Source organism: Colias croceus, chromosome 21 (genome assembly GCF_905220415.1).
Source record: "Colias croceus chromosome 21, ilColCroc2.1".
In the NCBI taxonomy this organism is placed as follows: Eukaryota; Metazoa; Arthropoda; class Insecta; order Lepidoptera; family Pieridae; genus Colias; species Colias croceus.
Window position 1 is genome coordinate 1,562,432 of NC_059557.1, and position 144,179 is coordinate 1,706,610.

A 144,179-nucleotide genomic window follows, 5' to 3' on the forward strand; every position below is an offset into this window, starting at 1 on the left:
CGAGTCGGACTTGCGACATGGGTTCAGTACACATAAGCTAAAGGGCAGGCATCCTGACGATACGCATCAACAATTGTATGGTTATGACACTAATGCGCATGACAATACGCGTGCGTATGGTCGGTCTAGCTATGAACGGTTTTATGAATTTCCATACATATGACAAGCGCGACTGACGTACGCACTGATGGTCGGTTAAGCTCTGCAACCAGCCTTAATAAAAATCGGTCAAGTGCGAGTCGGACTTGCGACATGGGTTCAGTACACATACGCTAAAGGGCAGGCGTAATAGAAAAATTAGTCACCCCTCCACAGTCAGTTACTGAAACTCGATATTTTATTATTTGTTTTCATAGCGGTAACAGAAATACATCCTCTCTGAAAATCTGAAGACAGAAGATGGATGGATGACATACAGACAGCGAATAATATACTCAATAATAATATATACATATAAAATTATAAAATAATAATAGGTTCCGTTTTTACGGAACCCTAAATATCATAATTATAGAAGCTACCCACCCTCCGCTTCAATTTGCGACAAAATTGCTTAAAACAAACCAGTTTCAAATACCTTCAAGTAAGTACAGCAAGGTCCAGGTGATTATATAAAATACAAGCGGTCCACCCCGGCTTCGCCTGTGGTACATATTTCGCAATAAAAGGTAGCCTATATTCTTTCTCAGGGTCTAAAGACTGTCTGTGCCAAATTTCATCAAAATCGGTCCAGTAGTTTATGCGTGAAAACCACACATGAATAATTACAAACCTTTCCTCTTTATATAAATCCCACGGGAACTGGAACTATGCGGGTTTTTCTTTGACTGCGCGGGCGAAGCCGCGGGTGGAAACCTGGTATTTATATAAAGTTAAGTATGGAGCAGTTACGAACATTCAACAATGTACCACAAAACTCTACATACCCTTTCAAATACAGCGAAAATAATATCTAATAATATGGTAATAATCCCGTGCTATTTACACCATCAGACACAAAAAAGACTGTTAAAATAAGGAGCAAAAGGATGATTATCGAACAAAATGCGGTTTGCAAGCATTTACATAAAATTTCTCGGCACTTCTCGATCAAGAAACATCTTGGAGCATATTAAAAGACGATCTTGTACAAAGATAAAGTAACTTTGAACTTATTCTTTGATAATTCTGAATCGCCGTTTGATTTTAACTTTTAATATGAAGTTAAATGCCTTTGAAGCTTGCGTAATACACCCGTAAAAGTATTTTATATTACTGTAAAGTTTATATTGTTCTTACTGTATATACAGGGTGTCCCACTGTTGGTATACTAAGCTCAAAGGAGGTTATACTTTTGTATACGCTGAGTACGTAAATAATTCTTATAAAATTCCAGACGCATTTTTTTTTTCAAATAGATGAATTCTTAAAATTCTATGTGTACAGTGTACACCCATAACAAGCAACCTGCCCAACTTTGCCACCCGCACGTGAGCTATCGTTTAAGGTTATGTGTTCATAGACAAAATGCTCACATTAGAGAAGCGGTATAATTATGCCGGCTGCGCGAAGCAAGAGAAGAAAACATGAATTTTCAGGAAAAATTTAGCAATTAATTTTTGACGTAATTTTTTTGTTTAAGTATTTTTACGTGATCATTGTATGCAAAACTACAAGTCCCTTCACGCTTAGTATACTAATAGTGGGACATCCTGTATATATAATATTCAATTTTTTTTTACTTTCCTCCATACGTACAATATACCTATGTTGTGTTTATTCGGACCTCATCAAAATTATAGTTAAAATAGTATTACAAATATTTAAATACTTTGGCCTCTAGAAGATTAACTACTGCTAAATCTATACTAATATTATAAAGCTGAAGAGTTTGTTTGTTTGTTTGAACGCACTAATCTCGGGAACTACTGGTCCGATTTGAAAAATTCTTTCGGTTTTAGATAGCCCAATCAGGAGTGGATCCAAGGGGGTGAAACCGCGTGGAGCAGTTAGTGAGATATATACTGTAAATTTAATAATACACCAATAACAGCACACAAGAAATATTTATTTCCATTTCAAATGCAGTCTCTATTTAAATTTCATCGAGTATTTAGTGAAACACTTAATTTTTACATTTTCTGCCCCCGTACTACATCTTAAAGCAGTATTATTTCCAGTAAAAATTTATTACGGCCAGTTTACTCATGAGGTAAAGTATATACTTTCAATATCAGTTTAAAGTTTTTTGATATCTGCAATAGTTACGGAAAAATCACCTGTGCACACTTAACGATTACACCCTGTATAGCGCTATAGTAGTAGTAATACCGTATCGCGCCATCCCTATTCCACGCTGGATATAATACTGCTTTAAGATATCATGGTAACCCTGTTCTCGGTCTATCGCGTTTTCATTTCACCCGAGTTGCGAGTAAAAAGGTTTTGTATCAGAATGGCTTGTGTCGTGTTGCTACGACACTATTGTATTTTTTTTTCTCTGTTCGTACTTATCGTTTACGTATATTGTGGCGATGTGCTTTATTTTTTTCTATTCTTTGGAACATGCTAGTTTATAGTAAACATGAAAACATTGTAGTGCAGTTTTATATTTCAAATTTAAATAAGAAACTTGCAGTGTTTATATTTATTGTTATACGTTCTTCAATTTAATGAGATATATTATAAAAGCATTGAAATTCTAGTCTCATTAATAGTACTTCATTCCAAAAGGCTGTCTTGCACATATTATAATATGCTTTTATCAAAATAAAATAAGTCATAAATATAATACGTAAGCATCTTAGAAGTCCTATTTATCCATTCCAGAACTAATCAGAAATGTTTACTAATAACTTCATCGAAATTTGTAGCACAGCTACGAAAACTCGTAGCACTTGTAGCGTAGCATAACCTATTCAGTCACAGAACAAGTTAACTATTAAAGTTTATTAATTACTTTACTTTATTGCTGGCCAATTGGGAATAGTATTTTCCAATACATTATGCAAGTTTATTAAAAGAAGAAATGTAAGAGAAATAACTAAATCATAATGATAACGGTTCATATTTCGACTGACTGGTTAGTTTAGTTAGTGACCCTGCCTTCCAAGCTAGAGATCGTGGGTTCGATTCCCACCTAGGACAAATATATGTGTGATGAACATAGATGTTTGCTCTGTGTCTGCGTGTTAATTATCTTTAAAAGTATTTATTTAAAATTATATATTATGTATGTTTATCAGACATCTGGTTTCCATAATACAAGCGAAAGCGTAGTATTGGATCAGATCGTGCCGTGTGTGAAATTCGTCTTGAAATATATTACTTCAAATATTTATTTGATTTCAATGAAACAGTAATTTATTGTTCAGCCTATAATACTTAACCGATTCGAGCAACTCTTCATCAAATTAATTTTGCATCTCTCGGATACTTTCTGAATTAGGGCTGATTTTTCAACCCTTGGTTAAAACTTATTCATCGAATAACGTATTAAACTACCATTCCAAAAATGTATTCTAATTGTCCGTATTTGACAGTTTACAGGTGACATTTTAACATGTTCGTGTATATTGGACGGATAAATTTTAACCAAGGATTGAAAAATCGGCCCCTAAACTATGATATATAAAATAGGTAGATACGTTACCCGCTCTCTATTTTGGCAAGAAAAAACTCAGGTAAGTGCCCGAGTTTCACTTAGTCACGCACCATTCAGCGTCGTGGCTGGACGTTCTTTTTGTATTTTAATCGGCAGTTGTTATTACGAAGTACATGAGTGAGACATGTATTATGTCTCGTGCGTGAGAGTGAAAGAGAGAACAACTGTATTGGTGATAATGCGTTAGTAAGTAGGTATGTATTAATTACGCTGTTTTTTAGGCAATGATGTTGGCGTATGCCGCGTCTACTTGTATAATAGGTCATTGCCCTTAAACTAAATAATTACAACATAGATTAAAATTAATCAAAATTATTAGTTTATTTGACTCTCATACTGTCAAACTTTTGGTTTCAATATAAACAATATAAATTAATTTCCATTTGTAACTCACCCTTCACGTTTTACACAGTGTAATTTTAGGCATTGATTACCTATTAAATGTGATGGTGAATTTTATTAACAAAACACATAAGTGCAGATAATATAATAATCCTGTATATATAATGGTCAAAGCATGGTAGCGGGGGACTACGGGTAAAAAGTACTTTTAATTCAAGTGCCCGTAGACCCACTGTCCTACCATTCTATAGCAGTGGTTCCACGGGGAAAAATTTTTACCCGTCGACCCACCATTGGGTCACAGCAGGAAGACCACGGGTATTACGCCGATTCGATTATAATTTTAACTTTACTTATGTCATGATGAGTATTTAACGCTACTCAAGAAACACAGTAAAAACTTCACCGTCTTCATCGTCATAACGTGTTATACTATTTACGCTTAACTAACAGATTTATAAACAAAACAAATATAGAAATTCGTCGCATGATCGGATCCACTGCATGAGCCATAATAACTTATTCCAGACACGCAATACACACATTATATGATTGGTAACCCACCGTTCAGAACTTTCCAAACTGACAATCACCTAAATTTAGCACCCACCGAGGTTATTGAGTTATGGAAAAAATACTTCTGCGCCTTCGCTTTCCTTAATTCGTTTAGTTTTCATATTAACGGTACATTAGCTTGAGTTGAAAATCAGTTTTTAATCATCGTCCTATATCGGAGGTAGCGAATAAAAATGTACCTAGTTATTTTTTACTCGTTTGTGTTCCGTGAAATGTGTAAAGAAATTATTTATTGTTTAAAATAGACGCGGGTTCGAGTCCCGCCTAACAACACGCTAAACATAACTTACTCGCTAGGGTCTAGCTAACCTCTCTGTGAGGCCGTAGCCTAACCTATAGAGATGAGAAATGTGAATGCTCTATTGAGAGCGGCGCGCTATAGAAAATATTCACAACTATTATCCACCTTATGTAGCTTATTAGTCAATTTATATGTAAAATTTTGTATATTTATACCTAACTAGTGGTCCGCCCCGGCTTCGCCCGTGCTACACATATTTCTCAATAAAAGGTAAGCTATGTCCTTTCTCGGGTATCAAAATATCTCCGTACCAAATTTCATGCAAATTGGTTCAGTAGTTTAGGCCTGATTGAGTAACAGACAGACAGACAGAGTTACTTTCGCATTTATAATATTAGTATCTATGGATTATATTTTTATAAATTATGTAAGTCCAGTGTTAAATAGGCTATCTCTGATTTTACCAGCAGTCGGTAGAACTGCCAATTAATTATTAGTACAGATATAGATTACTTATTCATATCACAGAGGTTACTATGTTTAAATAAGCAATATTATTTCCAGTGTGAAAATGACAAGAGCTATCGCCATCTCTTTCCCACACTGGGAATATTACTGCTTTGAGACATCATGGTAACACCCTGGAGCTATTTGTACTATAAAAAATAAAGCAAAATTTGAATTCCCACCCGAGGCAAATATTTGTGTGATGAACATAGATGTTTGCTCTGTGTCTGGGTGTTTATTTATCTATATATAAGTATTTATTTAAAATTATATAATATGTATGTTTATCAGCCATCTGGTTTCCATAACACAAGCGAAATTTTATTAAGGGATCAGATCGTGCCGTGTGTGAAAATTGTCCCGAAATATTTATTTATTATTTATATTTAATAACTAGGATTCCTACAAAATCACTTCCCTTGTGACCCGAATAGCGAGGTTATAATAACCAATCCACGGAATGGTCACAAAAACAAAAGCTGTAGGTTCTAGTGCCATGTGAGGTCAGGTAATAATAATATTATGGAGTAATTATCGTAAGAAACGCATATTTATCAGATCAAGTCACGCGACAGAAAATAGCTCCGAAAATTATTTACTTTTAACTACCTACGTTATGGTTCCTTATTATATTTTACTAGTGACCTATATTGACATAATATTATTTTTGTTAAAATCCAATTATTATGAATGTGTGTGTGTGTGTATACGCGATCATAGCAAAACATGTGATCATAGTGATTTGGATGAAATTAGACGTCAAAATAGTTGAAAATCCGGGTCAAGCAGAGGTTAATTTTCATTTTTGCTAGTGATTCTGAATGACGAACCCACAAATGAAACGGCTAGTACCTACCTAATCTTTGTATGATATAATACTTTAAGAATTCCAACTTGACTTATTTAAAAATTCACGCCGAGGCATAAAAAACATATTCTTTTACATTATAATAATATGGAACTGATTTATAACCCTTGGAAAAAGAGCGTCGGTTAATCAAGACGTTAGAAATGAATTCAAAGATATTGGCCGTAAATTCATATCTCCAATTTAGACGCGAAAATTCCCGCCTACATTGAGTATTTACTACGAACAAACCATTCGGAAGGGTTCTTTATTTGAAAAATATAGAGTATGTATAAAATATAATATTATTATGGCCATAGAAAAAAAAACTAGGTTTTTAATTATTATCAATTAGTAAAACGAGACTATAAAATATAGTTAAGTAAGAATCAAAATTTCTTATAGGTACTAAATTTATAAGTAACTACTTTTTTTTAAATCAGACAATAGGTAATTAATAATTAATTTAGCACAGTTTAACCTATGCCGATCAAGCGGCAAATGATAAACAAAATAATCATTCATTTAAATATACAAAATACAAAAGAGAGCTATATTATACAAGAAATATAAGTCGTTTATTTCACAAATATCTTATATTTTTTTCTAACAAACTTACCTACCGCAACAGAAAGTATAAACACTGCAAAGTATCAACCACAATCCACCACACATACCATACACACTTTGTCATATATTTTTTTATACTGGCAAGTTTTTCGTAAAAATTACTACGAATTTTTGCGAGGCGTACCACCCCCGCAACGTTGGGAAACACACTGAGATTACAGTAGGTATACCTACTTAATATACAATGTAATACATTCCACAGCACTGCAGTGTGTAAATAATAGTTAGTGTAATTCATAATTAATAAAACAGCATTATTCAAAAGAGCATTATTCAGTGCAAATAAACTGATGGAACAAATGGATTCATAAATCGTAGTATATGCATGTGACTGTCCGTGTGATGATTTTTACTTACATTATTTTATTTCAATACATATATAACTTATAATATACTTATATTATATATTTTAGTAATTTAGCTACCGAAAATCGGCAATTAACCTGGCGTGGACGATTTCTAGCCAACCAGTTTCAAAATGAATTCTACTTCCTATTTCTATTTAGTTGCTGGCTCTGATACACTTTGACAGTGAACAATGTGAGCAGCAACAAATTATTAACAGTTAGGAGCTTTACTACCCAAAAACGAACCAGTTAAGAGCGTTCATGCCCAAGAATACGACGTACGAAAAAATATGACTTATTAAGTTTTCAGTAATTATATTTATACCATTGAGATAATATTAATATGGAGCAGACACCACGAACAAAATCTGTGCGCCAAGCGCGGCGGCGCGGGGCGCGCGAATGACGGCTAGACAGTCATAGATTATGCGATGTCACTGACTCACCGCTATAGAGGCGACACTTTGTTTCATTCTGTCTATTTTATTGGGTGCCACTCCTTACATGCACGTTGACTTGAAATTTTCTTTGTACTTACTTAATATTTATTTTAGGTATAAACTGACTTTACTACGCGGGGCTAACAATATCTGGCATATAATATAGGATGATGTAAATAGTGACGTCATATGGAATAATTTAATTTTTTTCGTGTTTTAGGTTCAGTCAGGGCTATGGGAAGTTTTATTCCTTACAAATTGAGCCTTTTTTAGAAAAAAAATAATTTTTCCCTTTCTTCACGGCCCAAACATGGAAACCTTGAATAGAAAAAATATTAATTACTTATCTCTGAACTAGCGGTCCGCCCCGGCTTCGCCCGTGGCACATATTTCGCAATAAAAAGTAGCCTATGTTCTTTCTCAGGGTCAAGATTGTCTGTGCCAAAGGAGAATGCCCATGAAAGTATGGACCACAGTACAGTGTTGCGTCAATGCCAGAGTGGTTTTGGAGGGTTCTTCGATATTCAAAAGATTTCTACCAATTGATTTTTTTGTGATAAAAACAGGGGTTTTCAAGATATTGAGAAAAATGTGAAATAACCTCAAAACTTAAATAACCCCGATTTATGTGTGATTTAGGTAACATTTTATCGTCCAAAGGTTATTTTTCGATTAACATATTTAATCTATGCGTAGAGCTTATGCTTTCAGACAAAGTCTATCTGTTCATCGGCTAGTGTAGGTAGGCACCAGAAATCTTCCGGGACGGATTTCAAGAAAACCTAAATATATACATAAAAAATGCCAATTGAGTTTTTATTCGGTTTACATGTTGTTGTTTGAATCATTTTTTCACTACATATTCGAAGAAAGAAACAAATAAGAAATAATTGGTTTCCTACCAAGCTATGTCATAATAATATTTTTTTTATATATACATATTTATATTATTTTACTTCACTATCTTTGTTAAAACAACCTACAGTGTATAAACAATACCATAAAGAGTGATTTTATGTTAATTGATTTTTTTTGTAATTCAATGAAAACAATAATCGATATTAATACATTTAGCTATTTACCTTAAATGTAATAAGTTACCGCTTGGTTACCGTGGTAACCGGTAATGGACACTAATTCTATAATAACGGATCTAAACAATTACATGTCTTAATAGATTTTACAAAACATTCCCTGTTCAAAATATATTTTCCGATGGTAAGAAGGCCTCTAAATTGCCGAGATTTTTTTTAATAGTATTGTTGTCTTGATGCATGAGAAAAACCAGTACCAAAAATGGGCATTTTCCTTTCATCAAAATCGGTCCAGTAGTTTATGAGCCTATTAATTACAATCAAACAAACAAACAAAGTTTTCCTCTTTATAATATTAGTGCAGATAAATAAATAATAATTCAATTATACGTTCAAGTCAGTAGCTTATACAATATCAATTAAAAACTTGATTAAAATCAATTAACAAAAAAAAAATTGGTGATTGAGTAATTGATTTTAATATTTCATGATTTCACCTTTTTTCAATTAACAACCAGTCTATGCTTTTCTAAATATGTAAAATTATTATTTTATACTATAAAAATATACGCTAGCAAATATTACTAACAACACTTATTTCATGCCCAATGTCATATCTTAAATTTTTAATCTATGACAAAATGTCGCCCGCCAAAAATTTTGCTCTAACTAAGTTTTAAAAATTATTATCTAGTTACTTACTGATGAAAAGTTATTCCTTTGCACTTTTCCGTATTCTTTGTATTATTTGTGCAATATCGTAACACACACGTAGGCATATTTGATGCGTTTCATTTTAAAACAAATAAAAAATGAGCGTGACGTTCGCGCCAATGAGCGAGCAAGCGACTGAGTGCAGTTACGCCACATGACGTATGTTGAGTGGAACATAAGTGATGTAGGCGGTATCGTCTCCATATTAATATTAACTCAATGATTTATACTTATATTGTTATTTGCCGCTTCATAATGTGTGTGTGTTAACGCTTTAGGGTTGGCACCTTTGTGACTTACGTGTTCATGTCACATTGGTAGATCACAAATATTCATTGCCCTGCACCAAATTTCCAACATATTTATGAGTAGGTACAATCAATTCAAACAAAAACACAACATGTCCCCAACTCGCGAGTTTTGCACGCGGTAGAGACTAGAGTAGGTACATATTTACAAACTACGTTTATAACAATAGATTTAGATACCCATATCACCAACACATTCATCATATTATCATACATCATACTTAGTACATTTCACAAATTATTGCCTTTGTAAACATTATAATAATATTATTATGTTTTCAATCGTAATTTCCGCTACGTATCATCCCTGCGGTAAGCGTAACCATATTACTCATGATTAGGGCATGCACCCGGGTTTGCCCGGTTTCCCGGTTTCTTGAAAACCGGGTCTGAATAATATGTAACCCGGTTCTCCCGGTTCCGACCAAAATATTAAAATATAAAGTATTATTTATATTTTGCTGCATTATTTTAACAAATTTATTCTATCTGGCAACGTCAGACTCACGTACATCGCGAATTTTCGTGCCACGCCTCAAGCGTGGCTCTGATTGATTGTCTAAACTAGATGCTATAGGTTTCCTAGTTAGTTGTATTACAAAAAAAAATTGGCTTCGAAAATGACAAAAATTAGGCTACAGAAATATTTTTATTGGATTTGTCGTGAATTTGAAAAGCTGTTGATTTTATACTGTTTCACATAATGATCCAGTCATGTTTTTGTTTTTGTTATCAAGCTGAAATTTATATCGAATACTCAAGTCTACGGTCCCTTGATGCTGAAAGTCAAACTCACAAACTAACGCATCAAAAGATACAGCCGTAAATGCTGAAAATTTTCGCAAATTTCGACATTTAGGTACATGGAACTCAAAACCTACAGGGTACTTCTCATAAACACAGAGCCTTGAAATTTGGTAAAAGTAACGTCTTATAACACAGATAAAGGAAAAATTGCTAGAAACATAAATTTTTAAGTTACAACATTATAAAAAAAAAATAGGTTTGTTCGGAGCCCTCGGAGCGCGAGTCCGACTCGCACTTGGACGGTTTTTTTCTTTACGGCGTGTTAAAGTTAAAGTGAAAGTGAAAGTCAAAATTATTTCGATTTAGGGAATAAATAGATACTTATAGATAATAAAGGGAAATTTTAAATGTAGTTTAAAATAACGAATGACAAAAGTGACGCGATTTAAAGTGCCGGGAGTTATAGTGACGCGAGTTAAAGTGACGGGAGGTAAAGTGACGTGAGTTAAAGTGACGGGAGTTAAAGTGACGCAAAAAAGTGACGCGAGTTAAAGTGGCGTGAGTTAAAGTGAAAGTTGGTCAAAATTATTTCGATTTAGGGAATAGATACTTATAGATAATAAAGGGAAACTTTAAATGTTGTTTAAAATAACGAATAACAAAAGTAACGGGAAGTAAAGTGACGGAAGTTAAAGTGACGGGAGTTAATGTGGCGGGAGGTAAAGTGACGGAAGCTAAAGTGACAGGAGGTAAAGTGACGTAAGTTAAAGTGACGGGAGGTAAAGTAACGGGAGTTAAAGTGGCGGGAGTTAAAATGACGCGTGTGAAAGTGGCGGGAGTTAAAGTGACGGGAGTTAATGTAGCAAGTGAATGGTTGGTACGCAATAAATGGACGACAATAAATCTCATTTTGCAACCTTGTCCGCAGTTCGGAACATTGTTAAAATTGCAATTAATTATTTTTATGGTCGTGAAAAATATTCCAAAAGTTCTGCAAACTTGGGGAAGTTTTCGATATTAATATTTCATATCACGTATTAAATTTGCAACCGATCTCATTTTTTGTTATTGAATATTAATGGTTTTTTTTATTAAACTGAATGAAAAAGTTCCGGATTGCAAAATGAGATTTATTGTCGTCCCAATGAACCATTTACTTGACACACGTAAAAATATGAAAGTGGTAGATTGTATTAAACCTTTCACAGTTACAATAATGTTAATCTATACGATGTCACAATGAGTCTAGTTAACAGGAGACAAGACAAAGACACAGAGCAAGTTAGTGTGAGACCACACCCCGGACACTCCATACAAAATTATAGTTTTGACAGTCACACTGTAGAGACTGCAAATGTGTGTGTAAACTCTTTATGGTTGGCACATTTGTGACTAGCGTAAAAAAAAATTCGCGTTTTTCTGATGAAATACATCCGTAAACAGCACAATATCTAACCATTTTCTACGAAAAACGATAATCACAAATCCAAAATAATAAAATTGCTTTAAGTCAATTTGATTAATGTTGTTAATCTTCGTTGCGTTTCGTCTAAAGACGTCGTTGGTATCGTCCTTGCGGGGAAATGGGTACCATAACATGTCGATCGTGCGGGGTGAGGTAAGTGTTTAATTTTGGCGGGAGGCGGAGAGTGTCCGTTCTGTAGCGTTTAGCTACTATTATGTATTCTGTGGTGAGACCACAGAACATAATATAAAGAGGTTAGAATGGCAATAATTCGCCATTCGTATAAGAACCGGTGTCGCCAAATCCGACCCACCTTTCACCTCTACTACATTTGTACTCTTATAAATATGAAGCTAGGCACATATTTGCAATTTCAAATCTAGCCAATAATAGCGCCGCGCGATCACGCGATTTAAAATGAAACGAATCATACGCATGCCCGCATACCAACGTAAATCTTTATAGCTTATGTGTGAGTTTGAATGTAAACTTAGCTAGTGCTTGACACTATCGATAAACTGTTATTGATATTAAATTATTGTTACTGAAAATCATCATCATATTACGGTTGTGTAATCAAACCAACAGCTGCCGAAATGTATGGTACTCTTAACGCCAATTTGCGTGCAGCGACATCTATCAAGCTATTTAACAATTGTACAATATGTATATACATATTATTATAGTTACACCTTTTTCCCTTACGGGGTAGGCAGAGCGTCAAAAGCCTAGAAAAGGCGACGTCTAAAAAAATAAATATTCTAAAAATAATATGAACAAAAACAAACTGCTTGTAACAAGAATATTTTGCCCCAAGCTTAACTGAAACATAATATAATTTAACAGTGTTACGACGTGTAAAATGCGTCAATGTCCTTTCAAACTATATTTCAATGCATTAAATAATACATTTATCTGGCCACAATAATATAAGGATATTGTTTTTATCTTAACCCTTAGCTGGTATCGCTAAACTTGGCCAACTTAACTGGTATCGGGGGTAAAAAAAGACCCCATGAGAAAATTAAAAAAAAAAATTGTTATAAAAACAAGTTTTTTACTTTTTTATACTCATTTATTAATTAAGTAACTCTTAAAGTAAGCATTTAACGACAATATAGTGCTCTATAAAGTATTTAACCATACTAAATTTTCAAATCAAATTACATCTTATTTTTGGTTTAATTTTAGTGATGTTCACTTTGAGATCCATAAATTCTACAAAAACTAAAAATTAACATAAAAAATATTCTATCTATAGTTTTCTTATATAGTCTAAATAATAAAAAAATAAACTTTTATCAAAAAACATAGAAAACAAAAAAAATGACAACTTATATGTACCAGTAACAAAATTCTTAGTAAAATTTCGCATATGATCGCTGTTCGCCAGAGGTATGACTAGCTGCTTCTTCTTCATCATCATCTTTTTCGCTGCTACTATCAGAACTTGAAGTTGAGGAGTCAGCTTCTAATACACTCTCTTCAGAACAAGTAGCTATCTCTGCTTCCTCAAAATCACTATTTGTTCATCATCACTTACAGAAGCAGCTGGTCTGTTGAAGGCTTCCGGTTCATTTTCTTCTTTTTCGTCATCTAATAATTCAGCTATTTTATAGTCAGTCAAAAAACTCTCCATTATGATCGTTTATAACTCAAAAAATAAAGAAAATAATTTTAGAATAAATTCAGACAAATTTACACAAATGGTATCGGGGGTGATAATTGACCCCAGCAGTGTACGTACCTCGGCCCCTTGTAACAGAAAAGTAACACTTGTATGTCGTCCGTCTTACGCCCGAGATGTTATGAGATTAGCTAGATGAACAAGAGTGTAAGTTATAACACTAAAAAGTTATGATCAAAATTTCGTTGCACTGGGGTGATTTTTGACCCCCGATACCAGCTAAGGGTTAAATCATAACTTCGAAAAAATCTATCGATATCATCTTTTACTACGCCCAGCACTAGCTAATGCCGCGATGCTACGCACTACATTACGCGTTCTAATTGACGTGTTAAAAAATGAAGAGCGAATGCAGCCCGCAATGTATATTTTTGTGTAATGAATTATTTGAAGGATATTTGGAAAGACTTATACTAAAATATCGTTGTCTTTTTTACTTTCCGCTGAAAAGAAATAAAGGTTGAATGCCTTTGAAATTCGGCCAAGTGCGTTCCGTTTCGGAACGCCACAGATAATATAATATATATAATAAAAGTGGTAATAATTTCCTCTCGCTCGGACCCTTTTAGGTTAGCTTTCATTTATAAAGAAAAATCAACCATATATTTATTAGCAAAGAGCATGGTCATAATATTTTATCAAAATTTAATTCGTACCTAGTTAGATTCGGACGGGCCTAAAAGCAATGAATAAATTATCTTGCTTCAACTACGAAATTCCAAAGAAAGTTAGACAAATCGGATTTGTTAGAGATTTAGATTTCAGCAATCGAAACCAGGTCCAAGGGTCCAATGATGAAAGTGAATAAACGATTATTTATTTCTTAATAAAAAGGTTTTTCTTAGTACCTAAAGGATCTGAAAATACAAGGAAAATACATATTATACTATTTTTGCTGTTGGCTTAGTGCCTTTTCGAAAATTTTGTTGGCAACACTGCTTGCTCTCAGCTCTGTGATTTGTGAATGTCAGTTGTCACTTGAAGAAAAAATTGCGGGATTGCCACGGGATTGCATTCCTTAATCATTGTTGCAAACGCAAGCTGCGTCACCTGCGTCCTGCGTCACTTTAACTTTTAAAGCATGGTAAATAGTCGATTATTTTATTCATTAGGTACTATAACAATATATAATTTACTAACATAATATATCAAATATCAGCAATAATGCCTCGTAAGCCTTGTTACTGGACTCGTAAATTAGAGTTGCTATTGGTTGATTTCATACGCCAGAAAGATTTCATTTGGAAGCCTATCGGTAATACAAATCACCACATTCAGCAAAAATACAAAGCTTATGCAGAATTTGCTTCGAAGTTAGGACGTGGCTTTACAGGTATGTTTTTTTATGGTTACATTGCTCCAAATGTGTATTACTGCGAATGTATTAATGCTATCTATCTAATATGTTCTAAAGCTTTAGAAGCAATTAAGATCTGAATATATTATACCGTCAGTCTATTTTTTAAAGTTTGAATAAAAACGTAAAGTTCAATAAGTTATTATTTCCGAAGTCACATAGGTACCTACTTCATAAAATATCAGGAACATACTATGAAACAAAAGTCGCTTTCTTTGTCCCTATGCATGCTTAAGATTAAGATTTTGATTTTTATGCGGATCATGCTTAAGATTTTGATACTGTTTTTTTATTGATGGAGTGATTCAAGAGGAAGGTTTTAGTATATAATCTATGAGGTTTGAGACTAAATGGGCAAAGCTGCTGGCGGAAAGTTAGTTTACTTATAAAAGATGTGAAAAGAGTTCTTGCATGTCGAAAAATAAGCCATTAAACCTGATAATGTTTGTAATATTACAATTGTACAGCTGTTTTATGTGGAATAATTGATCTTTCAAATCACTACTGTTAATTATTATTAAGTAATATTGTTTCAAAAGATAAAAATAGCTATGAGTCTAGTAACTAACTTTCACTATTGCAGTTTACTATGATAAAAAATATCATAAGTAAATTTAGAAATTAAAGACTTTAATGGATTTTTAACAGGATTTATCATTAGATTATTTTTCCAAAGTTTCAAACACTTTACAGCGAGCGTGGTCACGGGGAGACTGAGATGTTATACTCAAACACTAGAAAATACTATCATAGGTAAATTATAAATTGATAGTATAGTATTAAGTACTTTTATTTTATTCTCAGCTCGTTCAGTTCGAGACCGCTGGGTAAATATAAGAAGCACATTTAATCATAACCTGCGGAAAGTTTTAAAGTCCAAAGAGACTGCCAAGTCACCAGACGAGGTCTACACTCCTTGTTGGCCGTTGTGGAAGCCGCTGCAGTTCTTAAGAGAATCTACAAAGAGGGATGACTGCTCTTATGAGGTAAATCTTTTGCATTTCTGCTGCTTTGTCTAAAACCTCATACATAATATGCCTTCTTTTTGAATCCCTCTAACTAAAAAAAAAACTGAATTGAAATCCATTGTGTAGTTTCAAAGATCTAAGCATATGTACTTACACACCTACTTATAGACAGACATAGAAAGTGACTTTATATGCTATGAAGTATTTATTAAGTATTTATTACTTGCTAACATTGACCTATCTTCACTTTAAATGTCATGCGTGAAGTTTTATTACCCTGAAGTTATCTGAATTTTATTAATTTATAGACCAAATTTCTTAACTTTTTCTTTCATAAGATCCTTTTCCTGACTGTATCAAAAATATAAAAAAAGAAATATTGACATCGGACCAGTAGTTCACCTGTGTGATGATCAATGAAATTTGGAATTAGTTTTTATACATATATCAAGATTTATTTATTTATAATTTAATTTCATATCAGCGTTAACCAACTTCATCAAAAGAGGTTCTTAATTCAACTGTTTTTGTTTCTTACCTGCAAACAATCTACTGATTATTTTTTTATTAGAAAGCCAGTGCCCTCTGGTTGGTTCCATTTAAATTCTATCTAGTTCTGACCATTTGAAAGAAGTTAGTTTTATGTTAAAAAATAATTATTTTATATTATGTGTGACTTCAATCATAGGAATAATATAACAAAACTTTCAATCATTCAATTACATAATATGAGTAGCATCTTTATAATTACATTTAAAATAAGGCTTTATGGCATTTGCTAAAAATCAATTAATGCACACATAATATAAACATTTTCAGGAATACAATTCAACACAAGAAGATTGCAAAGAAGCAAACGTCAATTTTGAGACAGCTCTATCTGATATAAATGAAACGGATATTCTAAATATCAGACAAACGGGACAGAGGACAGATCGGCCAAGGAAAAAGAATAAATCAAAGAGGAATAAAGTTAACAAATGCAAGGAATTGCTTGATAATCTCTTAGTGTCTATGTCTCCCTTGAGTGGGGTGGAACAGTCGCAGCCCTATTGGTTTTTTGGGAAACATGTTACAGAGCGATTGAATGCCATGAGGCAACTAGACGCGAAATGCGCGGGAAGAGACATTTTAAAACTTCTTGATGGAACAAACAATGAAATGGACTACACATTAGGCAGTTGAGGTTTGGTTTCGTTTGAAAATGGAGGATAAATTTCGAAATGCCTACAGGTAAAATTTGAATTTACTTTGAAGAACTTTATAGGGCTCTAGAAATTTTGCGTTTCTCATAGAGGCAGAGAAATTACATAATATTTGAAAAGTTCTAGTTTCAAAAGAATAATTGTAATGATGCAGGATTGATGAATATTGTCATCAAAGATATTAGGAAGACCTTTGATTAAAATTATATTTGACTGAATGAATGAATGAACAACAATATTTAACACCCATTATAGTATTACATTTATGATAACCTCTTGCATATCTTCAATTAAATGGTCTTGTTCCCAATATTTTTGTTCTACATGTATCACATGATCACCCTCTTTTCGCCAATGTTCTGCAGTAATATTTTTGAAGCATTCATTTATAATTGGTAATAGTTCTTTTGCTGATATGTTCACATTCTTTGATGCTTTTCTTTTCACAAGGCTCCATATAATTTCAACTAGCTGTTGCCCGCAGCTTCGCTTGTGTGGAAAAGATAAATTTTCATGGTATAAGTTTTCATCCCCTATTTTACCCTTTTACTTCACCAATTCCTTTTAGGAACAAGTAGATGGGCTGCGGAATGTTATACTCATGCTGCATAACTGCCTTGCAGAATTCTAAAGTCAAGTTTGTGTTGCCACGCTTGTTTTTGATGTCTAATAAACGTGCCCAGAGCATTGCTGTGCTGTAATACATCAGCATGCCTTTGGTCTTTTGTTTATTAAGATTTTGGTCGTCTCCTCCGATAGCAGAGTAGACTTCCTCGACAATCTCTGGAAGTCGCGCGTAGGATGGCATAATCTCCTGATTGACGTTCAGCTCTCTGACGGCCACATCAACCCCGAAAATTGAACTATAAATGAAAATAAAGGTCCAACACTCTCTCTTATTTTTTAAAAGAGGTTGTTATAATATTGTTCGTAAAACTTAGGGACTATATTTGAGAATATCAATTGAAGAATATCTTCTTTTTTTCGGTTAGGGATTGGTAACTTTTCGTGGTATAGCTTTATACAACGAAGTTATTTTATTCCACGCTGCTTCCTTTTCTTTATTGGTTACAGATTCGGTCTGCTTGCTTTCAATTCACTCGATTCATGTAGTGATGGTAATCAGCTGAAATACTTTTAGTTTTATATGCAAGTAAACAATTTTCAACAAATCCTTCCCTGCTACCTGCACGAACTATAATATATCTTTCACCAAGAGAAATTGCTTTTGAAACTCCAGGTTCACCGGGACCCTGCCAACACTTATTAACTTCATGTGCAGTATGTATTTATGTTTCATCTATATATACAACTGGTTTTCCAGTTTCTCTCAAGCGCTTCATTGTTCGCAAATATTTAGCTCGCCAGACCACAATATCATATCTTTCAATGAGAACTTTTCGTTTTGTCTCCCATTTTTTATATTTGTAACCCAGCTCTTTTAAAATACCACTGAGACTACTGATTCCACCGCAATAGTTTATGTCTTCCTTTAACACACGATGTAGCTTGTCGGACCTGACCTGAGGAAGCTCACAGCATAAAATTCACGAATTTTGTACTTTGAACTGCAAGTAGTCCAAAATGTTATTTTTTTTTTTTTTGGGGCATTCTAACAATTTAGCTTCATTCCTGAATGCAAGCCATCCAGCAGCTGCCGCAAAATCAAAGAAGTGGAAAATCAGCCGAACAGTCCATTTTTTCTGATTCTATAAAAACTGATGACCCTATCCAACATGTCTACATCCCATCATGGTATTGTTTTGCTCTATTGCAAATGGTCTGTCAATTTAGATATGAGACATAAGTTTTCTAAATATATATTCCAAGGTACTATTGAATAATTTAGGAGATAACGGGTCGCCCAGTTTAACACCCCTTTGGATTTGAAATTTTGGACCAATTGTTTGCAATTTTATTGAAGCTGTGCTGTTGTTATACATTTTTGAGTAAATTAATATTATGTAGAACCTATATTTTGAGCTTGAAGGGCGTCGAATATTGAATTGTGTGTAATACTATCAAACGTTTTAGAGTAATCTACAAAGGCCATGTACAATGAGATGTTATTTTCTTGACATTTTTCAATAATTTGATTGATTGTATGAAAGTGATCGGTGATGGAGAGTCCTCCGCGAAATCCAGCTTGTTCGGGTGGTTGCTCGTCGTCGAGTTGCTTTGGCTTATTGGTCTATAGTTGTTGACGTCAGATTTATCTCCTTTTTTATGTATAAAAGAATAATATTTGAATGACAGAACTGTTCAGGGATATTACCGGTTTTTAAAATTGAATTAAACAAATTGCATATTATATTATGTGGTAGTAATTGGTGTTTGGCTATTTTTAACATTTCCGTACTGATCCCATCCTCTCGAGGCACTCTATTATTTTTCTTTGTCTGTAGTACTGCGTTAAGATACCAGTCTAAAACTTAAAGTAACATAAACGTAAAATAATAATCTTCCAGTTTCTGTTTTGTAAAACGACTATTAGGAATCACACTTAAAAAATTTAAATGAAAATAAAATATTCTTTGGAAAAACAAACTAAAACTTCTAAATCAGTCAACACTCTCTTATTTTTTAAAAGATGTTGTTGTAATATTGTTCGTAAAACTTAGGAACTGTATTTGAGGATATCAATTGAAGAATGTCTTCTTTCTTTCGGTTAGGGATTGGTAACTTTTCGTTGTATAGCTTTAAATAACGAAGTTATTTTATTCCACGCTGCTTCCTTTTCTTTATTGGTTACAGAATCGGTCTGCTTGTTTTCAATTACTGTGCAATGTTTTACCAACAATCTCACTTCCCTTTTTTTACAATTTGTGGATCGTTCACGTTTTACAATATTTTCCAAAATGAGACAGACACAGAATACCACACACAACAGAGATCAAAAAAAATTCGAACGGAAACAAAATATTAACACGGACACAAGTTAGGGTTTAAGGTTATGATTCCCGTTTTATTGTTACAACCGTTGTCATTACGTACGTCTCATTAGCAAAGTTAATTATGTTAGGAGCTACATTCTCTTCTTATCCCTAGACTTTTTACACGCCCAAAGAAGTTTTCGATTGGGTTCTGATTTTGAGTTCTGAAGTTGCGACATAACATCATATCAAATTCATACTTATTGTACAATATTTTCCAAATGGCTTGGAATCCCTCTATAGTTTTGATAAGATTTTTTTAGATGGTACTGTCTTTTCAAGAATTCGTACCTTATTACCAATCACCTTTCTTTCTATAAATTTTGTTTCTTTTAAAAATTTTATGGCTTGTTTCCATAATTCATGATGGGGTGAATTGTGCTTTACACCTGACCTATACACTTTTCCATTTTATATAGAGAAAGTATTACTCTTTAAAATATCAAATAATTTGTCCAATAACAATATGACGGGAATTAAGTGTGTGCACTCAAAGGAAACTTTTCCTGCATCATATAAATGTTTGGTGGCGGAAGCCATTGAATGGCTGAATAATTGTGTTGCAGTTTTAACTTTAATTTTGTTAATTTTTTGTATATTGACATGTTCTTCGGTAATCTTTGGTAGTAACCTTAATTCTCCATAGGATTTATCTGCTTCGTATACCTCCTGGAAATACCCACTTAACAATTTTTTGCTGTTTTTTCATGGAGATATTTTAAATTTTTTGAGATCAAATTATTTCTTATTCCTTTAAATAAATGAGCCGTGTCATATAACCACCATCATAATGTTTTCCAAATTTAAATAGACTATTTTTGTGTCATTTATCTGACTTTCTATTGCCCCAACATTGACCATACTCTGATCACACACTGTCGCAATTATCTTTAGACCAGTACCTGTTGCATGCTTTGTGACCTCCTCCATTTTTTTAAATCAAATCTTTTTAAACTTTGTGTAAAAAAATAAGCTACTGGTTGTTTATATTTTAATTTTATGCCTCTAACAATAAATACTAATGCATGATCAGCTATCGTTGTTGGGCCTATATTAGTAAATCCTTTAAGCTCATCAGCGGTAGCGAGATAATGAACTTGTGGTTTAATTGACATCTCGTCAAATATGAGTGTGCACAATCTGTCATCAGCACTCATATTGTTTCCTTCATTTTCTCAAAGATGAGAGTGTTTATGCCTGGCTAAATCATTTTTATTCACATTTATATTGTTGACAATTAATACCTGATCAAAGTGGCGGGGAGCCGCTGATCGGTCGTTATGTAAATCATTGGGGGAGGCCTATGTCCTGCAGTGGACGTCTTAAAAGGCTGAAACGGAACGGACAATTAATACTTCGTCTAAAAACTCGAAAACTTTTTTAATGATAGTGAGAATTATATTCTTAGAATTATACTGATATTGAATATTTTTTTTTATCAAGATTATAATAGCGTAAATCATTTTTATTCACATTTATATTTTAATGTCAAGTAACACTTCGCCTAAGAATTCCGCAGGATGCTGTATTTCCTCCATATTATAGCGGGCCCGTCCAAGATAATATAAAATGCGAGTGCGCGACTCCCGAGTGTCCTGCGGCCGTGTATGCACGAAATTTCGTCCTTGTTCCTCGCTATCGTACAAAATATACGTGTAATAATTTTTACTTCGCACATGCCTTGATTGGATTCTTCATCTTATTAACGTTCGAGTTTGCAAAAATAGCAATTTTTAATTATTGAATGGCAATATCAAATGGAAGGCCATTTCCTGCGGGCATCACACATATGATAATAAATACTCTACATAAAATACACAAAAAAACTGAGATAAGTTCCTTTTGCGTCGGGACTGGGGCTTTTTTGGGTGTTCGTTTTTGTTGAGATGTCAAAATTTGAATATAGAGACTGTACCCGACACTCATCATTCTCTTTGGAAGATAAGGTGTGTTTCTGAATGTGCTTTAGAACATCAACAAAAATGCTCGAATTTATTCATCCACTTCTCGTAGCTACACCCAAAGAACCTTCTGGAGCGCCTTCTATAAAGTGGTCCTTAAAATGTACTCGAAGTAAAATGAATAACGGTGGTATGGTGTTTCCACTGGGCGAAATAATACCACCAAATGTGGTATTAATTAGGTAATTTGACCAACTTGTTTTTGGGATTTGTCTGCTAAAATTTTCAGTGTGTTCAGCTCAGTGGTATACCAAATTCGTCGTAGTTGAAAATCCGATCGGGTTATATGTAGGGATGGTGTAAATAAAAACGCCAAATTAGCCCAATAAGTTTATTTCCCTTAGACCGGTGATAAAAATACAATTCAACAATCCTCCATTTCTTAATACCGAGACACAAAGTAATCTGTCATAGACACGTCATAGATAATCATCGATCTACAGGTAACATATTCTTAATAGGAAAACACAGACTAAAAATAAAAAACTAGTTATGAAATACATCTAAATTTATCCTATTCCCACATATATATGGGTTTAGTTAGTAAAGTTGTGCTTGCGGTATACATTCTCCAGGTTCTGGAATAAATCATTCACTGCTGTTTTATTAAACCCGAATGATCTTACAGCGCTGGTATTTTCTGGTTTACGCAAACTTAAATTCTTATGGCGTTTTCGTGCTAACCAATCTGCTCCCGCCATTTTGTTACTATCCCAATTTGCTGGAAATTTGAGTTCATTGGCCTTAGCGAATTCATATGCCAGTTTTTTTAACTTGGACACATGTTAGTCCATAGTGCATTTTGGAACACTCAAGGATGTATTTATTTAAGTGTTCCTCTTCTATTTTTGTTAAAACTTGCTGCGATGCAAAGTTAAAATCGAAAACTCGATTTTCGCTATGTAAATCTTGCGTTTTGCGTAACTTTTTGATGCAGCTTTGTAAGGTTTGTGGATTAACTCCATACTTGGCTGCTGATTTTCTTAAAGAGACTTTTTTTAGTATGACTTCATCGATAGCTTTTGAAATTACCTCTTCGTCTACCTATCCACTCCTAGCCCATGCCACTATACTCATATCCACACCTTGAAATGTTGTCACTCTTTCTTCATGTGCACCTCTTGGAGTAGATTTATTCATAAATTGTTTTTTATCAGGTAATTTTGAATTAGGTATTCTATTTTGCTGAACTGTCCCTACTGAAAGTATTCCTTGAGTTGCCAAATAGTAGACCAATGGCACAGAAGTATAAAAATTGTCAAAATAGACAATGTGACTGACTTGTCTTGGTATACCTCGAACTAAACGCAGGACAATATTGCTGGTTGAGCCCAAATCTGGTTCATTCTCAGGTTTACTGGTACGGTCCTGTCCAGCATAAACCTCAAATTTGTATGCAAATCCTGGCAAGCTGCACAAAACATACAGTTTAAACCCCCACTTATGAGGCTTGTTGGGCAAGTATTGTTTCAGAAAATGGGCAACTTTAGTTGCACACATTTGCTCGTCTATGGATAGGCGTTGTTCCATAGGTACTGATGAAAATTTTGAATTCAATTCATCAATAACAAAACGTATCTTGAATAGGCGATCATGGCCTGGATCACTAATTGCCTTGTGGTGGTCATTATTATTAAAATGCAAAATTTTTTTCAACTGTTCAAACCTGTTATTAGACATTACGTTGTTCTCGTCCCGCCAATATGTGACCTTTTTGCTCGTTACCTTTTACCGTGGTTGCCTGGTAGAGATCACTACTTAGTGCTAAGGCCGCCAAGTTAGTTGTACTCTGTTTTTAGCTGTAAGTAATTCTAAGGTTTCTGTTTGTATAACTAATAAAGCGTTAAATAAATAAATAATAAATTACTGAATGTATTGGTTCATGTCCATATCGTGGAGACCAGTATGCTCTAGTGTTGAATCAAAACCTACAGGTTGCTTCTCGTGAACTTAGAATCTTGAAATTTGGTACGAAGCAACGTCTTATAGCATAGATAAAGGAAAAATTACGAAAACCATAAATTTTTAGTTACATCACATAATATATATTTTTTTTAATTGTAAACCTTGCAGGTTTGTACGGAATCCTCGGTGCGCGAGTCCGACTCGCACTTGGCCTCTTTTTTAAATGTAGATTCATCTGGCCAGAGAATTTTTTGGGTGAATTGGGGATTTTCATTATGCCTATGTAGCATTGTTCTACAAAATTAAATCCTTTCAGGATAATCTCGAAGGAGAAGACTTTGAACTCGTTGTACGTGAAACGGAAGCATTTCGGCTCTTTGTAAAACACGATGTGCTGTGCTTTTGGGTATTCCCGTTCTTTCTTCAATTCCACGAACAGAATCACACACACAGAAATACTTGGGTCATCTGCGACCTCTTGCAACACTTCTTCCTCGTAAGGAAAGCGAGCCCGCATTTGATTCGGGAAATGGCCGCCCTCCGTGAGTGAACGGTGCACATTAACAAACACGCGGTGATCCGGATAGCGCTCTAAATTTGGATATCTTTCACGATAAAGTCTAGCGGCGGCACTTGCGTTGCATCTGCATTCCCCATAAATGAGGTGCATGTTTGCATATTCTTGTGAAGTATAGCGAGTAGGCATCGTAGATAAAAGATAATAGGATATTATGCTAATACCAAAGTCCAATTCCAAAAGAAAGAAGCCAAAGTTGCCGGTATGTAATCAACAAGTCCGATTCACAATCTGTCAAGACCGATAGGAGGGTGTGCTTTCGACTTTCCACTGATTTGCTAGAGAATGATAATAACATAAATGATAAATAGATAAATAATACAAAATAATAGATAATAATAAATAAATAAATATGAATTTAAATGATAAGATATGGTGTAGATTGGTTGATCGGTTGATTGGTGCTTTAAATACTATGCCGTTAGTAACTACTGTTCTGCCAGAAGTAGATGTTTTAAGGCTGGTTGCAGAGCTTGACCGACCGTCAGTGCGTACCGTCGGTCCTGACGATATGCATCAACAATTGTACGACTATGACACTACTGCGCATGACAATACGCGTGCGTATGGTCGGTCTAGCTATGAAAGGTTTTATGAATTTCCATACATATGACAAGCGCGACTGACGTACGCACTGACGGTCGGTCAAGCTCTGCAACCAGCCTATCTTTTGTTTAAAAGTGATTTTGGATCGAAGTTGAAGCAGAGGCGGCGGAATATTAATCCAGCATTTTGTGGCACAGTATTTAAAGCAACCACGAAAAGCCATGCTGATGCTTCGGTACTGAGAGTACATCAACATTAGATCTTAAAGGATTCGGGCTTGTTTCCTTACGCCAGACAAGCTTCTCGAATAGATGCAGGCGTTGTTTTCACAAGATCAAACAGAAAGCATGCCATGAAGAGCTTGTTTCTATTCCTCATGTTAAGCATCTTTGAAGAGTTCAGTTCAGTCCAGGAACAATACGTTACCATATTCCTTCCTGCATTCCTCATACTTCCCACCCGTACAGAGTTGCTAGCTTATAAAGAGTTCGCCTCTTTTAGGGTGAATTAAAAATCATGTTTCAAAATAATGCAATGTTTTCATGTGGACAACACTATTACGGTTATACTATTAAATAAATATTAAGATACTCTTATTTATGCGTAAAAACCGCTTTAGTAAAATAAAACATTATTTGTTTAAATACTTACCTTTAACTTACCTTTTTGTTGTACTAATTTTAATTTATAATATTGCCGTTTTGATTCTGAGGCAATCGATATATTTTTTTTGTTTTGACAAATGATGGAGTCTTATATGAAAATATTTTTCTATAACAGCCTTTATGAGATTATTTCTGTGAATAACAAGTTCCCTCAACAACTGCAAAAATTTTATTTTTTCCTACAAATCGTTTGAAAATTGAAAATCTTTAAATATTGGGCATCCGAAGTTATCCATCTTAGAAATCTTCACTCGAAATTTTTCGTACAGGTGCTTCACAAATGCAACATATTATTTCAAAAACACTTTGCGACGGAAAACAAAGACCACCTTTGTATTTTTAAACCAATAAGTTTGTGGTAATATAGAATATCGGTCGCTAACATTGATTCAATACAGAATTTACATTTTACCAATTTTGTCAAATAATGAGCTACGCAACCTGATATTGTAACCTACGATGTATTTCGATAAATCAAAAAGCTGAGGAAGTTCAGAAGATAATAATTTTGCTATGCTGCTGTCACTGTCTTCAACAGGAAGTGTTTGATCTGGGTTGAAGCTCATCATTGTCTTCGAATCTTTGCGAATATGCTGAGGAATTTACAGCTTTAGTTGATGACGAACAATTTAATATGTGTACCTATGTTCAAAATGGAGAAATAGTAATAAAACAAACAAACCATTTTATAGAATTTAACATCTGTCATATGACAAGTAATTATAGTTATTTATTTGTCAAGGAAAGCAAGTGTTATAGACTAATAGTGTTATAGATAATCAGTAACCTGTGGATGCGCCGGGCAATCATCAACCAGCAATAGAATCTTTTTCTTCTTCTTCACCAAATCACAATCCCAATCACGAAGCCATTTTTCAAAGAGTTCTGACGTCATCCAAGCTGTACGATTCTTAGCATAATCGACAGGTAATGATTTGACATCTTTGAAATATCTTGGTTTTTGTGACCTTTCAATTCTTCTTCTCTGTGCCACTTATATTCGCTGGTACCATGACAGTTATTCTATCTTTCGACAACTTACCTCCACTACAATTTTCACCTTTAAATTTTAAAGTTTTATCCGGCATTCCGGTTTCTGGTTTGTTCTGTATTCTGAGGCTTAGCTTGTGTTCTACTAGAAGCAGTAGTAGCGATGATGAATTTTTTTCTTTTTTTGAACATCTTATCTGTCCACGAAAATCAAAGAGTTTATCGAAATCGAGTCTATAAATGTATTTTTATCATTTCAAAATTATTTTCCTATAAATATGTAAATTATTTTATTTTCATGCCTTTAAGAGTTGCCAAAACTTATTGCATCATTATTGTCTGTAGACTTTAGTGGTCTATTAAACCACCAACTACAACATAAAATGGAAACTGAAACTAGAAATATATTTTTAATTAAAACAAAAATTTGTAAGTTTATTGTGAGCTTTTGTTAATCAATTGAAGTTTAAGCAGTTCCATTTATAATTTAATTTTATCACTTCTTAGCTTACTTTCTTCCAAAAGGATATCTTGCAGCTTTATGTCGTTTTCCAATTTTATGGCCTTTAAATAGGCTACCTTCGTTTTCACCTCCCCTAATTCAGTCCATGTTTTGTTTGTGATAGTGCCAGTGTAATTTCTTTTACGGTAACGCCTCCCTTCGGTTGTAGCTTGTTTATCCTACAATACAATATTGTTCATTAAAAAAATAAATACATGCATACACCTGTGGAGTGGGGTATATAAAGTCACACATCTTATCTATGCACATAATAAAAAACTAATAATTAAAGTCTGTACATTGAAGATATTAAAAAAAATCTTCATATAAAGGGATAGTCATAACGTCTGTGTCAAGGGACTTCGCAACATAGCTGGAGTGTACGTAGCCCAATATTTGTATAGTTTATATTTTTCCTAGGATGATCAACTTGAGTTTCTTCCGTTTGCAAAACTGTCATTAGCCTAAAAATTAAAATTAGAAATATTTAGGGCGATATACAGTCAGTAAATTATGTCTTAAAATTTCAAATTTAAATTTTAAATCTGAATAGGTAGTTTCATGGCTCCTAAGTAAATCTAAAAACTGCGCCAAACTCTCAGCTTTCATAATCATTAAAAAAAATAGTACTTAACGGGATACTTTTGCTTAAATTGGACTTCAAAGGCAGATAGGTAGAAAAATTTTTAAATTAGCCCTTAGGTACCGAAGTTTTTTTTGGGCATTTAATCATTCTTAGAGTTAATTAAATTGTTAACAAATCGTAAATGATTACAAAGAAGCTCAGATTTTACCATTTTGAAAGATAATTTTTTAGAAAATTTTTGGACTCGCTGTAATTGTGTGATACTTAAAAATTAAATTAAGTAACAAAAATAAAATCTTTAAACAGGGAAAGCTAAATGAAACAAAAAGTAACTATTATTCATTATATTTATTTATTATAAAAAGTTTTCGAAACGTCTCCCTTCCTGCTCAATACAAATTCTGCATCTTCTGAAAAAGTTTTCTTTTAAGTAGTAGTTTTTCGTACGTTTCTTATTTCTTTAGCGAAGACCAATTCTTTGTAATATCCCCAGACAAAGAAATCAATTCTATCTCAGGACTTCCGCTTGACACTATTTTTGGGACACTCTGTATAGCAGTGAATAGAAAATTTTATCAAGCAACCAGCAATCACCAACACCAGCATCACCAACTTTGCTCATAATTAGGTTCACAAAATTACTCACTCTGTCATGTAAAGTTAAGGTCTACCTCACACTGGTTTATATCTGTAACCATCCAGTCTGATACTTACTGTGCCCATGTGCTATTTCTTAACACGATAACCGCCAAGCAAAAAAGGACATCATTCCGTTCAGGCCATGTCGGTCAATACTGTCCGAGAACTTGACTTTCCGATCGGGCCACGTCGGTCAACGCTGACCGTGTTTTAGAAGTTTTTGAAGTGAAAACTTCTTTAGCGGCGTTGAGCACTTTTTCTGTAATGGGTATAAAATCTTTAACTCGCGTCAGGACACGTGACCTGATCGAAAAAGCGTAAGACGGATGGATATCAAACATGCTCAACGTTAATAATCAAGTTTCCACTTCTGCCCGCACTCCCGGAGTGCAACCCGTCTTTTTTTTTACGCCGCAATAGGGAAGCGCTTGGCCACGATCTCGCCTGATGGTTAGCTGAGATGTGGCCTAAGATGGAGCGCGCTTCCCTAGAATGTACCTGTTCACTCTCCTCTTGAAGACCCCCATATTGTACTCAGAAGTGTATTCAATCAACTCGTACAGGCCGTAGGACAGGGCTATCAACAATATAGTCATATGTATTGACCCGCATGATACGGAATATCATGTTGGTTTTCGGAAAATGTAAAGGACTTAGAAAAAAAACACAAAAAAGTAGCAAAATAATTTTTCCGCGAAAAATAATTATAGTTTGCTTAGCAGGCAGTGTTCTGACTTAAAACAAATATTATTATAATTTATAAAATATGTATAGTGTTTTGACATATGTTATTTTATTCTTGAGGATGAATGAAATTTAAAAATATTTTTTTATATAATTGTGACATTAAATACTTAGAATAGAGATTAATATGAAAATATTTTTTAAATACATCGACATAAAAACTTCTGTGCGTGCGATCTGCATGATTTAGTCGATATACAGGGTGTTTGGAAGGTGGGTGCAAAGCTTTAAGGGCATGATAGTACGGAGCATTTAGAACATTTTGAGCAACAGTTGTCTTAGACCTAGTTCAATTTTTTTTTTGGTGCATTTTACGTATTTTTTGCAAAATTCCGAAATCTGCCATTAAATTGCATACAACGTTCAAATTACGTTGAAATGTCTACGGTATACAATTTATTTCGCTAGTGCATTGTGTGTTCAACTATATCCAAGCATTTAATAGTACCATTTATCTCAAAAAATACATTTACCAATCGTTTAAATGTAATAAAAAAAAAATGAAAAAAAATTATCTTATTTTAAAGGCCAAATAAAAAAAAAGTTTGGAAAATCCAAAAGTGCACGCCTCATAATCTCATCCTTTACAATAAAATTGATTATTTATAAAGGTGTATATAATATAAGTATGTAGATACACTTGTTCTCATGTGCCAATGCTCTTGTACTGTCTCAAAACAGTTGGAAAAGTAAAGAAAGCGGTACCGTAATAATTGAGCTATTTTTCTTGTGGCCCCACCTAGATGTGAAACTGCGCAGGTTTAAGGGACTGACTACCAACTTATTTTTTTAAACCTTGGCTTATAGTATAAAGAATCGAGTTTATAATGGTGAATTTTGAGTACACTATAAATATAAAAAAGTCGATATTTTTTTTTGTTTATTTAATAACAATTAAACCACATCGAATCAGACCCTGAAAAATGAAAGGGTTCTATTCCTGAGCATACTCAAGCGTAAGAGAAAAAAAAAGACTCGATAAGTAAAGTATTTCGGTCGCTATCTTGTTAACAAGAAAATCCTCCGCACATACAGACACACGGACGTCCAAGACAGAACTTTTTTAAACTGTTTTTTAACTAGTTTAAATAACAAAAATGACATCAAAATATCATGAATGTTAAAAATAGTGTTTTTTCTTAATATGTGTGTGTATGTAATAATCTTACAACTGCAATGTATGATACATAAAGACATTTTAAGTTTGAAATAAACCGGCCAAGTGCGAGTCGGGCTCGCGCACAAAGGGTTCCGTAGCAGCAAATATAATAAACTTATTATGTCAATTTATACACCTGGTGAATGGAGCCTAAACTCTCCCGATATTTTGCCTTGTACTTTTATGTATGAATATTAATTTTATATATGTATTTATAAATATTCCGTGCTATAGGCGTGCCCAAATCGGCTTGTGATAACTGAATAAAGAAGTATATACACCAGCTTCACAATTAAAATTACCAAATATATTATCCAGGTGAGTTTCACCTCTAGTGGTTATACAATTTTGGAGAAGAGGTGTATATCCCGCATTCTGCATAAATTTATGTATGTAGTTTTGTTTGAGGAAATCTTCGTTAAAATCTCCAAAAATTAGTGTAGGCATAGAATGTTCATTAAATATATATTTGTTCATAAATTCTTTTAAGGTATTATTGGAGCACCTAGGTGATCTGTATATTGCAAATAATCTCTTATTATCATACTCCAATGAGACTCCTTCAATGTGTCCAGAAACACTACTTGATTGCTCTAAGTAGCTTTTAGGAGATGTAATCGGCAAATTCGGTTTAATAAATGCTAGAACCCCAAACCCAGGATTTGATGATGTTTGTTCCGGCCCATTTGTTCTAATTAATTCTATGAAACCGGGTAAAGAGAAGTTATCGTTTAAGCAACTCCAAGTTTCTGATGCAAAATAAATGTCACATGATAATATTTGTGGATCACTGGCTATGTCCGGTAAATGTTTATTTAAAGATTGTACATTATGATACACAATTTGAGAGCAGTTACGAGGTTCCCTCAAAAATCGGAAAACGGGAACTAATAGTTTCTGTCGCAATCTAGCCATTTCTTTTACTATAGAATCTTGAGAACTAGGGGGGCGTGGCGGTTTGAAAGAATCAGTTACTATAAATAAACCTTGTGCAGTAGTTGCACGAGAACACGCTACGTACATCATTGATCTTTGAATTGTAGGTTTTAAATGTATCACCACTCGCTCTAAGGTTGTACCTTGACTTTTGTGTATAGTGATGGCTTCCGCTGGCACAACAGGAAACTGACTCCTCCGAACCTGTAAATTTGATGATTTATACCGCTTTACTGTATACGTAACCGGTTCTAATGGTGTCCAGCCCTGGTCCAGTCTATTTTTATAACGGTGCAGCGAAGAGATTGCATTGCATCGTTTGTGTTGGCCAATGACATTATCATCGAAGGATAACCACATACGCAACGGCCGTCTTTCACCAGTTGCCCTGTTGATGGCAAAATCAATAGCTGATAGTTTACCAGTAGATCCGTTAGTAAGGCCATCTGCAGTATCTATATTAACAGTCAACATGTATTTAGCACCGATCTTTAAAACTAAAGTCGAAGGAAGACCGTATGTTTGCTGAGTCGTTAATTTGGAAACTGTCTCTAAAGCTTTTTGCTTCATTGTGGAATTTAATTCACCGCAAACAGTATCTATTGCTTTCGATATAGCTCCATCGGTAGTCATACTTGATAAGACTGCGTTATTGTGATTGTCTACCTCTCGATTGCTGGCATATAGATGAATGGCTCCTCGGGATTCCTCTGGCAACGTATTGTTATTAAAACAACGACTTTTAAATAGTGTTATATCTTCATCGGTCATTGTCCCACTTGCCATATTATTTAAAGCTGTAGCAAAGGCAACATCATCTCTTTGTCGCATTATTTGATGCAATTCCGTTAAGCTAAAGAGATCCCAAATTGGTGTTCCACATAATTCAGCAAGAGGATTTCGTGAGCTAGGCTGAAACACCCAATTGTCACCGACAGGTGGTAGTTGCCTGAAATCACCGACAACAATTACAGATATGCCAGCAAATAAAACAGATGAATGAAATACTTGTTGTAGTCGGCGATTGATTTGATGAAAAGTTCTTGAACCCAACATGGAAATTTCATCAATAATAATAAGGCGCATTTTTGACAATTTTGTGGCTAATGTGTTGGCGACACTGGGTGAAAGTTCCGGTAAAATACTTCCTGCTTGCGAAACTGGAAGGCCCAGGGCGCTGTGTACGGTTTGTCCGCCTATACCAAATGCGGCTTTTCCAGTAAACGCTGTGAGGAGAATTTTTAAATCATCAGGGTTCGTGCCAGGTTCCCTATTAAACTGAAGTGTCAAGGACTGGAACAAAGCTCTTATTAAGACACTTTTGCCAACTCCAGCTCCCCCACTTATAAATAAATAAATAGGAGAAGATGTCTTACGCATGTTTTCAAGGACGTGTAGTAATATGTCTCGTTGGTCAAAATTTAACTTTCTACATAAATCAAGCACATCACCTTCACAAAGTTGCGGAGGTTTAGCGATAAAAGTTAAAGGATCGCCACATATTTGTGGTCCACCATGACCGCCAGGAATAATGTCCTCAGCAACATCTCCGATTTGAGTTTCAAATTCGTAGTCTCCGAAAGGCTCTACCCCATTTACCCCTCTCTCATTAATTTCCTCATTTTCCTCATTTGAATCAGCATCTCTTATAGCTAACAATAAAGATTCGAACTGGTCTGGCCCTCCAAGCTTGTTAAACTGATCACTTTCATTTTGTATTAAATCTTTATGTTGCAAAAAAATATTTTTTAAATCTAAATCAGGATTAATTAATTCCTCTTCCTCGTTACGCCAAGGTATATAGAGCATTATTTGCTCTCGGTAAAAGTTATCTGGGTCTTCATGATAACTGTAACGGCGAAAACGGACTATTCTGGGTTTTATTTTTTGCCTTATAAATCCCAAATTGTCTTGTAGGGGAAGCCAACTGCCGTTGTTTTCGTCCATTTCTTGACTATGGTCATTGTCGTCACTAGAATCTAGATAGGTAGCACTAGCGACCGGCCGGCGTTTCGAGTAATAATAATAGGCTGCAAAATAGGCTAAACTGACATTTTCTAATGCAATTGGTCGTTTAGTATAATAATCAATGAAGCTTTTTTGAAATATATCATCCGAATTAGGATCTAAATTTTGAATTTCACGCGTACTTTTTAAAATATGTACTCTTTCCTGTGGCAGACTAGTGTTAACATATATTTCTCCTTCACTAGCTCTCGATAGTGGAAAACTTGCTAGACAGTACACGGCCTCTTGAGCAGAAATTTCACTAGCGTTCAAAAAAACATTTGAAACGCTACGCAAGGACTCCTTTATACTGCTATTGCCATTTTTAGCTTCTTCTATGGCGGAACGTAAAAGACGTGACATACCTTTGTCTGCCTTATTTATGTAATCCACAATATAAACTGCACAAGCAAATGGATCTACTATATACTGGATATCCATATTTGCTTTATGCAACTCTATGATTTTTTTAGAAAATGCATTGATATACGTGTCTTTTGGAGACCGCTTTAGAAATACTTTGGGCCTCTTTAAAGTGCTTCTTATAGCTAAAATATAATTTTCATATGTAACACCTACGAATTCCAAAAAATCTGTAAATGTTTCTATTTCAGGTGGAATATCTTGCATTTTAATTTGGATACTTCTTGCAATATCTTTGACCCTTTTATAAGAAGCATTATCCTTTGGAAGTTCGACTAGTATTTGAGTGGAATCTAAAGGGAAAAACGGTATATCAAAACGGCAAAGTTTGTCCGGCTTGGGCCTACACGTGTGCGTATGTTTATGTTTTTGAACATGAAGAATATCCTCTGTTAGTTCATTGCTATCACAAGTTAAAATGTTATCCACAAACTGGACGACTCTTTCAGCTGATTCAACATCACCGGGTACAAAAATAGGTGCCTCCTCAAGCCAAAGCATCATATGTGCATGTGGCGAGCCCCTATGCTGGAATTCAATCCTATAGTAAAAATGACTAATAACATACTTTCCAAAAGGACCGGAAGAACAAGACCACGTTTTACGAATTTCCCTTAGCTTTGTTTCAAAGTAAGAGGCACATATAAACGGGTCGGATTGAATGAGCCGCGCTTTCGTTTCGTAACTTAGATTTTCGACTTCATACAAAGAAACAGTTTCACCGTCAACAACTTCCTTTAGCATTACCAGAAGTTCTAGCCACTGTACTTCGGCAGCCGACAGCGTCAAAAAGAAAGATGGTACTCCAAACTGTCTTATCATGGCTAATACCTTCTTCTTTTCTCCCTCCCAGTGTGAAGGAGAATTTCTAATGCCACTAAGTACGCGATACCCGTCGTCGTGCTGAACTAAATTATCTATATAGTTCATATCTAGAACATTACTGGCTAAAACTGGTGTTCCTTTAACAGTTTTTTTTCGAAGACATGTTGTTTTACAATTGTCATTTGCTGTTTTTTTAGAGCAGTAAAAAGATAATCCGGTCGAACAGCTCGTCGGTCTTGTCTTGATATTTCCGATTTAATTATTTCAGAATGTCTCAAATTAATCTTAAAATCTCGTTTGACGCCGCAATGAACTTTTATAAATGCCAACTCCTCTAAATGCTCATCAAATAATAAAGAGATAGGGCGCTGTCCTTCACCGGGAGCCAGTACTATAACATCCTGATTGTTATCCAAAAGTGTTTCTGTACCTCCTGGGTTAAGTTCAACACCTTCCGTAGAATCTACAGTCTCTTCGTCGATAGCATCGGCATCGCATGTACATCTAGTTTCATTTTCAGGATCATTACCTGCCCAAGATACATTTAGTGCGACACCGTTTTCCTGAAATAACTCGCACTGTACTAAATATTGCGCGGCCCTACGCACGAATTCAGGCCGTACTTGTTCTTTGCGGCCGTGCCTATAACAAAACCTTCGTTTCAGTTCAACTGTAATTACGTTGTCGTCATTTACGGACCGAGGTAAAGCACTGACCATGTTGTTAACTAGCACTGGAACATTAACAACGTTACCTTGAAGGCCATGTTGGAATCCTAAACCCTGACCCCTGCGAACAATTTTCAAAAAGACATGGCGTGGGCTTACCAAACGCTCTTCCAGAGGAGTCAAGTCTTTTAATACTTCTGGAATACAGGGAAAAATTAAACCATTCGCCCTCGCAAGCCTAGGTATAGTACCTTTGTTAATATATCTTGCACATGTGGAACAAAATTCTCCGTAATTTTGAGTTGGATTTAAATGGAAAACATTATCCACAAATAGTTGTCCATATTTGTTTAAAGCAATATCCTTAGATATTTTTTTTATAGAATTAATGTGCCACAATCTACCGCAGCAGTGGCAAGGATGCGTGTTTCCTTCCTTAATATTTTTTAAATAATTTTGTACAGTTAAGTCCCATGAATCTTTTTGCTTCGATCGTAATTCTTGTCTAGCAGCACTGTTTCGCATCTGTTCATTTCGTCTATATTCCTCGTTTTCTCGAGTAACACGACGAGCGTGTGTGTCGCGCTCTTGCTCAGCTTCTCTAAATTCGACATCCATTCGAGCTACTCGATGCGCTTGAGTGTTACGCTGTTGCTCATCTCGTCTGTACTCGTCATCTTGACGAGCAGCTCGATGAGCTTCAGTGTCGCGCTCTTGCTCAGCTTGTCGATATCGGACATCCGTTCGAGCTACCCGATGAGCTTGAGTATTACGCTGTTGCTCATCTCGTCTGTACTCGTCATCTTGACGGGCAGCTCGATGAGCTTCAGTGTCGCGTTCTTGCTCAACTTGCCTTATTTCTAGATTTAAACGTTTGCTTCGGCGAAGAGAACTATTCACTACCTGTTCATGACACTTTTTTCGTTTGTTGGACCTAAGAACCTCTTTAGCGACTTGGTTCCTCTCTTTTTCTCTAATTGAAACATCTTTATTAGATCTGGACAGCCTCTTTCTATCTCTATTGTTTTGTTTTATACGTTCCGCGTCCATAGTAGTACAGTTATTCGCTATGCTCTGTGTTTCCTCCATAACATACTCGTAATTCTGATTAAAATTTAAGTTATCGTTCTGACTGTGGGATGTTATTGAATTTTGTGAACGGTGTTTCTGTTTCTTTTCAGTCTGTTTCTGTTTATTTGTCTCCAGTTTAAGGGCTATATTATTGAAAAGATTAGAAGGGGCACGTCCTGGTGAACGCCTGCTCGTAGCGGGAAAAGCCAAAAGCCCATCGGTTAAAAGCATTTCAAGCAAATGGGGTCTCATCATTTCTGGCACGTAATTAAATTGAGAAGGGTTCGTTTTTAAAGCTAAAGAGGTGGCAAAAGCAATGGCAAACAAACCACAATCAATAGTATTCGGTTGTCGCTGAACACTTGGAAACTGAATACATGACTCCGATAGATACGGAAACAAGGCTTTTACATATATTTTTTGCGATTTTCCTAGAACACCAACAAGACTATCGTACACACGCAGTATTCCATTAATGTAATAAATACAACTCCAGTGCCCCACTAATCCCACGTCACCGTCATAAATTACTTGAAGGTGCGTCTCATTTTTAGGTACAGGTTCAATCAGTTCAGGGTGTTGAAATAATTCTAGCTCACGCGGTCTAAATGATGTGCACCGAAGTAACTTTTCATGAAATGCGCGAACCACATCATCTTCGATATAGTTATTATAATTCAGAATGTAGGAAAACGTATTATCTAAAGTATCCATTGTTAGATGATATACAATAAGCTTTAGAAATTTTAAAAACCTGCTACGAAACACTAAAATTTGCACCAAAAACAAATGAATTTATATTATTGGGGGATTTATTAGTACGTGACCGGTTTAATAGCACCTATTAAACCAGTATACCTACTTACTTATTTTTTATAATAGGTACAATTCAATATTAATAAATGGGAACGATGAAATTCTCTTAGCGCGCACAAGTGACAACGACGTCTGCCCTCACGTGTCTGCCCGTTCGGGTCGACGCGGTTAGCTATCTTATCCCCGCCCCCGCGCGAGACCAAGCCCCGCAACTCACGCGCTGCAGCGCAGCGAGCGACCGATCTTCTTGAATCGATGTAATAATAATAATCTATAGGATTAACGCGTTTTAAAAATATTGGTTCGATGGATATGTTTAACCTATTATTACTCAACAATCACATTTGTAATATTAAACTTTATCAAATGCACAATGTATTTAAGGTACATTACTGGATAAGGATTAATGGCGTATTGCTTGAATAAGCTAATATTTCTCGTAAAAAGTACCTACATTATAAAGATTTTATATCATCGCGGATTTTTAAAGGTGTACAATACTGTAGTATATTTTTTGATCTATCTTATAAGGTTCAGCCATCGTTTTCAGTGTAAGCACAATAACTTAACCAAAATTACAGTTAAATCAACCTATCTCAAAAACTATAAGAGATACTTTGATCAAACCAAAAATCGTTGAAAGAGTTAATTAGCATGCATCACCTCTATTTTTTTTAGAATTTTATACCCCGTAGTTATAAAAATAGAGGGGGGGGGACATACTTTTTACGACTTTGAGAGCTGATATCTCAAAAACCGTTCACTTTAAGAAAAATGTTTTTTAGAAAACTTTATATCATTTTAAAAGACCTTTCCATTGATACCCCACACGGGTATGTACATCGAAAAAAAAAATTTCATCCCTCAGTTACATGTATGGGGGGCCCCACCCCCAATTCTTTTTTTTACTATTTAGTGTCATATTTTTGTAGCGGTTCATACAACACATATTCCCATCAAATTTCATCACTGTAGTACTTATAGTTTCCGAGTAAATCGGCTGTGACAGACGGACAGACGGACAGACGGACAGACGGACATGACGAAACTATAAGGGTTCCGTTTTTGCCATTTTGGCTACGGAACCCTAAAAATCAGATGTTTTGCGCGAAGTGACAGTAGTACCCACCTCAACGCTTCGCTTATGAGGCGTGCAATAAATAAAATAGCTACAGATGTTCAAACACATTTAGAAACATGCTTGGGTATTTCCCTTTCTTTTGAGATATCATTTGTGCAGATATCTTACAATTTCTTGAAGTAAGGGTGTTTTAACTAGTTAAAGGTAAATAATTCAATTTGTTGGAAAATAAAAATAAAACTCTTTTTTGTAAACAAAATTTTAATTTTCATGTTCAAAATGTCTTCCGCCGTTACGTAGGTGCATGCGCACCCGTGCTTTCTCACTTCTGTCGTTGTGATTTTTAACATCATCTCTAAATTGTCCACTTTCAAATCGGTGTTTCAAAAATGAATTATTGAAAATTGCCTGATCATGAACAGATGCTGGCCATCTTGCTACAATATCCAAGCATTTTAATTGACTGTCACAAACAACCTGAATATCAATTGAGAAGTTTGACTTTCTGTTCCTATAATTTTTAGCTGAATTACCATATGAAATGAAAAGTAGATAAAGATTACATTCTAATATTTTAATGATAACCAAGTTAACGTTTTCTTCATTGGCATGACAACATTAAAATAAAACGTACCAGGTTACCTTATTGTAACATGGGTACAATCTACAATCCCCTATTACCCTGGGGAATCTTGCGATTTCATAAAAAACCATATTGAAGTGTGCTTAAGTTGTCTTGGAACTTTATTATCACTGGGCGTAGTTGAGCAATAGCCACAGTCACACGTCACACGATACCGCTTGCTGTTGGTGGACTGACTCCACAAAAATCAGCCGCACTTCTTAAGTAGGATCCAGTAGCGAGATATGTCAATGTTAATAGTAGGCTTGTTTTTGTTGGAACTGCTTTATTTCTAAAATAAAGATTTTTATAAGTTAGGTACTACAACTTCTTCAAACAACAGGTAACATAAAATCAATGTAGCTACTTCAAATATTATAGGAGGGAGGGATTAATATGATTTGATAGGTTATCTATAGGTAAGTATAATCACTTCAATAATTAAAAAAGACGTGTGGCGCTCGGGGACTGCCGCGGTAAAGCTATTGCATGCTATGATACTCTTCGGTGTTTTGTGTGGATTTCCAGGTTGTTCGATGTAAAGCATTCCACTCTTGTACCACTGAGTCAACATCATTGCAGACGGTCTTAAAAGATTTGGCTAAATTTGTAATGTCGGGTTTCATTTGAGACGTCGCATTTTTCGGGCTCATTAGCTTGCAATTTTCTAAAGTTTTCATGTTAGTTGGTAGTCTCGTCTGTATTTGCTTGCAGATTTCCACAAGGAATTCTTTATACATCGTTGCCTCACGTCTTTCAATTCGCGATCTGTTATGCCATCTGACTTTTCATTGAATGCATACCCAAAATTCATGTACGACGAGTCCATGACGTACTTTTGAAAATCATAGTTAGACAAACTATGTTTGTCCGCTTTTTCCAGTTGAGCTGGAGGTATTAAAATTGTTAAATATGTCAGCAATAAATTATTAATTTCTTCAAGCAACTTTAAAGGGTCTGCCTCCAGTGGCTTGAAATAATTTATTACTACGTAAACGTAATAACTAGCAAAAATATTATCATAACTAAAACAACTACAAACTAGCAAAAATATTCCTCCAAAAATATGACACATTTTTATTGTTATTATCACATTTCAATTGAGATTTTGATAAATTGTTTGAAAAAATACACAAACACGCACACTGCTTGATGACGAATAACGAACAAGTGGCGAGTGGCTGAGTGACAAGCGAGTGCGTGTTTATACGTGCCGAGCGGGATAGCGAGTCGCTGCGGGGGCAGAAGAATGAAGCGAGGTGGCGGGTACTCGGCCTTTCTTCTCGACCGAGCACTCGTTAAAGTGTTTATACAAACCGAGCACTCGGCCGAGGACACTGACTCGCTACTGTACTCGTTAGCTGTAATCGACCCATTATCTCCAATTATTGTAGATACTGCTTTGTAAACCAATGCGGCATTTGGAACAAAACCACAGTTGTTACCTGCATGCACTTTAATCAGTCGAGTCCCTGTACTTAATTTCTATGAAAATGCCGTATCCTTTCTTTTTATGTCTTTTGTTTTGAGGGTCCAAGTATTTTGTCGTACGTGAGACGTAAGTACGTATGTCTCGTCAGTATAAATATCAATAATGTCATATTCATATACAGGGTGGCCCAAATGTCGTGGATCAAACGCAACCAGGGGTTAGGTGAGGTCATCAGCAGCAAAAAGTTGTTTTACGGGAGGTCTCTAAGGTCAACCACTGCAGAGTTATAATTTATTTTGTATTTTTATGAGAAAATTGGCTTTTTTAAACTTATTCTTATTAAAATTCGAAAAAATGTACACCTATATCTTTTTTATCATTTTAACTAGATTAGTACTGATATGTCCTTGCGTTAGAAATGTGAAACGAAGAAACAATTTTGTGAATTACTTTTTTCTCAAATCATAACTTTTTATTTACTTCGAACCCCACTGTGAAAAAAAAATACTCTACCGAAAAGTGACGCTGTATTTCAAGTTTTGGCGCATTCAATGGGGATTCTGAAAAGGTATAACACATGGCCATGAGTAGGTCTAGTATCTTTCAAGGACGAAAAAACAAAACAACGATTGCAAAATAATTGTTGCAAAACATTTTACAATAAATGCTCAAAATTTCTGCCTCTGACCATAATACACAATCTGCACCGTCTAATAAAATTCCTACGTAACCTACGGAATGCACCTCTGTTGTTAGTAACTTGTGCCCTAGCAAATCCGAGCTTTTGTCGTAGTTCTTGTTCAGTATTGTTCTCTCTTTGGTAAACTATTTATTTAAAATAGCCCCAAATAAAAAAAATCTAATGGATTTAAATCGGGCGACCGGGGTGGCCATGCAATAGGTCCTCCTCGACCAATCCACCTATTGAGGAAGCGCTCATTCAAATGATCTCTAACTGCTCGAGTGTAGTGAGGTGGCGCGCCGTCATGTTGCAGCCACATTTCTGCTATTCTTTCTTCTGAAACTTCAGCTTCGTTAAGAATTTGGTTTAATTTTGTAAAAAAATTAAATAATGAGCACCATTCAGTCTTGCTGGCATGCAGCACCAACTGCTGGTTAATTATACCAGCCCACATGTTAATGCCATACAGATGCTGGAATCGATCATTTCTTATGATATGGGGGTTCACTCTGGAGTAAAAATGTATGTTGTGGATATTGAACTCTCCCATTCTTCTAAAATTTGACTCATCCGTCCATAAAACCTTTTTGAAAAACTGCGGATCCTCTCTGTGGTACCTTAGCATCTCTCTGCAAAACCATACTCTAGTTGCATAATCACCGGGCAGCAAAGCTTGCACTTTTTGCACGTTTTAGGCGTGATATTTATTCCTTTTAATAATACGTTGCACCTTCGATCTTGGTCCGTCGATCCCGAGATTACGGGATATTTGGCGTTGACTTACACCAGGATCCAATCTTAATTCTCTCAGCACTTCATCTTCATTTTCAAAACGCACCACTGGTCTGTCTGCTCTCGGAGCATGATGACCGGGTAAGACTCCCTCCATGTACGAATTATGTACGCGCATAAAGACCCTGTAGTCCGGAAAACGATCACGGTTAGGGTAGCGCTAGCGTTAGGGTAGTCGCAAAAGCCATACAGGTAATGCATTTCTGCATACTCCCGTTGGGTGTATTCTCTCCTCGCAGCAGCCATCTGTCAACTTTTGTAGGCAATACGTTCGATTTAGAATTTAGTCCGATTTACATAGCACAGGTCACAGGTAGGCAATCAATCACAAGTCCGAAAAGCAAAGCGTAGGTCAAAGGAAAGAAACTGATCACAAGTCGTCGTAAAACCGAGAGAAAGAACACGTGTGTAGTCACTAGCAGGAAGCGAGTCACTAAAGAACACTAAAAATTCTAAAGAAACATGCTCACGCGCTTGCGTTTGCGTTTGATCCACGACATTTGGGCCACCCTGTATATTGATCTTGGTCTTATTCTAAAATGGAAGGAGACACATGTTAACTTGAATTAATTAGATTAGTTGTCCTCGTCGTCGGCGCATCTTCCTTTCATTGATCATGAGATTCTCCACTCCCATCCGATTGCTCGACATCTCGTGGGATGAGGGCAAGGATTTTTGTTTGTGCGATTCTAGGGAAAAGAATAAAAACTTCAGCTAGTTGGGTCATTTTTGTATTAGGTGTAAGCTCCAGTTGTTTTTTTTTTTTTCATATCATAAAAAAAATATTTAAACAAATATCAAACTAAATTATTAATGATGGCAGCTCCTCTTGGACTTCGCACATGGATTCTTCATCGTCTCAATTCAATGTCGTGTGGTAGTACTCGAGCAAAATATCCTAAGGTATCTAAACTGCGCCAATCATTGCCCTAATGAGTTTTAAGTAATTGGCCGACGTCTCTCAGTTTTAACTGTTTTACTGACACTCCTTGTGTCACTGTAGTTGGTGCAATCATTGCAGAATTTTTATTTTTCTTACAAATATTTTTATACTGACCTAAGTCTTGTTTATAATAGGTAGTGCAATTCTCCTCGAAGGCCCGCCATGTCACTACATCTGCTGCTTCTTTTTAAAATAGAATCTTTTGCATTTAGCAAAAGGTATATGACTTATTTCGTGTATGTATTCACTAAGATTTATTATATTTTACATTTTTGCAGTTGATTTTCAATGAGGCAAAGGCCAAAGACTCGGTCAGCGGGTAGAAATGACTGACCCACTACTGGAAACACTATTTCTATAATTTTAAATTGCGTTGGTGCATGATCGACTAACCATTTTGAAAGCATAGCTAGTAATATAGTGTTTTTATTCTGTCCGGCGCATCCATCAGCCATAATTTGAAGTAAATTACATTCAGGTGTAAATTCAGTATTACAAAGTCGATGAAAAACCGCAGATGAATTTAGATTTGCATCCTTTGCATATTCATCTTCGGTCCAGCAGTAACTGAATATATTTTACTTCGTCAGTGTTGATTTTGAACTGCTTTCTACTATTGTAAAATTAAAAAAATAAAGTTGTCTCGAGTAATAGGTACTCTGATATGGAATTTTAGGTAGTACCAATATCTTTTGGCAATCAAAAATATTATTTTTATTGAAGGGTCTTCTGTTTTTAACATGTCAATAAATGCTTTTGCACGTCTCTTGTGAACAGTTTTATCAATCATCAACCGAATTTTATCAGTCTCATTTGCCACTTTTATTTTTTCTGTCAATGATCATCTTCTAAGATCCAACCACAGTTTTAAGGGCGCAATTTTAAGCAATCTTGATCAGTGGCATGAAACCACATAGAATTGACATAAATCGTTCGTAAATTTTTTTGGGTTAAAGAAGACCAGCATGGTGGCAGATTTTTAGAGTCATAGCATTTTACTTTCTTCAAAAAGTGCTTATTATCTTCTTTTGCGGATTAACTTTTCATAAAAATGCGATACCTGGCGTTATTCTCACTAGCGCAATTTTTTATACCATAAATATGAGAGGTAAACTCCTGCACAGCCTGCATTTTTTCACTCATGAAAATATCCGCTTCATCTAGTATTACGACGCAAATATGATTTGGTATGATTCATTTTTGGAGAACAGTTTTAATGGCCGAACTTAATTACCTTTCTGATAAAATGCCGCTGTGTAATCACAGCCAGTATACGCATGGAAAGCTGGTAGGCTTTGACATAGTGTTGTTCCTAATTTTTTGGCCAAATTGCATTAACTGCACTGAGCAGTTAATGCATTTTTGATAATAATTGTAGCTTAATTATCATTTTCCCAATAGACAGATAACAACTGAACCAAGGCTTCTTTGTATCGGTATTTTTTTAAACTGCGTAAAAATCTGACGGTATGTTTTGTTGAGGTCCAGAAATATTAAATGGAACGTCAATCTCTTGACGATTTTAACGTTCTGTATCTTTTATCGATGGCGACAAATACGATCAAAAACTAAATGTACCTGTGAGGCTGTCGTCGAACAATTTGTGAGCAGGCGCTGAAATAAAAGCCCACACTAAAACTTTTAATGAACTGTATTTGTTATAATAAATTTTTTATGGCTTTTGTTATAATTAATTATTTAAGGCCTATAGTTTAACGTGTGCAACGGTGCACGTCTTATGCGAGACTGACTTCTGATCATTATTTCTCTTTCACTCTCTTATGTTTTATACACAATTTTTTATAAGTCATTCAGCAATTCTTTCAAAAGTTTGTGGCATTGAGGCTCCAAATTTTATATTTCCTAATATTATTTATTAATTACGTAAAAAATATCTTACCAGGAGTCTGGGAACTCCACTGATTACGACACAATTTCCCTTGCTGACCGCGCCGGGCTGACTGAACGACGCGCTTGGTGTGAATAGCTAGATGATATTCTTTGTCTCTTTCGTACACATTGACACAGCTGTAGGTTTGTAATACATAATATACTTTTTAAAGTTTCATACTTACGTGGCTAATTAAAATATCCGTGACTTGTTCGATGACTTCTGGCGTTAATGGGCACGATAAGTCTTTTACATATGATATATCACTGATAGAACTAGCCCTGCTTAAAAGATTTGAAACGTTTGGAGAAAGAAAAGTTCGTTTTCGTAGGTTATAATTCTTGTGTGTAGGAGTTGCAGGTGTGTGTTCAACATTTTTCAGCACATGTAGAGTATATCCTGTACTAGGGATAACATAAACAGTATTGTCTTGTTGTATTTTGTTTCTTTTAGGTGTAAAATCTTCAAAGTTCCTTCAATTGTGTAGGTGAATTTAATAAATACTGCCAACGTTTTAGTTACGGATCGAATAGCTGCTTTTCGATTTCATTCCGATTTATTGGACAAATTCCGGTCTTTCTAAACCCATTTCGTAACACTTGAGGATTTATTTTTTTCCATATTATAGATCCAATCAATTTGTCAAATCCTTTTTTGGTAATGGCTTATACCTACATTCAGTCTTTGCCACTGTACTGTATCCCATTGATCTTTAAAGGATTTCATCACTGAAACATCCAATAGTTGTAAGACGTGACTGGTATGAGCCGGTATTTTTAATATAGTTACGTTAGCTCTGCGAGCTTCTTCTATTATATTTAATCCAACATGTATAGAGTGGCCGTCATAAATAAAAAGTACGGATCGTTTATTGCCGATGGTTGGCAAAAAATATTTTTTTTAATGCTTCAAAGACTTCGGACTCCATCCACCCATTCTTAGTGGCGGCATATGTTGTACCTGGATAAGCGTCGGAAGAAGTATACTCATCCCATACGTTTTTCCCCTTAAAAATTATTAGTGGTGGTGTTTTTTGTCCAGCCGCACTAGTACCCGGAAGTACCGTTTTATTGTCTTTTCCAGGCGTTGCAATAACCCTAGTACCGCATAGCCTTTCACTCCAACTATTTTTGTTTTTGATGGGTCTTTCGGAAAGCTATTTTCGTCCAAATTCCAGATCAAGTGTGGTTTATCTTGTAAATTTAATTCTTTAGTTGTTTTTTTCTTGATCGTTGATTCGTTGGAGAGGGGGCTGTTGTGCTACTGTCATCACTGTAAAAATAGAAAATCAGTTTGATTTGTGCCACAAGTTGTTAAGTATTGTCTAGTATAGTGCAAAACATCAACAGCAGTGTTATTGAAGTCACAATACACGAATCTCAAAAGAAAACTTGAATAAATATAACTCAGTGATCGTCACAAAATGACTTAAATTTACAGGGTGGAAGGTTAAGATGGGTCATGAAGGGCAGGTACCTTAACCGTTGTAGCTACATGAAAACGTTCTTAGGAGACTATCCTTAAATTCTTGAGAAATTTTAATCTGCATTCACAGATTTTTGAAAAAATGTACGGTCAGCAAGGAAATCGGCAGTTTTCAAAAAAAAAAATTTTTGATGCCAATCGATCCAGTTTCTCATGGGGATCAAAACACTCTAAAAGACCAACTGAGGTATGAGTACTAGAAAAGTCAGAAATCGCGAAAAACTTTTTCCACACATTCACTAAGAAAATAAATGATACAACAAAAGATTCGCTAATAGAAAGAAAAGATTTTCAAAGAAGAGATTTTCAGGCTTCAATATTTTTTGTTTCTGATTATTAAAACACATACTGATAATAAGAAGAAACATTAATTTAATTAAACGGTTGTCAAAGAAAATAAAAAATAACAAAATAATTACAAAAAACAACATTTAAAGTGGTGATAATTCCAGAATTTCTGAAATAATTTACATAAAGCTTATGATATGAGATGCTCAAAGTGGTCACCGTTTTGACGTTAACATAGGTTTGTTCGTTTTACTACTGAGCGCGTAGCAGCCGACAACTTATTTGGGTGAATTCCGAAAAGTATTGCAGAAAGTGAATCTTTTAGTTCTTGAGCATTGATATCATTTTCTGCTAGATTTTTTACAAGATTCGCAATTACCTTTCGCGTCGGTACATGTTACATATTCATTCCTGTACCATTCCAATGCAACTGTTTGGTTTTTATTATTTAAATAAAAAGTAAGCCTCTAACAGATCTAAACGTTCCAAATTATTTAAGGACATTTTTAGTGAAGACAGAGTAACTTTTGGTAACTTTTGTTTTCTATGTGTTATTGTTTTCATAAGCCATAAAAATGTGACCTGTTCGTTCGATATTCAAATTTAAATAATTTTTCATCTCGTGCACGAGCTGCCAGCCACCGCCCGCTCACGCCCCGCGTCGCTGGCATGTTTTGCTGCTGTGCCTTTGTCTTTTTACTTGTTCATGAATGAAAATAGTTTTTCGCGATTTCTGACTTTTCTAGTACTCATACCTCAGTTGGTCTTTTAGAGTGTTTTGATCCCCATGAGAAACTGGATCGATTGGCATCAAAATTTTTTTTTTTTTAAAACTGCCGATTTCCTTGCTGACCGTACATTTTTTCAAAAATCTGTGAATGCAGATTAAAATTTCTCAAGAATTTAAGGATAGTCTCCTAAGAACGTTTTCATGTAGCTACAACGGTTAAGGTACTTCATGCCCCATCTTAACCTTCCACCCTGTATACATCGTGCGGCGATATAAGTCATCCAACAGTGGAGTCAGGAGGACAGTTTGAGTAAATAAGAAGTTCATGAATCATCAAAAAGCAAATAATTGTGAATTTATAATAAAAGTAACTTAAATTTAACCAAAACTGCAACATTATAACAAAGCGTAAAGTGATAACGGCTCCATCTGTGGACGAGCAGTTGAACTCCTTACCAACGACTCATCATTATTGGAAATTTACACCAAACATACACTGGAATATTAATTTAAAATACAAGACATATTGAAAGCGTTACACAAAATACAAAAAGATCTAGCACAACAAAAGCAAAGTATGAAAATCGATAGTACTTCTATCTCTTTCGTTTGAAATTGTTCTATTTTTTTGAACATTTATTTATAGTTTTTATTTTTAGTCATCTGCAGTAATACTTTTTCCCGGTGAAACATTGCACTTTCGTTTTCATTTAGGCTGTTACTATAAAAAAAAAATATTTCATATCATTTGAGTTAGAATTTTTTTATAAACACCTGTTTCACGAAAAAAGTGTTTTTATTAGTCCCATTTTACGGTAACTTTATAAAAAGAATATTATAGTAATAACTCCAACCGATAACGGATATATATAAATCAAGGGAGACCGAATAACGATGCTACAGAATATCGAGAATATTTGTGTAATTACATTTTAAAACCATACGGATTGGTTTTATGGCAAAATAATTACACAGAGTAGCATGTACAAAGAAAGGTAGGTGCTTACTCTTTTCATTGAATTTTTCGCCTAGTCCAAATAATTTCTGTAATTCGTCTGTTTCTATAATCAGTGAGCGTATAGTTGTATAATATAGGGTTTTTTCAATCTCTACAATAAACTCAATGTAAAATTCAATGTTGTCTTTCATTTTTGCAAACCAACGCGCAACAAATAACGAACGTGTTCGATCTTGAATTCGTGTAGCGCGGACAACGTGCACAAAGTGCGCCCGCTACAGATGTTTCCCTGCTGTAATTTAGGCAGATATTTGCCCCATCCTTTTTGCTCTTCGCCCATATGAGCAGTTAATGAATTCAAAATAGTGCAGCTTATGCGCTCAACCTGCCCATTCGCGCGTGGAGTTGCCACGGCATTCAAAACATGTTTTATATCAAACTCGCTGCAATACTCTTTAAATTCGCGTCCGATGAAAGCCGTGCCTCTGCCGCTCACTATTCTTGTGGGATAACCAAAAACTTGACTTATCCTACTTTTCTTTTTGTTTTTTCCCACCTTCCCTAGAAGAAGAAGATGACGAACTTGAGCTACTATGAGTCCGTTTCCGATCTTTGGAGCAACCCATATTACTCTTATTTATTTAATTACAACCTACTTAAAATTAGGTTAATAACAAATTGTTTTATATCAATCCATTATTGCAAAATTAAAGTTCAACAAGTAACTTTTCCATCACCAAGTTAGGTTAGTAAAACTTCACACACTTTTTGTTAGCGAATTAATCATGCCAAAAACCACTTAATATCGTTTGTGCTCGTGAGAAACATACCACTTCTGATTCTAATAGGATATTAAAAAGACGTAGTGAATTAATAGTTTTCGGGCGAGCGGGCTGCGCGGTGCTGAAGCGAGGGAGAGGAGAAGGGTTACGCGTGATGTTGGTATCAACGTTTGGGACAGCGCGTTACAAATACACTTTTCCAAGTCGAGCCATTCGTCAGCAGTAGGAATCGGTATAGTATGCACACCTGAATACAGCATTAAGGTGTCTTTTAATTTTAATATTCTTTCCATCTAATAAGTAGAATTCCATCTGTAAGAAAAAATAAAACATGTGTGAAATAAAACTAAGTACAGAAAAAAACAATATGAAATTAAGATAATAGTATGTATATTTAGTTTAGCAACAATCCTGAATGATACCTAATTCTGTTTGGTTTTGTCTTTCTGTTTGAATTTGTTTCAATTCATTTGAAGTGCGTCGCAATTTTTTTGCATTTTGTTATAACTGGCGATGATCAGTTTATTCATGATCTACTAATCCTTTTCCGAAAGCATTGATTAGAGCACATGCTATTTGAATTTCATAGAATAAATGGGGTACGGCTAAATTAATATTTTGATTTCTTAACTGCCGAAACTGGTTCTTAAGGCGGCCATTTATTGTTTCAACCACCCCACGACACAACGTTACTTTACGAGAATCATTAGCTTTTTGTGCCGTCAGCTGTCGTTCATGTTCTTCTTTTGTAGCGGATTTATAAGTTTTCCTTGCTAATTCGGTAAACTCAGTATGTCTCTGTTCAATACTCTTTTCTCGAATTTTAACGCTTAAAGGTAAAGCTGTATTCAACAGCAACTCCACAGCCAGTTTTCTATGCCATTTGACAGTCTTTCGCAGTGATAAAGAGTAAGCCAAAGAGTATAATAATATATAGGGTAAAGAGAGCCCTCTTTGAGCATTTTTGGGCAAACTGTTTGACAGTCAACGCCATCTGAAACTTGTTTCCAAACTACGGCGGCGGCAATATGGCCGCTTCAAAATATTTTTTATTGTAAGTTCCATGTTATAAATAACGAAATGAAAATAATTCTGCACTTTATTTTCTGTAAGGATCAGTTGTTTTGAAGTGCAAAGTTATTTAATTTCGTTACTTACAACATAGAGTTTTATAAATCGGGAGTTAAAAAGGTTTATACAAATAAAAGGCAGTGTTAACACATTACTTTTTTATTTTTATAATGTTTATGTTTGTCATAATATTTTTGAGCAGCTATTTTAGTTTCATCGTCACCTACATAATTTAACTTTCCGGACAAAATTCGATTGATCGATCTACACCAGCTATATATTAAAAAATTAAGAGTAACGTTTATAAAATATTCTTTTAATTTTTCAATATGCGTGGTGCAGTTAAAAGGATATTCAACCATCACATCTGCTAACAATTTGATATTTCTTTTATGTTCTGTTTCGGTACATTATTTTTTTAATATCCTGTTGCTATATTTTGAAGATCATGAAAGCTATTTTCTAACTCTTCACTTGGGTAACATAACCATTTCTTGTTAGCGTATTCTTTGGCTCTAATGAATTTATTTCTACCATGATTGTCCCCATGATCTATAAGGTTTTGTCTGCGGTTTTTACAATTTTTTACAATATTTTTTAAACATTTCGACAGGACTCAGCCACATACATAATTTCTTTGGCCTGCATCACTTTCTCTGCTAACATTTAAAACATTTTCATTATACTCGATGGCCTCGTTTTCTTTGGGAGCATCAAAAGCATGGGGCGTTGACTTTTCTGTTAAAAAAAACTCTAATGTAATATTCAATATCTGACAATGTTTCAAGTCTTCCTCCAACAAGATTGACCCAAGTTTTCAATCTCTCAGGGAATTTTTTTGCATCTGGGAAACGATGCATTGCAAAATCTGATAAAAATAAAACAATAATTAGTCAAACTTTATTTATAAAATTTATTATATTATGAAAAGGGTATATTATACTTCTAATAAAGGTTCATGACATTTACAGTAATCACACAACAGTGACTATGCACAATAACAAACAAAGCGCAAATCTCAGGAACTAACTAAATCTTTCAATCAATACATAGACTATCGAAAAAAAAATGTTATGGCCGATCTAAGATAAAATGGAGTAAGTGTTATACCGCGTTAAAATCCTTATTAAATGCGCTAACTTTTAAAGCTACTTGCCAAACTGGAGTAGTACATTTTTTTTTTCAGGACGATCAGTTGAAGTTGTGTGATTAACTAATTTTGAAAACTTGGTACAGTATAAAATGACATTTTCCTACAAGTTGGAGTGATCGGCACAGGGTTTAGGATCACAGGTTACATAAAGCACTATTCGGGATGACGTAAGAGAAAAAAAAATGGCAAAAAGTAAATATTTGTAACAACAGGAATGAAAAAACTGTCACGTGGTGTACATTTTCTGGAATTAAATAAAAAAATTCATAACTTCAAAAATACATGACTTAATTTTTTTTTTCAATTTTTCTGATAACTGGTGTGGCATTACCTTTCAGAAAATTTCGGCTTGACGTCGACTTCTGGGACACCCTGTATATATTTATATACAGCTTTCAGAAAAATCTTTTTCGCTTGTATGATTTACCGCTAGGTCTGTGGATCTTTTCCTGTTCTTCAATATTTCTTTTAGAAACCCTTTTTTCTGGTGACTCCATATCATCAGAAGTCGTAAAAAAAATAAAAAAAACTTCTGCGTATACCATGTGTATACCATTCATCTCATCTCCAAAAGCAATCCTGAACAACACTTGACACGTATGACGCACTCCCGATGATGATTGTCTGCGTTTTAGATGGATTTAGCAATAGACCAAAATTCCTGCTCCAGTTTACAATGGTAGACAAATCATTGTTGACCTTGCTGATTGCATTGGGCAAGTCTTCCAGAGTCGCTTGGGTGTAGATTTGGACATCGTCAGCATACATGTGGTAGAGAGAAGTTAAAGATTGAGTTAAGGTATTAATAAAAATTGCAAAAAGGAGAGGTGACAAGACGCAACCTTGTGGCACGCCGGCATTGATATTGCGCCAAGACGAGGAAATGTCATCAAGCGAAATTCGCTGCCGGCCTCCATGTAAATTTCTACTTTGCTTTCTACTCCATCTAAGGTTCTTACCAGGATATTACTTAATAGATTGATAAAAGCTGTAGAACCTATCCTGCGAAGAGAACAGGCTGGATTTCGCCCTTAAGGCTAGTTCGGACTACTTTAGTATTTAGTCGAGTGGCGAGTGTTTTAGTAAGCTAAAATATTCGCTACTGGCCAAAAATCGTTCGCACTTCGCTCGAGTACAGTTTACAAGTGAGTGGTGTTTTGCAAGATGAACAGCCTACAACGCAATAAAGTAAATAAACTAATTAAGCTAATCGTAACGGCTATTTTAGAAGAGGTGGATGAGGAAATTTGCGTGATTAATAAAAAGAAGCTATGGGTACGAAAATGGATCGATAGAAGAGAAAAACTAGGAGCTACTAATTGTCTTCTGAAGGAATTAGCATTGGAAGATCCCAAAGAATACTTCGATAGTTTGAGAATGTCCGAAAGTTGTGTAAATTTTCTGTTAAATGAAATACATTCTCAAATTCAGCGTAAAGATACCCTTTTAAGAAGTGCGATTCCTGCAATTTCAAAATTACAAGCAGTTCTATACTTCCTTGCTACTGGGTGTAGTTTAAGGACACTCACACATTTATTTAGACTCGGAAAATCTACTATTTCCGAATTCATCATCGAAGTTTGTGCAGCAATCTATGAATCATTAAAGGAATTTATCAAGTTAAGATTAAATAACAGTAACAGATTTATTAACATTAGCGTTCTGCATTGCTGTTAAAATTAAGTCATTTGATATAATTGTAACGCTCTGCGTTTCATTCTGGTTAACATGGCCAGATGGAAATTATATATATATATATATATATATGGAATATATTGAGGAAAGCTGATAATCCGAAACATGTTCAGAATTATCTGTAGGTAAAATGGACGAGGAAAAAAATTCAGTTGCTTGCTCTTCCATACTATAATTACTGGTGTCATTATAATATGTTGATGAATCGCTATATGGTGATTCTGTAGCATATGACTGTGGCGTTCTGGTGATTCCGTTTTGTTCAGATGCGTTTTGAAGGTGCTGACGTCGAATTCTATTCATGTAAATTTGAATGTGCTCTTGTGCTTCTAATGCCAATAGTAGGGGCAAAGACTTCAGTTGAAGACCGACGTGTTTTCCGAAGACCTCAAACTCATTTTCTTCGACTGTAGAGTTACTAGTATCAGCTATCTCTTTTAATTGTCTAACCATGCTCGAGAGCTGGGATTTTCCTTTTTTTTTTGTTGGAGGTGGAGGAGGAGGTGTAGGTTCACGAAAAGTATCCACTACAGTACTATTTTGCTCAGTATCTGTAGTATCATCAGTGTGTAAACTATTGGAAGCCTGAAACAAATAAAATGTTATTAGTATCAAAGTATTCATGAACAATTTTTTTTTTCAGATTCCTACTACTACAGACTGGAAAATAATTGAAAATGTTTTCCGAAATCAGTGGCACTTTCCAGGATGCTCTGGAGCAATCGACGGCAAACATGTCGTCATTAAGGCACCCCCCGAATCAGGAAGTTTATATATAATTACAAAGAGACAAACAGCATTGTCTTAATGGCTATTGTAGATCATAAATATTGCTTTAGTTATATTGACGTTGGATGTACTGGAAGGGTTTCTGATGGAGGCGTATTTCGTAACTGTAGTTTGTACCAAGAATTAGAAAACGGTATTCTACCAGAGGGTCATGTCTTAGTTGGCGACAATGCATTTCCCTTGAAAGAATATTTCGCACATCCGGTGCAAGAATGACGTTATTGTAGTAAACATGGTTTTTCAGGAGAGGCAAATAAAGATTTGAACAGTAATATTTTTATTTTGCTTGAATATCTTTATTATTTTTGTTGATTAAATGATGATTTGGATCATACGCTTGTTAATGAATTGGATAAAGTGTCAAATATTAGTGTTAATAATACTAAAAAATACGATTAAAAAAATTGCCGCGGTAATTTGCGTCGTTATTGTGCTAAGATTTTGATTGTTAGTCAGTTATGACACATGTCTAGACACTAGTCTAGATGTGTCTAGTCACACTATCACACTAATATTATAAATGCGAAAGTTATTAGAATGGATAGATGGATGAATGGATGGATAGATGTTTGTCCCTTTTTAACGCCAATACTACTGAACCGATTGAACTGAAATATTGCATAGATGTACTAGACCTGGAATCAAACATAGGCTATCCTTTTTATCCTGGATAAGGGAGTGCGAAGCCGCGGGCAGCAGCTAGTTATGGATAGAAACATTAAAACCAATATTTTTATGGCTCATTTATTTTAATAGTAACTTTGGTCTTTAAATCACATTTTTAAAAATAGTACTTATTAATTACGAGATCTTGCTTTTAAATCACTATACCTTTAACTAAAATAGAACTAAGGTCAACCTCACTTAAATATACTTAATTAAAGTAGGCTCTTAAAAAATCCTTCGTAGAACTTGGGAACTATGTTAGTTTCCACCAAATGCAGCAAATCTTTCTTCTTTCGCTCAGCTACACTGATCTTCGAAGTGTATGCTGGTTTCAAAGTGATTTGATTCATCAAAATTGAACTCCTCTTATTAGAAAATCGCCCTTTTACGATTTTGCAATCGACTTGAGTCGTTAAACAAATTTTGTTAAAACCTTTCCCAGGAAATCGATTAACGTCACAGCAAAAAAATTTTAATTATCGTTTGTCTCGGGCTAGAAGAATAGTAGAAAATGCTTTCGGTATACTAGCTGCCAGATTCAGAGTCTTTGAGAAACAGATGCCCTATAGTCCTGAGAAAGTTGTTAAGATAGTAAAGACATGTTGCGCTTTACATAATTGGCTCCGACAAACAGAATTCCAAACAAACAGTATGAATACACAGTAGACAAAGAAAATTATGAAGCAGGAACTATCGTTCCTGGTAATTGGAGAAATGAACCAGAGTCTCTCGGAATGCTACCACTGCCAATTTCCTTAACACGTTAACTGCCACGTAGGTCACCGGTGACCGGTCCCTGCCCTGTATCTAGGCGCCTCATAGGTCACCGGTGACCTCAGGGCAGACCTGTTTTCAAACCTATTTTGTGAGCAGTAGGGTTATTTTTCCTTAGATTTTGTGTATGCATGTGACCGCTGTGGCGCTGTAGTATAATGTATATGTGCGCACAATGGTTTTCGTTTACCTTGACATTTGATAGATTCACATAGATAAATCTGCAGTTTTCGGTGAACTCGTTCATGGAATAAAATTGGGTAAGGTTATAAAATTAAATAATAAATACAGTAATTGTGTAATGAAAATATTTATTAGAAAATGAATAAATTGCCAAATAAAATAAAGAAAAAAAATTACTTCTTGTGGATCATGTTGAAACACTGTAAACATAAATGCGGTTTATTTTCGCATTCATTGCAAAATGTTGAAACTTTTTTTGTTTTATTTCTTGCAAGTTTCAAACCATATAGGTCAACATTATTTTTGTAACATTTGTTACAAAAACGTCGTGTGCTTCTAACTGGTCCCTCTTTTTGAGTTAGATTATGCTTCAGTCTTTTAGGTCTTTTAACCTCTTCAACAGTTTTATTTTTTGTGTCAGTAAAATCTTCCACCAACTGCTTTCGAAATTCTACAATCCCCATTTTAGTTTTATTATTCTCACAGAACATCACCCAAGAGTTCATCAAAGCAGTGTTCAAAATTAATTCTATCCCTAACTTTTTGTACCACTTTACCGTCTTTCTTAATGGAGATGAATAGGCATTCATTTGATCACTAAGATCGACTGAACCTTTTGCCATGTTATATGCATAAACCATCTTTGGCTTTCGAACTATCTTTCCTTTTTTCATGACAGTTTTGAACCCCTTAGAATGCTTAGTGGACTTATGCTGTGACATACCTCTTATCTTTCCATTTTAAGACGCATGTATATGCTCATTTTCCCTCGCTATTGACTCACCTGGTTTGAGTTTGGCTTCAATTACTTGCTTTTCTCTTCTGTTTTTTCTCAAGGTGCCAACCAGGTGAGTATCATTGTCAAGTAATTGATTTGCAAGCTCAAGATTTGTGTACCACCAGAAAGCGGGCGAAGCCGCGGGCGGTAAGCTAGTTGGTATATAAAATTCTCACCTGTAGGTTCCGTAAACGCGATTACAGATGGTTGGTGACCTCTTGGCTCTCCCCACCTTTGAATCGAGATATCCCGAAGCTTGTCGATTTGACTTCGAACCATGTCTTCCACAGAACCTTTGTCACTTTCCGAGTCACTGTTAATAACAACTCGTGCACGTCGCTTCGGTGGACGGATGATTTCGTCTTCGCTTTCCTCTTCGCATTTTTCCTCCGAACATCTTTTTTCAATCTCACGGAAAATACTGGCTTCTAATAAGTCAATACGATGCAAATCTTCTTGAGATCATCAAACCGAAACAAAACCGTCAAAATCCATCATAGGAACGAACACGCGAATACTAAATAAAAAACAAAATGACGTGCATCCCACTTGAGTGCAAGTATTCGACTGCGGAGCGGGTGACCGGAGGTGTGGCCTATCTGGCGCCAAAATAACGAAAATGCAATTTTCAACATCACAGCGCCGCGTAGGGCACCGGTGACCTCATGGGGTTTTTCGAGATTATTTCATAAACTATACACACGATTGCAGCCTAAACTAGACATAAATTCATTTCTTATTAAACTAAATCCAGGAGCACCAAAAAAAAAAATGTAAATTTTGACCGTTCCACTACGGCAGTTAACATGTTAAGTAACCGTTCATCTCAAAGGTCTACAGATCGTCGGGAGAGATATGCAAATTATTTTGTAGGAAGAGGTTCTGTCTCTTAGCAGACAAGAATGATACATTGAAAACTACCTAGCCCCCCAATACTAGAGTAGGTACCTACTTACCAAATTACTTTCACTGTGTGTCAGTGTTGAGGTTAAATTTCGCAGGGATGCATCCAATAAACTGAACCATTTTACGGAAGGAATATAAACCGTGTCCGTCCCAGCGCCTGATTTTTTGGAGTCCTTTATTTTTTTAACTCCTGGGAGTAGGTCGATCTAAAAAGGAATGGATTTATTTATTTTTTCTCTCTCTGTCAATTGTGTCGGTGTGCGTTTTATATATTACTAGCGGTCCGCCCCGGCTTCGCCCGTGGTACATATTTCGCAATAAAAGGTAGCCTATGTTCTTTCTCAGGGTCTAAAGATTATCTGTGCCAAATTTCATCAAAATCGGTCCAGTAGTTTATGCGTGAAAACCATACATACATACATACATACAAACCTTTCCTCTTTATAATATTAGTATAGATTGTGTATTTACATATGTATGTGTGTATTTATATATGTATGTATATATTTATTTTGTTATATTATGTATATATATATATATATATATATATACACAATATATGCTACGCCTCAGTTTCTGACCTTTTTTTTGTCCCAATCACCTAGTTGCTGCGTTGAAATAGGTAAATTGAGATTGGTAATTGCAGTCTATTGTTTACCAATCGAAACCAGTCTCAAAATGTAGGCAATTTTATTAGAAATAACCTAGTATAAAGTTGCTCGAGAAAATTTAGTCGTAAATGCAGGTTGCAAACAGTGGTGTGCCTAGGGTGTAAGGACTGGGCAAGCCCTAATTTGTCGAAATGTTTGCTGGGTACCTTTTTCTCAAATTATACTGTGTAGTGTGTACTTATGTTCGTTATAAAACTTATAAAAAAATGTGAACATACCGAATCAAATCTTCTAAATCTTCCTTCCTTCTTTCATCTTATCTACAAGTCTCGCTCGAAGATTTTTTCAAACCACACCGTAAGCATAAAACTACTAGGCAGAACTTGATACACATGCCAGTTTTTTCACACTTTCAGCGGCTTTGAACAAAGCCTTTTTTGTGTTTTTAAGCTGGTGATTAATTACGATATCAAAATACTAGAAGTAGACCCGCGCGCACCCGCAAACAGTTGAGTAAATTGTAAAAGGTTTAAACTTTAACATTAAAATCTATAAATTATTTAAAACTGTATGACATTATATTATTAACTAGCTGTGTCCCGCGGTTTCACTCGCATTGCTCCGCTCCTGTTGGTTAATGGTTTTAGTGTGAAATCAAAATCAAATCGAACCAGTATTTCCTGAGATTAGCGCGTTCAAAGAAACAAACAAACAATATCTTCAGCTTTATAATATAAGTATAGATTAAATTGTAAGATCATTTATATTCTAACTAGCTGCTCCGCGCGGTTTCACCCCCGTGGCTCCACTCCTGTTGCCCGTAGCGTGATGAAATATAGCCTATAACCTTCCTAGATAAATGGGCTATCTAACACCGAAATAATTTTTCAAATCGGACCAGTAGTTCCCGAGATTAGTGCGTTCAAACAAACAAACTCTTCAGCTTTATAATATTAGTATAGATTCAAAACGCCGATCTTTCTGAAGGAAAGATTTTATAACATCGGAATAGAAAGTTGGTGATCGTTTTAATTCAATAAACAGCTCTTTTTTCTATTGCAATCATTGATAGTTCAGAAAGGCGTTCTTGGGCTTGTGTATTTCTTAAATACGTATGAATTCGCTTTAACGCTGAGAAAGCACGCTCCGCGGAAGAACTACTAGCAGGAATCGTAACTACCAAATATGCAAGTTTCAACAGCTGGGGAAAGGCTTCTTCAAAGGAATTCTCATTTATGAAATCGATTAATTCGTAAACATCACAATCCTTTAATTCAAGGGACGAGTACAAACCTATCAATTGGTTTTTCAATGATTGTTTGTCAAAATAATTTGTATAATAATCTAGGAGTAAATTAAAAGCTTCAGAAGGAAAGTATTTTCGATATTTCTCAAATAATTTGTTGTTGAACAATTGAAAAAAATTTAATTTAAAATTTTCGGAATATCGGTCGTTAATTTCAGTAGATATATTATCAATAATTTGAACGTAAAGGCGTTTGTATTCTGTTTTAGCGCAAAGGATGTTACGTCTCAAACGAGGAGGCGAGTTATTGAGCAATGCATTTTCGTACATTTCGTCAAACTGAGCATGAAATTCAGCGCGTAACCAATGCTGAAACTATTTAATTTTATTGATGCAATATCTGACATCGACTTGTGATTTTTGTATAATATTATACAAGCAGTCGGTTTTTTCAAAGATTACATGAAAAATCGACAAAAAGAAATTGAAATTAAAGGATCGTAAAAGGTTATAAAAATTTTGCGCGATGAATATGTCCAACGCGTCGCAGAAGTGTGAGGTAACCGTTTCTTATAGTGCTTATCGTAAAAAGCCGCGCGTTTTGTGCTGTGACTGAAAAAATTAATCATAGTCTGAAGGGCTGAAAAAAAGAACTGACTTCAGCAATTCTACCGCACGACTTAGACAAAACCAAGTTCAGAATGTGTGCATTACACCAAAATAATGTAAATAGCTTGTGGATAAATTTCTTTAATTTTTTGTTGTACACCATTTCGCAAACCTGCCATCACACTAGCACCGTCGTAGCTCTGTGATACGAGTTTTTCAGTGCATTTAAGTTTATTTAAGAGACCTAAAATGACTTTAGAAAGGGTGTCTGCTGTGCGACTTTCAGATACATCAATAAATCCTAAAAACCGGTCGTGAATGTTTTTCCCGAAGTAATATCGCAAAATAACGCACAGTTGTTCCCGGTTGCTTACGTCAGACGTCTCGTCAATAATTACCGAAACAAACGTTGACAATTTGAGCTCTTATTCTACGCGAGATCATTCCTCGTCTTGAACCATTTGTTCTCCCAAAATACGTCAAATGTCAGAAATATCTTCGACTTGGGGTTTTTCGAAGCTTATTAAATTTTGAACGACCTTTTTCTTTCTTAAAAAATCTATTTTCAGTTTTTCATCTTGAGTGCTCAGAACTTTCCCAACAAACGAACGCGTTGATATATACATTATTATTACTTCGTAAATTGTAATTACACCCAAAAAAATATGATTTGGACAGCAAGTTTTGTCTCGTCATCACCATTATATCTAATTTTACCGCTTAAAATCCGATTCACCTATCTACAACAACTATGTATATTAAAACATGTATAGTTGTGTTTAAAAAACACTTTCAAATTATCTGTTTGTATTGCACATTTAAATGACAAGTCTATGAATATCTCAACAAACGCAATAATGGCATGCCGTAACTTGGTCCTACTTTGCTCCAAAATCTGCTCCAAACTTGGACTTATTAAAATTGCGTGGAAACGTTTTCATTTAAAATTGTTATTTAAATTTAAATTGTAAATTTAACACCTTGGCTACAGAATCTAAGTGATGAAACTACCATTTTGTAGCGTTTTATTATATATATAAAACAATGATTAAGGAGCAATGTTACCCGTCAAGTTGGGTAACTTTGCTCCTAAATTTTATTTGTACTGTAATTCGGTTGTTTTAGAAGTTGGAGCATAGTAGGAAGCTTAAAACTGTAACTATGCTCCAAACCAATTTATATATAAATATTTAAAATGACTAATAAAACCAAAAATAACAATGAATCATAAAAATCTCTTTATTTTACCATTAAAAAACAAAAATAAAAATTAAAACTCTTCTAAGACAAATTAACATCTGAAATTAAGTATACCTAAGCCTTTTACAAAAATAAACATTGTATGAAGAGATCAGAAACCCCAAATCTGATTAAGTTCAGGGACCGAAAAAAAATCACGGCGTCCCACTTTTTTAGGGGGATCAATACATCCCAGTATTTCCTCCCAGTCATAACAAATTTCATCTTTTGGTTTAGGCCATTTCCAAAATTTTATGGACCGTTTCATTGAGGATATATGTGGTCCTTGTTTTTCAATTTTGGTTATTACACCTGGAAATAGTTCGCCTTCATATCTAAATGCCACAAATTGACCTACTTCCTTGATAAGTGGCTTGAAATTCATATTTTTTTCAGGTTCTGGATCTACTGATTCTTCTAAGAATTCTGCGAGTGTGCCCTCATCGGAGGAGTTGTGAATAGAGAAGTTCTCACTCTCTGCATAAGTACTCTCACTATCGCCTCCCCGGCTGCGAGGGCGTTTTGAAGTGGAAGGCTGTACGAAATCTTCATTTTCTTTCTAATTTGCTCGGGATATTTTGTTCCTCGTTTAGTTAATATTTTTTTCAGACCAGGATCATCCGAGAGGTTGGTTTCATCAAGGTTCCAAATATTTTCGGGTGGTACATCTTTGACCACCTCTTTCAAATTTTGAATGTATTCTTTGAGGGTATCCTGATCAACCGCAGCTCTACTCCGTTTAATATTTGCAGCAAATCTTTGTGATAAGGACTGATTTCTTTTCAAAAAAACTGGACACCCATTCTATTCCTGGACAATTATCTTTAAACTTGTTCACTTTACGGCCAATTTTATCCAAATATGATTTTATTACGATTCTAAGGTCCATTGTAGTCAAAGGAAAACCATATTCACTTAGATTTTCGATACAAGATACGAATGTTCTTTCTTCTTCTACAGTAAATGTGATAGGAGCGCCGGGTGGCCTCGATGGTGTTGGAGATCGTAAAAGTTTTAATTGATTAATGATTGTTCTGCGTGGAATCCCATATTTTTCACTAGCCTTCCTTTGGGTCAAATCACGGTTTTCTATTGACGCTAAACACTAAAGTTTCCTCTGTGTAATTTTTATAGTTTCGTCTGCCTGCTTTCCTTTGATAATTTCTTGGCATGATGCCTGAATATACAAAAAATCAAATTACCAATTTAAATTAAGAAAATATGTGAAGAAAATGAATAAGATTGTACGGTTCGTACACCTGGGGATGCTGCTGTTGATGCTAATTAAAACTAGGCTGCTAAATGATATGCTTTATTGCTATGCTGAGTTACACACGTACGCGGCTCGCGACGTTTTAATGTGAACTAACGCTATATGAAAATGAAAATGCTGTGGCATACAAAAAATGATGACGATGCGCTTTGAACGGTTGCACCGTACATGCTCCCGGGCAACAAGATGGAAATGAAAGCTGTGAAATGACGATGAGCTAACCTATTACAAGGTGAAAACAATATTCTTAAAGCTATTAACAAATGATGCCCGACAATCATGCTATCGATCTTAAGGCTACACTTGTTCTAAAATAGGGAATTGTTTCTTTTATTAGTGATTCACTGAATGACGCACACACACATTGCTCTGCTTTTTGTTTCACACACACTTTGCTCTGCTTTTTGTTTCACGCACATTACACTCACACACTTTTCACTAAAACTAACACATGGGTCACTGATGGCACGCTGCGCACGGGTGCGCGGCGCGACCGCCGCGGAGGGCGCTCGCCGCCGCCGCCACGCACACCACAGGCCCGCTGCTGCTGCTATCCCCTGGACCCCTGAATGCGCTTCCCGAGAGCTGGGAGTCATTGTAGCTTTTTACCCAGCTCCAAATTTGATGGGTACCGGTGTTTTTAAAATGCTGAATCGGTTGAATTTCGGATACACCTCCGGCTCAATATTTATCTTAAAAGTGTGCTCTTTATGTGAATTAATCATGAATATATTTTAGCTTTGATCTCAGACAATGTATTCGCAATAATATACCTGACACCATTGATAAGGCCTGGTCGCGTGCGCCTCGTTGAATCGAAATGCTGATTCAGTAACATGCGGTCATGGAACTTCAATTGTTTACAACCGTGGCTTATTTATATAATACGATGTTACAATGGATATTACTTTTAAAGTTTCATACAGCTGATGATTTCCACATGATTGATATAATTTACTATTAATAATTTTGAAGTTCAAGTTGTTTATTGGAGTAGTTAATTAATTCCTATCCATCTTCAACTATGTTAATTTATTGAAGAATATAAAATGTTTGTCGACGTTTATTCTTGTTATATTGAAGTTGTTACTATGTATTATGTTTGTAGCTAACGTGAGCATTAAAATAAATAATGTTAACATGAACGATAGATAATAAGTGTATATGAATGTTTTAATTGGAATGCGCTTTTTTCGGGGTGCTTGCTGGTGATGAGCTGCTGGTATGATTTTGTAGCTTTTGCTGATTTGTTTCTTCTGTGTTAACAGGGAGAATAGATAATTTAATTACCGGTCGCTTGATAATGCCCGTCTTAGTTTTTACGCTTACGACTCTGACGTAGCCGTCCGATCCAGGGTGTAATTCAATCACACGACCCAACGCCCATTTTCCTGGAGGTAGAAGAGCGTCATGTATGATCACGATGTCGTTCAACTTGATGTTTCATGTTATATGAGATGTTGCTGTTTTTTAGACGACCTCCAACTCTTAATAAACCTTGTTCGTCTAGAAATGGATTAAGACATAATAACTTGCTCTTTGAATCTACTCTACTTAAACTATTTAAATCATTTATTTCTTGACTAAATTCTAAATATTGTATAGCTTTTATAATTTTTAATTGTGAATTTTGCAACTCTTGTATAGTTAGATAATTTTGTTTAGTTACGGACGAGAATATTCGCAATATCCAAGCTAATACTCGTGACGCATATGTAAAACTGCTGTATTTATCAATAAAATCGCTAATAAAGTTCGCTGAAATATTACTATTCTTTGTAACGACATTTGATAACATTTTCTTTGCTTCTAATTTAGTATCATACGTTAATTGCTGTTGATGTTTAAGATCACTGAGTAGCCAGGTGGGCCCTTTCCACCATAGGTCATGTTTTTCTAAAAGTGCGATGCTCATGCCACGGCTAGCACAGTCTGCGGGATTATCGCTAGATTTAACATAACGCCAAGTCTGTGGTGGTAAAGTTTTTGTTATTTTAATCACTCGGTTTGCGACGAAAGGCTTCCAGCGGCTGGGCTCGCCCTGTAGCCATCCAAGTACAGCTGTTGAGTCACACCACGCAAACATTTTTACATCGCGATCGCTTAAACTTTGCTTGACCTTTATCATAAGTTTCGAGAGCAAAAGTGCACCGCTTAACTCTAGTCTCGGTAACGATATGTCGGTCTTTGACGAAGGGCTAGTTTTGCTGACGGGGACAAGTTTCGTTTTAGCGGCTAACAGTGTTATGTGCGTTTGACCGTTACGCACTATCCGTGCATATACTACGCATGCATATGCCTTCAACGACGCATCACAAAAACCGTGTAATTCGATGCAGTCGTCTCTCTCGCTGCAAATCCATCTCGGGATTTCGATATTACCAATATTTTCTATGTCTGCTCTTAATTTTTGCCATTCAAGATTAATCTTGTCCGGTATGACGTCATCCCAATTTAATTTAGTTAACCATACGCTTTGAAATAATAGTTTTAGTTGAACTACAGCTGGTGCCAACCAACCAAGAGGATCGAATATCTTCGATATTTCTCCTAGTAGTTCTCGCTTCGTAGGCCGTAAATCGGATTGCGGAGTTAGTTTGCACATAAACTTAAAATTGTCTTCTTTGGCATTCCAACTAAGACCGAGTGCTTTCGTTGATTCCTGATGCTTAAAATTGTACGTATCGCTTGCTAGGTTTTCTGCTTTATCAACGTCTTCTAATAATGATGACTCATTCGCTGACCATTTGCGGAGATTAAATCCTCCAGATTTGAGTAAATCGATAAGATCTCTTTGCAATTGCTTCGCTGATATGTTGTCAAATGCACCGCTAAGAAGATCATCCATGTAAAATTGTTCTTCTAACACCCTCGCTGCTATCGGGTAACGGTTGCATTCGTCCTTGGCTAACTGCTTGAGCGTCATCATTGCTAAAAAGGGCGCTGCTTTTGTACCATACGTAACAGTTGACAAAGTATATTCCTTGAGTGGTTGATTCGGATTTTCGCGCCAAACTATTTGCTGATAACGTTGATCTTGCTTTGAAATTAAAATCTGTCGAAACATTTTTTCGATATCTGCTATAAATGCGTAAGGATATTGTCTCCAATTTAATATTAATAATAAGATATCCTGCTGTAAGTTCGGACCTCTATACATGACGTCATTAAGGCTTACACCCGTCGATGTTTTTTCGGATGCATTAAACACAACTCGTAATGACGTAGTACTCGAATCGGCTCGATGTACACCGTGGTGCGGCATGTAGTAGGTAGGTTTCATGTTACGCGCTATTGTTAAGTGCATGTGACCCAATTCTTTGTATTCGTTTATGAATGATTTATATTTATTAAATAAATTGTCGTCTTTTTGTAGCTTTCGTTCTAATTGATAAAATTGAGCGCATGCTTTTGTTTTCGATAATCCTAGCTTTTCATCTGCGTCTGGATGTAAAGGGAGACGAACAACGTATTTTCCATCTGACTGACGAGTTGTTGTTGATTTGTATTGCTGAATACATTGATAATCCTCTTGTGATATATCTATGTCTTCGTTAATGTCTTCGATTGACCAAAATTTTTGAAGGCTATCCACGTCAACCATTACTACGTTACATTGGAACGACTTTACGTTGCCGCATAAAATCCACCCAAGGCGTGTTTGCTGCGCTACAGGAATAGATTCGCTTTGCTTAATAATTCCCTCCATGATAATCGATGAATAGACATCGGCACCTAACAATAAGTCGACCGGCCGGCGTCGATAAAACTCTGGATCGGCTAGATGTATGTCGTCAATAAATGACCATGCTGGTTTACTGAATGATTTATTTGGTAGATTGTTCACCGCATGATTCATTATAAAAACTCCTGTGTTTAAAGAATAGTCGCTGTATTGAGAAGATATTTGTATGTTCATAAAGCCTTTACACGTGTTCTCTTTAGCTCCTAAACCTAAAATCACTCCCTTACACTGCTGACGCGGCAGACCGAGTCTCTGAGCTGCATTTTCGGTTATAAGGGAAGTCTGTGATCCTTGATCTATGAGAGCACGCATGACTAATGACGAACCATCTGCAGCTTGAACTGAAACTTGAGCTGTTGCTAATAAAATTTCCTGTGTATTATCCAGGGACACGTGAGAGCTATTTTTCAGTTGATTTTCGGGGCTTGCTGTGCTAGCTGTACTTTGGGATGTTCGCTGTGCGAACGCTTCATGAACCAAAGTATGATGGTTCTCATTGCATACTCGGCATCTTTTAGTGGAAAAACACTTATTACCATTATGATTATATAGACAATTTTGACATAGCTGTAACCTTGTAATTGTTTGTAATTGCAGTTTAGGTTGAGATTCCGCGAATTTATTGCAATATATTATTGCATGATTATTGTTGCATATTGGACAATTTTGCGTTGTGTAATTGATACCTTTTCCGTTTTGCGATGAATTATTATAGTTGCTAGCGAATGATTTAAATAAATGTGATTTCTGGAATGCTTTAGGATATGCTGCTGGTGTTGGTTTTTGAGGGTGCTGGAATGTTTTAGGTGGCTCTTGCTTGCGCTTAGATGATTCTAATGCAGTAAATTTCATCTCGAGGAAACTTAGAAATTCTTGCAGTGTTGGTAGCTCTCTAGGATTTTTCAATGACTCGATGTAATCGTTATGAGTGTCGGTATCTAATTTAATCGCTAAGATATGAACGATCATCGGGTCCCACGTGCTTGTATCAACACCAAGGTTTTTAATGGCATTCAGGCATTCCTTTGTCGCATCGTGCATGTTTTTTATTTGTCCGAGCGATTGCTGCTGCATGTTGGGTAGGCCTAAAATTACATTTATGTGAGATGTAAAAATAAGCTTTTTATTCTCGTACCTGTGATTTAATATTTCCCAACAGGAAGTATAATTTTGTGAGCTTATAGATAAATGCTGTATGAGGCGTTCTGCCTCGCCTTTGACCTTACTTTTCAGATACTGCATTTTTTGGGCACTAGATAAGGAAGGATTAAGATGAACAGCTTCGTTGAATAAATTTTTAAAAGATACCCATTGCTGATAGTTTCCATTGAAAATCGGAATGTCAACCTTCGGTGTGATATTTTCTCTGTTAGAGACTGACCAGAGCTTTGTGTTTATCGCTTCTTTAAGGTTGTTGAAAATGCTTTCGTGGCGAGTGAAAGAATTCTCGTATTCAACGTCTTCCCCGTCCAGAATGCTGTCGATTTCCCAATGAAGGGAGTCAATAACGCTCCATCGGGAATTTAACTGTTGCAGGGCATCCTCGAATTTCCACTTAGTGGATATTTTTTCAACATCGATACTTGTTACAGTTCTTTTAAAAGCCTTAAAGTTAATTGCTTGTTTATGTAATAATTCATCAAGTTTGCTCGATGTACCTTGCGATTTAAATGATGGCTGAGGATTTAAATCCTGTTGCTGCTTACTTGTTCCCGGCTGAGTCAATAAGCCAGGTGTTGCAGGTCTCATAGCGCTTTCCTTGCCTTCCGCTGGCAAGTGCCGCGTTATATAAGAACGCGTTTCATAATAAAAATCGGCCGTTCGCTTATAAATGTTGTTGCTAAAATATTCATGTGATTTATCGTCATATTCACATATTTTAATATGATTGCATTGAAATTCTTGCCAGTAAGAATCTAACACACTTAATCGCTTATTAATATGAGCCGGGGTCTTGCGTTCGACACCGTCTTTCTTAAAATTGATTTGGAGCTTTTCTATCGCTTCGATGATCATGTTTTGGCTAGCTACTAGATCTTCCATGATGAAAATGCTACTTCGCTTCGATAGATAGTATAAGTAAAAAGCTGTGGACTCACCGCTGCTGCTGGAACTTACGTGGCAGTTCCCACTACACGAGTTACGCTTTAACACACGCGAATGGGTCCTGCTTACGGTTAAGCTCGAAGGACCATAAAGATGTACGGTTCGTACACCTGGGGATGCTGCTGTTGATGCTAATTAAAACTAGGCTGCTAAATGATATGCTTTATTGCTATGCTGAGTTACACACGTACGCGGCTCGCGACGTTTTAATGTGAACTAACGCTATATGAAAATGAAAATGCTGTGGCATACAAAAAATGATGACGATGCGCTTTGAACGGTTGCACCGTACAAAGATAGTCGCGATTATTTGACGGGGTAACTTTGCTCCTGGAGCAAAGTCACTCCGCCATGTGGAGCATAGTAGGAACGAGCATCAAGAAGAGGTTAGGTTTTGACATTAATAAACAAAACTGAAATATTATCGATTATGGTTAAAGGATTAGCTGTACGACTACATTAAACCGTTCTTACCTCGATTCCCTCGTTAAATTTTAAGATGCAGACGGCTTTATCGAAGTATTTTTTTGTGCTGTAGGTTACGTAATGAATCAATTACACCTGACAGTCGAAAAAATGGCGGATTAAAAAAGTTCCTATTCAGTGTTGCCACTATAACTTTATTTTTTACCGATTTCGTTCAGAAATGGACAGTTACATAGAATAAGTTTGGCACAGATAAGAAAAAATCTTTTTCCGCAATTGGAGCATAATTACCTAGGCAGGAGCAAAGTAGGACCAAGTTACGGTGCTTTATATTTTTTCTTGACATGTTGCTCTTTAGAGATGTCACGGCTATTGTTTGTATTTCCTCAAAATATTTTTCTATTTCCTCATTAGTATAACAAAACCGCTTTATGTTTTGGTATTCTTTTGCTTTTATAATGTATTTTTTTCATTAGATGCTCTGTTGTCCAATACAGTTTTTCTGCATTGTTGACAATTTTTTATAACGTCAGGACCCAGCCACAAACATAGTTTTTGTGGCCAGAATCTCCTTCGATAGGCTGTTCAAGGCAAATTCCTTTATTAAAATTTATTTCTTGTTCCTCAGGAACAGGGATTCAGGGGCTTCGATTTTTTCCTTTATGAAAAATTATAAGGTTTGGAGACATTCACGTCCTCTTCGCAGTTAGCCCCTTTTGAGTGCGGCATGCTATAGCTATTTAACATGAGTGCTTTATATGCCCCCTCAAATGCAACGGAGATAGGTGCCACATTTCTTGCCCCATAACTCCTGATGTTCCCGAAGAAATTCTCTAATGGGTCCTGATTAAAATTTCTGTTCAACATGGCATACAATTTATATTTACCAGATAATAATTTCCAAAGAGCCTCCATGCCTTCAATTGTTAAAAAAATTGTAATTGATGGTACAGTAGTTTCGGCTTTGTAGATTTTATCGGCAACATTAACTTTTTTAATAAATTTTACAGTTTTTAAAACTTCTTTCGCTTTTTTCCACAAGTCACGATGAGGTGATGGCTGCTTTACAGGCCCTTTATAATTTTTTGTCATTTGGCGAAATTTTCCATATTGTGCTCCCATTGAGCGTGTCAAATAAATTGCCTAATAATAAAGTTATATCTATTATCTGCCGACAATCTTCCGAGAGAGCTCGGGCTGTTAAATCAAAGAGTATAGTAATATAGAGGGAAAAGAGCGCCATCTTGCGTTCTTCTGTGCCAATTATCTTTGAAGCGCCATCTACTTTATTTCTCCAGAACTAATTGCATATATACATACCTATAGATAGGTATACTATACCTACCTATACGTATGTATATATAGCTCATACTTAACAAGTTACCACTACAAGGCTCGTTTCAATATTTGATATCAATCCACAATCTACGATCTTAGTAATTCGCTGTAGTTGTCATTTTCGATCTAAAATTGTGGATTAATATGGAATATCGAAACTAGCCGTTGATAATTACCTGGATATATCGGGAAATAATGTTCCAGTTTAATGTTTATATAGGTAGGTAGCTTGTATGAAATATTCTACTAAAATTTGGTCTTTCATGTACATGAACATTGAATGAATACTACGTTGAACATTAAACTGACACATGCATGAACAAATAATACTACAAATAAAACCAATATTTTCTTTCATTTTCTATTTTTATAATGTCTTCTTTTTTTATAATAGTCACTAGCAGCTAATTTTATCTCATCTTCACCCTCATATTGAATTTTTCCACACAAAATTCGATTTACTGATTTGCACCAGCTGTAAATTAATATATTTATGGTATTATTTAAAAAAAAATTAATTAATTGATCCCTATGAACGGGACATTTAAAAGGATAAGTCACCATCAAGTTACAAATGTTAATAATATTTATTTTTAAATTATTTTTGGGTACATTTTTGCACAATGTTGAAGTTGTTATTAATTGAATGTCTTGGAAGCAACTGGCAAGCTCTTGGCTTGGATAACAGAGCCATTTTTTATTATTATATTCTTTCTTTTTTATAAAATCGTTATGTTTGCTATTTTTATTGCAAATTAGGGTTTGTCTGCAATATTGACATGTCTTCACAACATTTTTTAAACATTTTGTGAGCACCCAACCACAAACAAAATTTTTCTGACCAGCATCGTTTTGATTTGGCAAATTTTGATTGATTATGTCTTCGCTTAGCGGAATTATTTCATTATGATTGGGAACATCAGAAGAAATCGGTTTTTCTTTTTAAAAAAAATCAAAATTTTGCAAACATTCATTATCATCAGGTTCACAATTGGCTCCCCTGGAATGCGATGTGTTAAAGTTATTTAGAAGCAAGGCTTTGAAAGCCCCCTCAAAAGATAATGAGTTGGGGGCATTGTTCCGTGCTCCGTAACTCCTGATGTTCCCAAAGAAGTTCTCAATGGGGTCTTGGTTGAAGTTTCTAGTCAACATTGCATCAAACCCATATTTAATTGATAGAACTTTCCACAGTTCTTCCATTCCTTCAATAGTTTTAATTAAATTTGTAACAGATGGGACAGATTTTTCAATAAATCGAACTTTGTTGTTGGCACAATCAACTTTTTCTATAAATCTTACACTTTTTAAAATAAGTTTAGCTTTCCGCCACAGCTTATGGTGAGGAGAACTTGCCCTCACTGGACCTTTATAAATTTTGCCGTTTGGAATTTTTAAGGAACTGACATTTAACGTATCAAATAAATTATCAATCAGTTGTGTGATTGGAATTAAATCCCTGTGCTCCTCAGACAAATCTCCTCTACCACACAAATGCTCAGTCACTACTGCTAAGCTGTGGCTAAATAGCTGTGTAGCCGATTTCACCTTCATTTTATTTATTTTTTCCGGATTTATATGTTCTTCCGTGACCTTATGTAATAATCTTAGCTCTCCATATGACTTATCGGCGGCATACACATTTTGGAAGTACTCCCATTTTACAATTTTTTTTTCCTTTTCAAATGTGTATGCCATATTTTTTGTCAATAAATTATTTCGTAAACCCTTGATCAAATGGGGAGCGTCATACAGAGGAATAATTTTTTTACTGTTGACACAGAAAAAATCATATTGCCATTCTTTTTCATTTCTTAAATAAATTTGTTTTGTTTCATTAATCAAATCTCTTATAGCACCAACATTGACAGCTGACTGGTCACATACTGTATTTGTGATAATAAGTCCAGATTCTTGAGCATGGCCTATAACAGATTTGATTAATGGTTTCAATTCATATCTGTTCAAGCAGTTCGTAAAATAATAGGCAATTGGCTGCTTGAAATTTCTTTTTAAACCTTTTACCATGAACACAAGCACATGATCTGCAATTTTGTTTTCCTTGTTACAGGCAAATCCTTCCAAACTATCTCTATGAGAATTGTAGTTTATTTGGGGTGTTATAGACATCTCATCAAACATGAGACTACAAAGTCTATCTTCACGGTCTCTGTTTATAATGCCCTCTTTGATTTTTTTGAAAATAACTTTATTGATTCCTGGTGTCAATTTGATTTGGCTCAGGAGATTTTTCAAAGCTCTTGCTGAAGGTAGCGTGAAATATTTATGCAGGAGAGTATAAGCTTTTGGGCTTTTCTTATATAGGGACAGGGCTAAAATTTTTTCCTCAAGCAAGAAACGTCTGCCTTTAGGTTTCTTACTTGCCGCAATTGCATATGTACAAAAAGCTGTGACGGTTTTTTCATATTTTGCACAACTTTTTCAAAAGCAGTGCTTTTGGATATTTTTTGTGCACCTTCAAGTCTACTTTCAAATGTTTTTCTTTTTTTGCGTAAACGGCATATCTCACTTCGCAGATTCTTTATATTCTTTTGTAATACTTTCATTTGCCGACATTTGTATATTGGTTTATTGTTAGTAGAACCTGTAAACAAAACAATTAATTAATAAATTTCATAAAACGCTAAACATAATTGGTAGTCCGATATTAGGAAATTTTTGTATGGACCTAATTTCAAAAAGCATGAAATTTGGCATGCATGTAGCGATATATACTAATTGTTTTAGAAGGGGAAGCACATTGAGAAATGTGTGCTCCACCCGTCCCCCCTCTTTTATGTCCAAAATTGTGGTTTTATTATTTTTTTATAAAAATGGCTAAAGCTAGAAGAAAACTGTTAAATACAAAATATGTTCTTCGTTAAATTATCTACAATATTGCTTTTGGTTGTATGTCGATAGACCTTATCGTTTTCAAAATAATACTCTCATTACTAATTACTTTTTTTAGATAATGTAGCCTATTTACATAATTCTCAATTTTGTCACTCAATTTTGCCTTGACATATAAGGATTTTCGGAATTAAAAATGTATCTTATGTTAATTCTCAGTGTATAGGCTATCTCCTTACAAACTTTCATCTAGATAGGTCCAGTAGTTTCAGAGATCTAATCAGAGATTTCTAACTACTAATACAAGTTTTACATATTCACTAGAAACAGTCAAGTAAAAATAAAGATCGAGATTCAGAATATTATGACTTACCATTTATATACTGTCTACTAGCGGCACTATAATTATGTTCAGTAAGTACTAGTTTAATAAAATTCTCATTCCCTTTTGATACAGATGATGTAGTTTCAGGTCTGGAATGTTGAGAAGTATCTGGAAAATATAATTAACTATTTACTATTTACCTACTACTTTTACAAATCTTTACTGACTACCTGGCAGATTGACGATTATTCTAGTGTGTAAATTACTGAAGCTAAACAAATTAAATTTTTAAGTAAAGAAAAGCTAGTCTAGTCTAATTGAAATTTGAAAAAATATTATGAAAGCTAAGTTATTAAGTAGCCTTACGTTTAAGAGTAATAGGCGACCAACTAATAAAATATAAACAATTTTCATTTAAAATTGCTTCTAATGAAGTTATTGGCTGAGTCAAATGGTTAGTAGTTACAGTAGGTATGACCCTATGAGACCTACAATGCGCGTGGCCCAACCAACGCAATTCGCAAACTTGGCCAGTTTTAAAGTTAGAAACTTGCAATTTTATATTCAGGCCTTTGGTTAGAAATAATCAAATACATGTCTCAGCATTTCAGAAATTCTGACCTTTAAGGGTAAATAGACATGAAAAAAAAACCTTAATGATAATATAAAATACGTACCTGCTTAGTAAAACAAAAAAAAGTCAACAATTTTATTTAAGTTTATATAAGATCAAAAAAATAACAATGATGATTGCTTACCATGTCCCTTCGCTGTACTTGGTGCAAAGTGATTGTGTTCATCAATGCCAGGTGCAGTAGGTTCATTGTGGGATGTGTTCACTGCAGATGTAGATGGACTATTTATATCAACGGAGACAACTCTGGGTGAACCTAGTAACAAAATATTATTTTGATCAAAAAATAAATAACCAATCAATCAATGATACTTAGCTTATAAGTATTTACATAATCAACATATAATTGTCATTTACTTTTCAACTAAATCTAAAAATATTAATGTAAGGAAATATTTATTAATTTACTTATTTTTACCTCTTTTGCTCATAAATGACAAGAGATTTGCTATGTAAAATCAAACCATTATAACTATACTATCATACAAAGTTTTTAAATATGCAGGTTTGTGAAAATTAACGATGTTTATTACTCTTGTATCAAAACTGCTAAATGAATATGGAGGAAACTGCCTACTAATACAGCCTAGCATATAGATAGACCAGGACAACATCATCATCATGGGGTGTCATCTTCATATTGAAGTTTGGATGTCAGCAAGCGAAATCCCTCATGGTTTTGTGCCAATATTTTCTGTTTGGTACATCAGTTACGTACTTTTTATCGCACATAAATTGCTTTTGGGAAAGCTAGTATTAGTTTTTACTTTTGATTTCAAACAAAATGCTCAACGACCAACCACTACATAAAATTGAGATAAAAATTAAGAATGGAAGCCCGAATACTAACACAAATCATAACTAATACTTACAAGGCAAATGCAGGGATGGAACAGCTAGTATATTTAAACGTCTGAATCTATTTCGGTCACAATCAGTGAAGTGAATATCACAGACTTTCTTCTTTCTGAAATACTCATAGTCAGATGTTGTTTCCAACTTCCCACCAACTAAATTCACCCAAGTTTTGAAACGATCAGGGTACTTTTCAGGATTTGGAAATCCATGCATAGTGACATCTGGAAATAGTAAAGGTGAGAATTACAAAACAATATAAAAACTGCATGTAGGCGAAGGAGATTAAGGCCCGTATTGTAGAACGATAGGTACTCAAGTCGAGATCTCTTCTCAAGTACAGTTTAAAAGGGATGCAAATACATTCAACAGATACGTACATCCCTTTCTAACTAGGCTTGAGAAGAGATCTCCGCTTGAATATCGTTCTATAATACGGGCCTAAATAAGCCTTTGGTTTCTGTCAATCTGTACTGGAATATTGTATCCTCTGAAAGTTTAGTCGCTGCATTTTAGTTAATGAGCAATATGTATACGTACCACTAGGCCGGCACCCAAATGAGCATAGCCGAGGCATTTCGAAGAATGAAAACGAAAGCACTAAGAAAATAAGCGTCTATGAATCGCACTTAGGAAAACGTCCTGTCGCGATAAAGTACTTACACAAGTCACAGCACAAAACACAAGCACACACTGACGGAAGAGTACAAGCTCAACTCAACGCACTGGATGGAAGTGTTTAGCTGTTATCACCACAAAATGAGGAAAAACCAAATCAAACGCAAGCGCAAGATCCAAGAATCCACCATTTTGTGTTTGACAATTGACGCTGTGGTTTGACGTTAATTTTTTATTTAGTGCTGCCATATAAAAAAAGTAATTTAACATAGCTTTAAAACTTATTAAATTTGATAAAAACCAAATATAGAATCATAATTGCTTTACTATGCATTATATTTAATATTAAAATTATATTTTATCATAAAATCTAATATTTTTAGCCTATCGTAAGTGCTGCCATCTATAACATCCTATGCTAACTATTTTCACTATAAAAAGTATTGGAGAAAATCTATAGATGTCACTGCTTTCTTCGTGTTTTACCATACTTACTTGACTTTCACCCCCCTGTGTTAAATGCTCAGCCCCAACAGATATACTGTGACTGTAAATTTGTGTCGCATGTTTCATCCGCATTTTATTATTTTTTTCTGGGTTGACGTGCTCCTCTGTTATTTTGCCTAAAAGTCGAAGCTTGTCGGCAGCGTATATCAATCGGAATCATTCCCATTTTACAATTTTTTGGCTATTATTTATGGTGTAAATACGGTCCTTCGTCAAAAGATTATTCCTTACACCCTTTATTAAATGGGTTACGTCATATAAAGGAATAATCTTTTGACCTGCTATATGCATGAGCGCATTGCGCCATACTTTGCCGTTTCGTAAATACATAGCCCGGCTTTCCTGGACCAATTCAGTGATGGCACCGACATTTACTGTACATTGGTCACAAACTGTGTTGACAATGATGAGGCCCGATTCTACAGCGTGTTTGAAAACAGCTTTAATTAATTTTTTTTAGTTCAATTTTGTCTAATGCTTTGGTAAAATAATATGCCACGGGTTGTTTGAAATTGCGTTTCACACCCTACACCATAAACACGGGTGCATGGTTAGCAAATCGATCCTGTTTGTTATTAGCAAAACCTTGCATCTCATCTTTCTGAGCATTAGAAGAAATATTCGGGGTCAGAGACACTTCATCCAAGATGAGGCTGCATGGACGATCGGGAGCGTCTTTTTCTGTCATTGTTTTTTAATCTTTTCAAAAATTATGGGATTGATCCCAGTGGTTTAATTTGGCCTAGCAAACGTTTCCTGCCCTTTATTGACGGCAAAAAAAAACAAAAAATATATTCATGTATACCCCTTTCAGGCCGGGAAAAAAAATCTTGCGTAGCTCGTTTTCGATTTTATATTCTAAGTACCTATGTCGAAAGCTATCCTAGAAAAATAATCAAAAAAATCCCTCCCCCCTCCCCCTCCCCCCCCCCCCCCCCCGAGAAAACGCTATGTCACGATAGTGCGATAGCGGCTTTAACTTGTCTATCTGAATTTTGTTAGGGTGTAATTTTGCTGTGTATGTTTTTTTTTATTTATAATGAGAAAAGGCATGATTATTCGTAATAATTTATTTATTGCTTATGAAAAGATTTGAAACAGTTGCTTTTTCTGTTAAGACAAAGAAATACGTTGCATTTTTCACATTTTATCTTGGATCTACTTGGATCTATATCTTCTTCCAGCAATTTCTTAATTAAATCTTCAATTTCTATTTTTTTTTTTCATTTATTCCTCTGAATCCTTAATTGACATGTCCTGGAATCAAATTAATATACTTCATAAATAGTTAACTAAGTTGTATACTTTTCTTTTATAATATTTATTTTCTGTATTACTGTGTGCACTTCTGGTGTGTACCAATAAAGGTTTTTTTTCTTTTACTTACATGTAGCTCTTTTTATATAATTAACATAAGTAGCCCGTCCTCTTTCTATATACATACAAAAGATTCATCTTGTTTGTTAAGATCTGATCGGCTTGAGTATTATGTGAAAAAGTAATTTAAGAAGACAAAAAAAGATGAAAATATCCTTTTACACTTTATTAACTTAATACAGTACTAATATTGCCTAAGCTATAATTTAATTGTTGATTGAATAAAAATTATATATCTGGCAGTACTTACCGTAACCAGTTCAGCATCTAAAATTATATACCCTGCGATTCTTCACTGGTCAGTTCTGGATCAATAACATTTGTATTGATGGATGAAATTGGGATAGTGATAACTGAATCTGAGTCTAAAACATCAGCAATACCACTGCAACCTCGACCCATTAATTCGTAGACTTGTTCTAATATTGGGTCTGATTTCATAGTTGATGGTCCTCCACCGGTTCCAATTGCACAATTCCTGTTTCTCGAGTTGTACGTTTTTGCTTCACTTTTCATTTTCTCCCAGACTCTCATGAGAGCATCTTTACTCCTACGATAAAATGTAGATATATGTATAGTTGACCATGTGGTAGTTATCTTACTGATAAAATATGGCATGTTTGTGTTTATTTAACTAACCTGATTCATTCATTCATATTTCTCGTTGAATTATATTGAGAACAGAGGTTTATCCAAGCCTGGTTCTTAGCTCGGTTGGTTGTACCGTCAGTTCTTTTTTTCAAAATGATGTTTTTAAAATACACACCAATTTCACCAACTTATCTTTTTCGTCCACTGTAAAATTTGGAAGGAATTTTATATAATTGTTTTGGGGTGGGGGAGGAGGAGGAGTTGTTGGAAATACATAGTTTCGGAAATGCATAGTTATCGAGTTCTTTTTTCGTAAAATGTGTTTTTGAGGTAAGGAATATTATTAATTTTCTAACCATACCCATCCGTATGTGTTCAATTGTGCTACGTTCTCTACCTTGTACCAGTCCAGAATAAAATACATACAATCGAGCAGTCGATGGAGCCGCTTCGGGGCTCCTATATGTGGTTTTCATGTCAACCTAACACTACGATCCGATTCGGGGTGCTCCGAAATTCCGATCTCGCTTCGCTCGCTCTAGCCTTAGTCCCAAGACTGTTTAAAATGTGTACAAACATTATAGCATGTTTGAATGATATGGTGAAGAAATAAAACAAAATAAATAAATTTTATACACTTTTTTTATTGATTCAATCAATTCTTTAAATGGATCAATATTCTTATTGTCTTATCTTTGCGCTAACAATATTCAATCAACCAATCCTCAAAATTCTCTTTGTAGTTTTGCTTATGGAAACTTTTTTTTTTAATTACGCCACTGGCTTTCAATCCTTTGGGTGTGTGTCCCGTCGGGGCCGACAAATGGGTTTTCTGGATCGGAGTGATTCACAGTTTTGTGGATGTATCCGTGATTATTGAGATCATTATAAGCTCTCCAGCAGTCTGTATGTATTGTCGACCCCTCTCGTACATGTTTTTTATTATTGGTAATAATGTATCGGAATTTCTGCAATTCACAAAATTCAGGACACACCACCACTCTTAAATCGTTGCTGCCATCCTCAATCATTCCCAGCACCCAGTGACCTTCAACTCTTCTTCCTTTATTAAATTTTCGCTTTCCAAATTTACTTTCGTCGATCTGGACAACTTTGCCAAGGCCGCCCATTGGTTCTTGATACTTGTTTTCAATGTAATCAACAACTATGGTCTCTCGAAAGTAGTTGTACATCTTCACTGGCACACTCTCTTTGTGTCTGCCTATATGACATATCTTCTGCAAAACAGTACATTAATCGGAAGATTATGAAGAGCGGCAGCTTCACACCTTCAAACCAAGTACCTAGAGTTCTTGATATAACCGGTTTTCTGCAGTAATTTTTAAAGCAGCGGAAACTGCCAACAGGGCCCCCAACATCCACCAGTTTCATTGGTACACGATGGTATTGACATTTTGTTTTTGTGTGGGTAACAGTTCTTCTTGTTCTGAAAACTGCACACACTGCTCATTTGTGCGAAGGTGTGTATGCAGTTTTTCAAAATTCCGCTGCCCTTGAATTTCAGAGGAATACAAGTGTTTCCTTGAGGGCGGTGCAGGTCTCGCGACACAGGGGCACTAATAGAGGCTAGCGGCTCATTAGAGTCCAACGCCAAACTCTCTTCAAAAACGTCGTAAATAATAACGTGAATGAAATGTCAGCTGTCAAATTCATCGTAAATAATAACCAAATTTTCTGAATTTCAAAAAAATTATATCTTGAAAAGTTATGGTTTCCGCAAGTTGACACTTTAACACAATTAATTAACAAACTTAGAACTATGACCAAAAACAAATCAACGCTCTAGCGAAACGTAAAGGTACAAAAGACGAGCCAACTAAATAAATTGTAAAAATAACACTGAAGAGGCGATCAAAACAAACATTCTGTCAACCAACTGTCAAATACAAGTTACCACCGATTAGTGTATATAATAGAAATGATGGTGAAACGCAATTTTATATAGGGGCTGGTTTAGGGAACCTTTTAAGTAAAGGGTCCCATACTTATGTGTTAGGGTGAGGACATAAAGAGGCAGGTTTTCCGGTACGGACTTGTCGGTGCGGATCGGTACGGATCGATGCAGGATACCCTACATAAAGAAACAGGTAAATCTGTCTTTATTGACCATCATGGCTTCAAGTTCGTCGGACGACGATTTTCTTCTGGAAAGTGTTTATTTAAAATGTAGAAAAAGAAGAACGGTTGGTGTATCGAATATTAACAGTAAAAGAAATGAATATGGTACATATAACCATTTATTCCTGAAAGATTTAAGATTTAATAAAGACGACTTTTATGATTATACCAGAATGACACCAGAAACATTCGACTACGTGTTAAATAAAATAGAACATCTCTTAATTAAGAACTGGTGTAACTGGCATCGTCAACCCATTTCAAAGGTGTCTTTTCGAACACTAAGGCAATGAGAACTTTGTTGTCTATAATATCCATTTTAAACACACCCTACTCCGACAAACGTTCAAACCCGTATGTCCCTGTCCAGGTAGTCAGTTCCGACAAGTTGCAACCTGTTTCTTTATACGTAAACGCATATGATAACATAGAAATATTGTACCTGTGCGGATCGGTACCTACCCGTACTGGTTTGTCTGCACCGGAAACCTGTCTCTTTATATCCTCACCCTTAGTATAGAACTATAGAGGATGTCGGTGAAAACGGGCATTAGTCTTTTAAAATATCGCCTAAGTCATAAATAAACATTAATAACTATTTATTTTACATTTTGCTGAAATGTAATGAGAAGTATTGTAAAATAAATAACTTGCACAAATCAAGAACGATTCCTTGTATATTAGCTATAAATACTGAAGATTTTTGTTTTTCCTGTAAAGTTACAAAAAATTACTTATGCGGTCTTGTTTGTTCACCGACGATATGTGATTTAGCCAGACAAAATCCGATTCATCCAAATGTACACAAGTACACAAGTACATCATACATGAATCATTAATGTATTTTCAAAATAATTTTTTAATGTTATTTTATGTTTATCACAATTAAAGGGATAATCCACAAATATGTCAGTAAACATTGTAATTTTTTGTTTCAATACTTTTTTAGAAAAATCTTTCTTAGAAATGTCCGTCACTAAATTTTGTATCTGTATGAAACATTTTTCCATAGTTTTTGATGGATATATTAGTGATTTTTTTTATATTCTTTGGTCCTTATGTATTCATTAGCTGCTTCGAGACCGGCTGAGCGTGGCTCGCGAGCCCTGGTACCCGAGCTAATTTGTGTAAAGTTCCGAGCCGGGCTCGCAAGCCTAGGTGAGCCGGTTTGAGCATTCAGTTTCTCTCCGTATAACGATGGAAAACCATGTATTATTAGCTGCTACGGCGCTTATGTTGTTTGGATATATCATTAAAAAAAGAAAAGAGAAACGAATACTCTGGATTAAAAAATTGTACCAAAACCGAAACCAATACGGAAACAGTTTGTTAAAGGAACTAACAATCAATTCAGTCTCAAATTTTACACGCATGACTGCGGGAGACACTGAATATTTGTGCTCCTGAGTGGCTGTGAAAATTCAAAAATGTGAACACTGTGTTCTCTACACAGTGAATACAGAGAAGCAATAACTGTATCCGAAAGAGTGATGCTAACATTGAAATATTTGTCAACTGGAGACTCCTATAGCAGTCTTCAATATCTTTTTAGAGTATCGAAACAATATATGTATATCAATTATAGTTCCAGAAAAGTGTAATGCAATTATAAACGCCTCAGTGATTACGTCAAGGTTAATAAAAATCATGGCAATTAAGCAATCAAATTATTTATTTATCTGACTCATATTTAAATAACGGAGCTGTCACCAAAATTAAATTCTGATGTTTCTGTAGTAGTAGTAGAAGTTAATCGTGTGTTATGCAGATTTTCATCGGAAGTTATGGTTGACGTGGTAGTGTGGGTGGTTGTGTGTAATATCCTGGTCGATACATCTGATATTTTCCTATGTCCGCTTCGTGAATAATAGTATTAATTGCATTTTTAACACATAATTGAGTGTAAATATCATTTTCGAGTTCATGTGAAACATGATTACCGAATGCTACACATGGATCCTTTTAAACGCGGAACATAAAATGAAAAGACTACACTGGTCTTCCCTATTTCAATTATTTCATTTTTCCGTTGTTTTTGTTCTCTTATATATTTTCATCTTGTGTGTTCTATCAACTCATTGATGACACTGACATTGACTGTGCTTTGATCGCACATAGTGCACACAACCTTTAATCCTGTACTTCGTACATACAAAACACTTTTTTTTTAATGTTTCTTTTAATTGTGCCTTATTTAAGGCGTTGGTGAAATAGTATGCAATGGATTGTTTGAACTTTTGTCTGAGTACCTTCACCATGAAGGCTACATGGTCTGCAAATTTTTCACTATTGAATGTGAACCCCCTAAGTAAGTCTTTTGCAGCGTTGTAGTAGATTTGTGGAGAAATCGACATTTCGTCGAATATAAGACTGCACAATCTGTCTTCTGGGCAAAACTCCTTCACTGTATTTTTTATTTTTAAAAATATACATTTATTAAGCCCGGGCTCCACTTCTACTTTTGTTAAAAGTCTCCTTAAAGATTTTGTGGATGGTAATGTGAAAAAAATTGCCAAAAGGGGGTAACTTCTCGGACTCTTCTTATATAAAGAAAGTGAGATAACTTTTTCTTCAAGCGTGAATCTACGGCCAGAAGGCTTTTTTATTGTCTGGCTGCACTGCATTTTCATGAAAATTTTTGCTGCTGTTGTCATTTTGCATGTTTTTTAAATAAAAGGTCAGCAGAAATTTTTTCAGCACTGGCTATTCTGGATTGAAAGTTTTGGTTTCTCTTCTGTAATCTCAACGAGTAAAATTGCAAAATTTAAATTTTTCATCTTGTTGTTAATTTTTCAGCTTATTCAACCAAAATGACGGCACCTCCTGCAGTAGGAGGTGTTTTTTACGTGCTTTTGTCTCATGTTTTGAATAATAAAAATGACTTATTTATGTTATTAACCAATCAATGCCTTATGTAACTGGATTATATCAGAAAAATGACTTAAGAGGTTTTCTGTTCTTATATAGCTACGTAGTTACGAAGTATTCAAAACAAAGATCTGATTTTCTTCCGCAGAGATTAGTGAAATTACAAGCTTAAATAAATGTTTTCATGCATATACCCAAAGTAAACAGCAATACTTAACTATGGTAAAAAGGCAAAAACAAATTGAATAATTAGGAATGGAGCAAGCTGTCATACAATGGATGTAAATTTTGAGGAATCACACATTTTAATTCCTGAAGATGGTTGTATTTTATCTTAGTAAAGCTGAACGCACATTTGTCAGCACCGTACGCGCCGCACGCGGAGAACGCGCCGCATTTTAAAATTGGGTCGCATATTTGTCAGCACCGTACGCGCCGCACGCGGAGAACGCGCCGCATTTTAAAATTGGGTCGCATATTTGTCAGCACCGTACGCGACGAACGCGCCGCATTTCTGTGTGCTGCCAACAATTTTTGCAGTTTTTTCTTGCTTTTGGTGACATTTTGCTATGGAAGAAATTGTTGTAATAGCCAGCTTATTGGCAGAGGAAGAAGAAAATGAAATTCGAAGAAAAAAAAAGACTCTGGATTCACAACATTAATTTAAAAAGGAACTTATATGGAGAATATCATACGTTATTTCCAGATTTAATAGATGATGATGAACGATTTTTCAGATATCTACACATGATATACAGGAAATTTCAAGAATTGCTACATATTCTAAAACCACATCTTACTATGGAAAATTCAAGATTTAGAAGGGCAATCGGACCAGAGGAAAGACTCGTTGTATGTTTGAGGTATTATTTATTGATAAGTTTTATTAAGAATTTAGAGGTAGTAATCAGGTATTGTTTAGAAAAGAACATAAAATCAACAATTAGTATTTCTTAAATACTACGTATTTCTTTAGTTCTTCATTCAACTCAGAGCTCTCATGATCATAGGATGCATTAATAATCTCGTCACTCATTATCGTTATTTGTTGTGTATTGATGCCATTTCTTGTTGTGGTATCGTGCCAGTCGAAGTGGTTGGTGCAATACGTGGACGTACAGTTTCAGTATTCGTTAAATGAGACACTCCAGATGTGACAGTCGAGGTGGTCGATGCAATACGCGGCCGTACAGATTCAGCATTTGTCAAATGAGACACTGTAGTATTTTGTAGAGAATTCAGCGGCAACGTAAAGAGGGTCATTTCAGGGGAGTGAACCGTATCAATAGATACAGAAGTAGCCTCCTTTTCATTTAGCGTTTCCATTTCTGCATTATGCACTAATTGAAACAATTAACCTTTGATGTACAGTTGCTTCTTTTTATCAAGTCCTTGTACAGTTCTAGCCATACTCATAAAAAAATCTATTGTAGGATCTTGGTTTACATTAATATTATTTTGCGCAGAATCACGTGACCGGTTTTGTTCGGCCAAATAATCTTTTAGTACTGTTGCTACACTAGTGGTAGGATTTTCTGTGGATCTGTGCGATGACGAACGACTACAAGAGCGATTTGGAGTGTATCTCGGTAGTGGCGATTCCGCTTGTTGGAAATCTTCTCCGGACTCTGAATGTGGGGAATTAACTGAAGAAGGCACGTGCTGGTACTGATACATTTGAAACTCTATTTTCTTCATCGTTTATATAGGGAAAGAGGAAGCTTAGCTCTTTGTTATATTTAGGCGGTTTTATTTTGGTTGCGGCTTGACCACTTTTTGTCTTTCTTAAACTCAACGCCTTTCTATAGTTTTCTCGGATTCTTGTCCATCTTTCTCTACATGCTACACCTGGGAACAATTTTTTAATAAATCAAGAAAACAGAATATAAAATACTTAAGGGGATAAAAGACGGAAGTCACTAGCGCACGAGGTTTTAAATTTATTTCTACCAAACTACAGAAGACACAAAGATTTGCTTTTGTTTGCGGATATTACACAACAGGGTGGTATTTTACCTAATATTACAAGCAGTGAAAATATCTTCGTTTAGTTATGTATTGTAAAAGTGCTAAAAGTGGCCACTTTTGGCAGATTAACAGCACATAACTATTAGTAAAGGAATTTAAAAGAAATTGTTGTTGCTAAAATACCACCCTGTTGTGTAATATCCGCAAACAAAAGAAAGACTTTGTATCTTCCATAGTTTCGTAAAAATAAATTTAAAACCTCGTGCGCTAGTGACTTCCGTCTTTTAGCCCCTTAATGTAATATGTTTCTTTTCAGGTTTTAAGCAACCGGAAATTCTTTTACATCGCTGTCGGATAATTTCCGTATGGGCGAGAGCACAATTCGTACAATAATTTTTTCAACATGTTAAGTAATACAAGGTGGCCCAGAAAGACCGAAGTGGTGTGAATTGCTTATAACTTTTTATTTAAGAGATATTTTTTTAATTTTTTTTTTTTAAATACATTAAATTTATGGGGAATATTTTTGGATTAGTTATTAAAAATGATATCCCGCAAGTGGTGGCCATATTCTGCTTCGCACAAATGTGCTCTTTCCAACACATTTTCCATGACCTTTCGCAAAACTTCCGGTGGTATGTTGTTAATTTCTTCTCGAATATTGATTTTTAACTCCTCAATAGTCCTAGGCTTATTAACATAAACTTTTCCTTTTAAATAGCCCCAAAGAAAACAGTCTGGAGCGGTTAAATCCGGGGAACGCGGAGGCCAATTAAAATTGCTGTTACGAGAAATTATTCTTTCACCAAAGATGTCGCGTAAAAGAGTCATTGTGGCCCTCGCAGTGTGCGCTGTGGCTCCATCCTGTTGGAACCATATTTGCGGATGGTTTTCCACGGCTGGCCTTACAAAATTTTGCAACATGGCCCGATATCGATCACCATTGACGGAAATGGCGACACCTTGTTCATTTTCAAAAAAAAATGGGCCAATGATCCTTTCTGAAGAAACACCGCACCAAACGGTACACTTAACTGGGTGCAATTGTCGTTGATGAAGTACTCTCGGGTTTTCCGTAGCCCATATCCTACAGTTTTGCTTGTTAACGAACCCATTTAATTGAAAATGGGCTTCGTCACTCATTATTAAGTTATGAATAAAATTTGGATTCTCTTGTGCTTTTTGCTGGAAATAAATTGCATAGTCAAGTCGTTGCTGGTAATCTGTTGGTTTCAATTCTTGGACAAGTTGAATTTTGTATGGAAACAATCCTATGGTGTGCAAAATTCGCTGCAGCGACGTTCTTGAGAGGCCCAGTTGTGACGAACGTCTCCTGGTTGATGTTTCTGGATCCTCCCGAATACTCTCCTGTACCACTTGAATATTGTCAGCCGTGTGAACAGTTCGGTGTCTGCCGGGACCAGGAAGGTTCCTTACTGCTCCTCGTTCTCGAAAATTTGCAACCAGACGGTTTATTGTTGACTGAGAGGGTGCAACCCGCACATTAAATTGACGACGGTATGCACGCTGAGTCAACACAATGGACCGTTGATTTGAAAAGTAAATTTCAACAATTTGGGCACGTTGTTCAATTGTGTATTGCTCCATTATAAATTATCCAAGTCTTCTTTACAAAATACTGAAAAGAAAAGAAAAAAAAATTATAATAAAAAAGTTATAAGGAATTCACACCACTTCGGTCTTTCTGGGCCACCCCGTATATCAAATACTACAACCGATTGTAATGCCTACGCCAGATGAATTTTTGTGGATGTCGTCAGAAAAAATGTTTCGCGAAAAGTGGAATTTTCCAAATGCTGTTGCAGCTCTTGACGGTAAACATATATTATTTCAAGCTCCGGCGCACAGTGGCTCTATGTATTATTGCTACAAAAAACATTTTAGTACAGTGTTACTGGCATTGGTAGACGCAAATTACAAATTTATTGCCATAGATGTTGGCGCTTCAAAAAAATTCAGATTCAGATTCAGATGCCAACATATTCAAAAATTCTAATTTGGGAAAGCGTTTAAGCGACGGAAGTTTAAATATGCCATCACCAAAAGCACTTCCAGGAGGAAACACAGTCTTGCCACATGTAATAATTGCAGACGAAGCTTTCGGATTAAGTACGTATTTAATGAGACCTTATTCACGTGACGACACCAGAGGAGATGAAGGAAAAAAAATATTTAACTACCGCCTGAGCCGAGCACGAAATACAGTTGAAGATACGTTTGGTATATTAGTGAAAAAATTTAGACTATTTGAAAGGAGATTACTTGTGAGTCTCGATCATACTGTCACAGTCGTTACGGCAATATGTTGCCTACATAATATTTTACGCGATGATACATGTTATTGGTCAGAAAGAGATCAAATGATAACGTTGAGAGACATGCATGCATTGGAAAATTTCACAGGTATTGGAGGACAGTCAACTTCTGATGCTCTGACAGTAAGAAATGCCTTTAAGGAATATTTTAATTCCGAAAGGGGAGCAGTACCGTGGCAAAGACAAAGAGTACGTGCTGGAAGACGGCAATAGTGATTTTTTAAACATAATATAAACCGGTCAAGTGCCAATGTCGAGTGCGTTTTTAGTTGTATGTTACAAATCGATGACTGTAGGTCTTAAAATTCTTTTGAAATAAAAATTATAATTTCTTACCAGTTTCATTCATTTTTTCTCCAATTTCTTCCCATATGTTGTCTCGTCTTTGCTGGTTCATATAGTGCGGATGTCGTAAATTATACAACTCTTCATATTGTTGTACAAACGATATTAAAGCCAATTCGTCCATTTCGGGCGTGTAGGTACGTTCAGTACGTGCAAATCGTTCAGCTCTTTGGATCCGAATGAGGCAACACTGAGTAGCAGTACGCGCCGCACGCGCCGTACGCGCCGCGTTTTATGACGTCATCAGCATCCTTCCTTCGGAGTTCGGATGCCTACCGTATTTTACAAAATGCGGCGCGTACGGTGCTGACAAATGTGCGATCAGCTTAATGGGTAACTTTGATTGATACAACTGTTGAAACCAATCACTAGGTGGTTTGATTTATTCTCCTTGGTAGTAATTGATATTCTTCCGATTCCGAATGACTTAGCTTGAACTTTATGGATCCTTCTGGTTCATATTTCAGGCATCGTATGTCAGTGACTTGTGGATCACGGGCTGAACGGATTTGGATGAAATCACTGGTTTTTTTTTTTGTTAAAAATCCTTGTTTGGGATGCATATGTGAGAGATGGCAAGATACAGGAATCTAGTACATTTTTTGTTCATCTTAACCGAAATATTAGAGTTGAGAATTTCTTTCAAACTCCTCCATTTGTTCCAGGACACATTCACACGTCTCATTCTCAGTAGCTAATGCTCCTTCTGTGCTCTTCTTAGTTTGAGGTGAGATTTTAATCTTCTCCTCCGTTCTTGATAGAGCAAGTGAGACCTCAAATACGTCTGTAATGTATTGAAATTGTTGAAACTTTACCTGGAATACATCATCCATAACGTTTTGGAATCAGGAATCAGAATCATTTCAGGAATGCAACTTGATCACTAGTGAGTGTAGCTGCTTGAGCTCATTCTAGACAGTTCCGGGTCCACAATTAATCTCTAATGAAATTTGGGATTTTGAGAATAGCAAAATATCATCGACGAAACATACCGTAAACTCTGGGAGCTTGTGCTTCCGTATTATATTACACATTATGCTCTGGAAAATGTCTGGAGAAGTTTTCAATCCGAATGGTAAGCAGGTCTATTCATAGTGCCCTTCTTCTGTCACGAATGCAGTTTTGTGTCTATCTGAAACTCGCTAAGGTATACCAAAATGGAGTCAAGTGATGAAAAATAATTGTAATCTCTTATTTTTATTATAAGGTCCTCAATAAGAAATGGCTGTGATTGGGGAACCACTATTTTATTTAAGTCACGAAAATCTATGCACAATCATGATCGTTTGTTTTCATCTCTTTTAAATGCTAACGTGACTGGTGCTGCGAATGGGCTATATGATTCATCCATTATATTCTTTTCTTATAATTTTGCTATTTGGTTCACTATTTCTTTCTTGTCTTCCAATGTGCAACGATATGGCCTTTTACTGCAATATTTTTCTACTAGTAGACCAATGTGTGCTTCATAATCAGTTACCTTTCCTATGTCATATTAGTCCTTTGCGAAGGATGTCGGAAATGCAATAAACTGTCTATATATATCGTATCGATGTATTTTGAGAATATCAATATCGATATTGATATTTTTATTAAAAAATATCGGTATGTTTTGACAGAGAATATTCGTGCTCTAAAAATTAATTAATTTGGTCTAATCTAATTCAATCATCTTAAATTTCTAGATAAATATTAATTAATTTACATCATATTTTTTAATAAATCAAACAACCATTCAAAAATTTTTATTATTTAATAATCAAACCAATATTTATCTGATAAAGACATAAGAAAAACTCTTTGATTTACGTGCTCGGCTGTATTTTTGTTCATATGATAAAAAGGTATTCTCGTATTCCGAGTTTCTACCCCCAAGCTCACTGTCCAACTCCCAATGGATAGAGTCTATTAGAGACCAGCGCGACTGTATTGATTTTAATAAATGATCGAATTCCCACTTTTCCTTAACATCATCCAAAATGATATTTGATATTGTATGATCAAAAGCCTTAAAATAACTAATCTGTATACGAATAATTTCGTCTGTTTTGCTACTAATTATTTGATCAGTTAGTACCTTAGAAGATGATTGAGATAGAGAAGTCCCTGGGACGCCGAGAGATTGTAATAATGGTGTCTTAGGCCTTTACTCTTTGCTTTGATTATAATTAAAAATTACTCCCCTGATATATTTATATCTATCTTGAGCTAAGTCGAACTCATTATTTTCGAAATAACTATGAGATCTTTTGACCTCAATATTACATAAAACATTATGATTTTCTTGATATTCGTGCCAGTGTCTGTCTAGCACATCCAACCTTCTTTTTATGAAATCGAAGGTTTTCCTATCCGCGCCATCCTTTTTAAAATTACTATAAATGTGTTCGATAGTATTTAATAATTGTTATTGATTTTTAAATCTTCGGCGTTAGACATGATACAAAATATATTTAAAGACTCACTGCTTGATACTGATACTTCCTTGATACAAATCCTCACTTGCGAACACTAACACAACACTAATCACACACACAATATTGGTGAAAATGTTCTTGTCACCATAATTAAATAGGATCGTGTAAAGCGCTGAGTCAGGATGTACGGCTAGCCCGTACAGTGCCCACAAGGAATTTGTTGGGTTATGGACCAATTGATGCACAGAATGCAGCAATACAACAACGACTTCAAGGAGTCATCTTTCCTAACGATACTATCGAAGGCCGATTCAGAGTATGCTACACAGCTTGCACACGTGTCTGCACTGTACTCTCTGAATTAAAAGACCGGTTCAAAATGAGTGAATTAGGAAGGATTGAACAAGCTCGAAGTGCCGGCCAGAAAGTCGCTATAGCTAATCTCACTTTTGTTGAAAGTGAAGGGCCAGCTCAACCCTTGATTACCGCATTGTTCGATAAGAACGTTAATGTCTACAACAACTCGGCACAAGGATCAGCTACAGCTGAGCAACAACAAGGTAATATAGAAACTATGCATCGCCGAAGAATTGCACAGGGAGCGCGTGCATCAATAGGACCCTGCTACTGCACAGTGGCTGGAAATGTTCCAGAGCAATGGGTAGCAACCGCCAAGAACAACTTTAATATGATTGGATTGTTTGCTCCAGTTATCCACTTCTATTACCCAGCAATACGTAACGATATGTTTACGTCCAGGGAACCAGCTGGAGTTAGGCGAAATTTTAGCATAGCAGCAGTTTGAGCACTTAAAACTTGCGCAACTACACTCACTTTCATTTTCTTAACTTTATTTGGGTCGACATGGTATACCGTTAATTTAGGTAATGCCCTTGTGTGTCCAATTGCTATCCAAATCATAAATGAATTGTATATCTTTCCAGGGTGCTGTTTTGCTATTCCAAATTATGTTCTTATTAAGAAAATTGTTTCTCAATCCTTTCAAAAGATAAGGTGGGTCAACAAATACACTCAAATTGTATCCACAAATGGTTACTGTGCCATCTGAAAGTAAATTATAATAAATTGAAAAACAAACACATATTAGATAGCTACCACAATTAAATAAAAAACTAACCATCTTTTTCATTCTGATTATTTTGTTTATGAATGGTAATCTCCCTTAAACTTTTAATGGCGGATTTAAATGTAGAACCTTAATTACAAACTAGACCCAATGGTATTTTAAACTAGTCTGTGCAACTTCTTTCACAAGCTGTTTCAAAATGTTTTGCAGTGCAGCTGAAGAAACAGTCCCTTCGCAAAAATATAATGTTTGACGCCATGATGAACACACACCCCTAATCATAAAGACTAGAGCTTGGTCACAAAACCTCATCTTCCTGGTTCCAGCTTCATAAACAAACCCAGAAATATTATCATTTTTTTCGTTGTAGGTTAAATCATTAAATGTGGTGTTAATGCTATTTCGTCAAAGACGATTGTGCAAAGTTTTTGTTTGGTTAGCTATGTATTTAAAAACTTTTTTTATTCATCCTATAATAATTTTTTCTGTAAGACGATTCAGTGTTCTTAAGTTGGGCAAAACAAACATTTTTTCCAATAATCTGTATGATTCGGGCTTTGCTTCATGTGTCATACCAGTGCAGTCAACTTTTCATCTAAGGTGAATCTTCTAGCCATTTTATTTTTGCGACATTGTTTCAACTGCATCAACAGAATGATCTGTGCCTGTTTGCTATCCAAATCATCATCAAAGTTTTTAAACAACACTTCATTATTTCCATAGGCAGCAACCTGTTTCAGACTTTGTGTGGCTGTTTTACCCAAACTATCAGAAATTATTTTGGTTACTTGCTTCACAAATTTTCTTTTCTTTCACTTTCATTCTATTAACAAATGTACACATTTTTTTTATAGTTCACTACGTTGGTCTCCGTTGACACCATTTGTCAGGTAGTACCAAACTGGTATTTTCCAACGGGAGTTTAACGCCGTAACCGTAAAGACCAAAGCATCCTTAGCTAGCGGAATACTATAGGAGTCTAGATTATGTCCTACATTCACGTATCCGACGGTACGTTTGCCATCCCACTGTAGGTGTTGTCGGATTGACATTTCGTCAAGACTAACGGCCGAGCCCAATATTCTATCTGATATCTTAAGATTGACCCGATCTTAGATTAATTTCTATCTGTGGATCGATCTTTGATCTTCGTCCCCATATCGAAACCTTTGATCTCTATCTTTAGTTACACCACGGATAGCAGTTAATCTACTCCCTCACATACGTTCCATTCCATTCATACTTACAAAAAGAGTATTCGTTTAATTTAAAAGCGTTAAGTGTTATTAAAAACGTCTATTAAAATTTCAAAGGTACGAGTACATTAAAAAATATAGATAACATATTTATTTTGATATAAATACATGTGAACGTCTGCAAAGAGAAATAACAAAACAAATTTTCTACGAATTGAAACGTTATTTTTAAAGGAACGAAACGCACTTCTGTAATCTGTTGTCTGTCAAATGTCAACCTCTTGTAAATCACAAATCACAATTATTCACAAGTCACAACCTTTGCATTGCGAACTTTTGGTTTGAGTATTCTCAGTATTTTAAGTAGGTACTTATTACTCGTTGTTATTAATTATTACCTAGTTGTTAAACTACGGACAGAGGGACATATTGGGTGCTTTGTTTCTTCATAAAGAAACACAAATAGTTATGGATACTGAACATGTAAGTACTACACTGCAAATTAGAAGCAAAAAATAACGTTTCGCAAATATTCAATATTTAACTGTTTATTTTTTTTTTAATCCTTATTCCAGAATAAAGCCAAAGCACTTAGTAAGGATGAAACAAAGGCGTTGCTTTCTTTGATCGAAGGAAGTGCCATAATAACAAATAAAGCGACTAACGCCACCAACAATAAGTTGAAAATGGAAGAATGGGTTAGAATAACGACATCATTCAACGCCAGTTTTGGGACTTGTCGCCGTACACCGCAACAACTCCGGTTAAAGTGGGAGAATTTGAAAAAAAACTCACGCAAACGCAATACTCAGATACGGATGAATCGCATCAAGGTAACATAAATTGAGCTATAAAGTTGTTCTGTATAGTAATTATTAAATAAATTCTAAAAGTAATTTTCATTTTTGTTACTAGACTGGAGGTGGAGCGCCACCTTATATACCACCAGATGAAATACTGGACAGAGTCGCCTCACTGTTAGGCAGTACAGTGGATGGCTTTACAGTGGAGTTTGGTGGCGACTCAGAACAAGTGGTAGATTATGGTGATGGTGACTGCAGTGATGGTGCAATTATTAATGAAGTGGAAAAAGAATTACCACTAGACAATGGTGATGGGCAGGAGGTGCCATTTCTAGTCGTTAACACTCCAGCAGCTGTTGGACCTGCATTACCTAAGAGGCTTTTTTTGGGTACTCCCCGAGCCAGTGGTAATTTTAATTATATTATATACTTCTTTATTCTTTATTATTGATAGACTTCATTTTAATTTTTAATTAAATAAATATTACAGGTTCTAAGAAAAGGCCAAAACCTGATGAGGGGCGCATAAGGAGAAACCTCGCAATAGCGGAGTATTATGAAAAAAAGAAAATGGTTCTAGATTGTACATATGAGAAAATCAAATTAGAAAATGAAAAACTAAAATTAGAAATAAGCAAATTAAAAGAAAATAAGGAATAAAAAATAAAGTTTTTACTGATTATAAAGTTTTTATTGGTTAAAAATAATGTCTGATGAGTTCTGTTCTATTCTCAACATCATTTAACTCCATGTTAGGGAGCTGATCTGGATCTTCAGCAGCAACACACGGCACATTGACTTCAGGAGGCACTTCTTCAATATTATAAGTTCTACAAATGTTATGTAAAACTGCTGTAGCGATTATAACTTTTTGTATGTTAGGCAATGATAGTCGCATTGTCAAAGAAATTACTGGGAATCGGCGTTTCCATATTCCAAAGGTTCTGCAAATGCATACTTAAATATAAAAAAAATATTTAAAAACATGGCAGAAAGATCTAGGAAAATAATTGTAGATTTATGGTACCTTTCGATGGTATTCCTGGTTTTTATATGTGCCTCATTGTACCTGATTTCTTGGGGAGTTGCAGTATTTAGCAATGGTGTTAAAAGATAAGGCCTATTTGGATACGCACTGTCTCCAAGTAACCATTGATTACCCAAAGCACCAGTCTCACATGAAGCTGTAATAGAAATAACAAAATAAGTTATAAATTCTAATTTATTAAACTAAAATTAAAGTATGCAGATGTAGTACCTTACCTCTTAATATTGAATTGTTAAAAATAGTGGCATCATGTGTTGATCCAGGCCACCGGGCAACAACATTCATTAGTTTAAGATCGCCATCACAAACAGCTTGAACATTAATTGAGAAGATCCCCTTTCGGTTACGAAACTCTTCACCTATTTCTGAACCTAAAATAAATCAAGTATTCATGTATTGGATAATATTCTCTTATTTAATCTAAAATCAAGTAACTACATGTTCATTTTAATGCCTATTAATAATAAAACATACATACATGGAGATTGGATATGGACATGAGTACCATCAATGGCACCACTTACTCGAGGAAACTGGGCTATATTAAAGAATTTTTCTGCACTCCTTACATGTAAATAAATATATTTATCATACAATCTAGCTATTGCTGCAGATATGTCGGCTACTATTCGACTTGCAGATGATTTTGAAACCCCAACAAAATCAGCAACTGATATTAGCATGGTGCCCAATGCATAAAACCGCAATGCTAGCAGCAGTTGGTGCAAAGGAGATACACCATTGTTTCTGAAAATATACAAGTACATTAGTGATAGTAGTCACAGTATAAAATTATAAAAACAATATAAATAAGTTTCAGTAATGTACTAACCGTTTTGAGGTAACTCTGATGTATGGCATTATTTCAGTCAGGAGAAATTCAACTGCAACTTTGTTTAACCTAAACCTAAACGTAAACTCGGCGTCGTTGAGAGTAACCAAAACATTTACTCGTTGATATTGCCTACGGCGTGGATGGTCACCAGGTTCTAGTTCGTTATCAGTATCATCCCAATCCGATAATTGAGTAAGCATTTCAAGATCACTGTCATCGGTATCACTTGAAAACATTTTAAGCTATAGATCAAACACAAAATCCTACGAATTCGGACGATTACAAACCAAGATTGATTTTGATCTAAAAATTAACTGTCAAAATGAAAGATAGTATATTGAAACAGCTAAAATGTCACTTTCATAGAGAGGCCTATCCGAAAACGTCAATCCGTCCTCTCAAGGATGGATTGATGCAAAAGATTGACATTTCCATAGATCGATTGATTATTGAGACGCTTTTTTGAAAAATGGATAGGAATTTCAGTCTCCAGTAGCAGATTTTCGATTAGGATCGATTATTGGGCTCGGCCGTTAGGCAGCATAATATTTTTTCATTAGACTTACTAACTAATAATTTGATAGCTTCAAAAGCTTCACTTGCGAATCCTGGTTCACAATCCACACATTTATACCACCTATATAGAGTTTTAGGAAGGGGCAAGCATGTGTTAAATTGCTTTCTCACAAATTCATAGGGCTTAAAAAATGCAAACACAATGCAAATTTTCGTAAGGATGGCGAATAATTTCGCTGACAGTTCGTTTTATCGAGGTATGTTTTAAGAAAATCTGCATTTTCACATTCAATATTTGACTGTAAATCTAATTCTTCAGATTGCATTTGTAATTGTAGTATGCATTTTAATTCAGTGCTGTCTTTTTATGCACAGCACGCAATTTTTTACGACGATTATTAGATTTTGTCTACTATTTCTGCAGCAGATTTTCTAGTCGTTTTTCCTCCTTAAGAGTCGCTGGCTGGACAAGAAGTTCTACATCATCTCCATAGCTGGGGACCGGCCTAAAATGAAATTAAGTAGTTAATTTCACAGTTCTTCTTTTATATTTATTAGGGTTCCGAACATCCGAATGTAAAAACGGAACCTTTATAGGATCACTTGTGTGTCCGTCTGTCCGTCGGTCGCAGGGATGCTTACCACAGTTGACTTCTTTGGTTGCACTTCTCGTAAAATAACCACCTTCTTTAATTTTTTTTTCTTTTTAGGTTCGGAACCAGTAAATACATCAAATCCCTACCTCAGCCCGTAGCGCCGATAGTTGAACTTCATAATAATGTTTCGTCATCTTAGATTCCTCCACCAATTGTCGCATGTTATCTGAGGCAAGCCGCTTGTCTTACTTCTAAAGGATCCATTAGTTCTTTGTATCGATATTGCGCTCTGTGGAAAAAAAATTAACATAAAAAATTATGTATTTGGGTGCGGGTAGTTCTGAATTTTGTTTTTATTATATACGGATTTGTAATGCATAATTTATTATTAAAAAGTTTCAACACAGAAAAAATTGAACACCAGATAAAAGAAAAGAAACAATAAGCTTAAAACATTTAGTTACTAAGTATAAACGCTAATTCTGTCTTTTCCTTTAAATTTATTCCAACGCTATTCAGCCATTTTGGCGAAATTATTTCATGTGACACCGAACATTATTAAAATAGATTATTGTGAATTACTTTGCACCTGTTGCGGCGACTCATGTTTCTGATACCCACGGCTTGCTGTTTTCGACGAACTAGGAATTGATATATCATACGCCTCGTGTATAATTGTGTTATGTTTCCCATGACATTTGACACATCTCTTTTCTGAACAACATGGCTTACCATTATGTGAATAAAGGCAACATTCGCAACGTTGGTTTGTTTATTTGTGGAAATAATAATCAAATTATGTATATAGGGCTTTTCAAAGCGCAGTCTCTCGTTTTCCGAGCGCAATTATTGTGTGTTGCTCTCCAATGAGCTTTTCAAATCAGATGTTGGCTTGTTTATTTGTGGAAATAATAAACAAATTATCTTATTTGACTTGAATCTATTTTACATTTAATGTTGGTATTAAGACACTGCACCATATGGAGTAGGTCAGTTTTGTTCTCATTTTCATTTGTCGGGACATTACGTATCTCTACGCAAGTTAAGCGGGTGTTACGCTGCAAGCCTTCGATTTTAGATTCAAGTGATTTTATGTATGCGCGATCCGATTTATGTAAAATTAATTTTTCCGAGCGCAATTGTGTGTTGCTCTCCAATGAGCTTTTCAAATTAGATGTTGACTTGTTTATTTGTAGAAATAATAAACAATTTATATAGGGGAGCGGGGGGCACGTTGTTACAGGGGTAAGAAGTTACACGCGTTTTTTACCGGGATTTTAAACTCTTTGATGGACATAATTAGACTCATTTGTTTTCTTATAATATCGTGCATTATATAAAAACAATCAGTGACCTGCCAAGCGCTGAGCTGCTAGGTTGTGTGCGTGTGTCCCGATTTCAACCAAGTAAGTAAAAAAATCCTTTACGAAATTTTTGATTCCTGATGACTATACTTTTTATTTTGTCAAAAATTTTAACCTTGAACGTTCATAATATATCTACCTTTAATTTAAAATATTGTTTTATTCTATTATCGATATCCATTAATAATGACTTCAATTTATATTAAAAAACGTGCCATGGGGCAAGTAGTTACAATTGTTTGGGGTAAGTTGTTACATGTAACAACTTACCCCAAAAATATTACCTTATCTGGTATTGTACTGTTCGTTTTCTTATTTTAAAAATTCTACGTATTTTTTGTTTTTTCCAGAATGAGAAACTATAAAAGAAAAACAGAAAGAGGTACAACTAGTAAAGAAGTTTATGAATCTGCTGCAGCAGAAGTACTGCAGAATAAAACGAGCATTCGTAAAGCAAGCGAGATGTTTAATTTGTGTCCGATGTCCTTATCCAGGTATGTCAGAAAAACAAAAAACAACGAAAGTTGTTCTTTGGGTTACGTTAAACCTAGATTGGTATTCTCAGAAGAAACAGAACATAAATTAGCTTCTTATCTACTCAAAAGTTCAGAAATATATTTTGGTTTACTACCAACAGAAGTACGCAAACTAGCTTATCAATGTGCTCTAAAACTCGATTTAAAAAATATTCCCCCCAGCTGGCATAAAAATAATACGGCTGGGCCGGACTGGTTTAAAAGTTTTATGGATAGAAATCCTCAACTATCTCTACGAACACCAGAAGCTACATCTTTGAGTAGAGCAACATCGTTCAACAAAACCAACGTTAAAGATTTTTTTGACAAACTGCAAGGCTTGTTCCAAAAATATGAATTCACTGCTTCAAGAATATGGAACGTTGACGAAACAGGTGTCACGACGGTACAGAAGCCTAAAAAAATAGTTGCTGCCCGGGGTCAAAAACAGGTCGGTGCGATCACATCTGCCGAAAGAGGGACACTTATTACTCTTGCATGTGCCATAAATGCTGCTGGGAATTCAGTTCCACCGATGTTCGTGTTTCCCAGAATGAGATACACGGATCTTTTTCTTCGTACTGGACCAGTAGATGCGATTGGAGCGGGAAATTCTTCGGGATGGATGACAGAAGTAGAATTTTTAAAATTTATGGATCATTTCATTCAACATGTCAAGCCTTCTGCTGAACAGCCCGTTCTGCTCCTTTTGGATAACCATAGCTCACACGTAAATTTTCATGTCGTTGAGAAAGCCAAAATAAACAACATAATCATGCTGTCATTTCCACCGCACTGCTCTCACAATTTACAACCATTAGATGTAGGAGTTTATGGTCCTTTTAAAAACCACCTTAATCGAACACAGACTGCCTGGATGTATAATCATCCAGGAAAAACCATGACGATTCATGATCTTCCTGCCGTGGTGAAAGATTCACTGCCTTTGGCCCTAAATCCTGCAAATATCATGAGTGGATTCAGATCAACAGGGATATGGCCCTTCAATCCTGACATTTTTCAAGACAGTGACTTTTCGCCTTCTTATGTCACTGATCGCCCTAATCCTGAAACAGATTGTCCCATGACTTCGCAGAACATCTCCAATTTGACACTAGACCTGGAAAATCCAGAATTGTTAGATTCTACACCTCAACTGAACATAAGCACCACTGAAATCATACAGGCAATAGAAACAGCAACAAATCCAATGCCTGACACTACTAAAAATATTCCTATTTCACCTTGTCCAAATCCCGTTAGTTCGCAAGATACAGAATGTTTGACTACATCACTGACTCAAAAAGAAAATGAAATAGAATTGTCGATACCAGGTCCATCTGGTATACAAAGTAAATTTGAAAATTTTTCACCTTCAAAAATAAGACCCTTTCCTAAAGCAGTAGCTCGAAAACAATCTATCAACAGTCGTCGTAAACGCAAATCCACTGTGCTAACCGACACACCTGAAAAAGACTCATTAAAAAGAGAGTATGAAGAAAAACTGGCAAAGACCAAAAAAACGTGTGACAAAACTAAAGGAAAAGGCAAAGGCAAAGGTAAAGGAAAAGGAAAAGGTAAAGGAAAGTCCTCGAAAATGAGCGAAGAAGGAAAAGAAAAGGTGAAGAAAAAAATTTTGGTTTCCGATTCAGATTCTGATACTGATGAATGGTTTTGTTTAGTGTGTAGCGAAAGTTATAGCACCTCGATAAAAGAAGATTGGGTAGAATGTTTAGAATGCAAAATGTGGGCCCATGTCAAATGTGTAACGGGGAATGTTTGCTCATTCATTTGCATTAATTGCAATTCTGATGAAGACTGATTTAATATTTGTGTGTGATATTGTTACCTACCTCTATAAAAATTACTATATATCTTTCTATAATATAAGTGCATTAAAAATGTTAGAATCCAAAGTATTTTAGTTTGCCAAAAGTTTATTAAAATAACTTATTAACCCTTAATTCGACAGATTTTTTTTGTAATTAAATTTGTATCTGTGTTACTAATTTCAGTTCTTAGCTTATCTAGGACCCTAAAAAAAATACAAAAAAAAATCTATTGTTTTCAGGTTCCTGAAAAACCTATGTCCTATATACTGGACCATATCAAGTTTACAACAAATTGATGCACTTGAATCATGTGTAGTATATTTCTCACTGTAAAAAAGGTAGAATATAAAAACCAGAGGTTCAATAGAATATTATTCAATATATTTTGGTAAATTAAGTCTCAAAGTTACATTGTTTTACGCTTAAATACTCTGTAACTCTTAAATCTTATAAATTATAAAAATCACAATTATGTTTTGAACATAATAATAGGTAATCTATGCAGTCTTTATAATAATCAACATTTAGTTAAAATAATCAGTATCAGTTATAAAAATGAGTATCAAAAATATCGATGTAGATTGTTAATCATTATTTTATCTATCTAAGTACTTATTATGAAAATTATAAAAGCAATTTCTTATGGTCACTAAGCACAACCTCTGTTTGCATTTGGAACACTGCATGTTCGTTTTATTGTTCTTGCAGAACTTACAACGTCCATAAGTGGTATATTCAGGCCAGTGGTTGTATCCATCATAACGTACAGAAACTGGGGTCCTCGGTGCACTTGGGTTTTGGATCAGAGCTTTTTTCGGTACAGGGTTTGGGGGTTCCGTCTCAACCGATCTTCCCTTTTGCCACAATTCAACTGCCAACCTCTGTCTAAACTTTTTTAGGTTTATGTTTTTCAGGCTCTTCATGTTGCATTCTCTCCTGTAGAGCAGCCAAGCATTGTTAACCGATATGTCTAACATTTGGCCAAAGATGTTCATGTACCAACGACGGCTCTTGAAAGATATTAAATAAAGAGCTATCAACATGTCGCACAGATCAACGCCTCCCATATGTTGATTGTAGTAGCTGACTAATTGGGGACATGTGACACCAAATTTTTTTTTTCTGTTCTTTGCTCCATCTCATGACTTCTTGAACAGGGTAAGCATCTGCATAAGAACAGGCCAAAGTTACAACCTTATTATCGAACCATTTTACAATGACGATCTTTTTATCGTTATCTACGACTTGGCTAAATCTTGTGTATCATTTTCGGAACTGTCTAATAAATTCATGCGCTGTAAGCTTGAGTCAATGGGAGGGCAGGATGAGGAGGACAAATCTTCAGTTTTATTATGAATAGCAATATCCTCATCAGGTTCAGAATCAGTGTCTATATCTGAAAGAGCATATTCAGGCGGTACCAATGCTACTAAGCGTTGTCCTCTTGACATGAAGTTCTAAAAAAGACAAAAATAGTAAAATTCAAAACATATTACATATGCGGATCCCTAATATAGTATTATAATAAACAACAAAAGTTAATTTTCTAATAAGTCGACAACGAGAACAATACTGGACATATAATTTTGTATATAGTTTTCTATAACTTTGATAAGGGGAAGAATACTGGACATTCAGGTAGTGGGTCTTGTAAAAACGAAACAAATCACAGTAAGACAATAAATATATTATAAGTAGCTTTATGTGTATTTTATCTGGAACTTTCAATGATACTACGAAAAAAATAAGCCGTAAAAAATGAATAAAGTGCAACTTACCGAGAGCCTGCGCACCACGTTGCTTCTTCCCACCATCTCGCCGGTGACTGCTCGATTCCCGTCGAAGTGTGTGCCTCACCGATTTTTGACAACGTAGTTAGATAGTTAAGGATTCGATTATGCCATCTTAGTTCAAGTTATAAGGTCTAGTTTTTTAGGCAGATTTTTTTTTATTCAACGCGAAGTATACTGCACGGCGTCGAATTAAGGGTTAAGAAGTGGAAGTGAATAATTTAATTACTACAAATTGTTATTTGCAGCCTAAGTCTGTGTTTTTATATAAGATTTAAAAATGTTCCTGCCAAAGTGATTTTCTACCAAAAAAAACTTAAATAATTACCATAATAGATATTATAATTACTCATAAATGTTAGAAGACTGTATAAAGTGATCTCTATTGTTTATATCGTTTTGAAATACTAATAAAAAAATATATATCACTGATGATTTTGTTCATTTATCTACCGTAACATCGTGCCCCGATGATGTAACAACTAGCCCCAATTCCGGGGTAAGATGTTACAATCTACTTGTTTAGTTAAATTCTCCATTGTGAAAAAAATACATAAATTTTAATAATTTTTCAGTCATATTTCCATAGCTAAATAGACATACTAACATTACAAGTTATCAAATGTATAATTTATTTGATAGCTTTTGTCATATTAACAACCATCGAAAAATTGTAACAACGTGCCCCCCGCTCCCCTAGGGCTTTTCAAAGCGTAGTCTCTCGTTTTCAGCGCGTGTAGCGGGTTTGGAGGAGTGTTTAGGTATAATTTGATATTTCTAAATGAAGAGCCCAGGTTACGTCGACACGTCTTTAATATTGAATTATAACACCTTACACAAAGAGCAGCAAACATGCCAAACATGAAAAATCACTTTAAAAAATCACAAGGCGCAAAAAATTTACAACAGCGCGCAATTCTGTGTTGCTCTCCAATGAGCTTTTCAAATCAGATGATGATTATACAATATAAATACCTACTAACCTTACTAATCTTGAAGACAAACCGCTTCATGTAATTATGATTGAACTTCACGTACAGGTAAGTTCGTTTAATCATTAATTATACACATAATGATTATACAACAATTTAGTATACTCCATATGTATTTAAAGACATTTAAATACAAAATGTTTGTTTCTGTTGAATTATAAATGTTAGGTTTACAAAGTATTATGAAACAAATCCATTTGAAAGTCTTTTAACAATAGACAATAATTATATTTTTTAATATAATTGTCATTGGTTATAAAATGTGGCTATAATTACAGATTTCAAAGGAAATTTCAATTGCACTCACTTATCTATTATAAAACCCCACATAGATGAACAGAATTATTTTAACAGGAAAAGATACCATTCCTTAAATGTGCAAATGGTAAGCTATATTTCTTTGTATACATATTATTAGTTAGTAAGCATTGTTTTTAATCATGTTACATTAAAACAAAATAACAAAGCAACTGCAAATAGAATATTTTTTATAACTTAAAATTATTGTTTTCAGATATATGATGGTAATTAGATTATTAATGTCAATGCGAAATATGGTGGAGCCACGCATGATTCCTTCATATGGTCATCCAGTGAAGTGGAACCATACATGCGTGGACTTCACGAAAAAGGTTTGACATTGTGTTCTGTACAATATTGCACTGGATGCTCAATTACCTCCCCCTAGTGAGCAACAAGAGGATGGTGATGAACCGAGTGTGGGGGTTGGACCCATTTCCAGCAACCAAGACGAGCTAATGAGTGGCAGAATAATGCTAAATAATCTATGGTAATGGCGTGTAGTATGTAGCGTGAACTAGTCATTCCTTGGTCCGACTAACTGGAACAGCACCTGGCACTGGCAGCACTGCACACTCCCGATTCACTGGAGCATTATTTTATTGACAAATAAGTTTGGTAATTAACCATAGTTTAATGTTTTAAAACAAAAGTTTGTAATTTTTGTTATAAAGACTGAAGTAGTCATTTAGTTCATTGTTGAATTAAGTATATTATTATAAAGGCTAGAAGAGTGAAATTACTTACTAAATAAAGACTAATTAAAATTAAGTACATAAGTGCAGTATTACTTTTAAACCTACAGTGTATTACTTTTAAAGTGTTTTGTGTGTAGTTTTAAAGTGTATTACTTTTAAACCCATTCAATGTGCCTGACCAAGTAGTTTTGTATAATATTTTTTCGCTCCTAAAATATTATTTTGTTCACCTAAACAGATTTAAATAATGAAACTGCATTAGTTACTGTGATTAGTTACAGTATATATTAATCCTTTTAAAGTTTCCGAATACTGGTCATATTAAAAATATAAAAAATTGATCATCGTTGCAGCCTGTTTTTTTTTACATTTTTAAGTTTGTAATTTTTGTTTTTGTATTTTTTGTTCATATTTAAAAAGGTGTGTACTGAATTAATGGTGGTATAAACTACTTAACTAATTAAGGAATAAAATATACTACTATTATTCATGTTTTATTAATATTCTTAAAACTAAAACAAACACTTAAAATAAATTAATATTGTGCAAAGTTTTTGTTTGGTTAGCTATGTATTTAAAAACTTTTTTTATTCATCCTATAATAATTTTTTCTGTAAGACGATTCAGTGTTCTTAAGTTGGGCAAAACAAACATTTTTTCCAATAATCTGTATGATTCGGGCTTTGCTTCATGTGTCATACCAGTGCAGTCAACTTTTCATCTAAGGTGAATCTTCTAGCCATTTTATTTTTGCGACATTGTTTCAACTGCATCAACAGAATGATCCGTGCCTGTTAGCTATCCAAAAAATCATCAAAGTTTTTAAACAACACTTCATTATTTCCATAGGCAGCAACCTGTTTCAGACTTTGTGTGGCTGTTTTACCCAAACTATCAGAAATTATTTTGGTTACTTACTTCACAAATTTTCTTTTCTTTCACTTTCATTCTATTAACAAATGTACACAATTTTTTAATAGTTTACTTCTTTGGTCTCCGTTGACACCATTTGTCAGGAAGTACCAAACTGGTATTTTCCAACCGGAGTTTAACGCCGTAACCGTAAAGACCAAAGCATCCTTAGCTAGCGGAATACTATAGGAGTCTAGATTATGTCCTACATTCACGTATCCGACGGTACGTTTGCCATCCCACTGTAGGTGTTGTCGGATTGACATTTCGTCAAGACTAAGGCAGCATAATATTTTTTCATTAGACTTACTAACTAATAATTTGATAGCTTAAAAAGCTTCACTTGCGAATCCTGGTTCACAATCCACACATTTATACCACCTATACAGAGTTTTAGGAAGGGGCAAGCATGTGTTAAATTGCTTTCTCACAAATTCATAGGGCTTAAAAAATGCAAACACAATGCAAATTTTCGTAAGGATGGCGAATAATTTCGCTGACAGTTCGTTTTATCGAGGTATGTTTTAAGAAAATCTGCATTTTCACATTCAACATTTGACAGTAAATCTAATTCTTCAGAATGCATTTGTAATTGTAGTATGCATTTTAATTCAGTGCTGTCTTTTTATGCACAGCTTGCGACGATTATTAGATTTTGTCTACTATTTCTGCAGCAGATTTTCTAGTCGTTTTTCCTCCTTAAGAGTCGCTGGCTGGACAAGAGGTTCTACATCATCTCCATAGCTGGGACCGGCCTAAAATGAAATTAAGTAGTTAATTTCACAGTTCTTCTTTTATATTTATTAGGGTTCCGAACATCCGAATGTAAAAACGGAACCTTTATAGGATCACTTGTGTGTCCGTCTGTCCGTCGGTCGCAGGGATGCTTACCACAGTTGACTTCTTTGGTTGCACTTCTAGTAAAATAACCACCTTCTTTAATTTTTTTTTCTTTTTAGGTTCGGAACCAGTAAATACACCTCAGCCCGTAGCGCCGATAGTTGAACTTCATAATAATGTTTCGTCATCTTAGATTCCTCCACCAATTGTCGCATGTTATCTGAGGCAAGCCGCTTGTCTTACTTCTAAAGGATCCATTAGTTCTTTGTATCGATATTGCGCTCTGTGGAAAAAAAATTAACATAAAAAATTATGTATTTGGGTGCGGGTAATAATGCATAATTTATTATTAAAAAGTTTCAACACAGAAAAAATTGAACACCAGATAAAATAAAAGAAACAATAAGCTTAAAACATTTAGTTACTAAGTATAAACGCTAATTCTGTCTTTTCTTTTAAATTTATTCCAACGCTATTCAGCCATTTTGGCGAAATTATTTCATGTGACACCGAACATTATTAAAATAGATTATTGTGAATTACTTTGCACCTGTTGCGGCGACTCATGTTTCTGATACCCACGGCTTGCTGTTTTCGACGAACTAGGAATTGATATATCATACGCCTCGTGTATAATTGTGTTATGTTTCCCATGACATTTGACACATCTCTTTTCTGAAAAACATGGCTTACCATTATGTGAATAAAGGCAACATTCGCAACGTTGGTTTGTTTATTTGTGGAAATAATAATCAAATTATATAGGGCTTTTCAAAGCGCAGTCTCTCGTTTTCCGAGCGCAATTGTGTGTTGCTCTCCAATGAGCTTTTCAAATCAGATGTTGGCTTGTTTATTTGTGGAATAATAAACAAATTATCTTATTTGACTTGAATCTATTTTACATTTAATGTTGGTATTAAGACACTGCACCATATGGAGTAGGTCAGTTTTGTTCTCCTTTTCATTTGTCGGGACATTACGTATCTCTACGCAAGTTAAGCGGGTGTTACGCTGCAAGCCTTCGATTTTGGATTCAAGTGATTTTATGTATGCGCGATCCGATTTATGTAAAATTAATTTTTCCGAGCGCAATTGTGTGTTGCTCTCCAATGAGCTTTTCAAATCAGATGTTGACTTGTTTATTTGTAGAAATAATAAACAATTTATATAGGGCTTTACAAAGCGTAGTCTCTCGTTTTCAGCGCGTGTAGCGGGTTTGGAGAAGTGTTTAGGTATAATTTGATATTTCTAAATGAAGAGCCCAGGTTACGTCGACACGTCTTCAATATTGAATTATAACACCTTACACAAAGAGCAGCAAACATGCCAAACATGAAAAATCACTTTATCACAAGGCGCAAAAAATTTACAACAGCGCGCAATTCTGTGTTGCTCTCCAATGAGCTTTTCAAATCAGATGATGATTATACAATATAAATACCTACTAACCTTACTAATCTTGAAGACAAACCGCTTCATGTAATTATGATTGAACTTCACGTACAGGTAAGTTCGTTTAATCATTAATTATACACATAATGATTATACAACAATTTAGTATACTCCATATGTATTAAAAGACATTTAAATACAAAATGTTTGTTTCTGTTGAATTATAAATTATAATGTTATGAAACAAATCCATTTGAAAGTCTTTTGACAATAGACAATAATTATATTTTTTAATATAATTGTCATTGGTTATATAATGTGACTATAATTACAGATTTCAAAGGAAATTTCAATTGCACTCACATATCTATTATAAAAACCCACATAGATGAACAGAATTATTTTAACAGGAAAAGATACCATTCCTTAAATGTGCCAATGGTCAGCTATATTTCTTTGTATACATATTATTAGTTCGTAAGCATTGTTTTTAATCATGTTACATTAAAACAAAATAACAAAGCAACTGCAAATAGAATATTTTTTATAACTTAAAATTATTGTTTTCAGATATGTGATGGTAATTAGATTATTAATGTCAATGCGAAATATGGTGGAGCCACGCATGATTCCTTCATATGGTCATCAAGTGAACTGGAACCATACATGCGTGGACTTCACGAAAAAGGTTTGACATTGTGTTCTGCACAATATTGCACTGGATGCTCAATTACCTCCCCCTAGTGAGCAACAAGAGGATGGTGATGAACCGAGTGTGGGGGTTGGACCCATTTCCAGCAACCAAGACGAGCTAATGAGTGGCAGAATAATGCTAAATAATCTATGGTAATGGCGTGTAGTATGTAGCGTGAACTAGTCATTCCTTGGTCCGACTAACTGGAACAGCACCTGGCACTGGCAGCACTGCACACTCCCGATTCACTGGAGCATTATTTTATTGACAAATAAGTTTGGTAATTAACCATAGTTTAATATTTTAAAACAAAAGTTTGTAATTTTGGTTATAAAGACTGAAGTATTCATTTAGTTAATTGTTGAATTAAGTATATTATTATAAAGGCTAGAAGAGTGAAATTACTTACTAAATAAAGACTAATTAAAATTAAGTACATAAGTGCAGTATTACTTTTAAACCTACAGTGTATTACTTTTAAAGTGTTTTGTGTGTAGTTTTAAAGTGTATTACTTTTAAACCCATTCAATGTGCCTGACCAAGTAGTTTTGTATAATATTTTTTCGCTCCTAAAATATTATTTTGTTTACCTAAACAGATTTAAATAATGAAACTGCATTAGTTACTGTGATTAGTTACAGTATATATTAATCCTTTTAAAGTTTCCGAATACTGGTCATATTAAAAATATAAAAAATTGATCATCGTTGCAGCCTCAACCTGTTTTTTTACATTTTTAAGTTTGTAATTTTTGTTATTGTATTTTTTGTTAATATTTAAAAAGGTGTGTACTGAATTAATGGTGGTATAAACTACTTAACTAATTAAGGAATAAAATATACAACTATTATACATGTTTTATTTAATATTCTTAAAACTAAAACAAACACTTAAAATAAATTAAGTACATATAAATCCTATAAAATTTAAAGATTTTAATCTAAAATAAACGCTCAAAAACATTTAAACATATAAATATAACACAGTACATATTTTACATAAGCTCTATAAAAAAAAAAGAAGGACGCAACTCCAGTCGCAGTCGCTCCATTTCTCTTTTATGGAGTAGTTCCTCACGCTCCCTTTCTCGCTCATGGAAGAGCTTGTCTTGCGCCTCCCCCAGGCGTCTCTGTTCAACTGCCACAAATTCTGAAATATACAGCTAGGTTAACAAGGTGCAATTTCAAACTTACTTTCTTCAACTTATCTTGTGATTTATGTACCCCACCACCAACTGAATTTAGTAAGACTGTCAGCCTTGCCCACATTTGGTCGGCTTTTAAGCCTCGGCCAAACCTGCGCGTCGGTAAAGCGGGACGCGGGACGCGATGCGGGAGCGTCTGCAAAGCGAAACTGACGTGCATACCTGCGCGACTGCTGCGGCGCGAATCGCCAATTTTCTGCGTCGGCTCATAGTGAGCCGCTGACTGTGCCTTATAATGTGAAAGCGCCCTAAGTATTATCACAAAGTATTCTTATATTTTAACTTAATTATTATTACTTACAGGAAAAGGTTATGGGTACACGATATTAACAAGGAAAGAAAAAAATATGGGGAATACCATACCCTAATGAGAGATTTACGAAACAGCCCACAACGGTTTTTTATCTATTTCAGAATGCCAGAAGCATGTTTCGATGAAATTTTATAATTGATTAAAGAAGACATAACAAAACAAGATACAAAATACCGCGAAGCTATTTCTGCAGAGGAACGGTTAGCAATAACTTTAAGGTTAGTACCTATGTTTTGCATCTGCTCACACCCAATTTTGCAAAATCTCTATAATCAAAATTATTTCTGACATATAAATGACATAGGTTAAAGAAAAAAGACTAAGATTTAATCATTCAGAGGTTTAATCATTTAAAATTATGAAGTCAATATAATATGAAAATCAGATTTAAGCCGAGAATGTTTTTAAATATTTCGCTGCTATAGAATCACCATCAGCATTTACTGTCTCTTGATTCAAACAGCAAAATGCAGTTCATGTTCAAGAGTTGTAACCACAGCCTCGGCTGTTGTCTCGTCTGAATTATTATTATAAATAATCGGTTGTAAATTAACTGTTGAACTTGTATTAGGAGTGTTGGAATAATCGGCGTAATTAGAAAAGTTTAAAGTTGCCGTAGCCGCAGATGATGTCATTTCTGTGTTACTGTTATTAATTAAGTCCAAAATATTTGGTGCACTTGTATTGTAAGTATTAGAATAATTGCCATCATCGGAAAAGATTGAAGGAGTCGATGAATTAGTGTAAGTGTGCGAGACACGTGTGCTTTCATCGATCTCTCCTAATTCTTGTTCCGCTATGATTTGAGCTAGTTTCATTTTTATAATAGTCTGTCTACGGAGCGACAATCTCTTAACACTCTTTGCATATCCAATAAATATATGTTCCAAATCGTCCATTTGTGATTGTGATCTCTTTTGTGATTTCCTTTCAAAATATTCTAGCACTTGGTTGACTGGCGTGACTTTATTGTTATTTTTTTGCGTAAGAGTGTTAGATCCAGGCGGAGTATTTGAAATAGGTGCATTTCGTGCAGCAATGATCTCAGCCTGTGATGCAGAAGTTTGTGTTACCGGTTGTGATTCATTATTCTCAACTGCAATATTTTGGGCATCGTCGGTTTGATCAATGCTTTCGTTTTCAGAGGGATCATTAATATTATCTATTGTTTTAGCAAAAGTTAAATGTGGTTTTAGTAATTTCATTTGTTCGGCCCACTGCCACTGGCCGTAGTTTTTCTTTGCTGCTTGTCCTGTAGTGGTTTTCGTACTTTTAAGATATTTTGCGAGTGTATCACGGAGATTTTTCCACTTTTTTTTCGCAGCATCACCTGGAATTTTACTCGACCCTGAAGTCCCCGCTGAGGTCGAGATAGGTCACCATACCTATAGGTAACACACACCAACGAAGCACTTGGTATTAATGATTTCATTGTTTATTATAAGAATATTGAAGTAAGTTTGGAATCAAAACTGTATTTTTTTATAGTACCTTGCCATGAATTCTATTAGAGCAGAAAATTGCTCCGGGCTGGCGCGCAGTCTCTCCATTTCTAAACTAGAAAAATAAGTACACATTTTAATAAATCAAATTTAAACCTTGAAGACATAATATATTTTTATGCATCATTGCAAATGCAAAATTAACTTCTATATGTATTTTTATAATCTAAAGCAAAACCTGAATTTTTTATTTCACTTCAAATAAGTAAATTTTTTGATTTTCTACTTTTTCGGCAGTTTATTTGAATATTTTTCAACATTACTAATGTCAAACTGAATGACAGATCACAGTTTGACGTACCCGGACTGACGTTAGAATTCGAAGCCATAGACATTATAGTACGATCCAATAGAATAAGCGTTCGCAAAGTTGTAAATTTGTAATCCACATGGCTACCTGTCGTATAGCGTATTCTCTAAGACGTCAAAGTAGAAAGAGAAACGTTATGAAGCGTATGCCACTTGACTAGGCCTTCTTGAGTGCTTTCCCAAAAGCTGTATGTCTAAAAACTCCCCCATCAGATATACTTCCCTGAACACCAGCATGTACATACAAAAAATTGTAACGTGCATCTGTTACAGCAAATAGCACTATACTAAAAAAACTGCTTATTATTATAATATTGACTCCCACTGTTCGTGGACAGATAATTGTGAAAATGTGTTTGCCATCCATGGCACCCAAACCGTGAGGAAAATTCCAACGATCCTCGAAATCTTTCGCAACTTGCTTCCATTCTTCTGTTCCTGACGGCATCTGAAAAAAGTTTAAATTTATGTTCACAATTAGTTTCCAACTGAAAGTACATGTACTTTCAGTTGGAAACTACAACTGCCCAGAAGAAGTAGTGAATTCAGCAACAACTGACTCTATAGAAATCTTAGATACCAAAACCACGTGCTAAGAGATCTAAGACTACAGATACTATTAGAAAAGGCTCAAAACATTATACGTGGTGTTGGTAAAACAAAAAGAAATGATGGTTTCGGAGAGTATATAGCAAACAAGCTAAGCAAATATGATGATTACACCCGTGCTCAAGCAGAATTAAAAATTATGCAAATTCTGTTCGACTGTGATATGTCTATGCACAGAAGTCGACCTTCGTCTCGATTTACACCAAGTCCTCATAACATTAGTAGAGGTGGAGCTGGCACATCACAAAGCCAATATTCCTCACTACAACTTCAAAATAATATCCAGTATGTTGTTGTTCCTGATACTTCAATTCAAACTCAGTCAGAGCAAACTACTTTGCAGCATGTTTTGGATAATCAGTCAGTTCCTCAGTTGAATATGAATTCTGCTTTTGAAAAACTTGTGTCGTACTCCAATATGATGAATCACAAAAGTAAAAATTATTACTACCTAATAATACTATGTACCTTGGTAACATAACTTGTTATAATACCTATCTAGTTCTGACACGTTAACTATAAGTTTAGTAGGTACCTACTTATAATTACACCTTATGATTAAAATAATATACCTACATAATAAACCAATGTCAACTTACCTTGATGCATTCTTTTAATCCTTCTATCAAAGCTGCACAAACCTCTGGAACTATAACAGAAATCGAAGCATCTGACAGTTTGAATAGATACATCAAGCTTTTAAATGGATCTCCAGTTGCCAAATAACGTAGAGAGTTATTGGGAGGTGGCATTCTTAACTTTACACTCCTCGTTAGCAAGTCCCAGACGTGTTCTATAGGGTTCATATCGGGGGACCGTGCTGGCCACTCCATCACCGTCATACCAACATGGTTTAGGTATGTCTGTACTGTGCGAGCACTGTGAGCCCGTGCATTATCCTGCATTAAAATGAAGTTGTTACCAATTAAGGGGGCAAATGGCACAACATGTTCTTCTAAAATCTCCCTGATATATACCGATCAGCAGTCAGATTCCCGCCATCGACCACTACTAACTCCGTACGAGCTCCTAAACATATTCCTCCCCAGACCATAATGGAACCGCCGCCATATGCCACTGTATTTTCAAAATTAGACTGCATATACCGTTCTCCTTTGCGTCTCCATATTCGCTGCCTTCCATCAATTTGATTTAACATAAATCTGCATTCATCAGTAAAGAGAACATGTCCCCAGTCGTCGAAGTCCCAATCACGATGTTCACGGACCAAAGTGTAGACGGTTTGTGCGATGAGAGACATCTCAAATTTGGGGCTTTGGCGGGCACATACGAGCCTATACCCACTTCTTCGAATCTTCTACGAATTGTCCGCTCACTTACCCTTACTGCTCGTACCTCTTCCAGTCCGTTTCGTGCCTGTACCGCCGTTAGTCTCGTGTTCCGTCGGACTTGAAGTTGGAGAAAACGGTCATCCTCCTCGAAGTACATACACCTTTTCCGGCCTTGTCCTCTCCGTCTCGCTAGAGTATTCGTCATTCTGCATCGTTTGATGCTACGATGAATCGTTGATAACGATCGACGAAGGCTTCTGGCAATCGATCTGTAGGTTTGACCATTTCTCCTCATTTGATCTGCCCTAATGATTTCTGATGGCGTTAAATCAGGCATACTTGGATGCTCGTAAATTATCAATATGCGAAAAAACTCAAAAGCCTCAAAAAACTGCAATTCAAAGCTTTTCAAATGGAATTCACGAACCTTCTTAAAACAGACAAAGCGTTCGAAAAAATGAATCAATTAAAATTAAAAGAAAAGAATGAAAAAAATGACAAGCGCTTAGTATTCCATTCTTAAATTAAATCCCAAATTAAAAAAAAGTTTGTTTAGCCGGCCAGTAACACGCTAAAATGCGTAAATACTCCCTTTTTTTTCTGTTCCGCTAATTGTGCCGGTGTGTGTATTTTTGTGATGGCCGGGCAATAACTTGCCAATAGTGCAGCTACAATTTGCAGCAAAAGTTTGGTAGAACAAAACGCCAAAACACACTTTGCAGTAACATGTATAGTCACTGAGTAATATTCATAGTAAAATATTGATACAGTGCAATAACAAGCAATAACAAGCAATCGTACAGGAGAAAAATAAGCATTGTCCATCGTTGACATTAACTTGACTGACGTCTTGTTTTTTGAGGTTATTTTGTTCGTCCGTTCGTCTTCGTCTTATTGTGTTGTGTCGGATGTGTTTAATATTATATTTTTATTGAAAATGTCGTCAGAAGAAGACAACGAGGTTAATTTGAAGCAACCAACCAAAAAACGTAAACTTTACGGTCGATTGTCGGATGTTAATAAAAAGATTAGACTTTAAAGTCATGAAACTCGTCCAAGTTGTAATTGCAAGAGATACAAGTATTTTGAAGCTGTGAATGAGGAACAGAGGGCTAGAATTTTGAAGGATTTTAACCTGTTTCCGTCTAGGGATAAACAAAAGCTTTATTTAATAGGTCTAATAAGTGTTTTGGAAATTCAAAGAAGACGACCTAGAAAAGAAGAACCTAAAGCTAAGTTACATACAGCAAGTTACGCTTACAGAGTGAGAGTTGTAGGCGAAACCCAGCAGCTTGATGTGCCAGTGTGTGCCTCAGCATTTATTGCAATACATGGAGTAACAAGACAAATAATATGTTCAATAAAAAAATCGTTACTCACAACAGGCAAAGCCCCAACTAACATGAGAGGAAAACATTGCAACCGTCCTAAAAACTGAGTCAAATGCTTAAATCTAAAGTCATGGATCACATAAGGTCATTTCGAGGAAGAAAAAGTCATTACAGCTTACATGACAGCTCAAAAATTTATCTACCAGAGGAGTTGAATGTCAAGAAATTGTATGATATGCTTGAAGACAAAAATCAACTATCCTACGAAACATATCGATCAATATTCGTTAATCATTTTAACATAGGATTTGGATATCCAAGAAGTGATACCTGCAGTACTTGTGATGAATTTCTGGCTAAGGCAAAAGCTCTCACAATAAATCTAAAGAATGCTTCCGAGCTCGAAAAAGGTGACATTGAAAAAGAAATAAATAAGTTAGAAACTGAGAATAAGTTACATAAATTGAATGCTAATGTTTTCTATAAACGAAAAAGAGAAACTAGAATTCAATGTCAGCCATCTTCTCGAAAGGAAGCTATTGCAATGGACTTTCAAAAAAATTTAAGTATGCCGAACATTACTACAAATAACATAGGGTCGCTATTGACACATACGGAAGCATTGTGATCTTCAATACAATAGGAAGAAGTATTTTGATCCTGGTCTTCATTTGTATTTAACACAGTGTATGTCTTGATCACACCCTGGATCACACTCTCAATTGAGATATTTCGGTTTTGGTCTTCTATCTCTAATGTAAAACTTACTATATCTTAGTGTACATTGTTGTCTTGCTCTCTAAGTTTATTTAACTGAATGTCTTCAACTGGATTGGTATGTTTATTAAAGGTATTTTTGGTTTGGGGCTTTGTATGGCTTAAAGGAGATTGCCCAAGTGACTATGGCACTTGGTATCGCAATCAAACTTATTGTGTCAAGATGAAATATAGCTCAATTTAACGCTTGATGTTAGTACTTTTAGAAACGATTAAAGAATTGAAGCATTGGGTGCAACAAGGGCGTATGTTGTAAAATAGAGTTTCGAGAAAAATTATAATGAAAGTTGTAATGCCTTACATTATTTTAATACTTATAATTTGACTTAAATTTACTGTATAATTTCTTAGTCCCATGATTTATCAAAAAGATTAAGGTATTATGACTATTTTAAAACAATCAGAAATATCATAAAATCATTTTTTTTTAACTTGTGTTATCCGCCCTTGTTGCACCCAACTGGTAAAACAGATAGGACGTTAATTTTGCTATTGATTTTTAAAGAAAATAAAATAAGAAATGTAAGTTAATGTGTATTTATTACAATCACCGTTCAAATATTCAACTTAATCATTTTTTCTGACTTTCGTGTTTTTAATCAAATTCATCAAAATGGACTTTGGACTATTCTTAACCGTTTTTCCGAGATTTTTAGTAGCGACAGTAATAACTTTCTGCAAATGTTTATCTTTAATCCGTCTACTGTTAAAAAGTATTTCCATTATCTCGTTTCAACTTATCAGGCCCAACATTTTCTCTCAACTTTAACACTTTTTCTAAACACGACATTATGAGGGTATCTTGCTGCGCTTTGTCACCTATGTTCCAAAAGTTACAAAAAAATCTTCTCTGTGCATTTTTTTGGAACAACACGTGGTAATATGTTTAAAAATTTTTTAGGTATCTTCCTTCCGTGAGCTGATATATATTCTTCACATAAACTTCTCTAACTTTCGCACGTTTTTTTTCCACATGTTTTCATTCTTCACCTTCTTTTTTCCCCTTTTTTTGAGGGGCTCATGTCAGCATCTGATCTTAAGTCACTTGAATCACTCGTTTCAATCATTTTTTACACAATAAGTTTTTACAAACTGCAGACAGGTCGTAACTTTTGATATCTATGCAACAAGGGCGTAGTGCCACCTTTGACATTATTGATTCTCACGCCATCAAAAAGCGGCTGATCTAAACAAGTTTTCGGGATACGAAACTAGATGGCTCTGTGCATGTTTTGATGTAATAACATCAAAACGGACTTTGGGTACCGAACGCCCTTGTTGCTCCCAATGCTTCAATTTATATAAATAAGCCGCAGTTCGCGACAATAAAAATAAAACAATAGTTTTATTCAACACTTCAAAAAAATACTTTATCGAGTTTAAACTAACGATGAACGTTAAGTTTTACATTTATTACATAGGTAATATTTCAATTTACAAGACAAATGTGAAAAGTAAATCGTAATAAACATTACCTATTTCAAAATAAATTACGTCGAACATTGCGTCGAACATATTCATTCAAGATTCATTTCAAATAGAAACTATGACATAAGACGCAGGACGCTTACAAGAGAGATAGATATATGTGTCAAAACAAAAACTTTTACTTTTATTTCTATTTATGTGGTATAATTACGACTTAATAGTGATAAATATGATCATTATAAATACAAATAGGAATTAACAATATCACGAACACGTGACACAATTAGTATTTTACCGATTCCATATGTGGTCATACATGTTTCAAAACACAAACTTTTTATATTATTTCAATTTATCCGGTATAATTAAGACTTAATAGTGATACATATGATCAATACAAATAGGAATTAACAATATCACGAATACGTGGCACAACTCAAATTTTACCGATACCACCCGTGGTCATCCTCCTTTGTGTTGTTCTTGATAAATATGGAAGGGACGTCAATGATACACGCTAGATCAATGCAAACTGTTTTTATAATTTATTTCAGTCTACCTACACATATATTTTATTACATTACATACATATCACTTTTCCCTTCTTAATTAAACAACTATAATATATACAACTAGTATTCAATAAGTCTGATTCACACTAAAAATAACTTAATGTTAACAAAACAACATTTTACACTGTTATAACTTAAAGTATTCTATTTGTCATGTACATATTGTATATAGTAATGACGTATAAAAAGGAACATCCAAAAACTACATAAAATAATATTTACCCCACACCAAAAATAGCACAATTACACGTAAATGACAATATAATATTACATATAGTTTACATGCGTTTAAGTTTGCGTATGCAGCGCAACGCAGCTTTCCTGTAGATACGCTCATGCACCGGGGACTTTGGTGAAGCGGCCAGGTCCCGCTGCTCCCCGTCACCCTCCATATCATCCACACCTTCCTGCCCTTGCGAGCTCAAACTACACGCATCATCCTCAACACTATTGCCTCCTCCCTCTTTCCTCTCATTACTCTCACCCTCCGACACGGCCTGACTAAACGAAAAACGCGATTTTCTAGTAAGTAATTGATCGATATGCCGCTTACGCCCATTGCTCGTTTGCACTTTATATGATACGGAACTTTATGATACCGATAGTCTGCGATGCTGTTAACAACACCTTAAAAGATTATGTAAAGGTTAGTAAAACACATTAACAAATATTTTATATTGGTTTTATTTTTAGAAATAAAATTGCAAACTAAAAATTGTATTGGAATGGTGTAAATTCTTTATGCAGATTCCCAAGCTTGGGTTAACACGATCCTATGTCGTTTAATAGCGGATGGGGCAGCCATTTTAAGTGTTGGAGTTGGTAATGTCGAAGTTGGCAACTCTGGTGTTAGATTTTCCTCAACACTAGCGCTTGAAATTTGATAAACATCAATTGAGGGACTTTCAATAATCCCAATCTTCTGCGCTTGTGGAGTAGATTCAAAAGAAGAGTCTCCCATTATAATTGGGTTAGGCTCCACATACGGAGCAAGAATTTCGGCTGAATTAGCATAAACACCACGAGATTGAGCTGAGACTTCAACTTGACTAACGCTTCCGGAATGACCTTCGGATTGTATAGCTTCACTACTAAAATTTTGGAGCTCTTCAGCACTTTCAATTTGCATTAAAGATATGCTATTTATGGTATCTGCACACTCAACCTGCGTTGATTGAGGAGTATTATTACAATGATCAGGAAATCTGGAACATCCTATCATCTCGCGATCTTGAATGAGTCCATCATCTAATTCGTTTTCATAGGAATTTGGATCGAATCGTCTTGGAATAAAATTTTCAAAATCAAAATATAAAGAAGCAACGCAATGAGTTGTATTATAGTATAACTGTGGAACCGTAACATTGAATGTTGCTCTAACCAAGGAATCTAATAAGACGCGGTCTTCAAGCGGCGTCTCTTCAAGAAGATCGCAGATTTTAGCGAAATCATTTTCGCACTTTTCAAACGCAGAGAGCACATCTGAATATGGCATAAATGCCGGTAAGACTAAGAAAGCTTTTGGACTTTCCGGGACTGGAATCAGCACCCCTGAAAAATCGCAACATCAAAACACAATCGCAAAAAAAATCGCTAAACACTGTTTGTTTGCTACCTAATTTTTTAATGGAAGGCTCCATTAAAAAAGTTATTTTATTTTTACTTTTGGCTCTTCTTTTTAATGACATCACAGGAACCTTAAACCTTCCACTTGCGGTTTTGTAAGGCATACCATCTCTGACGGCATCTAATGCCTTTTGCATTTGTTCTTCAGGCCAATTTTGGCGATTAGTTTTGCGTATATAAATTCTCGGCATGATCTGTAAAAACAACAAATACTAATGCGGTAAAATGATTCCAGGGATCATTTTATACACACAGAAAGGGATCATTTTTCCCCAAACACCAAATTCCAAGATATCGATCAAAACATAACATTCAAATACCGCATGTGGTGATCGAAAATTGCTTAAATTTTAGCTAACTGTTATTAATACCCGCAAACAAAACAACAAATAAAACAAAATTTCAATAATTTGATTATTTTTTACACACACCGCGATGACACCTAAAGAGCCAACTGGCAGGGGTGCAGGGAATATGTTTCATGCGTATTTAGATAGATGGCACTCCTTGTCTCTGATTTAACCCGGGGGATCATTTGACCTCCAGGGATCGTATTACCTCAGCTTCCCCTAAAAATAAAACTAATTTATTTAGTATTGTATATATTTCAAAAGTAAAATTATTAAACTGAAATGCTCTATTCAAAACATTTAACACAAATATAATCAGAAGTGGAATGAAATCCTCTACACGTTTGACAAACAAGATTTTTACATATTATGCAGGCAGTGTCCACTAAAAATTTTCGTAAATTGCACAAGTGGCACACGAAAAATCGCGAAACAACAGTCTTTAAAGATGTAGACAAATTACAATTATTCTCATTCATAGAAAACTTGCTAGTGCTAGCAGAAGGAGTTTTAGTTTTTTTCAATACTTTTGTTTTCATGTCAGCTTTAGAAAACTTGCTACTGCTAGCAGGAGCAATCATAATATTTTCCAATATTTTTTGTTTCATGGCATCTTTAGTAGAATTACTATTTCTAGGGAAGTAATTAGGTTATTTGTACAGAAACTTTGATAACTTTGACAATTGAACCTAATCAATTAGCTTCATTACAAACTAATTGAATAAACATAATAAGGATGCTGATTGTTATTAGTCAGCAAATAGTAGAATACGGCGTGTGTTTCGTATTGAATTTGTAAAATATGAAAATTAGATTATTTACAGATACCGGACCGGTACCCACAGGCTGTGCAACAACCCGCTTTTCGCCCTGATTTTTCTTCTTTGTGGCCTTTGGAGGCGTAAGTTGAGGGAAGTCCTCGGTTAGCACTTGGCTAACCGCCATCCCCCCAGTCCTATCATCCGCCGCCAGTGGCGGCCTCACGCGCCTTACTGGAGGTAGGTGTTCCAGCCGGGCGTTTACCATTTCTCCAACCTGCCGCATGATGTTCGCGGTCAGGTCAGAGTCCGTCTACTGCTGCTGCGTATGTTGTGCAGCCCCTAGCGTAGCTTTCATTTCCGCCATCTCCTTGCGGAGGGCCGCAATCTCCCCATGGAGCCTGGTATTGTCGCCCTGAAGCCGCCGTGTATCTTCGGAGGCGGTGCGCTGCACCAGTAGTGCAACCGCCTCTTGGATCGCCTCCGACGCATCCTTTAGGGTCCGTTTCGACGTCCCCTTCAGGCTTGAGGATTTTGCTTCTATTACTGCAAGATTCTACTCAATGCGGCGCCGGAGGGCTACGGTGGATTCATTGTCGTCTGTCCGTCCGCCGCCAGCTTCTGCTTCCACAGCCTGAGAGCTTCTCACCTCAGACCTGGGTCTCTCTCTCAGTCTCGGGCTTGCCGCCTGCGAGCACAAGAGCTTCCTTGCAGCGACCAAGTTCGCCAGAGCTCTCCTTGCACAGGCCGCAGGCCGCGCCACACCTGACGAACGTCCCTTGCCCCTCTTGGCACCCTTTTTGGCCGTGCGCGTTTGTCGTCCCTCTGTGGAGGAGCCCGAGCAGCTCGCTCCAGAGGACCGCTTGCGCTTCGCCCACAATCGGTCCTCTTCGTATGACTGGACCGTCATGAGGCTGTCTACAGACGTTGCCGCAGACAGTCCACTAGGTCCAGCTTTCCTCCCCCTAGTTCTCATACGCTCCATTTGAGCGCGCGTCCCTACCCCAATATCCGTATCGCTTTGCATACTATCGTTATTGTCCAATGTCCCTTTTTTCAGTGTCGTCGGTTGTTCCAGTAGCTTTTGGCACCGAGGAGGCCTGGGAACCCACCTCCTCAGTGTCTTTGCGTAAGTTTTTTGCCCCCCCCCCCCCCAGAATACGTGGGGAACAGCCTGAGTTGGACTCAGGGAGGGATTCGCCATTTTTAGTGGTACCCTCCTGGGGTAGTTTATTTTTGAAACTTACCTCCATCATCTCCTCTCTCTCCTCCAGTTTGCAGTACGTTGCAGTACGCAGTTCTTTGTACGTCCTTAGAGCTAGCGCGCACTGGTGACTTTTGTCAGCGTGACTGTTTTGTCACTCTTATCAAGTCCGTGGATATGTATGGAGATGCGCGCATGAGATGACGTGACAACTGGGTGACATTTGTGACATAAACTTACTTCTACTTGCCTGCGAAAAATCGTTCTTAAAGTACTGTAAAAAAAATAGCCATGACCACTTTTCGACAAGCAAACAATTATAGGCATGCTTGTTAATAAACAATATTTAATAAAAAATACGTCTCATCTGGTAATCAGATCGGTGAAGGATGATCTTCCACGGGCTCTCCTACAATGACTACCGCCTTGGGCACGTGCAAAATAGCGTCACAACCTATGAAAAATGTAACCATTCGCGAAGACGATATTGATAATGATGTTCTTATAGAAGAATTAATCCACCAAATCTGGTCAGGCCGCTAAATACAAAAGAAAGTACAAACATTTTTATATGTATCTCTAATCTCATCTAAAAGTTACATAGAAAGTCCTCAAAGTTACCGAATCAAACCCACGTATTCCGTGTCTAGAGACAGTCGAGTCCCCAAAACCAGTAATAATTCATGATTACAACTCAACAAAAGGTGGTGTTGATACTTTCGACAAAATGATGCATTCATATAGTTGCGCTAGAAACACCAGGCGTTGGCCACTTCGATACTTCTATGGCATGCTGGATCAAGCTGGCATCAATTCTATGGTGCTTTATATTGACGCTAAACATCCGAACACTGCTGCCCATAAGTTCGGGAGCAGTTATTTGAAGAAATTAGCCTTACATTTGGCGGAACCGCACATGAAGCGTCGTTTGAGTACAAATTTGCCGCGAGAATCAGAAGTCACTTTACGTGATATTCTAAATATAAACCAGGAAACTCCTGAAGGTGAAATAAAAATAAAAAAGTAAAGTAAATAAAAATAAGTGTAATGTCAACTAAAAAAAATGAGAAACGAGTTTCGACACGAAAAAAATCTGTGTTACCACTTAAAGTGAACATTACCACCAAATTGAAGGAGCTTTTGAAAACTGGCAAGCAAAGAAAAAATTACAAAATTCTTCAAACCATTGCCTAAGTCTTAAGATAATTAATTAAAATGTTCAAAAACTTCAATTAAATTATTTTTTTATGCATTTTTTTTTTATTTTGTCACCTAGGAACGTATCCCGGTATAATCCCATATAAATTACCATTCCGTATTCACGGTTTCTGTATTCGCGGCATATTTATGGAACATATACCCCGCGAATAAGGAACTTTTACAAGGGTGATGCATCACCCCTGTTGCCATTTATGTATGTAAAATAAGTGTTGCCTGCGGAAGGATATGATTGATATATATTGATTGATATATTGATATAGTTCAAGTTAAAAAGGTGAAAGTGCTTATGCCTTTCAGCATGCCTTCTTGTTATAAAGATGCCCATTCCAAATCCTTCATTGATCCAAAAACGGTAAAGGTGTTTTTGCCCATGCACATGCCTTCAACAAATGAAAATAGTAATTCTACTAAAGATGGCATGAAACCAAAAATATTGGAAAATATTATGATTGCTCCTGCTAGCAGTAACCTAATGCTACTGTTACACATGCTCTAAAATAGCATGCTTAAAACCGTGCTATTGAGTATGCTCAATACGAGCATGCTGGTGAGCAGTTTACATTTGCTAGCAATAGGCATGCTAGTTTTAAGTATGCTCCTGAATAAGCATGCTCAAAGCAGACATTCAAATACACATGCCATTATAGCGTGCTTCCTTGCTCTCTCAGTTCAAATAAAGTCATGGACAATCAAACAGCTATCCGTATGGAGCTAAACAAGATCATTCTCTTGCTGGCGATGCAATGCATCCAGAAGCTTATATCAGCTCGTCAAAAAAAGAAAAGAAAGAGAAAGATTTGGGTCCGTGATTGGATATCTAGAAGAGAGGAATTTGGAGCAAGTGCTCAATTGCTTACAGAAATGCGAGTAGAAGATGCTACGGGTTATAAAAACTTTATGCGGATGCTACCGCATCAATTCGACTGTTTACTCTCTCAAGTTAAAAGCGCTATACAGAAACAAGATACACACATGCGAGATGCTATCCCAGCTAAAGTGAAGTTAGAAGTGACAAACAAGATATCTAGCAACTGGAGATTCTTTACATACATTGCAAGCACTTTACAGGGTTGGAAGATCTACTATATCGATATTTCTTCCTGAAGTTTGTGAAGCAATATACAATGCTTTGAAGGATTATATAAGGGTAAGTAAAACAGTTGATAGTAGAGATAAGGCATTTATTAAAAAAATCAATAATGTTTAAACATTTACGATGTAATAACTATACATACAGGTACTATTATTTTTTAATTTGTATTAGGTACTAATCAACAACATTTAACATTTTTTTTAGAAATAAGTAAGTCTTTTATATACTTTTATTACTTATACACTTACATGAATTAAGTAGTAGATAATCAACATCATTTAAACATATTAAGTAATAACTAAAGATCTTATACTAGATGCTTCTATTTCTTACAAAAATCAATCAACAACATTTAAACATATAAGTAATAACGATTAACGATCTTATGATCTTATTACTTTCAAAAAAATTGTTAATTGTTAGGAAAAATTGGGAACAAAATAACAAAGAATGATACTCATATGCGAAATGCCATCCCGGCGATAACCAAATTGGAAATAACACTAAAGCTACAGGTGATTCATTTGTATCTCTAGAAGCATTGTACAGAGTAGGAAAATCGACGATTTCACAGTTCGTTCCAGTTGTTTGTAGTGAAATAGCTACTGCACTAAAGGATTTTATTAAAGTGAGTAAAAAATCTTTAAATATCTTAAATTTTTTTATTTATTTCAACATAGACATTAGGCATTATTCCAAGCTTGAGAAAAAATATTCTGTCCTGATTCTTGACCAAAATTTGTAGTGTTAGTGTTTGACTGCGTGGGTATTGTGAGTATGAATCGATCATCGGCAGATGCTGCTATTTCTTCAGAATATAAAGATGTGTTAGAATATGGAGTGGATGGCTGAGAATATGAAGTGGACAATCGAGACCTTTCTGTACTTAACAAAACTTGAATTTTGGATTGCATATCCAGAGCGTTATTTAATGGCAATGATCTTAACTGAGCAGCAACACTTTGTCCGAAATAATAAAACTCATCCTTTTGTTTTTCATTTGATCCAGGATTATTGATTGCAGTAGCAATATTTTCCAGGCGTTCAAGTGCAGTTAAGGTTTCGCTTTGCTCTACACGTTTTCTCTTAGGCTGACTAGTTTTATGTGGTCGGTTGACTGCTGCAGAGCGAGAGTAGGATCGTTGGTCCTGTAGAGAGGGTGATGGTGCTTGCTCGTTTGTAGTGCTTGCTTCAGCGGATGAGTGTGATTGGTCAACTGCGACAGATGTTTCGTTGTTTGGTGGGTTGACTGTTTGAGAGGATTGCTGGACCGTTTGAGAAAAGGATTGCTCTCTTTGAGAATCTGATGGTGGTATTTCTGTTTCAGAGGCCTGTTGTAACTGTAAAAAAAAATTTTTAATCAAGTGTTGCAGGTAGTATTAGTTTTTTATGTTTATATGAATTAACAGATATTTTGTTTTCAGATTCCTACGAGGCAGGAATGGAAGGAGATAGAAAATGGCTTTCGAACCAAATGGAACTTTAAATATGCAGATCTCTTCATTACAACAGAAGCAGTGCCTTGGCAAGACCGTTTAATTAATATTTTAAATGAATAAATGTAAATGTAAAAGTACCATTGTTTATAGTCCTTTTCACCTATGATGATTCCTGTGACACTTCATCGTGTTCCGAATTACGTATTTTATGTTTAAAACGCCAAAATAATTTTAGTGCATAATATTTTTATTTAATGGCGGCATTATTAGCAAAAATATAAAAATGAAACATCTTAAGCTTTTAAATCAAAAACAGTATTATTTAGTTTAATATTATGAAAAATAAAATAAAATAATACAAAAATATAATACCTAAGCAATTCGTGTACATGAAATGGATCGTTGAAAAATCATAGAGATGGAAAATCATATAATCGGCGCCCATCTTGTGATCGTTTGTCAATCGAATCAATCGTGTGTACGAGTGCGTTAGCCTTGTATACAAGTTGCATTTTTATATTGATACTTTACGTGGTATTCTGTTATTGTTACTAATTGTTATTGTTGACTATTTGTTGCTGTTGTTTGCTAAGTTTCCTTAGTTAATTGTTGGCGAAATGCCGAAAAAACTAATTTTGGTACTTTATTCAAATCGATTTCATTTCCATATAAAATATTATCGATTATTGGAAACAATTGATACCATTTCAGTAACGAACATCTCTACACGTGTCAAAAATGGATGTGTCACAGAAATCATCTTAGGTGGAAAGGACTATAATAAAACTTTTGTGTGAACTTTTTTTTTTACACCCATACATGTACCATAAAATACCAATAAAATGTAGTTTATAAGATACTAGCGGTCCGCCCCGGCTTCGCTCGTGGTACATGTTTACGTTTTCTCTACATAAGAACCATCCTCGTACTTCAAGGAATATAATAAAAAAAGAATTATCGAAATCGGTTCAGCCGTTCTCGAGTTATGCGCTTACCAACACATTTTGCGATTCATTTTTATATAAGATTTGTGGATAAACGTACATAAAAACAGACATATATCATCATCCTAATATAAGTATAAGTATAAGTAATACTTTGTATGCTACTTTGGTGAATAAAACTAGTACCACAACGAGTCGGCTACTGGCATGCCCGTAGCTGTCGCGTCTGTTCACACGTGCCAGGTTAGCAGCCCCCCGCGTCCCCTCCCTCAACGGGCATACAAGAAAATCAAATTTTGTTCTAGCTACTTGCAACTAACCAGCTTCCAGTTACAGGCATGCCAGTTAGTGAATACACGTCATGACTGTAGCTGGCACTTGCAAGGAGCTGGTATGCTTGTGTGCAAGCTACGGGCATGTGTATCCCCCGCTTTAATCAAGTTTTTTTTTTTACAGATTCCAAGCCGTGAAGACTGGATACGCATTGAGCATGGTTTTCGTACAAAATGGAACTTTCCAGGATGTATTGGAGCGTTAGATGGAAAGCACATAAATATACTCGCTCCTGATGATACTTCTGACTACTATAACTACAAGGGTGCCCATATAGCATTATACTTCTGGCCTTAGTTGATGATGACTATTGTTTTTCATACATAAATATTGGAACTAATGGAAGAGCTTCTGACGGAGGTGTTTATCAAAAATCGAATTTGGCACATGCTTTGGAAAACAATACTCTCAATTTACCGGACCAATCGGTTATTGTGGCGGATGCTGCTTTTCCTCTAAAGTCATATCTTATGACGCCCTATCGAACAACTCCAACTCGTAGAGAAAAACTATTTAACTACCGTTTATCGAGAGCCAGACGAATCGTTGAAAATGCGTTTGGTATTTTAGTAACAAGATTTCGAGTTCTTATGAATGCCATCGACATGACCCCCTACAAAGTTGATCAAGTTACATTAGCTTCTTGCGCTTTACACAATTGGCTTCGGAAAACATCAGATATGTACATCACGCAAAGATGCGTAGACTTTGAAGATATACAACAAGGTGTTGTGATACCAGGAGCATGGAGGGCACAACTGCAGCGAGCTTTGGAAGGCATACCACCTACACGCTACAATAACCACGCTTCTCGACAGGCAGAAGCAATAAGAAACACCTATGCACAGCTCTTTTAAACTACAGAGGCGGTATCGTGGCAAGATCATATGATATAAATTCACCATCGTCATTTAATTCTTCTGCCCTAATATAAATAAATAACCAAAACATGCTGTACTTGTTCTATGATATTAAATAATTATGTTTTACAAACAGTTAAGTGCATTTCTATTTATTAAAAACTGAAACTCACCACTTCAATAGGTTCCCTGTACTCGTTGGTATCCCCAAGGAAGGAATTCATTTCATCAAACCATGCCGCGGATGGTTTGTAAACAGTAGCGGCACCAGAACCAGATCGCTTTGAATTCTCGACTTTTTTAATTCTGCGTGGTACGTCGACCTTAAATTCTTAATTTTGGTTTTAATGATTTTCACAGTCAAGGGCGGATCCTCCATGTTCGTTAATAAGTCTTCGTACGCATTATTTCTTTCAACATTATTTTTGTACTGCGGTATGCGGGGATTCCACAAGCACTCGTTATTTCTATATAAAAGTACAAATTTGAGCGTTTTTTCGTCGCCCCAGCGAGACATTTTGCGTGAAATTTCAAATTGTGCACGCGCACTTCACTTGTTGCGAACGACTGATCGATACTAGCATGCTCATTAAGCAAACCTGTTTAGACGTGCTTGAAGCACGCCCCCTTCCACCCGCGCCGCAGGTAGCATGCTCAAAAATCGCACGCCTGTTGATTTTTAAGCATGCTCGAAATAAGCATGCTTATTTTGAGCAAGGGCTTGGACACACGTGCTTGTAAGCAGCAAGTGCTCGGTTGAAGGTACAAGTCCGAGACGGGCCGCAGACTGCAACCGCAGGCGACACTGTGGCTACCGGCTGCGGTTACCGCAATGCTGCCTGCGGTCGCTATTCCAACTGCGGCTGCATGCCGTGGCTGCACAATGCACAGAACCGTGTCTAAATGATATAAACAAAAAAGACAAAGATAGTTTGTCACTTCCGCGCAGGTGGCATTTGCATACTGCAGTCTGCGGTCGCTGCGCGCCGCGGCCGCACGCTGCGCGTTGCGTCTGCAGGCAGCAGTGTTGCCGCGCTTGGAATCAATTTCATAGATGTTCATAGAAACAAGTGGTGTCGCTTGCAGTTTGCGGTTGCAGTTTGCGGTCTGCGGCCCGTCTCGGACTTGTACCTTGAAGCATGCGGCGTGCTTGAAATAAGCATGTGTAACAGTAGCATAATTACTTCACTAATAAAGCACCAGATGACCAGAGAGCACTAATTTCGGCAGTAGTGCTGCCTCTTTATTTCACGCACGATCTCTGAAGATTGCAGTTAATTAAATTATACAACGAAGCTTCTCTAGTACGTAAGTATTTATAACTCGAAGCATATTTATGTTTTTGTTTTTAATAAAAACGTATTTTCACTTTATTTGGTTCTTATGTTAAAAAGATTATAATAAAGTTCAAGTGAGATTTAATTGTTTCTTGGTTATTAAATGTTCTTAATTACTAATTGATAATTAATAATTACCAAATAATTGTTATTGTTTATATTCGATATATTATTATTGTTTTTTTTTAATATTTTTTAATATTTGACAGTTCAATTTACCTACCTGCTACAATGGATAAGAAAAGAAGTAAGCTATGGGGTTTTTTTTTACGCAAGTTAAAGATGATAAGGCAAAATGTGATCTTTGTAAATCTTTGTATTCAGTGAAAAGCGGCTCTATAACAAATTTAAAAAAGCACCTTTTAAACAAACACAGATCAACCTATGAAACCATCAATCCATGCTCTGGGTCAGATGTTGCAGTTCTGGAAGCTCCTGAATCATCAACTTCAGCAAGTACAGAATCTACTATACCTGAAATTAAAACAAATGACAAAAATTCGCAACAGACTAAGTTAAGTGCCTTTATTCAAAGTTCTGTAGGTGTAGCAAAAGAAAAAAAAGACCTTTTAAGGCTCTCATTAATTACTTAGAACCAGGCTACAAAATGCCTTCAAGGTACATACTAAGCAACACTTTATAGGATGCGCAATTCTTTTCTGAGAATTGCGCATCCTATAAAGTGGGCTTCTGCCCAAAAAAAATTAAAAGATGAATTAGAAAATGCAAAATATGTGTCGATTACCGCCGATGGCTGAACTTCAAGAGCAACAACTTCTTACCAAGCTGTAACAGCCCATTATTTATTAAATTGGGAGTTTAATGCCCGTTTTCACCAACAACCCGTAAAATTTAAGTGTCACCTAAGTCACTTTAGGGGATACCTAACGTAAAATTTGCATTCACCGACGGATAAGTGTCACTTATATCGTTAGGTAGCCCTTAAAATTTAGGGGGTGAATATTCGATCCCCTAACGTTTAAGTGACAGATATTTATCCTATTTAACGTATTAAAAATGGATAGCGACGACGATACAAATATTTAGAAGCAATTGAAGTTATAGAATTATAAAATAACCGAGTTTTGTTAAGGCGAACGCGAATTTACTGCGAAAGATCAAAAGGATTTAAAAAAATATGATGACAGATAAATTTTGTACACGTTTTCTCTTTTCTGCCATTATTCTTTATACCTAATATTATTACAAACACCAAAGAAAAATAACACGAATCAAACAATGAATGCAACCGGCAACAAAATCAAAAAACCTAAATAATTTCACGAAGCAACTTGAGTCACGCGATGACATTGTCATTTGTCATTAAAAATGTCACTGTGAAGTTTGATTTTAGACAAAATATAAAAAGTTGTGTTTTTTTATGGTTTTATGTATTTTTAACGTAACAAACTCAATATTTACACATAAAGTAAGTAAAATCAAGTGATTTTTCAACTACAGTGCGACATAAAAGAGATGAAATTAATTAATTTGGAACTAATTTTTTTTCATTATCTGGCAACCCTGAATTATCAATGCAGCTGTCAAGTTGAATAAAAATTTGTTGTTTATTTGGTGAAGTTGAGATAAAATTGTTATTTTAAACAAGAAATTTACTAAAAAAAGGAGAAATCATGAAAAAGGTTAAACGTAGCGGTGTCCGTGATGCCATATATAAAGTTTTCATTCGGTGTTTCTCATAATTTCAAGCTGAAAAACGAGAAAAATATTTGGAAAACGTTTACAGACGTACAGCAGATTCTATTTATTTTTGCTCAGTACTACGTAAAATAGAATATTCCATTAGTGACGAGTGTTTAATGTACGTATCTATGGCGATTATTACGTTTTTTAAATTTAATTTGAGGTTATTTGTATGTAAACAAAAACTAGTTTTTATAGTGCGACCAGCACAATTTGAGTCAAGAAGTTATATCCAATCCAACCAGCCTTAAATACACTACTCAAAACAAAATAGGGCCCACCTACACTTATCTCAAAGTTTTGCCTACACGTAATTTATAGGGTAGTTATTGGGGTACTTGAGTATTCCCTTACGTTGTTGACATGTTAACGAAACTTTATTGCTGTTTTAACTATTCTTTTTAATGTTATTCTCAAGTGGGTAACCAGAAAAAGTTAAATGTTTCAAAATCACGTTATTTCCAAATTCTCAATCACTTGTGTTCAAAGTCTCATTCTGAATGTTACTGTAGCACATCGTTATTTTTTAAAGTTTAATTTGGTTTCGGTATTATTCGTGATTATTATGCCTGGATCTCGCGTTCATATGGATATGGAAACGGCAGCAAGAGCAGTTGCTTTGCTTCAAGTAGGAAATTCTCAGAGGTCGGTGGCAATACGTCTTGGTGTGTCACGTCGAGCTATCCGAAATGCTTGGGATCGTTATCAAGAGACAGGTAGTGTTGCTAGAAGACGTGGAACAGGAAGTACTCGGGCTACAACAGCCCAAGAGGACCGGTACATCAGACTAACAGCGCGTCGGCAGCGGACGGTAACCGCCCGTGCCTTACAAAATCAACTGCGTCAATCTACTGGCACGCGAGTGAGTGATCAAACCATTCGGAATCGACTTCATGAAGGTGGCCAAAGGTCCAGAACTCGCGCTGTTCGACTGAAAATGACAAGTGCTCATCGTGCAGCACGATTAAGGTTTGCTCGTGATCACTCAGACTGGTCTATGGATAACTGGGGGACAGTACTGTTTACGGACGAAACTAAAGTGAAGTTTTTAAGTGACGATCGTCGAGTGCGTGTATGGAGAAGGGAAGGTGAACGTTTTTCTGAACCTTGTGTCCACGGAACAGACCGATTTGGAGGTCCAAGCGTCATGGTGTGGGGCGGCATAAGCCTACATGGCAAAACGGAGCTCGTAGTTCTTGATGGAGGTACCGTGACTGCTAGTACCTATGTCGAACGGGTCATCCGGCCTCACGTGATCCCATTTTCACAAAGAATTGGCGAAGAATTCATCTTAATGCAAGATAATGCCCGCCCACATACAGCCCGTATCACTCAAAGAGCACTCTCTGATGCCAATATAAGAGTTCTGCCGTGGCCAGCCATGAGCCCTGACCTCAATCCAATAGAGCATCTGTGGGATCAATTAAAAAGGAGCGTCAAAGCAAATTTCAGCAACGTAAACAGCCAACAAGATCTCATAGATGCTCTTAAAGTCTGTTGGGAGCAAATACGTGAAGAAAATGTAACCCATTTGATTGAAAGTGTCCCAGATAGGCTCAGAGAGTGCATACGGAGCAGAGGGGGTCCCACACGCTACTAATTACCAAATAAACCAGATTTTTTTTGTTAATAAAGATTTTATTGAAACTTTTGTCATGTGTCTTATTTGTGCAATTTTTCTCTAATACTGTTAATTTTGCATAATTTCCATAAAATCACTAATTTTTGCTTAAGTTTACGTTAAAACAATTGTCCTACACCTTGTTCGTTTATACCCATTCATAAAATAAGAAAAAAGTGAAGAGTTTTTACAACACAGCAAAAAATCAGGGTGGGCCCTATTTTGTTTTGAGTAGTGTAGTATAGTGATAACTATTTTCATACAGCTATCTATGAATCCTTACTTGCTACTTACTAGAGTGGACGCAGGGATCCAAAGTGAGTCTTGGCCTCCGACATAAAAAAAAATAGTTTTAAGCTACTAAATAAATATGTTAAATGTACTTTTTGATTTTATTCATCTTAATTCGTTTGTTATAGGGGTTTCTGAAAGCACAGTACGCAGGATAGTGGAGCAAGGGAGTAAAAATGAAGGAGAATATCTACAAAAAATAAATAAAAATATGTAGTTTTCAAATCACCTTGTTTTTTTTACCTGACGGACCCAGAAGGAGCGTAATGTGTTTGAGCCTTAGGTTTGAGCTGTATGTATGTATGTTTGTTTGTTCGTATGTTTGATTCTATGTGCGCCTCTGCAGTCTAAATGGCTTGACCGATTTCTATAAACTAATTCCAAATACATTTAAGTAAAATTTGACCTAGGTAGGTCATTTAAAATACTAATGCATTTTTGTCTTAAATTTACACGATGATGAATGAAACAACTTTAAATCGCGGTATTTATTACTTTTTATTTTTATTCTATAGTATCAAGATTGCTTGCGTCGCAGTATCAGTGTTGCTATATGAGCGACGGTGGCGCCCTCATTTTTTGTCATCTCTTTTGTGTCGCACTGTAAATATCAATAGAATCCTATAGTCGATACACTTTTCGACTAACATTGCGTAGCATCCCCACACTAAACGTCACTTAACTAGGGTTCTCTTATTTAGGTGACCCTTAGGATGGTGAAACAGAATTTAGGTTAGGTAGTGATTTGAAGGGTCCCTTAAAATAAGGAATCCTTACTTCGGAGACTGTTTAGGGGTTACTGGTGAAATCGGGCATAATGCCCGTTTTCACCAACAACCCGTAAAATTTAAGTGTCACCTAAGTCACTTTAGGGGATACCTAACGTAAAATTTGCTTTCACCGACGGATAAGTGTCACTTATATCGTTAGGTAGCCCTTAAAATTTAGGGGGTGAATATTCGATCCCCTAACGTTTAAGTGACAAATATTTATCCTATTTAACGTATTAAAAATGGATAGCGACGACGATACAAATATTTAGAAGCAATTGAAGTTATAGAATTATAAAATAACCGAGTTTTGTTAAGGCGAACGCGAATTTACTGCGAAAGATCAAAAGGATTAAAAAAAAATATGATGACAGATAAATTTTGTACACGTTTTCTCTTTTCTGCCATTATTCTTTATACCTAATATAATTACAAACACCAAAGAAAAATAACACGAATCAAACAATGAATGCAACCGGCAACAAAATCAAAAAACCTAAATAATTTCACGAAGCAACTTGAGTCGCGCGATGACATTGTCATTTGTCATTAAAAATGTCACTGTGAAGTTTGATTTTAGACAAAATATAAAAAGTTGTGTTTTTTATGGTTTTATATATTTTTAAGGTAACAAACTCAATATTTACACATAAACTAAGTAAAATCAAGTGATTTTTCAACTAAATATCAATAGAATCCTATAGTCGATACACTTTTCGACTAACATTGCGTAGCATCCCCACACTAAACGTCACTTAACTAGGGTTCTCTTATTTAGGTGACCCTTAGGATGGTGAAACAGAATTTAGGTTAGGTAGTGATTTGAAGGGTCCCTTAAAATAAGGAACCCTTACTTAGGAGATTGTTTAGGGGTTACTGGTGAAATCGGGCATTATTCTATTAAATCGGAAATAATCATTAAAGAAATATCCTTACAGTGAAAGCGAAGACTTTTCGCTTAGTACGTAAATCCATATTATAGATATTATACCCCTTAAACCAACATCGCCAGACCTACTCGTCTTCTAAAATCTTCATAATCTCTTCAACATTATTAAAGTAATAGGCATCGATTCTATATTCATGTCAAGAATTACATTCATAGTGGAAGTGCTAGCACTACTGATTTATGGATTCAGAGGTATTTGTGTATTTAGGGATAAAGGAATCAATTTTTCAATAACGCGACTGTTTGAAGATTGCGGTTTGGACTTTTTTCCTAATCCTTTTTTTTCTTCGGGTCTATTTTCATTATTTAATTCATCAAGACACACACTTCTACCAGCTACAACATTTAATTTCTTTTTCTTCTTTGGTTCAGTAATATCCAAGTAGTAAGTTCCATATCGCATTTCTTTTAAATACATCACAAATGACTCATTCACAGCATCTTCTGCAGTCTTATTTATTTCGGCATTTGGAAGGCGAGATATGACTTCTTCACTATTTAAAGGAACAATACCAGTTTTTTTAAAGCCAGCAGTAACCAGTAAGTTCCATATCGCATTTCTTTTAAATACTTCACAAATGACTCATTCACAGCATCTTCTGCAGTCTTATTTATTTCGGCATTTGGAAGGCGAGATATGACTTCTTCACTATTTAAAGGAACAATACCAGTTTTTTTAAAACCAGACCGTATATTGGATGTAGCGTTAATATTTAGCTGATTCATCAATAGCTTCAAAAGGCGAGGAAAACATCCTTTTGGAATGGAGCTTAAATTCCGTCCATCAGTTTCTTTCCACTTCTGCAAAATACTCCGCCATTCCTGTTTCATAGGTCGGAAGAAAGCCACATCTAGCGGTTGGGTTAAATGTGTGGAGTTTGGTGGCAAAACACAAAGTGTATGTCCTTTTCATTACACAGATCTATTAAATGCACTGAAAGATGAGATGATAAGTTGTCACCTATAAGAAGTTTTTACCGGTTTTTTTGTCAAAATATGGAATAATGACATTTTTGATCCAATCACTAAAGATATCTCCATCAAACCAGCCAGATTTCGACCTGTTATAGCAGGTTCCTTTTGGGCCATTTTGTATCCAAGTATCGTAAAGGTAGGTTGACTTATACACTACATAAGGCACCAATACTTCTCCTTCAGCGTTTGCTGCAATCATCAAAGACGTACACCCTTTTCAAAAATTCCGGACCCATTCTGGATACTTACTTCCGCGCCGAACGATGACTTTTGGTCGCCCAGGGTCATCTGATAAATTTTTTTCATCGTAGTTGACTATGTTAGAGTGAGGTACGTCTTCAAGTGACTTTTCTAGTTCTGCAAAATAGGTTCTCATAATTTCAGGTGACACTTCTGCTCTCGAACGTTTCATGTTTTGAGATATCCGCTATGATATTTTGTCACTATGTCGTTTCAGGAAGCTCTCAACAAAATCAGACCCTGGATAGTTGTTTTTAAACCTTTTCACAGTAATGTTTGATGTATCAAGATACATTTTAACGATATATCGTAAATCGTTTTGATCCAGCGGATAACCCCAGAGGGTCTCACAGTGAGGTTTGGTGGTGATGCTGAGCCCCAACTTATTGGTGATAGTGATGGTGATGGGAGTGTTGGGACAGCTTATATTGTGCCAGCTGATCATCCAATGCTATTGATTGACACTCCATTGCCTGTGGAAAATCCTACGCCGTCCATGGATTATACATCTGTGTCCATGGGCAATGAAGTGCCAGCCAATGGCATTGGGGATGAGTTGGTGTCGCTGGGTACGCCCAATATCCATTCCATTGAAAAATGGAATTTCAAAACTAGTGGTAATATCCTATTACATAATAATAATGTGATACTTTGCATGTTTGTTACACAATAATGCTTTATTGGCTCAACCAATATGGATAAAATTTTGGCACACAGGTAGACTATGACCTGGAACATATATGTTAGGTACCTACATGAAGATTGTGAAGATGAATAAACATTAAAGTTTGTGAGGATGGATATTTGATACTTTTCCATGCAAAAACTACTAAAAGAATTTTGATGAAATTTTAAACATTATGTTTTCCTATATTTAATGCATTTTTGTTTTACAGGTGGTGTTAAGCGGAAGCTACTGAAGCCAGACAACGGGTGTCAAGCTCGAAACAAGGCATTGGCAGAGTACTATAACATTAAAAAACAAATGTTAGAAACTAAAATGAGAGAGAAGAATGAAACTTTATTATTACAGAATAAAAACTTAACGCTAGTAAATGAAAAATTAGAGTTAGAAAATGAAAAATTAAAATTAGAAATAAGGAAGCTGAAGGGTGAGGATTTTTAAAATTATATAATTTCGTGTAAATATATTTTATGTAGGTATGTAACTAAATAAACTATTTTGAAAAATTAATGTTTTATTGAAATTATCATTGTTTAATAATTTGAAGCTAATAAAAGGTATGATAATAAAGACAAAATGTTAATGATAAAAATCTAATCAAAGGAATTTACAAATTATCTCAAGACAGACTATTCATATTTTTGTAAAATAAATAGGTAGGTAATAAGTTTTAAAAATAATTAGAAATCAGTCCTTGTCTATTTCTGATATCATTTTCAATACTGTCCGAATTCTCTGATATCACAGTAGTTTCATTATCGTCTGGCATTTCTACTTCAGGGGGTACTTCTTCAATGTTATAATTTCTGCAGATATTGTGAAGAACAGCTGTAGCAATTATAACTGTTTGTATGTTATATAATGACAACCGCATGGTCAAGGATATTACTGGGAAGCGACGTTTCCAGACTCCAAATGTCCTAAACAAACAAATACATTTTTTTATAAACTTGGTTAATAAAAAGTAAATGAATAGGTAGGTACTTAATTTTTATAATCTCTAGTATAGTGAAAGCTTTATAAAATGGTGATTTTACCTTTCAATTGTGTTTCTAGTTTTTATCTGGGCCTCATTGTAGTTTATTTCCTGGGCAGTTGCTGGGTTTAACAAAGGTGTGAGCAAGTAAGGCCGGTTTGGATAGGCACTGTCCCCGAGCAACCAGCGATTTCCTAGAATACCATCTTCACACTGGGCTGTAATAAGAGTTAGATACATTAGAAATTCATATTATTTTAAATGTTAATAACATTTAAAAGGGCAATAAACCCAATATTACTTACCTTTTAATACTGACTCATTAAAAATTGTAGCATCATGAGCAGAACCAGGCCACCGAGCAACAACATTCATTAATTTAAGGTCTGCATCACAAACGGCTTGGACATTGATTGAAAAGTATCCTTTCCTATTTCTATATTCCTCTCCTATTGTTGAACCTGAAATACATAATATTTTATTTTATTTGTTGTAGCAAATGTATGGCAACTTTCTAAACAAATAGTAATTAAGTAAATTGCAAATTTTTTATTGATAACAAATCAGTACTTGTATACCTACATGGAGACTGAATGTGTACATGTGTACAGTCAATAGCACCACATACTCTAGGAAATTGAGCTATGTTATAAAATTTATCTGTAGTTCTAGAATGCAGAAAAATATATTTGTTATACAATCTAGCGATAGCAGCAGATATATCTGCCACTATTCTACAAGCTGATGATAAGGATACTCCAGCAAAGTCGGCCACTGAATTAAGCATTGTACCCAATGCATAAAATCGAAGTGCCAATAAAAGTTGATGCAATGGTGGTATACCATTATTCCTGAAAATGGTACTTTAGTTATGTATCCAATTTTTAGGTTATGTTTATATACATTTTGAAGCAATTTGAGCAAACAAATAAATTTCTTACCGTCTTGATTTCACTTTGATATAGGACATTATTTCATTAAAGACAGATTCTACTGAGGCTTTGTTCATTCTGAATCTGAATGTAAACTCTGCGTCAGTTAAACTTGCCATGAAGTTTATTCGTCGAAAAGTTTTTGAGGACACAGCTCTCTCTTGTTCGCTGTCGCTACTATCCCAATCCGACAGCTGAGCTAATAATTCAAGATCACTATCACTATCACTTGAAAATATTTCCATTTTCACGCCTTTTATCAATACAATCGGTCAAAATTGGAGGATCACAAATAAAGATCTATAACGTTCAAAAATCGATTTGTCAAAATCAGAGATCGGTTAAAGAAAACACCATACTCTCACTTTCATACAAATACCAATCTAAAAACCCGATCGGCCCTCCCAAAGATGGATTGAAAAAAAAGATCGAGTTAGCGATCCATCGATCGGTTATTGAAATACTAAAAGTAGAAAATGGATTGAAATATCAATCTCGACCAGCAAATTAGGGATTGAGATTCAATATAGAAAGCGGCCGTAAGCAAGCCCGGATTGAAGATATTACGATACCTATTTTTGATGGTGCAAACTATTCAAGCTGGAAATTGAGGTTAATGACCTTGTTGGAGTACAAGGAATGTCACGAGCCCGCCACGACATAATATGTTCCGGTAAAAGATGAAAATATTATGAAGAAAAAAGATTTAAAGGCAAGAACTATCATAATGAGCACAATTTCAGATCGTCAAATAGAATATATTAGTGAATGTAAAACAGCTTATGAAATTATTAGAAAATTTGACAGGATGTACCTAACCCAGTCTACTGCTATGCAAATATTATGCAGAGCAAACATAGAAGAAGTAAAGTTGAATAATTTTATTTATTTATTTTATTTTTTTATTTATAAGCTTTATTGCACACAGACAGAAAATACAAATTTTACTTAATAGGACATAATTAGTCAAAAGGCGGCTTTATTGCTACAAGCAATTTCTTCCAAGCAACCCATTCGATCAGAGACATAGTTAAAAGTACTAGGGATGATTATGTACACAATAAAATAGAACAAAAAAAAGGATATCACATAAAATATTACGTAAAAACATAATTATAAAAAAGAAAACAATTCTAAAAAACAAAATAAAAAGAAACTAACCAAAAACAAACCGAAAAAAAAAATAATCAAAAAATTATACATATAAACACACAGCAAAAAAAAAAAAAGAAGAGGTTGATGAACAAACAGTAAAACAGCAAACAAAAATAAAATAAAAATTAATAAGCAAAATATTTAGCAGGTATGCAAATAATGACTCTTGACCATATTTTTGAAAGAATGAAGCGTTTGAAGGCGTTCCATAGTTGAACAGCTTTTACGGCGAAAGAGGCGTTGTAGAATTTCGTATGGTGGACTGGAATACTTAGCATTAGGTTATCATTAGATCTTAGGTTCAGACTCCTGGCAGATAAAAATTCAAAATTATCTTTTAAGTAGCACGGGATACGGGGATCAAATAGGATGGAGTAAAGGAGAGAAAGAACATGAGCGTTACGACGAAGGCGGATGGGTAACCAATGTAACTGTTTTCGGAAGGCTGTGACATGATCAAACTTCCTTAACCCAAAAACGAAGCGCACAGCAAGGTTCTGTAAGCGTTCGAGTTTATCGAGTTGCGCCTGTGCAAGGTTTGAGAAACAAACATCGGCATAATCCAGTGTTGGTAGCATTAGGGTCTGGGCAAGCATAATTTTGGTGGGAATGGGTAAGAAATTGCGCAGCCTTCTTAAACTAGATGCTGTAAAAAATATTTTTTTACTTATATTTTTTAGGTGTACAGACCAAGACAGTGTTTCATCCATATGTAAACCCAAGTTCTTAACGGATTTACTATAAGGAACGATTACGCTATCAATAATTATAGGTGGTAAGGTAGTCCAGTTAATTCTGGCCACAAGACTCTGGCTGCCAATAACAATTGCTTGTGATTTAAGAGGGTTAAGCCTGAGTCCATAGCTAACACACCAGTCAGACACCTTGTTTAGGTTATCGTTGATGCTATCAATTGCAGTATTAAGATCAGCTAAGGATGACTGTGCATATATTTGGAGGTCATCTGCATAAAGATGATATAAGGAAGTCAGATGGGGAGTTAAAAAGTTAATAAACATGGCAAACAGTAAAGGAGAAAGCACTCCACCCTGCGGCACGCCAGCAGTTACATTGCGCCACGTAGAGAAGGAGTTGTCAACAAGAACGCGTTGCTGACGACCAGTTAAGTAGCTCTGGAACCATTGAAGGACGTTGGGAGATAGGTTAATAGATTTAAGCATGGCCAATAATAAATCGAAATCTACGGTATTGACGGCGTTGCTAAAGTCCAAGAGTACAAGAACTGTGAGCATCCTATTGTCCATACCCCAGCGTATGTCATCCGTGATTTTGAGAAGGGCAGTAGTCGTACTATGACCGGGGCGGAAACCAGATTGGAAAGGATTAAGAAGGGAATTTTTATTTAGAAAGGAACTGAGTTGTTGGTGTATAAGACGCTCTAGGATTTTGGACAGGAAGGGTAAGATGGAAATAGGCCTATAGTCAGAAGAGGATTTAGGAGTATTAATCTTGGGGATGGGAATAACATTTGCCTTTTTCCACATTTGAGGAAAAACACTAGATGTAATAGAGGCATTGAGGATGTGGGTTATGACAGGATTGATGATGTCTAGGATTGGAACGATCATATTACGACTAATGCCATCCACACCAACAGAATTTGAGGTAATAGACAAAATAGTTTTCTCAACTTCACTAATAGAGAAGGATTTAAAGTGAAAAGATGGAAAATTAGAAGAGGGCAAGGAAGATAAGTAGCTTAAAGTTTTAGTTTTGTTGTTATTATTAAGGGAAAAAGATGCTGAAGTAAAGTGCTGATTTAATGATTCTAGATTTATGTCATTTGAGGGGCAGCTACCATCCTTACTCCCTACTCCCAGTGATTTCAGAAACTTCCATACCTTGGCTGGATCGCCGTTTTCAATAGAGGTATGTATATGACGCCTCTGTGCATCTCTACAAGCAGTGTTGCATTTGTTACGGATGATTTTATATTTCTCTCGATTAATATCTGACGGCTTCATCTTATATTGAGTTTTAGATTTATTCTTCTTGTGTAAGAGGACTCTTAATTCGTGCGTAAGCCATGGAGCAGGGAGGTGTTTAATTTTAACAGGCTTTATAGGAGCGTGAACATCATATAGATTTACTAAAAGATTGCTAAATACTGACACTTTTTCTTCTACAGAATCCGCCTTCCATACAGCATTCCAGTCGATTTTAGCAGCATCATTGCGGAGACAATTAAGATTCATGCCACCAAAACTACGCTGCATCAGAATTTTATGCTTTACCTTAGGAAGGCGCAGTCGATACGATAAGTAAAGGAGATCATGGTTGGAAAAGGCATCCGCAGCACACTGACCATGTTTAAAAACATAAGGTGGGGAGGAAATAAGGATGAGGTCCAGTAAGGAAGGTATGCAATTTGGAACGGTGTGCGTGGCTTTGAGAGGCAGTAAGTTAAGGTTGCAAGCTTCTACCAAGTTTTGTAGTTTTTTAGACCGAGAGTCGTTTTTGAGCATGCAAGTGTTGAAATCGCCCATACAGATAATTTGGTCGTAGATGGAAGATAAATTTTCAAGTAAAGTTTCTAATGATGAGAAATAATTTACATTAAGTGAGGGACTATAAAAAACTCCGAGTAGTAGTTTAGTCGAGCTAATGATAACTTCTATAATAAGGTGCTCAGCAGCATCGGCAGGCGGGGGTTGAGTCGAAACACTTACTATAGAGAAAGGAATATAAACAATAAACACATTTAAGGACGCCGGAGGAAAAATTGATGAAACAGAAAAGTTGAGATATATTCCCACCAAGTTATAGTTATATTGGAGATTTCCTTGATGTAATACCAGAAGAACAAAGGACTGTTGATTATGTGAGGACTAAAATTAAAGAAAAAAATATTACTTCATGCAATTCAGATGGTAGAAATAAAGTGAGTACATTTAATATTAAAACAAAACTTCAATGTTTTATTTGTGGAAAGACTGGCCATTTCAAGAAGGATTGTTGGCAGAGAAAGAATATAAATGAACAAAATAAGGAACCAGGCAGATATCAAACGCATTACAATCATCGAGGACATTTTAGAGCAACCTACAGAGGTCAAAGCCGAGGCAGAGGTCGAGGTCATGCCAGAGATAACACTTCAAACAATTTTTCACCGCAGTCATGGACAACTCAAGTATTTAACTCGGAAGTAAAACAGGTATATTTTGATAACAATAAGAATAAAGAATGTATGTATAATAATGAAATAAATTTTCTTTTAGATAGTGGATGTACGGATCACATAGTAAATAACGATACTTATTTTTATAAATGTGAAGATTTAATAATTCCAGTCAATGTAAAATTACCAGACGGCAAAATATTAAGTGCGACCAAGGTAGGTGATATTAAAATTTGTTTTGAAAACTATTATAGTGAACAGTATGTAGATTTAAAGAAAGTTTATTTTGTAAAAGGCATTAATCAAAATTTGTTGAGTTTTGCTAAAATAACTAAGTCTTCCACAATAGTAGCTACAGGTGATAATGCAAAAATATATAATCAGTATCATGAATTAATAACTGTTGCTCATAAAATTAACAATTTATATTATATGAAAGGTTTTGCATTTAACAACTTGAAAAATGATGTGTATACTCATTCTGTAAAATTGACTAATAAAGAGAAATGGCATAGGGCACTTGGACATGTAAATTTTCAATATTTAAATAAAATAGTTAATGATAAATTAGTTGATGGTTTGCCGGATAGGATTGAAAGTGTAGACATGAAATGTTCAAATTGTATACAAAGTAAAATGGCTAATGTTCCTTTTGAAAATAATAGAACTAAAACTAAAGAGATTTTAGAATTGATTCATACTGATTTAAACGGTCCACATAATACAACTGGTTATGGTGGAGAAAAGTATTTCTTGACATTTATTGATGATTATAGCAAGTGTACTAGAATATTTTGTATTAAAAGTAAAGCTGAAACTGCTAATTGTTTTATAGAATTTGTAAACTTAGTAGAAAATAAATTTAACAAAAGAATTAAGAAATTACAGTGTGATAACGGGAAAGAATATTTAAATAAGGATATTATTAATTTTATTAAACAGAAAGGTATAGAGTTATTACCATGTCCACCATATGTTCATGAATTAAACGGAGTAGCTGAAAGATATAATAGATCCGCTATGGATATAGGTAGGTGTTTATTGAGGGAAGCTAATATTCACAGAAGATATTGGCCGGAAGTTATTAAAACGGCAGCTTATTTAAAAAATCGAACTATTGCTAATACTTTAGAAAATAAAACTCCTTATGAGATATTTTTTGGAATAAAACCAGATGTAGAACATTTAAAAATTTATGGAAGTAGAGTTTTTGTAAGAGTTCCTGAAGTTTTAAGAAAAAGTAAATGGGATGATAAAGCTAAATTAGGAATATTAGTGGGGTATAATGAAAATAGCTACAGAGTTCTTTTGAATAATAGGATAGTTAATGCTAGGCATGTTCAGGTAGTCGAAGAAAATACTAAATTAATTTGCTTAGAAAAGCAGCATGATCAAGTAGTTAAAGATAATGATTTAGAATCGGATACGACATTGAATGTTTCTGATAAAATATGTAATACGGAATATGAAAAGGATACAAACATAGATGAGAATTATAAAAATACTTTAGAACACCTTGTAAACAATGATAATCTTGATGATGATGAGAATAATGAATGTGTAGGAGTAGAAAAACTTAAAAGAAAGCGAATTCCAGTTTCTAGATATGGTAATCCAGTTTCACACTTTATATATGTAAATTATACTGATGCAAACGTACCAAATACTTATGAGGAAGCAATGAGCTCAATTGATCATGAACTATGGCAAAGAGCAATGGACTCTGAAATAAATAGCTTAAATAAAAACAATACTTGGCAAATTGTTGAAAGGCCCAAAGATAAAAAGATTATTGATTTTAAGTGGATTTTTAAAAAGGAAAAGTAATAATGTTTACAAAGTAAGATTAGTTGTAAAGGATTTCAGCAAAATGATTATATTTTTTATTATAAGTCCTAGAGTATGGTATGATTGTTTTGATAGATTTATAAAAGGATTAGATTTTGTAAGAAGTAACTATGATTATTGTTTATATTATGTAAACAGAGCAAGCAAAGAGCCAATATGTATTACTGTTTGTTGATGATCTTTTGATTTGTTGTACTTTTTATTAGAAACTTGTTAAGTGGTTCATTTGATTGAGAGTTTTGTAAACCGGTGAATTATTGTACATTAGTAAAAATATTTGAAAACGTTTCAGAATTGTTACAGTCAAACACTATAAATATGCAATGAGAGTATTAAAATATTTGTTTAAGATGGATTCATTTAAAAGTTTGGAAGTTAACATACTATTGAAATGTAGATACTGAAATATAAGATTGTATGGTAGATTCTGACTATGCTGGAGATAATGTAGATCAGAAATCAATGTCAGGTTTTGTAATAAGATTGTTTGGAAACTTAATTTTGAATAACAGATTAGAATTAAGATTAATTTAGTACAGTTTATATCTGAGTTCAAGTTATAATATTGTATAAGTAAAAGTTCAAGTTATAGTATTGTATAAGTGAAAGTTAATTAGATTATAAATTGGGTGGAGGTATTATATTGTGTTGTTAAGCATTGTAAGTAAGTAAAGGTAAAATAGTTAAAGAAAACAAGTGATAACTGCGTTAAAAACAACCGACTTCAAACTTGCACTTGCAAAATTTACAAATACCTACAGACAAAAATGCTCATAAAATAAAAACTACTGGGCCTATCCGAATAAAATTTTTATGGGACCAATTCGACACCATCCCGCATCGAACAAAAAAAGAATCACGTAAATCGGTTCAGAAACCTCGGAGTAATCGGTGTACATACATAAAAAAAAAAATATATATACCGGCCGAATTGATAACCTCCTCCTTTTTTTTGAAGTCGGTTAATAAAGATTATAAATTTGAGGAGGCGTGTTGTAATAGGCAAATATTATAATCTGTATTTTGGTTATTGTATAGTCTGCATGGTATCACTGTAAACTGCAATTGTCTTTGCCTTCCTCCTCTCTATGTGGTTCGTGGTGTAATGTCGTGTGCGCACAATGTAGTTTGTAATAAAGTATTATAAAAATAAAGATAATTTATCAGCATCCACAAGTTGTGTTTCAATATACAATTATTTCAACACGTATAACTTATAATAATACGTATAACTACTAATTACGTATAACTAATAACCTTGAGAGTAACTTGTTGCCAAAAGGTGTTTTTTTTTTGTTGGAGATGATGCTTTCCTATTAAAAACATATTTATTAAAACCATACAGTGGCTCAAACCTTACAGAAAAACAAGAAATATTTAATTACAGAGTACCCAGAGCACGTAAAATTGTTGAGAATGCTTTTGGGATCCTGGCTAGTAGGTTCAGAATTTTTCAAAAGCCCATACCAACGGATGTCTCCACAACAGAAAAAATCATTCGCGCCTCATGTGCCCTGCATAATTGGTTACGTCTCTCAAGCCCCGGTCATTATTTTCCAAGGGGCTGCGTTGACGATGAAGATATAAATTCAGGAACCATTACTGAGGGTACTTGGAGAAGAGAACTCATAGCTGGTCTACCATCTATCATCGACCATAACAGCAACTAGGCGTCAAGAACCGCAAGACAGTTGCGTGATAACTATGCAGATTTTTTTTTTGTGGAGCAGGAGCTGTTTCGTGGCAAAACAGAATGATATCATAATTTCCCTATTCATTTTTAAAATGAATGTAGAATATATCTAATATATCTAATAGCAGTGGTGGCTCAGTGGTGAGACCTCGGA

At 35.3% G+C, this 144,179-nt stretch overlaps 6 protein-coding genes and 1 pseudogene across 10 annotated transcripts; 4 read left to right on the forward strand and 3 right to left on the reverse strand.

The window, feature by feature from the left end:
• Nucleotides 1-14,622: 14,622 nt before the first annotated feature.
• Nucleotides 14,623-107,395, forward strand: LOC123701331. Of its 4 annotated transcripts, none has more exons than XM_045648766.1 (4): nucleotides 14,623-14,861; nucleotides 15,690-15,871; nucleotides 16,673-17,086; nucleotides 106,422-107,395. In XM_045648766.1, the coding sequence occupies exons 1-3, from the start codon at nucleotides 14,693-14,695 to the stop codon at nucleotides 17,036-17,038; spliced, it is 717 nt and encodes a 238-aa protein (XP_045504722.1). In that variant the 5' UTR covers nucleotides 14,623-14,692; the 3' UTR covers nucleotides 17,039-17,086; nucleotides 106,422-107,395. The 4 variants fall into 4 exon arrangements, with proteins under 4 accessions (XP_045504722.1, XP_045504720.1, XP_045504723.1 ...); XM_045648764.1 differs by lacking the exon at nucleotides 106,422-107,395 and adding an exon at nucleotides 51,260-53,674; XM_045648767.1 differs by lacking the exon at nucleotides 106,422-107,395 and adding an exon at nucleotides 50,740-51,247.
• On the forward strand, nucleotides 91,294-92,901 carry LOC123701330. The gene is made up of 4 exons (XM_045648763.1): nucleotides 91,294-91,901; nucleotides 91,994-92,251; nucleotides 92,334-92,628; nucleotides 92,712-92,901. The coding sequence occupies exons 1-4, from the start codon at nucleotides 91,887-91,889 to the stop codon at nucleotides 92,879-92,881; spliced, it is 738 nt and encodes a 245-aa protein (XP_045504719.1). The 5' UTR covers nucleotides 91,294-91,886; the 3' UTR covers nucleotides 92,882-92,901.
• LOC123701325 (putative nuclease HARBI1) lies at nucleotides 92,876-94,646 on the reverse strand. 2 transcript variants are annotated; one of them, XM_045648756.1, is made up of 5 exons: nucleotides 94,102-94,646; nucleotides 93,748-94,016; nucleotides 93,485-93,640; nucleotides 93,249-93,405; nucleotides 92,876-93,178 (listed from the first exon to the last, which is right to left on the reverse strand). In XM_045648756.1, exons 1-5 carry the CDS (start codon nucleotides 94,338-94,340, stop codon nucleotides 93,100-93,102), a joined length of 900 nt encoding a protein of 299 aa, XP_045504712.1. In that variant the 5' UTR covers nucleotides 94,341-94,646; the 3' UTR covers nucleotides 92,876-93,099. The 2 variants fall into 2 exon arrangements, with proteins under 2 accessions (XP_045504712.1, XP_045504711.1); XM_045648755.1 differs by having other exon boundaries at nucleotides 92,876-93,165; nucleotides 94,102-94,636.
• LOC123701320 lies at nucleotides 96,616-99,034 on the forward strand. Its single transcript, XM_045648750.1, has 2 exons — nucleotides 96,616-96,622; nucleotides 96,931-99,034. The coding sequence occupies exon 2, from the start codon at nucleotides 96,932-96,934 to the stop codon at nucleotides 98,915-98,917; it is 1,986 nt and encodes a 661-aa protein (XP_045504706.1). The 5' UTR covers nucleotides 96,616-96,622; nucleotide 96,931; the 3' UTR covers nucleotides 98,918-99,034.
• A 15,387-nt stretch (nucleotides 107,396-122,782) lies between the features above and the next one.
• LOC123701538 lies at nucleotides 122,783-126,227 on the reverse strand (annotated as a pseudogene).
• A 6,170-nt stretch (nucleotides 126,228-132,397) lies between these two features.
• Nucleotides 132,398-134,723, forward strand: LOC123701539. Its single transcript, XM_045649041.1, has 2 exons — nucleotides 132,398-134,214; nucleotides 134,494-134,723. Exons 1-2 carry the CDS (start codon nucleotides 134,046-134,048, stop codon nucleotides 134,721-134,723), a joined length of 399 nt encoding a protein of 132 aa, XP_045504997.1. The 5' UTR covers nucleotides 132,398-134,045.
• A 61-nt stretch (nucleotides 134,724-134,784) lies between these two features.
• Nucleotides 134,785-137,339, reverse strand: LOC123701326 (putative nuclease HARBI1). The gene is made up of 5 exons (XM_045648757.1): nucleotides 136,200-137,339; nucleotides 135,841-136,109; nucleotides 135,564-135,719; nucleotides 135,320-135,476; nucleotides 134,785-135,202 (listed from the first exon to the last, which is right to left on the reverse strand). The coding sequence occupies exons 1-5, from the start codon at nucleotides 136,433-136,435 to the stop codon at nucleotides 134,953-134,955; spliced, it is 1,068 nt and encodes a 355-aa protein (XP_045504713.1). The 5' UTR covers nucleotides 136,436-137,339; the 3' UTR covers nucleotides 134,785-134,952.
• Between the last annotated feature and the right edge of the window lie 6,840 nt (nucleotides 137,340-144,179).

What these genes read in the sequence shown, in the direction of transcription:
- LOC123701331 (XM_045648766.1), top strand. Translation starts at nt 14,693, where the DNA reads ATGCCTCGTAAGCCTTGTTACTGGACTCGTAAATTAGAGTTGCTATTG. An exon ending in GTTAGGACGTGGCTTTACAG is followed by an intron (nt 14,862 to 15,689) that starts GTATGTTTTTTT and finishes TTTTATTCTCAG; the next exon opens with CTCGTTCAGTTCGAGACCGC. An exon ending in GGGATGACTGCTCTTATGAG is followed by an intron (nt 15,872 to 16,672) that starts GTAAATCTTTTG and finishes AAACATTTTCAG; the next exon opens with GAATACAATTCAACACAAGA.
- LOC123701330 (XM_045648763.1), top strand. An exon ending in TACGGATGAATCGCATCAAG is followed by an intron (nt 92,252 to 92,333) that starts GTAACATAAATT and finishes TTTTGTTACTAG; the next exon opens with ACTGGAGGTGGAGCGCCACC. An exon ending in GGGTACTCCCCGAGCCAGTG is followed by an intron (nt 92,629 to 92,711) that starts GTAATTTTAATT and finishes TAAATATTACAG; the next exon opens with GTTCTAAGAAAAGGCCAAAA.
- LOC123701325 (XM_045648755.1), bottom strand. Translation starts at nt 94,340, where the DNA reads ATGTTTTCAAGTGATACCGATGACAGTGATCTTGAAATGCTTACTCAA. An exon ending in ATCAGAGTTACCTCAAAACG is followed by an intron (nt 94,017 to 94,101) that starts GTTAGTACATTA and finishes GTATATTTTCAG; the next exon opens with AAACAATGGTGTATCTCCTT. An exon ending in TAACAATTCAATATTAAGAG is followed by an intron (nt 93,406 to 93,484) that starts GTAAGGTACTAC and finishes TTTCTATTACAG; the next exon opens with CTTCATGTGAGACTGGTGCT.
- LOC123701320 (XM_045648750.1), top strand. Translation starts at nt 96,932, where the DNA reads ATGAGAAACTATAAAAGAAAAACAGAAAGAGGTACAACTAGTAAAGAA.
- LOC123701539 (XM_045649041.1), top strand. Translation starts at nt 134,046, where the DNA reads ATGCTATTGATTGACACTCCATTGCCTGTGGAAAATCCTACGCCGTCC. An exon ending in ATGGAATTTCAAAACTAGTG is followed by an intron (nt 134,215 to 134,493) that starts GTAATATCCTAT and finishes TTTGTTTTACAG; the next exon opens with GTGGTGTTAAGCGGAAGCTA.
- LOC123701326 (XM_045648757.1), bottom strand. Translation starts at nt 136,435, where the DNA reads ATGGAAATATTTTCAAGTGATAGTGATAGTGATCTTGAATTATTAGCT. An exon ending in ATCAAAGTGAAATCAAGACG is followed by an intron (nt 136,110 to 136,199) that starts GTAAGAAATTTA and finishes TACCATTTTCAG; the next exon opens with GAATAATGGTATACCACCAT. An exon ending in TGTACACATTCAGTCTCCAT is followed by an intron (nt 135,720 to 135,840) that starts GTAGGTATACAA and finishes TATGTATTTCAG; the next exon opens with GTTCAACAATAGGAGAGGAA.